A 144,179-nucleotide genomic window follows, 5' to 3' on the forward strand; every position below is an offset into this window, starting at 1 on the left:
ACTTTGCGTACTGTGCGTTGTTCCAACAGAGTTTTATTTTTACCCGTACAATTATCTATTAGTTCCTATAGCCATTCAATTGCCTTCCTATCCCTTAGAAGTTTCATAAAAGTCTTCAAAAATGTCACTAACAATGAAGGGTCTACGTCCTACGCGTTATCATTTCCTTCGAATTTTCCCTGACTTCCTGATGTAGAGGCTTCCACGAATCTCTTCTTGGCCTCCATCAATTTTTCCTTTGCTTTCTTAGATCAAACCCCACTTCTTTTTTAGCAACCTTGCATACCCGTCCATCAACTTTTCGTTGCTTCCCCTTATCTTCTCCAGTGGTGATATCACTTCGCATAACAATACTAATTTCATGAGGCTCCGACCTCATCATTTGGATGTTATGCGTAGGTTGTTGGGTCTGAGTCTTCTTTTCTTGCATCTTCGCTATAAGTATCGGGAAATCTTCGATGACATGGTCAAACTGCCTACAACACTGACAGGGAGGGTGTGTCGGGTTCTGACAGTCACATGCAAAATGACTTGCTTCCCCATAGTTGTAACAAATAATCTGGCCATGACCCCTTCCATATCCTCCTCTGCGGCCTCTTCCTCAACCTTGGAACCCCCTGCATGCCACACCTGCACCCTGATCTTGAGGTTGATTTTCTATCTGCATCCTATATGTAGGGATCTACTCCATCATCAGTTCATAACTTCGACAGTTGCGCTCATCATGACCTACCAATTTGCAGAAAGTGAAAAACAATTGTTGTAGAGTCTGCACAAACTTTTGCAAGAGATGATAGTTATCAGTTGCATGTTTCCTATAGATTTGACAAATATCACACCATAATACTACTCTTTCACTCGTCCCAGCGGTTTTTTCTGGCTTCAGAGGGACAGGACCTCCCCCAATAAGATAATTCTGGTAGACTGGGTAATGGTCCTTATCATGACCATGGCCCTTACACTTCAGGCACCAAACTTCTGCATGCACCTCGGGCTGGACTTCTTTTCCCTTCTTAAGGATTTGTAGCTCCACATGTAGACCGACCAACTGTGACTGAATCTGTTGTACACCCAGATTCGTATCCTGCACGAGTGAAGCCTCCAACCTCACGGAAATATCCAAGGCTTCAGCTTTCTTTCCTATTTTCTATTGAGACAATCGTAATCTTAGATGAGGAAGTAGCGAAGCAATGTACCATTCTATGTGTTGATCATCCATGATCTTCATATTAGCATGTTGAATCAGACACTTCATTCTTTGATCAAAGTCCCACGCGGACTCATTTACGCTCTATTGGATCTATTTAAACTCTATCACTGACTGGGCTTGCGATTTAGGCTTCTTAAACTCATTGTTCAATGCTTGTTGTGTTTCCACCATAATCGCATTAGGTTTACCTAAACAAAACTTGATATACCAGCTCAGTTCTCTGTCTTGTAGCGTCATAACCAATTGTGCTTTCTTCATGTCATCATCAGTAATCTGTTGTGCCTTCCATATAGCATCTACTATGAACCAAAATTTAAATTTTTTAGGGTCTTCAGTCCCCAGACCCTTAAACACGGGCATCTTAATCGTGTTCGTCATGTTGAAGGATGGAGGTGGAGGCAGAAGTGTGGGTGTGTGAGGCGGAGGTGGAGGTGGAAGTGGAGTGGATGGATGGGGTATTCCTGCGATACCCTGGCTCCCTATCTTCAATGCACCTCACGGTGTCTTTATAATATTTCTCTCATCATCGCTATCAGACGATCCTAACAGTGGACTATATTCAGCACCCGAATTTAGGTCCCTTCTAAACGCTCTTCCACTTTGTGTAGTCCCAAACATCATTTTAAATGCATAACCCACTTTTCGCACAATAAAATTTTAATCCAAGTCTTCAAGGACTTACCTCTTGGCACGTTGAAAAACCTACGCTTCGCTTCGCCATAACTAGTGGGCGTATCGATCACGAACTTGGTAATGAATCCTACTAGAATACTATCGATCCAGTGATCGACAGACCGCGCAATTTTGTTTTCTAAAGCCTCTAAGTGCTTCACCAGTTCTGGGGTCCACACAATAGAGTTGTCCAACTTCCACGTGCCCTGACTATTTTCCAATTTTAACAAATATATATTCATCCACTCTTCCTTGGACAGATGCAGACTGTTGTTTTCCTGCGCCTCAAATTCGTGCAGCTTCCGATGTATCCACTTCTCGATTTCTGTCTTAGTTGGGAAACATCTATTCGACATCACATATTCCTCAGATAGATCTCGCTCCCAGTAATGGAACCATTTGTTGGCTTGAGGGGTCTTGACCTAGATTCAGAGTTAGTTGTGCCAACGAATAAAACCATAACAGTTGGCCCCTTCGGAAACAACCCGCGTAGCGCAGGCTGCAGTCTCACCCGAAGTAGTATTGGGGGATGACAAAACTAGGTTTCTGCATCCAGAGGTCAGTGTGATGGGTTCTTGCGGCTTCTACGGATTCTTTTAGTCTTCGCGAACCCTAATCCTTAAAATGTAAATAATTGCGGTAACTCACAGACACAAAGTCTAAACCTTCGCGAAATGCTTTAAACATTAATAATAGTAAGTAAATAGGCATATCTTCTACTTTCACCAATTAATTAAGCATTACTTCATATAAATTCAGAATAACAGAGCGAATCTACAAACATTTCATAAGTAAAGATAGATGCACGGATACACAATTATAGCTTCAAAACAGTCCTTATTGATATAATATTTCATGTTACAGACTCTTCTTCCCTACGTACACAGCTGCAGGGCCCCGCACACTTAGCCTGTGAACTTACCAAGGTCTCCATATACTCAGCTGCAAGAGCCTTCCCCTTCGCCTAAGTATAGGAAATGGACTTTCATGCCCTAGCTTAATTTCCCATACAATGATCTTATATTATCGAATTACCTACTAGACTCGTTATGACTCTTCTATATATAGCCTTCGCTTTTACAATACCATGGTTCGCGAACCATGGGCGGGTCACAAAACTCCCTATCTTCTAGTAAATTAAGGGACTAAAGCCCCTTTTGACTCCTATGACCTTCGTGCTCCGCTCCCTCAAAACGCAGAGACTTTACAAGTACCAAAAATTATTACAAAACTTTACCCGAGGGGACCCTGTCCCAACAGCACCACAGGAGAAGTAATCTCCTTAAGGAAATAACTATAGAAACTAAATATATCCAAGGAAGATGGAATAGCCTCATACTTCATGAGGATATCAGAAATTCGAGATCAACTACAAGAACTAGGAGAAGTTGTGTCTGATAGAGAGACAACCACAGTGATACTAAATGAACTACCGAAAGAATGGGGTAACTTCACTTCAAGTTTATATGGGAAGAAAGATACTACTCCATTTCAAGATCTTTGGTCACTCTATAAGATCAAAGAAACCAGACTAAAGGAAAAGATTGATGTCGGACCAAGTGAGCAGAATCAAGCATATACTACAATGCCAAGAAGAAAAGAAAAGTTTGGAAAGTTTGATCCTCCAAAGAAGAGGAAGAACATGGATAAGATAAGATGTTATGGACGTCATGAACTTGGACACTATAAAGGGGATTTTCTTAACCGTGGTAATGACAAGCAGAATAGAGAAGAAGCAGACATTATCGAGGAAGTAAAAGAACCTGAGTCAAAGAAGCCTAAGAATGAATAAATAAAATATCTCTACTATGACTGAGATTATCTTCTTCTCGAGAATGTACTTTCCACTTGTAAATTATAGATTAGGTGCAGTTTAAATAAGATAGGATGAATTAGGTTAGAAAATAGTATAGAAGCATTACAAGTAAAATCTAGAGACATGGGAAGCAGAAATTATGTTTGGTATAGAGCCTATTGGTTACAAAGGATAGGAAGCTCTTAGGAAACCTCTTTAATACTTATAGAATCAGAGGTCATCGTCGATTGAGATCATCATAGAAGAAAACATCTATCGGGTAAGGATATGAAACATCCTCGAGTTTCTCTGATAGAATTCTCATCAAAGGATTCACTGATGTAGAAAGGAAGAAAAAGGTTTTCATCAGGAATTCCAACTCGTGGGATTCAAGGAATGATGGTATGATGACATAATAGGAAAGAAGGGTTGAAGAATAAAGTCCTTTCGAATGAAGAAGTCTGGATGACCGAAAGAAAGATGAGGTATGTATGCTGACATAGGATATTATAAAATTCATGTCATGTGGTTGTAGATAATATGGATCGCTATCTCCATCTTGGGAAACATGATCAAAATAAGAAAGGATCTCCTCCTCCAAAAGATTGCAGCAAAGCATAAGGCACACTAGATGAAATCAACATAATATGTTCTCACATGAATCATGAGGAAGTTGACTACAATCAAGGAACTATGATTGGAAGCTCCTGGGAATGAAATGTGTGTGATATAGGAAGAGATCATGATAATATGCAATGAAGGTAAAAGGCATTCAACATCTTATGTCCAAGAAGATTTGACTAGAAGATCTCCCGAAAGGATGTGAAAACTCTGATGGAAGTCGGAAAAAGACAGAGACCCTTGACAAAGGATACCAGTGGGAGATATTTCAATCTACATACAGGATGTTGATACTTACAAGAAGATGTCATGGTGAAAGATCATCACAAAGGTAATTCTGATTTGAAATGATTGATTATGTTTGAACTAACATTTGGTTGGGTTTATGTAAGACTGTCAAAGGGAAAGTCTGTAAATGACTTCCAAACAGACCATATAAACGGATGTAATGTCCTTTAAAAATATGATATAAAAATAGAACAACATGAAGCAAATCGAGAGGGAAGATCTGATGGATCACTTTCTGATGAGTTGAGGACATGATTGACTCATGAACAAAAGTGATTGATGATTTGTGCCCTATGTAGAAATTCCCAAAGATGAAGACTCCTTAACGAAGAAGAAATTCATGACATTGAAGAAAGGAGCTCTTCAAGGAGTCGTTTGTTTCAGGATCTCCATATAAGGAGCTATGATAGGTCCCTTCTTAAGAGGTAGCCTGAGAAGAAGTTTCTTATTTGGAAGAAACTTGGAAATTCCTAATCTGAAAGCTTAAGTACATTCCTCTATGATAGCAATGAGTACATTCCTTTAATGGAATAAAACCTCATGATATAAAAAGGAGTGATAGAAAGGTCGTGGAGGCGGCGTAGTGGTAAATTCGACCTCGTCGTGACGGACCGATCTTGTGTTCGATCCCGAGCAAGGTCGTAGCTCGTCGTGCGAGTAGTAACCGAACCGGGCCAAGCCCACTACCTTTTTTCGGTGTAGGAACGTGTGCTCTGCTCCCGTCGCCGCCTGCAAACATTAGGTCTGAACTGATCTTCGGCCGCTCGGGATGGCCCCTCCGGAGGCTTCACCGGAGGAGGCAGCTCACCAACACGCCTTCTCTGCCTTGATCAAGTCCATGCCTCCTCAGTGAGCTCGCCCTTCAGTTTCAAAGCTTGTGAAAAAACTTGATGGGTTATAGGAAGTTTCTCTCCCTCCAACTTTGCCCAAAATGGCTACTCTTGCCTTGGCAGAAAAAGGACTTATTGGGCAATTTACAGGACTTTGGCCCTCTCCAAAAATAGTCCAGAGGTGGGTGGAAAGGAATTGGACAAACAAAATACAAGGAAAAATCTCTACCAGATTTTGTGGAAAGGGATATTTTACATTTCATTTTGAGACAAATGAAGACAAGGATTTAATATTCCGTAATGGGCCTTATTTCATGGATTCCAGAGGTTTATATTTAAAAAAATGGACTCCAGATTTTGACCCGGAGCTTGATATTCCTAATGCGGTCCCTATTTGGGTCCGGCTTCCTCACCTCCCCTTGCATTGTTGGGGAGATGAATCTGTGCGTGCTATTGGGAATGTTGTTGGGAAATACATTGATCGAAGTGAACCGAAAGATAACATGCAGGCTTGTGCCCGCATCTACGTAGAAGTGGATTTGGGTAAAGGCCTGCCAGAAGCCATCAAGCTCAAGGTTGATGACTGGATGCACATTCAGCAGCTTGACTATGAACAGATCCCCTTCAAGTGCAAGGTATGTCACGAGTACAGTCACTTTGCTAATCGTTACACTAAACTTTGTAATGTAGAAAATAATCCTCAAGAAGAGCAATGGGAAACCGTTAAAAAGAAAAATACAGCCCCTAATCCTAAACCATCCCATGAAGCAGGTCCTTCCTCTCGACCTCCCCCAATTTCCCCTCCCTCTTCTCCCCCGCCTTCATTTCCTCTCCCTTCTTCCCCACAACCTCCCCTATCTTCTGATCACCAGCCGGATCCCCTTACCTCTTCTCCCTCTTCCAATCCCTTTCACATCCTCTCTCTTCCCAAGGAATCCCCTCCCTTGATTCAATCTGATCCTACCTCTTCTCCCCTTCCCCAGGTCATTTCCTCTTCCCTCCCGTCTGATCCTCCCCCTCTCAGAATCACTAGAAACAATTCCAAGGAGCATGGATCCATTCTAGACAATCAAAAGAAGCCTGGAAGAAAGTCTACCAAACATCACAGGGATGAAAATGCGCAAAAAGACATAGCATTGGGGCTCCAGAACCCCATTGAATCATATATTCAAGGACCAATAGACAAAGACATAGCAAACAAAGACAAGGGAGGGAGAGCAACTCCTCTCATCTCTCACCTGAAATGATTAAAATCCTCTCATGGAACAGCAGGGAACTAGGGCACCCCTCCAAATCAAATGCCTTAAAGGATCTTATTAACCAAGAGAAAGCAACCATTGTTTTACTCCAAGAAACAAAGCAGAGACAGCCAGAGATGAACAAGATTATTGAACAACATAAGCGCTACAAAGGATGTATATGTGATTCTAGAGGAGCCTCAGGAGGAATTGCTACACTTTGGCTTCAAGATGAATGGAACAACACAGCAGAAATAGTAGAACAGCATTGGGTCAAGATTGTATTACAGAATATTATCAGCAATCAACAGATAGTAATTTACAATCATGTTTATGTCTCGAATCATTACAAGGATAAAGAAGTTTGTTGGGGCTCTCTCAGCAATAATATAGCAGAAGAAAACAACAACAACATCATTTTAGGAGGTGGCTTAAACCTCATTTTACATGCTAATGAAAAATGTGGAGGCAGCTTCAACCCAGATCCTTTTAGAAATCAGTTGGAAAATGTTATGGAACATGGTGATCTTGTTGATATCATTCCAAAGAATCGCAAATACACCTGGAGTAATCGCAGATTGGGGAGAAATAATATTATGGAAAGGCTCGACTGAATCCTGGTAAATGTATCCCTTCTCTCCACCTTTTCAGTTGTCAGTGCTTCCATCCTTCCTTTCGCTGCTTCAGACCATTATCCCACTGCTTTAACCGTTGAATCTCTCTGCCCCCTGGGCCCTCTCCCTTTTAAATACAGTCCTTTATGGAATGACATTGAAGCGGCCAAAGTGTTGGTCCAGCAAACTTGGTGCCAACATGTCGAAGGATCCCCAAGTTTTATTTGGGAAAGAAAACTTAGAAATGTAAAGAATGCTCTCAAGAATTGGGCAAAAACCCAATATAAAGAGCCAGAAGCAAAGAAAAGAGAAGTGAAAGCCAAAATTGAAGAACTTCACTATGCACTTGAAAAGCAAGAATATTATCAGGCTGAAAAAAATCAAGAAGAAAATCTTTACAGTCGGCTATACAGTAGCAGAAGAGAAGAGGAAGTAAAATGGTGAATTAAATCAAGGCAGACTTGGTTGAAGAGCGGAGACAGGAACACAGCTTTCTTCCATAAGAAAGCTATTGTTCGGCAAATCAGGAATAATATAACAGCTATCACAGATAATGCAGGCACTCAACACAATGATCAAACTGCCATCAAAAACGCTACCTCGGAACATTTTAAAGAGCTGCTAACTTAATCAGGGGAGGACGAAAACTATGATGACTTCCTACAACATTTGCCAAAAAAGATTGCAACAGAAGCAAATGAAAGGATGACAGAGGAAATAAAAGAAGAAGAAATCAAGGAAGCAATTTGGGGCCTCCAGTCAGACAAAGCACTAGGGCCGGACGACTTTCCTATTTGTTTTTATAGGGAGTATTGGGAAATGATCAAAAAGGACCTCATCAAATACTTTAAATGGATTCATAAGAAAAATAAATTAGGAGGCTACACAAATTCAACACTTCTGGCCCTCATTCCAAAGGAGAACCGGCCTTCAAATTTCTCCCGTTTCCGGCCGATATCCTTATGTAATTCTTCCTACAAAATTTTCACAAAAATTCTTGCTTCCCATCTCAAACCTCTATTGCCTATGTTAATCTCTGAAAACCAAGGTGGCTTTATGACAAATAGGCACATTTCAGATTCTATTCTCTTAGTCCAAGAAGCCATTCACTCAAGCCATTCTAGAAATGAAAAGGGCTTCATCCTGAAATTAGACTTGGCAAACGCTTTTGATAGGCTTAAACACTCCTTTCTATTTGTTGTTCTTCAAAAAATGGGCTTCTCATCCTTCTTTATTGATCTCATAAGAGCCTGTATCTCTGGCCCTTGGATAACTCCCCTTACCAATGGTAGACCCGGCCCTGCCTTTCAATCTTCAAGAGGATTAAGGCAAGGTTATCTTTTGTCCCCCTAACTTTTCCTTTTAATGGTTGAGTCCTTCAGTTGCGCCCTTGAACATAAGCGGAAAACAGGCCTCATCACTGGAATCAAATTTGAAGATGGAGTGAAAAACATCAATCACTCCCAATTTGTTGATGATACCCTGCTGATTGGAGGGGCGTCCGCAATCATAGCTCGAAGATTCAAATCTTTATTAGACAAATTCATGATATATTCAGGGGGAATGATTAATCACTTCAAAAGTTGTATTTATGGATGGAATGCCTCAGCTCAAACACTTCAAAACATAGCCAACATATTCGGTGTGCCTTGCAAGTTAAATTGGCACCATTTCAGTTATTTGGGAATGACAGTGAATATAGGAAACGCAAGAGTTGATGTTTGGGAAACAACTTTAGATAAAATGAAAAGAAAAGTTCAAAAGTTGGGAGCCTCTTGGCTCAACCCAACTGGACGATTGGTACTGCTCAAATCGGGACTTTCCTCTCTTCCTCTTTACCAATTCTCCCTTGCCCAGGCTCCAACCTCTTTTCTCCACAAAATGGACAGTATTCTCAGGTTTTTCCTTTGGCAGGGAGGAAAAAATGAAAAGAGAAAATATAACTTGGTTGGATGGAAACAAGTAATTCAAAACCAAGAAAAAGGAGGTCTTGGAATTAGATCCCCATCTCTCACCAATTCAGCCTTTAGCGGCAAGATAGTCTGGAGGCTTATTGAAGACCAATCAGTTTGGTGGAAAAAAGTTTTGGTGGCCAAATATCTCAGCCACCCAAGGCAGCATCTGCTTATAACTGAAATACCCAACAGGAACAGCACAAGGATCTGGAAACTTTGTAAAAAAACCATCTCCTTTACGGCTCAAAATGTCTCCAAGGTTCCCAAAGGCGGAAACAAATTCAACATTGGCACTGATAAAATTATGGGGAATCAGCCAATTAGCAGTCTTCCAGGTATGGCTCCAATAATTCTCTTTCTTCAAAGTAAAGGAATATACAGTTTAGATCAATTTTCACAATGGGATACAAATACCCAAGCTTGGAAGAGATGGAACCTTCCTCCCATCCCTCAACGACTCAAAGAGAATCTTGACAACTTTCAGATACACCTCCACAACATTTCTCCTACAATAAAAAATGGCAAGGATGGATTCCGATGGGACCCCACTGGCACTAGCTACTCAATACAAGCAGGATACAATTATCTATGCAACAGGGACTACCCGCCACCAACATGGACACATTGGAAAACAATGTGCAAATCAGAAGCCATCCCTAGGTGAAATTTTTTATGTGTACCCTCTTAAAAGAAAAAACTCTCACTGCAGAAAATCTTAAAAAAAAAGGCATTGTTGGACCCTCCAGATGCCCTAATTGCCAAGAAGCGGAGGAGTCCATCCAACACCTCTTCATTTCGTGTCCTTTTGCTTTTTATTGTTGGAAAAATATTACCCCAATCATTCCCTTCACCTGGAACTCTCAGCAATCCATTGGGGAAGTCCTTAACAACTGGAAAAAAAAACTACCCCTGGCAATCCATGAAAAACAACATTTCCAAGAGAGTGTGGGATGCCCTTCCATTTGCCCTCTTATGGAGGATCTAGATTGCTAGGAATAGCAAGATCTTTAAAGATAAAGAGACCAAAATCAGGCATCTTTGCAGCAAGGCTAAATGCCTTGTGATAGAAACCATCGCTTCCAAGAGCACAAAAAAAATGGACATGACAAGTCTTTGGGTTGAAGAAAAATATTCCATAAGGAGTCTGATAGATAAGATCAGTATCCTGCCAGCAGAAAAAACCAACAGCAACTTCAACAACAATCACAGTCACAACTGGAAAATCCGACTAAAGCAGGATGACTTCAACAAGTGGCTCCGCACTAGCAACACCCACTCCTTGTTCTTTGACGGTGCCTCCAAATCAAATCCAAGAGCAGTGAGAGCAAGGGGAGTTATCTACAATCCCAATGGTGAGCCCTTAGTCACCTTTGAGTGGGGATTAGGGATCCTCTCAAACAACAGAGCAGAGGCTCTGGCTCTCTATCAAGGAATTCTTCAACTACAAATTCATGGAATCAAGAAAGCTATGATCTTCGATGATTCTGCTATCATTATCAATTTAATGACTAGCAAACGAAAAGCCTCCAACATCTTCTTACAGCAAACCATCAGAAGATGCCAATTCATGATCAATCAAACTCAAGATTTCCAATTCTACCATATCCTTCGGACCATCAATCGAGAAGTTGATAAACGCGCCAGCCAAGCTTGTATAAGACCAAAAGGAAATATCCTCTGTAACAATGAGGAACAATTCCAATTTCTTCCATGACTCCCACTTGTAAAAGAATTTCATATCTAAAGACTCACATCTTGCTCAGGGCGCACCCTGACCAAATCAAAAACAACCCCGAGGCTATCTGTTCCACGCCGCCGGAAATCCTCCCTTTTCTCCCTGCAGTCTCCTCAGATTTTTTGAATCGATGTTTCCCATGCAGAATCCGTGACCACCTATTTGCTTCAGCATCAGACTTTATTTTTTCTGAAATTTCTTATCGCTCTGCTCTCGATTCTCTGAGCCCTCTTTCCTCCCTCTTCCCTGCTCTTCAGATCCCTTGTTTGGTTTTCACTCTCTCGTCGGTTATAGCTTGCTGGAACAGTATTTCAGCGTTTCTTCAGGACAGAGCCGAGAACCTCCAGATGGCCCGCAGCGAAGAATGTCTTCACTGTCGAGACTTGCAAGAAGAATTTGAGCAAATCAAAACGCATCAGGGCCTCTTGGATGATAAAATTGATTCTGCTACCAGGATAATCACTACTAAAGGAACAGTTGATCTAAAAGAACAGCAGAAAAGGAACAGCGCAACCAAAAAAAAAAACAGAATAGCAAAAAGTCACATAAGTATAGATTAGATGTTTTGTAAAGTTTGTTTACTTCTTTTTCAGTTTGTCCGAATATATTCCTGTGTGAGTACTTTTCAAGTTGAAAATGAAAGCAATTTAGCAGAATGCTTTAATGTAATCTAGTTCCATGCTCATCCTGCGAGCTCTACTCATGTAATACTGGAGCTTAGCTTCCCTATCTTTTTTTGAATACAACAAGCAGCCGAATTTGTAAAAAAAAAAAAAAGGAGTGATAGACATGTTGTTCTGATCTTCACTTGGGAAGACAGAATGGAGAATTGTGTAATCATTTGGCATCCAATGCTCTTAGGGGATGAGATAGGGCATCCCATGAAATAGTAGTCGTGGAGGAGCGATATTCTTTTGGGACTAGGGAGTCTAAGAAAAGACTAGTCCTTATGGAGCATACCCTGAGTGAACCAGAGTGGAGTATGTTCCTAGAGAGACAATGATGAGTATGTCTATAAATCATTGGTCTCGCCAGCATTGTGCTCTAATCTTGGGGAGAGATAGAGATGTTAGTCAAGGCCTTGCTATATATAACAATTTTGGTTGGTATGATGCTATACAAATGAGTTACAAATCCAAATTCTTCTTATGAGAGATTATTCAGATTGAGAAAGTCCAAGGTACCATTATGAATACCTCCCTAGTTAAGAGGGAGTGTTGAAAAGTGTAACTACGTTCGATATTCATAATGACATGTAATTGTGATTTTATGTAATGAGATGTAAATAAGAAAAATAAAATTATTATATTGACTTGCTTCATGGGTTTCATGAACAAGGGATTTTGTTTTTGAGTCAAGACTCCCATTGAGAGTCTTTAGGATTTATTTGTCATCTAGTCATAAAATGTAAGAGCCATTGTCATGTAAATGAAGTCATGTTACACTTTGTAAAAGGTCATCTTGTCTATGTAAAAGTATCCTCCAAAAAATTGTCACCAAACCTCTTCAATTTGGCCTACAAATGATGAATTAGCTACTATATCAAGTCAGCTTAACTCCAGTTGTCAAGTCGGCCTAAAGATCTAGTGAAGAGGCATTTAGAAAAACACAGTTTGGACATGCAACTTGACTTGAAGAATTACGAATAAAGGGTAAAAGAAGTATGAAGAAGGATCAGCAAAGGGAAGTGCGAACATTCTTTTGGGAGACTATCTTCTGGGTATAGTGAAGATTACCTTCTAGGTAGTACAAAGTTATGGCATCAAAGTTTCTTCTGGGGCAAAAAATTTTCTTTTGGACCAGCGAAAATACTTTCTTCTAGGGCAGTACGAAGAAGGGTTTCTTTTGGGGCAACAAGAAGGGATTCTTCTAGGAATGTTGAAGTAAATACCTAGAGACTGAGATTCTCTAGGGGAAGTCGAGAAGGAGAAATAAGAAGGATAGAGACTGAGTTTCTCTAGAAGGAGCCGAGGACAGCAATTCAATATCAAGAAGAAAGGTGAAGGAAGGAAGAGGCAGAGCATCAAGCGTTAGGGGAATTTTGAGGTATAAAATGGGCCTCCTACAAAAAATGTACAACCAAAATAAACTTTATAAGAACCAATATGATTCAAGATGATGATGTCAACCATGGAGGATGATTTACCATTTTTGGAGTAAAAACTAAAAAGATTAAAAAATAATAAAATAATAAAACTACTTTTTCAACTCGTATTTTAAACTTATCTTCCTAAGGTTTTACTCAAATTTCGAGTGGGAGTACTCGTTGGATGAAAAATTTAATTCCTCATCCAAAGAGTACCCATGTTGCATACTTCCGATGGACCCTATTAGACGAAAAATGAGAAATACATGAAAAAACGTGATTGCAATCACGTTTTTCATGTATTTCTCAATTTTTGTGTAGTAGGGTCCATCAAAACTATACAAGATGGGTACTCCTTGGATGAGGAATCAAATGTTTCATCCAATGAGTGTTTCTCCTCGAAATTTGAGTAAACCCATAGGGAGATAAGTTGAAAATACGATTTGAAAAAATAGTTTTTTTCTTTTTTTCCCTCTAAAATTTGATGATGTAATCTAATCTTATTTTATTATTTCCACTGTTATTTGATAATTTCCTTAAGAGGCCCATTTTATACCTCAAAATTCCCCTAATGGTTGGTGACAAGGTTCTTGGGAGGATACTAGAGTTAAGGGTTTGTGTCATGGTCTTGGTACTTATCAATTGAAGATCTAGAAAAATAATTTGATCGGGTTTTCCTCTCAATAGGTGAGAGGTTTTGGCCCTAGCTAGAGAAGCCTACATACTGTAATCACGTTTTTTCATGTATTTCTCAATTTTTGTGTAGTAGGATCCATCAAAACTATGCAAGATGGGTACTCCTTGGATGAGGAATCAAATGTTTCATCCAATGAGTGTTTCTCCTCGAAATTTGAGTAAACCCATAGGGAGATAAGTTGAAAATACGATTTGAAAAAATAGTTTTTTTCTTTTTTTCCCTCTAAAATTTGATGATGTAATCTAATTTTATTTTATTATTTCCACTATTATTTGATAATTTCCTTAAGAGGCCCATTTTATACCTCAAAATTCCCCTAATGGTTGGTGACAAGGTTCTTGGGAGGATACTAGAGTTAAGGGTTTGTGTCATGGTCTTGGTACTTATCAATTGAAGATCTAGAAAAATAATTTTGATCGGGTTTTCCTCTCAATAGGTGAGAGGTTTTGGCCCTAGCTGGAGAAGCCTACATACTGCGTCACTTGTCTTTTGATTATGCATTTTTGTAATTGTCTTGATGAAAGAATACATTAATAAGCTAACAAAGAAAAGACTATAAGATAAAGAAGTAAAAGTGCATCACAAGCAATTATCAAGCATAGAAATTGTTAACTTTGGATGCCCTAGATTTCTCAACATGGTATCAAAGCTTGAAATGAAGATCAATAGCATGGATGATAAACTTCTATATAATAATCGGGGACTAGAGATTCTAAAGCAATGACTAAGGATGTATACACTCCTACCATACAAGTGAGATCTCAAAATTATGTGACTTTGAAACTTTCATCAAGGATTTCAAGAAAGAGGAATGGGAATGCACACAACCTATCCTTAGTTTTTATGGAATGCACTACTATGTTTTAGAAGTAGTTTTGAATTACTATGAGCTCAAAAGGAAGTTTTTCTTATCTAGACATTTTTCAAATAGGTAGTGTGCAACATAATGTATCAAAATTCTAAAAACTGCAAAAATATAAAGCCAACTTAGTCACCAAGAGGTATTCTCATAACAAAATCAATTGTCAGAATCATATACACCAATTGATGGATGACCTCCATTAGGTCATTGTTGATGCTAGTTATTACAATGGAATGAGAGGTACATCATATGGTTTTGAAGATTGTGTTATTCAATGATGATCTCAGGGAAATTTACATGGAATTGAAAACTTCGATATTATGATGTACTAAGATTTAGAGACATTGAAACAAGGGGACTAGAGGATGGGGGCCAAAGGAAGGGGTGACTAGGGACAAGACAGCCAAGGGATAAAACAAGTGTCAAAGACAACTAGATGGCACCCCAAAAGAGAATTAAAAAATTAGAAATGAAGATAATAGAACATAACAATATGATACCATTCAATAAAAATAGCTAGTCTTAAATAATATACTTGATCTAAAGCATAGGACTATGATACAAATCCATAAAAATAGTAATTATTAAATAATGGCCCTAAAAAACCTAGTCTACATCAACATTTAAACCCAACATGCAATTAAGTATAGGGTACAAGGACTCAAAAAATATAATAGATATTGGTGTGCCAATCATTCCCAATTTCAAAAGCATAATACATAGTATCATAATATACACTACATGTATACATAATATGTCATGGCTTAGATGTTAAACCAAAGAGAAGATTTTTCTTGGAGAATCGATATTGCTTGTAAGCAATTTGGATAGAAGGCATTAAGATGTCCCTAAAACCATCAAGGAAAGTATCCTAGAACATCTCATCATTGTCATGAAACGCTGAGGTAATGTAGGAGAAGTCACATAAATCCTCAAGTGTTCCATAAGGGATGGGAATGAGTTCTTGTGCAACAATGCTTTGAAATCAAAGGAACAACTAGTCTACAAGTTGTAGTCTCGCTACACACTAAAAAATAAAATCAGAGGTAGATGTTCAACTTTCATTAACATAATTTCGAGGTCTAAAATGGGCCTACTAAGGAAAATAATAAAATAAAAGTTATAAATATTTAATAGAAAATAAATAAAACTACATATTTTAATTATATTTTTGACTTATCTCCTTGTAGGTTTACTCAAATTTTAAGTGTGTACATTCTTTGGATGAAAAACTAGATTATGCATCCAACAAGTACCCAGTCCACATACTTTTAGTAGACCTACGTTGATAAAAATTCAAAATACATGATAAAAGGTATTTCAAACATGTTTTTCATGTATTTTGAATTTTTTCGGTGTGGATTTACTCAAAAGTATGAGTGGGTACTCGTTGGATCCAGAATAGAATTATGCACCAAATGAGTGTACATACTTGAAATTTGAGTAAACCTATAAGGAGATAAATCAAAAATACAATTAAAAAAATAGTTTTCATTTTTTCCTTCCAAAAATATTTTCCCCTAGGGATGGCATTATCATCTTGAATCTTATTTGTGTTTTTAAAGTTGATTTTGTTAGTACATTTTTCATTTTGAGACCCATTTTTTACCTCAAAATTATCTTAATGATTATGCTTTATTGCGGTGTCAACAATTACGTCTACTATGTAATAGAGGGAGACCACATCATTATTATACATAGATGATCTCATATTAGCCAAAGTAATGAGAAGAGGGTGGTCGAAATGGCTAAAACACAATTGTCTAGATTTGAGATAAAGGTATGTGAGTTGCACTACTACTTATATTTTTAGGTGATTGAGGAAGAAAGAAACAAATATTATTCTAATCCATGTTTAAGGACGTAAATGGTGTTCTCAAACATTGTTATATGAAATAACATGAACCTATATCAACACTTATCAATTTGAACTACAAATTGACAAAAGAGATGAAGTAAAGGCTAATAAAAAGTGGGTCAAATGGGTATATTTCCCTTTTAAAGTGATAGTTTGGTGTTTTCCATAGTTCATTCATTGAAGACCATAAATTACCCATGCAACAACAATCCATTAATCTTTTATTCAATAATTGGTTGCATCATTAGTTTGTAGTAAATAGGTGTTTTCTATATATGCAAAGAACCGAGAGCCTTAATGTTTTTTCTTTAGATCTAAGGGAATAGGTAAATCATCAAGATTACGTAGACAAGACCCAATTTCAAATCCAACGATTGCCACCTAAAACCCTAGGCGAGTGCCAACGTCCCACAAGCCAAAGCCTAACAAGTAACTTATGACTTAGCAAGAGACGAGACTCCACGTGGTTGGGGATCCTACTCTTTGAGCCTTATCACAACAGTCCAATGTGTCCCTCATGGGAATTGAAACCAAGTGGAGGGGATAACGATTGATTATCTCAACCACTAGATTTATGTTTGGAATCACGATTGTCATTAAACCAAAACCCGCAGGTGTTAGTCAACGTTCACATCGCCAAAGATAAGGATCCGTGAGAGGTGGTTATTCCATGTCGTGAAACGCATGGGGAGAGTCGGTTTATCCAATGTCTAACAATCTCCCCCACAATGCGAGTCGGGTGTGTATCGAGCTCATGACCTACGCTCTAATACCACTTGTTGGGAATCACGATTGTCGTTAAACAAAAGCCTGCAAGTGTTATTCAACAATCACATTGCCAGAGATAAGGATCCATGAGAAGCAGTTAGTCCATGTCGTGAAACACACGGGGAGCGTTGGTTTATCAAATGTACAATAATTTAAATTAAAGGTACCAAGTGCTTTAATGTTTGGAATAAAGAAGTGATGGAGTTAATGGGCGCAGTGGTCAAATAATTACCTTAGCTAGGTGTAGTTATTTGGGGGAAACTGAGATCCAAAATGTGTATCCCGAGAAAAATGTTAACATAAGGGTTAAAATAATATATTGAAAAATAGATGAATTTGGAGGAAATCAAAGAAAAATATTTTTTCTTGTATTCTCAAGAAAAATGTTTTTTCATGTATTTCAAATCTATCTCATGGTGGGTCTCTTATAAGTACATAATCTAGGTATTCATTGGTGTTGAGAAATCTATAGGGAAATGATTAGAGTGATTTCTCTTATCTTTGATAACTGCTTGTGATGTATTCTTCCTTTTTTTACTTATTAGCTTCTTTACTATAACTATGTTTGTGTATCATCAAACAGCTACCAAAACAAGAAGAACAAATACACAAAATATAAGCTGCAAGCCAGGGCCAAAACCTCTCCGCTTGAGAGGAAAACCCACAAAATATCCTCTTCTTATAGATTCTTCAATTGATGAATTCCGAGACCTCTAGACCAAGACCAATACCCTCCAAGACCAGGTCCAACCTTTCCAGATGCTATGCTTTCCTTGACTAAGTGAAACCCACTCAAATCTCTTCTAGTAGCACAACTTTGACCCCCAACTGCAAAATTTCGCCCTCCACTACAGATCTAAAATTTTTGGCCCTATTGTAATTGTTGTTGCCATACGTGTGAGCTACTTCTTGCCTCCTGAGACTTCCTCAAACCTTTGCTTGACTTTCTCTTCCATTTGGATCTTGAGGACGACTTATTGTGACCTTCTTTTCCTTCCTTCTTCAAGATCAAACCTACAGAAGAAGAAACCCTAGCCTTCCTTCGCACGTGTGAGAAAAAAATGGCCCAAAGACAAGTCTCCTTCGTCCTCTTCCTTCTTTGTTGCCTTCTTCTTCTTCCTCCTTCGTTTGAATGAGAAAGTGATGAATGTGTCTCAAGGAGGTCAAGTTCCCTCCTTTATATAGGCTTCTCAAGGTGGATGTGGCTCCTCAAAATAGGTCAATTTCCCAGCTGCCAGGTCAACTTGTTCTTGAATTGTATTTTGACAGTTTTAATGACAAAAAATAATTTTCTTTACAAGTATAAATGTACCTGATGGGGTATTCAACTTATGACAATGACTCTTTTGACTTCTTGACCTGAGACAGACCCTAAAATCACTCAATGGGTGTTTGACCTATAAAGTAAAAGAACTTGAGCATGAAACCCATGCTCCAAAAATAATAATAATAATTTTATTCCATTTTACAATATACAAGAATCAAAAGTACATTTCATATTTATCAAGACCGAACCTAGTTACACATTTTTTAACACTCCCTCTTAACTAGGGAGGTATTCATAAATGGTGGACATTCTCAATAAGAGATCTCATAAGAAGAGTCAGATTGGTAACACATTTGTATAACATCATATCAAGTAGCATTGTCATGTATCAAGGCCTTGACTAACAACTCTATCTGATCCAGGAGGATCTCAAAGTACAAGTGACCTTAAAAATAGCTCAAAAATCAAAGTGGTCAGATAGCAGCAAAACCAGAACTTGATCAAATTGCTCATCACCCTGATTCCAATGGTGTGAAAGGAACTCAAATCTGAGCTCGTATGAAGAAGATCGAGTTGGTTAAAGTTTTGGTCAAATTTGGACAAGTGGAAGGCTTAAGGAGGTATCAAATTGGCCGAGACTTGACGCACGGAATCCAGCCACCGGATGGGCGAAATTGTCGAAGGGTTAATTTGTCTAAGAACCCTTAAATTTGACGAAGTTAAAAATATATGGTTGGTCGTATCCAAAAAAAAAAAAAAACTAAAACTATATAATAATAAGGGTGGTGGATTTCCACCCCCGCAAATAGGTACCAATGGATGACATATAAATAATATTAAAAAAATGTGTTTGGTTGGGCAGGCCACCCCCGGTGGACCCGCCCACTGGTCAAACAAACCACGCCATACATATATCTAAGTCGTTGATTTGAAACCATTGTATGTGATATATAGCCCAATGATTATATAACCGCATCGGTAATAAACGCAAACAAAACAATATTCCAAGGTTGGGGGGTTGGCGGGGTTGGAAGCCCCGACTTCCCCACCTCCATTTCTACATCGAACCACTACACCATGGGTAGAAGATTTGTAAATTCCACCACCCCGCCACCATATAAACTCAGTGTTTCACAGATGCTCGAGGAGAACCAGCAGATCAGAGAGAAGACAGGCAGAACCACGAACTAGGCAAAGACCAGAACCTTGCTCAGGGAATATTGGGGGTATAAAAAAGATTCCCTCAGGTGCAGAAGGTGATTTTGTCAGAATTAGACAAATTTATAGTCGATTTTGCACTACTTAGCGTTGGGAATTCAGTGGTGATGTCAATTTCAGTGTTTTTGCTCTCCATTTTTCGTCCATATTCCATCTTGGAGGTATAAGGGTCTTTGTGTAAATTTTGTGTGTGCTCATTCTCTTTGATGCCACTTAATAAGAGAAGGCCTCCCCACTGTTAAGTAGGGCATGGAGATGTAGCCACATTGGGTGAAATCTGTAATCAAATTCTTGTGTCGTGATCTCATGCTTGTTATGTTCTTTCCTCTTCATTTTACGTGCTTTTAGTTTTCCTTGTTAACATGCTCTGTAATATGTGATTCTTTATGCATCTTTAAGAAAAACATCCTGGATTACTATCTCTCCACAAGATCAGAGCACAATGCTGGCGAGACCAATGATTTATAGACACCATCATCATTGTCTCTCAAGGTACATACCCCACCCAGGTGTTCACAGAGTATGTCCTTCCTTGGACTATTCTTATCTTGGAGAGCTAGTCCTCAAAAAATATTGGTCCTCGATTACTCTTATCTCGGATTCCCTACCACATCCTCAAAGAGTATTGGATGTCAAATGCTTACCTAATCCTCCATTTTGTCTTCCCAAGTGAAGACAAGAATGATGTGTATATCTCTCCCTCTCAATCAGGGAGGATACATTAACCAAACCAAACTTGTCTCTTCAATACACAAGCTTCTTATTAGGAAGATATTTTGTGAATATGTCAACTAACTTCTCATCGATGAAGATATATTGTAGCTGCAGCACACCATCTTGTACTAACTTCTGAATGTAGTGATACTTGTTGTTGATATGCTTTTTCATTCCATGAAACATTGGGTCTTCAGACAATCTTATACAACTGGTGTTATCACAATGTATCACTATAGGGTCCATTGGTCCTTCAAATAAGTCGAACAACAGCTTCTTTGCTTATTCATAGGCTCCAATATATTCAGACTTGGCAATACTTAAAGCAACTGTATCTTACTTTCTGCTTATCCCTGAGATCATGGAGGATCCCAAATTAAAGCATCCTCCTATAGTACTCCTTCCATCCTGCTCACCGCCTCCCTAGTCAGAATGTGTATATCCAATCAAGTGGACATCATTCCTCCTATCATATTTCAGGAAGTAGTGGATGGTTCCTTGTAGATATCTCAATATGTGCTTGGATTCTATCCAATGATCATGCTTCATCTCCACTTGGAACTGACTGAGAATATTCACTGCAAAACATATGTTTGGTCTAGTATTCACCAAGTAGATTAGTGAGTCAATCAATTGTCTATACCTAGTAGGATCCACTAGGATAGATTCAGAAATCCTTAGTCTCTTCAAGTTTGTGATCATCAGGGTTGTCATTGGTTTGCAATCTATCATGTCAAACTTCTTCAACTTCTTGATCACATACTTCCCTTGACCTAGATAGATCTCATCAGGTCCTTGCTAGACTTCCAGCACCAAATAGTAGTGCATCAGCCCTAGATATTTCATATCAAATGATGTTTCTAGTTGCCTCTTACATTATTTAATTCGACCTTCCACACCTATCAAGAGAAGATCATCCACATAAAGAAGAATGATTAGTGTCTCTCCCTTCTCAACCTTAATATAGATGTTTGAATCAGCAGAATTGTTTGTGAAGCCTAATCTCTGTAGGTATGCATCCATCCTAGCATACCATTCCCTTGGTGCTTGCTTGAGGCCATATAATTCTTTCTTCAATCTACAGACATATGCCTTTCTATCTTAAACTTTAAATCCCAAGGGTTTTTCTATATAGACTTCCTCGTCAATTGTGTCATTCAGGAATACAGTCTTGACATCCATTTGGTGGATGTTCCATCCCATCAAAGCTGCCAAAGAGACCAACAAACGAATAGTTTTATATCTTCTTGTTGGAGAAAATGTCTCTTCATAGTCGATGCCTTCTTGTTGAGAGAAGCCCCTAGCTATAAATATTGCCTTATATTTATCAATACTTCCATCTACTACATGTTTGATCTTTTAGAGCCACCTGGAACTTAACACGGATTTGTCTTCAGGCCTACATACGATCTCCCAAACTCCATTCTTCACTATAGATTGATATTCTTCATTCATGGCATCATTCCATTCTTGGTGATTGAGAGCTTCTTCAAAAGTGGATGGCTTTGCTTCTATTAGTTTTTTCATGTAGGTTGCATACTCGGAATATTGTTTGGGCTTATTTCTTTCCTTGAATGTACCTTGAGTTGCTCCATGACCTTCTACATCTAGAAGTGTAGACTTCAACCAATTAGGTATTTTTCTAGATTCGGGGATAGCCATAGGTTTTATAAGTTCACAGGGACCTTCATCTTCATGGTTTGATTCTTCTTCTTCCTTAGTAACTTCTTCTTCGAATACTAGAAGTTCTTCATCATCAAAGTCCATAGGGAGATCCTTTGATTTCTTGAATGCAATACTTTCGTCAAATATCAAATCTTGACTGACTTCTATTAAGTTTCCTTATTTTATGTAGATACTATAGGCCTTAGAAGAATTATTGTAGCCCACAAAAGTTCCCTTCATGCTTGATGGACCCAGCTTCTTCCTTTTGTCCTTGTATATATGAATATAGACAGTACAACCTAAAATTCGGAGGTGATCTACGGTTGGTTTCTTCCCAATGAACACTTCTTCAGGAGTCTTGTTATCTAGTGACCTGTGGGGACTTCTATTTTTCATGTATGCAATTTTATATGTAGCTTCACCCCACAGAAATTTCGGTAAATTTTGATCATATATCATTGCTTTTACACTTTCTTCAATGGATCGATTCTTTTCTTCTGCAACTCCATTTTGTTCGAATTTATATGGGACTATCAACTTCCTCTTAATCCAGACTCCTTACATAAATCTATGATTTCCTTAGAGATGTGTATTCTCCTCCATTATCGAATCTCGAGATCTTGATTCTTCTTTTTGTAAGATTCTCTACTTCAACTTTGAATTCTTGAAATTTAGTAAATACTTCATCCTTGGATTTCATCAAGTAAACCCAAGTTTTTCTTGAATGGTCATATATAAATGTGACATAATATAAATGACCTCCAAGAGATTTAGGAGTCGTAGGGCCACAAACAGCAGAATGAATAAGATCCAAGATTTAATTTGACCGTAAAGCACTGCTTCCAAATGGTCTCTTGGTGTTCTTACCCAATGCACACCCCTTGCGTACTCCTTTGTGATCTTCTTTTAGTTCGAGGATTCTATCTAATATTGAATTTAGAGTTGGAAGGATTTTCAAATGGACATGATCGAATCCTTTATTCCAAATTTCACATGGGTTGATTTCAGTGTGAACTAAAGCTTGAGCAAGAGGGGATAACAATCTGTTAAGTATTCCTTCATGAATCCCTATCACTCTAACATTTTCTATGCTTGAGATTCTACGCCATACTACAAAAATTCCATCAATGAAAGCCACTCTATGAACCTTATCTTCTAGACTTGAAATGGAAAGTAAGTTCTTATGCAAACCTGGAACAAATAGGAAGTTGTTGAAATTAATATTGCCTACATTCTCTAGTTCTATCGAGGTTAATCCAATTACTCTCACAGGATAGATCTTGTTGTCACCAAGTTCTACGGAGTAAGAAGACTTTCCTTTTGATAATGTTTTTAGTTTCTTGTGATGACCGGTCATGTGTCTTGATGCTCCACTATAGATTACCCAAATGCTCTCATCTTGAAATGTGCAAGTGAGTGCTGAGAAAATTCCTTTGTCCTTTGTCTTGTTCTGTTGACACCTAATCAATGGGATTGGGTGAATATGTGTAAAATAATTTAAATAGAAAATAAGGAGAGTTCGAATATGAAGAGACGCTAGGAGATGATGCCCAAGAGTATATATCTATGATCAGCCTTAATGAAAAATCACAATTCATTTGAGGGGTTACCTCTTGGCCTGACATCGTATCAGAGCCAGCTCCATTTTTGGCTTCCCTTTCTACCCTTGTAACTCCCTCCTCCCTGTGTTCTGACTATTTGTAGAACTGACACCTCATTCATTTCTCCAATATTTGTGTGGAATATAGGAAGGATTGAAAGTTGTGGAGGATTGAACGTTGGTGTGGTGAGTGTGGACGGAGTACGCTCTGCGTTTGGTACAACACTGAACGACCCCGCATTATATCAATCTCTGGAGAATGCGTTGAGTAAAGTACATTGAAATTTACACCTAAGTGCATGGTTCGCGTGGTGGGGGTTGTCGGCTTTCTCGCACCTCACCCGCGATCGATCCCCGTTGATGTGGCGTTGCGCAAGCTATCATAGTGCAGCTTTATCAGAATTAAAAATGTGATTGATGTGATGTTTGATATATATGTGAAATATTGGCCTAATAATAAAAGCTTCTTCCAGGGGGCTTAGCGCCCCCCCCCTCCGTAAAAAAAAAAAAAGTACATTGAAGTTTGATTAAAGGTGTGATTCATGTGTGCGTTGATTTTTTAAATCTAGTGTGATCTCTGTCATCATTTATTAAAAATAGCCACGCACTCTGTGTCAAAGTTTTTAATACCTCCTCACGCTGTTATATAATAGCTCCTCTATATCGTGCTTGTGATTATTGTGACTGTGTTGGTGTATTGGCACTGCCGTCATCGCTCTTTGTTTTTATCTCATGAGACTGTCCACCAAACTGTTGCGGTATTGTTCCTCCCTGCCGACAGTTACCATTGTGGTTGCGTTGTGTTAGAGTAGTATATACACCACCCGGTCCATCGCTCACCACTTAAGAATCCCTTCATATAACCTATGGCATAGTCATATATCCTACCACCGCGCTCCCCTACCATCGGTTCTCAAACATATATCTGACTCTCGGTCTATAACGCTCCGATTTTTAATATATAAATGTGGTATAACCCTGCCATACCTCCATCCGTTGCAAAATATATAACGTTGGCCTACCACTCATATAACGCTGGCCTACCACCATACCACGTTGTCATATTATATGATGTTGATGTTAGGTTGAATGTTGTCCCGGCCAAAACCACCATACGTTGGTCAATGCCTCCACCATACCACCTCTCCCAAGCAACAACCGGTCCATACCACATACTCCAACGTAACACCCTCTACCTCTGCCTCCTCCTCGTATTACTTTCATTTGGTTAACGCCCAGCATACCGACTCCTGTTGCACACCGGTTATAATATATAATTGCCATACAAATACATTGAATCTCGTAGTTAATACCTCCTCATATGCCATATGCCATATATTACCTCCCTGCTTCGGTCAAATAATACCTCCCACTTATAACTCCGCTCCCCTCATATACTCTCTCCCCCATATAACCTTACCTCCCACTTATAATTTTTTTACAAAATTACTACTGAAACTGCAAAAAAAAATTATTGGTACCAGAGTACATTTTACACAGTATAAAGTTTTAAAATGAATTTATTGATATCTATTGTTGGAGGCCGAAGAGGAAGAGGAAGAGGAAGAAGGAATTTTAGAGGCAGGGGCAGACAGTTCCAAGGAGAAAAGTTTGATATTCATTGCATACGTTGCAATAGAGATGGACATGATGCATCCACATGTAAGTTGTTTTGGGACATAATTGAGTAGGAAAGAAATGACAAAGGGAAAGGTAAAGCACTCGAATCCGCTCATTATGTTGTGGCACATCGCGATATTGGAGTAATTGAAGACTTATTTAATGCTTCACTTGCTTCTTGGAAAAATGATTGGTTGCATGATTTTTAGAAGAGATTTTTTTGAATAATTCACTGGCAATGTTGATGGAGTAGTATACTTTGCAGACAAGTCAAAACTCAAGCCATCAGGGATTGGCACCATCAGGCTCAAACGGTCTGGTCTTCCAGACTTTCTTCTGCATGATGTTTTATATCTCCCGGATCTGAGGAGAACCTTGTTGTCTTTGGCCCACATCTGTCAACACAGACACTCCATTCATATGTTTGAAGGCAAGGTTTACGTCACAAAAGCATCAGATCGCTCACTTGTCACGACAAGGATAGAAAAAAAAAGACTTCTGAAGCTGCAAGGAACCTTTGCTCGTGCAAAGAACTTCTCGTAAAGTTCTCATTATGATGAAGGTACATTTCCATCAAGTCTTTTATGGCATGCTAGATTTAGACACTTGAATTATGGCAGCCTTTGTAAGTTGAAGAAAAGTGGTGTTGCTAGTTTGCCTACAATTCCTAGGAATATTAAGCAATGTGATGCTTGTATCTTCGGAAAGCACAGCAAACAGTGTTTTCATGATTCACATTCCAAAGCACATAGAAAAATTGAAATTATTCATTCATACTTATGTGGCCTAATGTTTGTTCTTTCTGCAAATGGAAATAAATATATGATGACATTTATTGATGACTACACCAGAATGTGTTGGGTTTATTTATTGAAGAACAAATTTGATGATTTTCAAACATTCAAGAACTTTCATGCATGGATTGAAAATGATGCACAATCTCATATTGGCTCTGTTCACATTGATAATGGAAAAGAATACACTTCAAATGAATTTGAAAACTGTCTTCGTCGGCATGGGATCAAACATCAAACAAATGTGCCTTATAACCCCCAACAGAACGAAGTAGTTGAAAGAATGAACAGGACAATCTTAAATATGGTACGTTCCATGATGTTTTTCAAGAATGTTAAATTAATGTTTTGGGCAGATGCAGTTCTATGTGTTGTCTAATGTAAATAATAGATGTCCATGTATTGCTATTAAAAACAAGACTCCTTATGAAATGTGGTATGGCCACATTCCTTCAGTAAAGCATCTCAGGGTCTTTTGTTCCACCTGTTATGTCGTGATAGCTAAGGAACAAAGAAACAAACTCGGTGCAAGGAGTCGTAAGTGTATATTCTTGGGGTATTCAAATACCGCCAAAGCATAACGTCTCTATGATGAAGTTAATAAGCAGTTTGCAATATCTAGAGATGTGATATTTCTTGAATCTTACAAGGCTAACAATGTTGTTGAGTGGCAGCTTGATCGCTTGGATAGATTCATACATGCAAAGTCTTTTCAACAATTCGATAATGAGATTCTACACCTTGAAGAGAGGATTCCTATATTGGATCAATCTATGGAATCTTCTTCTGAAGCACTCTCTCCCCCACATGAAGCTCCAGCCATTGATGACACTTTGAGTGATGTGATTGACAGAATTGGGAGACTCAATCTTGATCCAGCCCCAACTCAGTCAACTGAGCAGCCTGGGCCATCTCAGGAAGGTCCTCCAAAATAGTTGACAAATACACTTGAAAGTGTTCATCCTGATGAGGTTGGAAATACAAGTACAATAAATTCAACTAGGCAAAATGGAGGTGATGTAGACGATTTTGGTTCACCTGTTGATATGGATGGTTCTTTTGATTGTGAATTGAATTTGTTTGCATATTTTGAACCAACTTTCTTCAAAGAAGCCTCTTCTCATGATGAATGGAAAGAAGTGATGCGGAACGAGTATGATGCCTTGATAAAGAATGGCACTTGGACGTTGGTTGATCCTCCATTAGGAACCAAACCAATAGGGTGCAAGTGGGTCTACAAGAACAAGTATAAAGTTGATGGCTCACTTGACAAGCACAAAGCCAGGCTCGTGGCAAAAGGTTTTGCACAAAAGGAAGGGGTCAATAATGAGGATACTTTTCCCCCATAACAAAATGGGATACCATCCAGACAGTGTTTGCCTTAGTAGCTCAAAACTGTTGAAAAGTCTATCAAATGGATATAAAAACTGCTTTCTTGAATGGAGATTTAAAAGAAAATGCTTTTATGTCCTAGCCAGAAGGATTTGTTGTGAAGGGTCGCGAACATAAATTATGCAAGCTTGTAAAATCTTTGTGTGGCCTCAAGCAAGCATTGTGAGCCTGGTACGAGAAGTTAACTGAGCATCTTCTAAAACTCGACTTTAAACATTATGATCTTGATAGTGCAACTTTGTTTGTCAAGAAAGTTGGAAAAACAATGGTATATCTTGTGATGTATGTAGATGATCTTCTGATGACAGGGAACAATGAGAGCTATATTACATTCATAAAGAAGGAATTGAGGAAAGGTTTTGAAATGACAGACTTGGGGTATGTTCACTACTATCTTGGTATTGAAGTAACTCAACATCCGAAGTTTATATTCCTCTCTCAGGAGAAGTACATTGGAGATTTTTGGAACAAGTTTGGCATGGTTGAGTGCAATCCTTTGACTACTCCAATGGAACAGAACTTAAAGCTCACATCCACTAAAGGAAAAGAATTTGAGGGTGCAACAATGTATAGACAGCTTGTAGGAAGTCTCAACTACCTGACTATTACCAAACCAGACATTTCATTTGCAATCGGAATGCTCTCCAGGTTTATGCAAAAGCCTTGTGAGGGACATTGGTTTTTTGCAAAAAGAGCTATAAAGTATTTGAAGGGAACTCAAGCTTTTGGACTTAAGTATACACAGGTGGGCGACACCAACTTGATTGTATACTATGATTCAAACTTCAATGGAGATAAACAAACCGGGGTATCTACTTCAAGTTATGCTATGAGTCTTGGATCGGGATTTATCTCCTGGAGGTCACGCAAACAATTAATTCCAGCAGATTCCAAAATAGAAGAAGAATATGTGGCAATAGTTGAAGCAACAAAGGAAATTGTGTGGCTCAGGAAAATTATAGAATATTTGCAGGTGAAACAAGTGCATTCAAATCCACTCATGATTGAAAACACTTTTGCAATAAAGTTGGCCAAGAACCAAAGTTCCATGATCGAATGAAGCACAACAATACAAAATATCATCTGATTCAACATCATGTTAAGGCCAAGACAGTCCATCTACGCCATTGTTTAACAAATTAACCGATTGCATACATCTTCACCAAAGCGCTTGGAAGAGAAAAGTTCGAAAGATTCAGAACGATGCTTGGACTCACCAATATCCCTTCAAATTAAGGAGGGGAATGTTGACACCTAATCATTGGGATAGGGTGAATATGTGTAAAATAATGTAAATATAGAATAAGGAGAATTGGAATATGAAGAGACACTAGGATATGAAGCCCAAGAGTCTCTCCCTCCATGTATATATCTATGATCAGTCTTAATGCAAAATGACAATTCGTTTGAGGAATTACCCCCTGCCCTGACATGGTCATTTCTTTCTTTGGAGTAAATAAGAGATTCCATACTTCTTTGATGCCTTTCTTGAGATGAATTTCCACCTTTGAACACTTCTTTAGAAACTTCTTCAATGTAGAAGAGAACTTCATAATGCCCTCTGCCAACCTTAGCTCTGATACCATGTTGAAAAATCTATAAGGCAATGATTAAAGTGATTTCTCTTGTTTTTGGTAATTTCTTGTGATCTCTTTTTGCTTTTCTTACTTATTATTTTTTTTACTTATTATTATGTTTGTGTATAATCAAACAGCGACCAAAACAAGAAGAACAAGAACACAAAATATAGGCTGCAAACCAAGGCCAAAAACTCTCCACTTGAGAGGAAAACCCGCAAAATCTCCTCTTCTTATAGATTCTTCAATTGATGAATTACAAGACCTCTAAACCAAGACCAAGTCCAACCTTTCCAGAGGATGTGCTTTCCTTGACCAAGTCAAACCAACTCAAATCTCTTCCAGTAGCACAACTTTGACCCCCAGCTACAAAATTTTGGCCTCCACTACAGATATGAAATTTTTGGCCCTCCTGCGGTTGTTGTTGCCACACGTGTGAGCTTCTTCTAGCCTCCTGAGACTTCCTCAAACCTTCGCTTGACTTTCTCTTCCTTCTGGAGCTTGACGATGACTTACTGTGACCTTCACTTGACCTTTTCCTTCCTTCTTCAAGATCAAACCTGCAGAATAGAACCCTAGAATAGTTACAGAAATTCTAGCCTCCCTTCGCACGTGTAAGAGAAAAATAGCCCAAAGACAAGTCTCCTTTGTCCTCTTCCTTCTTCACTACCTTCTTCTTCCTCCTTTGTTTGAATGAGAGAGTGATGAATGTCTCAAGGAGGTCGAGTTCCCTCCTTTATATAGGCTTCTCAAGGTGGACATGGCTCCTCAAAATAGGCAGACTTCCCAACTGCCAAACCGACTTGGTCTTAAAGGATATTTCGACACTTTTAATGACAAAAATAATTTTCTTTACAAGTTACAATGTGCCCGATGGGGTGTTCAACTTATGAAAATGACTCTTTTGACTTCTTGACCTAGGAAAAACCCTATAAACATTCAATGGGTGCTTGACCTATAAAGTAAAAGACCTTGAGCATGAAACCTATGCTCCAAAAATATTAATAATAATTTTCTTTAATTTTACAATATACAAGAATCAAAAGCACATTTCATATTTATGAAGGCCGAATCTAGTTACACAATTTTCAACAATTGGATGCGAAATTTAATTTTGCATCCAACAAGTACCCACACTTTATACTTTTAGTAGACTTATTAAGAAATAAATTGAAAACATAAGATCAAATGGAAAAATAAATGAATAAAAGTAGTTTTATTCATTTCCCTCCAACACTATTACCCTTGTGGTTGACATTGTCATCTTGACTATTGTTGATTCTTTTAAAGTGAATATTGATAGCACATTTTTTGCTTTTAGGCCCAATTTTTGCCTCAAAATTTCTCCAATGAACCCAAATCATTACCCAGTCGCAAATACTACTATGGATAAAAGCACAACCACCAAAGAAGTGGAGCTAGAAAGTTGTATGATAGGTGGTATTTGTCCCATATATGAAAGGTGAATCGACACACTCTGATCAAGTGGGGAATAAATTATTTTATGCAACATACAAAGAATTGGAGGGGGCATTCCTCCAATGTTAAGCCCTGGACTAATTCCTCAAGCCCTTTCTCCGTGTGTCGATTTTCTACACCAATGGCATAAGACTCAACCTACTAATAGTAAAGTATGGAGGTTCAATGGGCACCATGACAAATCCCCTTATCATTTTATTTTCATCCCTTAGCCCATATGAGTTTTCTTAGAACTAGTATCTATTTCATGGAATTCCCCCCCCTGGAGCTTTCCATAACAATAGCTTAGAGGCCACAACAACAATACTTGGGATGACTGGCACAACATAATCCCCTAGGCTATATAATTTTTCCTTATAAATTTTCCAATCCAAAAGGAGAAGTCAATAGGTTGTGCCTCTCTTTACAAAGGTGCAATCACTTGTTGCAACACAAGAAACCAATCAATAATGAAGTTTAAATAAATGGCATTATCCCTATTGAACAAGGAAACAATGTAGCTCTAGATATTATTTGGGGAAATTTTATCGCGAAGGTTGAATTAATGATTATCTACTACAATAATCAAAGTGTAATGACATTCTCACATTGTCCCAAGTTTTAAGTTAGATTGAATCATATCAACATAGAATGTCACATCATCAAAGATTTTGGCATTGAAACAAACTTGCTTAAAATGATGTGAAACAATGTAGCTCTAGATATTGTTTGGGGAAATTTTATCACAAAGGTTGAATTAATGATTATCTACTACAGTAATCAAAGTGTAATGACATTCTCACATTGTCCCAAGTTTTAAGTTAGATTGAATCACATCAACATAGAATGTCACATCATCAAAGATTTTGGCATTGAAACAAATTTGCTTAATGGCCATAGGGTTGTAAATGCATTATCCGAAGGATGATAAAAAACTTAGATGTGTCAAAAAGAGGGGAGAGGAGTAATCAACTAAATTATTGACTTCATTATTGGTGAACATGGTGAAATATCAAATCAATTATTATTAAAGCTAAAGATTTATACTCACAATCAATCCCAAGGGCATGTGTCAGTGATACAGTAGCAACTTTGACAAGTAATAACAACTTATATCTAGTGCATCTATATAGAAGGTGTCAATATTCAATAGAGTCACTAATGCATGGTCATCATCAATTGGTTATTGAATCAATAGGCGTGTCTATTTTGGAACAAGGTTTCCAAAATTTTAATTCAATTTTCAATAGTAAGCATTTAACCACCACAAAATATTCTATAATATTCCTAGTAGTAGTCATAAATCAAATGTTAAGATTTATCTCAAAAGTACATATATCATTTTTACCTTTTTAATTTAAATGAGTAATTAAAAAAATGTCATATGAAATGAGTTATGGATTTTTGGACATGTGGTATCGATAAGCCATGGTATTGGTCCATGATATTGTAACAGTGTCTTTACAAGTTAAGAATCTCGATGGTAACATGTTACATATTAAGTTAGTGAGGGTGAGTATTGTTACATGTTTTTAAAATGTACATATTTTTAACTTATATATTAAATTTTTATAATTAATAATAATAATAATACCCGCAGAATATAGAATAAACAGTGATGGGGTGCACTATTAAGGCACTCTGTAATGTGAAAGTTCGATGTTCGAAACTCCATGGTTTCAAAATCCAGCCATGTTAAGGGTTGGTGTGGCCTAAGTCGAGTGCGATCCCCTGGTGATTTTGATAACATAAATGCCCCTAGGTCCTAGTTTCTCAAGCCAAAAGTTACGCGTATACTCATCTCAAGATTCACACAACTTAGCAAACAAAAACAAAAACAAAAAAGCTATAATTTAAGTATTTCTTATAATTTTTTTAATCTTTGGAAATGTGTGATGTATTATGAAATAAGTGTTTTCATGCTTATCATGAACTGATACGTATTGACATTTACCAACCATTTAATTTATATGGTTACACTAATTTAAATATAACCAATTGGTAACAACTCATTATATCCATTCTGCATCCCATGTAAAATGATATGCTAAATATATTACTCTTATAAGAGTATGATCTCTTTTGGCTACACTGACGTATTGTATTATTAACTTATGTTTGATTATGTAATGTATATATAACATCAAATTTTCACAAGTAACACATCCTTCCTATCCCTTTGGGTTTCAACCTTAAATCTAAGATCATTTTTTTATGAGTAACACATTCTCCCTATCCCCTTGGGTTTCAATCTTATAAGTTTAAGATTAAACTGAATGGAACCTTCCTTTAACAACCTCAACCTCAAATCATTCTTTAATGCACTAATACCTAAAAACTAAGAATTCCATTTAATTGAATGACATAAAGATAAGTTTAACAAAAACTATGCAATCATGTAGATGTTGAATAGTTGATTCAAGAGGCTTGAGTAAGATCAGATAATAGATGATATTCATTTGAACTACTCTTTCTTTTGTTCAAGCATAATTGAGTCATTTCAATACAAAGATGAGGTAGGTGTTCAAACATAAAAACAAAATGTTAAATGGTTTAAATTTATATTTTTATTTGCATAAAACATATAGTATATACCTTTTAAGTTTTTCATCTAAAAGAACTAATTTTGGTATCTCATGATTGACTAGATTTGATTGACAACAAAGTAGACTATATTTCTCTATAACTATAAAATATATAATATACAAGAATGAATTTGAAACTAGAAAATTCCTTGAACTACTCTATTTGTAACGTTAATTTAATTTTATATTTATCTTTTTTCTTAAAATAGTGAAAAAATTTATCATAACTTAATTGTCAATATTTGTAACGTTATAATTTAATTTATATTTAATCTATTTTCTTAAAATAGTGAAAAATTTTATCATAACTTAATTGTCAACCAGCAAGATAACCATCACTTATTTCTATGGATGAATATAGACACACTTATTACCATTATTCAAAGAAAATGACACAACTTGAAATTATCCACTTATTTTTATCTACTTAAAATAGATTATATACCATTTCTTTTTGGAATATATAATTTGTAATAATAAATCTGAAAATATTAAACCTCTCAATACAATATTAAAATTTAGTCAACACAGAACGTCGTTCATTCATTGTGTCTTATATTAAAATTTACTCAACACGGAACTTGTTCATTCTTTGTGTTCTAATTTCATTGTCTTAATCTCAAAATAAAAAGATTAATTTCTTATTACCATAAATCTAATATTTTTAAATATTGGGGGGAAAATAGTGAAAGAATTTCAATGATTATATATATTGAGGAAAGAAATAAATAAATAAATTATTTTAATGTCCCCGAGACTAAAGATAGCCTATGGAACAGATTGCTTCTTCATCTATTTGATGTATTCGGCCCTTTTTCTGTGAAGCTTCAAAATAAATGCTCCCAGTTTCTCGACAAACCCCTCGCTAAATAGATTATCCCAAGAGCTATCTGCCAGCATATCTGCATAACTTTCCATGTTGTATTTAAAGGCCTCACATTCTAAAATGAAATGTCTTTTTGTTTCCACTTTTCCAGAAGAACAAAAAATGCTCTCTTTCCTCCCACACTTCCTTTGGCCTTCTCTAGCACCCTGTTTCACAACGGAGTTGATGAAAATTAGTCCTTAACTAAGCAATAAAAATTTTGGTTCTCCAAGAGATATTGGCCTCTATGTATGCTTTTGGTTGATGACTATAAATGGGATTAAACACCTCAATATAGTAATTTTTCTTTTTTCCTAGCTACTTGTCCCAAGTACACTTGTGGAACTTTTAATTGGCAACAAAATTATATAAAATACTATATTTAATTGGCAACAAACTCATACATGTTATGTAGAGTATTTGATTATTGGATTGATATTTAAATTTTTAAATACATTTATTTTTAAATTTATTATATTTGTATATTGAACCTGAAACGTGATTTAAGTTTAGATCTTTAATCTGTTTTAAGTTTACCCTTTTCTGCAGCCATCATCAGAATTTAACTGTATAAATTTTGGTTAAATGGCAATTTGGCACTGTATTTTTAAAGGTATAAATCGATACAGTGCTACACCTGAATCCTGCCAGTCTTAACCATTGATATTTGTGATTCTCGCGATTATTCTAAATTTTTAGTCAAATCCGATCTTCACGCCTGGCCCACATCATATGTGTCAACATTGAGCACAAATCTGTTCTGAAATGTTACATTGGGCTGTCATTCATTGAAATTTCACCTCTCGAATACACATAAAAGCAAGGCTTAGATTCCAGATATGCAAGAAAAATTACATGTCAATGAATGAATAATCAACCGTTCCTATCCAATGCAATTGCCCTTTCAACCAAGGCTGAGTTATGACTCGTTCAATACCATGCCATACGTAATTTACATTAAGTACACTCTGGACCACATCATATTTAGACAAGTGTGCTTGCACTGATGAGAGATATAAAATTAGAACTGCCTGACTATTCTCAAAGTCAATTAGTCCTCCTAACATCTGTAATTAAATATCACTTCAGTCAACCTGCAGTTAGTAGTTATATATCACTCCATGAATCAGAAGATGCGGTTTTGGGTTATTTACCTTCCAATAAAATAACAATATATACTTCAGGAAATCACCTCAAAGAAATTATCCCCAAGATGACATTCAGAGAACTTTAAATAAGTTACCTTTAGTTAACCGAGTATGGATTTCTTGAATAAAATACAAACTGCAAGTCTTCAAGCTTTGGGTTAAACTGGTGTTTTTGGCACTAGAACTGTCCTGGGAACTAGGCAGCTTGCAGTTTTTAGTTGACCGTTGAAACAGATGCAGAATCAAATTTCTTCCCCAAATCAATAAACAGCATATTTTTTCTACAACTGCCACAAAATAACAAATTATATGAATTTTTCTTTTAAATGTCCAGATGATAGGGCACATAGACGCATTTTATGGCACACATGAATAGTAAATGCACCGCGTTATTTGGCACCCTCGATGCCAAGGAACACAGGCCTACAAGAGAACAACAGCTGTTTTCATTCACAAAACGGTAACATCACATTTAAAATGATTCCCTTGCGTCCCAAAATATTACATATATAGACCTTCAGGAACACCTTCCTTCTTCTTGAACATCACTTTCTCCTTAGCTTTCTTAAAATCAACTTGTGTTACCTGAAAAAAAAATGTATCATTACTGATAAATCAATGAAGAATATCAAGATGCCACCATATCAAATAGAATTTGAATTGTGGAATTAGCTAAATTGCATACTTGGTAAATACAATAAATATAGAACATGCGATTGCTAAGAATTCAGTCTTAAATGGTCTCACACATTTTGAAATGCAGTCAGACTCTTTGTGAAAGTCATTTATATAATTGACCCTTTCAAACCAAATATATATTGCATATAAGTTCGCAATTTAGATTATTGCTGGGTAAGATGATCATGGGCAATGAAGTTTTCGGTACACTCCACAGTCCCGAATTAAGACCAGTATGATAGCATCTGAGCCCCCCACCAGAAGCTGTTTTACTGCTTAATATAAAAGACTATTTCCTTTATGCTTCCACAATCAAATGTTATCACTGATGCTCTTCGAGCTCGACCTAGTTCTTTGAGGGAAAACCATAAAAGCAAAAACATTTTCCAAATTTAATAAAATTATTCCCACCATAATAGAAGAGTATTCCCGTTAAGTAAATTCCTTCTGATCATGTAAACATTTTAATAATATGAAAGCCTTGAAAATGAACATTATTCAAAAGGAAAGAAGAAACAATAGCCTTTTCTGTGAGATTTTATACGCCTGAGAATATATATTAGACGATGGTTGGCACTGATCAAATCCATACCTACTAAAAATCAATAAAAAGGTAACCATGAAAATAAAAGCACATGGGAAACAGCTATCTTATCTTATAGCCCATATTCTCAAGCTGAGTTACCACCATCTCACTAGTCTCTTGTTAAAGGCTTACCTTCATACGCCTTTCTCTCAAAGCAAGCAACCCTGCTTCAGTGCAAATAGCTTTGATATCTGCTCCGGAGAACTCATCCTTTGTCATTACAAATTCTTCTAAATTAACATCATCTGCGAGTGTCATCCTTGCTGTATGTATCTACAACAGAGAAAAATTTCAAACTGGTAAATATGCTCAGGCTAGTAAAAATAGAATGAAAATTTGCACAAACTAGAATAGTACACACACACACATATATGACTTGCACTGAAAAACGAAATTCCTTTCCTAGAAATTGTGTAACATGTCCCTGGAAGCTCAATGCAATATACCAACGATTTGGAAACAAATAAAGACTTGCGGTGTATGATAATTCCAGGAACTCGGCTATTACCTGGAATATGCGTCTCCTTGTTTTTATGTCAGGAAGGGGAAATTCTATCTTTCTATCTATTCTACCAGGCCGTAGCAAAGCAGGGTCTAAACTCTCAATCCGATTGGTTGCCAGGATAACCTTAACATCACCTCTTGCATCAAAGCCATCCAGTTGATTTAACAGCTCTAACATGGTACGCTGAATTTCTCGCTCACCCCCAGAATGAGCATCATACCTGCAGAAGAACCTTAGAAACTTAGATGATGATATACAACTCCTAAATATTGAACTTTCGTAAGTCGAATCTAAACTAGAAAGAAAAGTCCAGTGAAACGATTGCAAAACATTATGTTTATCATAACCTAATTACACGGTACCTTTTAGTGCCTACAGCATCAATTTCGTCAATGAAGACAATTGATGGGGAAAGATCATCAGCCACTCGAAAAAGCTCTCGCACCAATTTTGGTCCATCTCCCAAATATTTCTGGATCAGCTCACTTCCGACAACACGTAGAAATGTTGCTGACGTTGAGTTTGCAACAGCCTGTACCAAGTTTCTACCCAATTAACATAATATAAAATCAAGGGCACTCGAAAACTAGATCAACACATCAGTCTTTACAAAAAATATCAAATTGTTAGGAATCATCAGTCACAAAACACAGGCACAACTAAGTAACCTCGGATAGGGAGGGGAAGGAATCATGGGACAGATGATTTTCCAACAATAGCGTTGAACAACAAATCTAAGAGAGACATAGGTCCAACAATGATGTGTAATTTGCACCCTTGGAGTCATAATGAGTTATTAATCCAACGATTGATGTGCTAATGAAATCCAACCATTGGATAGTAAATGCTAAATACTAAATACACTTTAACTAGATAGTAAATATGTATCTCATTCCTTAGATTGTTCATGCCCTGATGGCTTTAATAATGTATGCTGCTTCTCAATTGTCAACCATGAATTGGGGTCCAACTACACAAAACTCAGAAAGAAGCAACTAAAGAACATCATTATGAATAAAGCACGTGATGAATTCATGGTCATGACTTTTGGTTAAGGTTGAGGGAAAATTTCGATGGACCATGGACCATGAGTAATGACTTCAAAGTTTAAACCCTTCTCAAGGAAAATTGTATTGGAAATTTTCAACTATATAATTTCATTGTTAGAGTCCAGACAAACAGAAGTAAATGAAAAAATCCCTTAACCCTGAGAAATGTTCTATTTTGTCCCCAAATGGCCAAATGCTTAACATTCCTAATAAACTAACAGGTAAATAGGATTTGCAAATACCCAAACTAAATTTCGGAGATCCTAATCCAAAATTCTGAAGTATATTTTAAATAGAATTATCTCAGTGACGGAACATCCATTCGAACATATGCTCATTATCATTGACAAACTGGGAAGCAAATCAAAATTGTAAATAGTGCATGGAAAAGTGGCGAACAAACCAAATACATTTGCTAAATGGCTCCACTAAACTGAAAGCATGGTGTGATACAGCATACAATGTAGCCAATGAAATAATATCTTTCAAAATAAAAAGATAATAGATGCAGAGAAAAGCACCAAACAAACCAAATACAATCAGTACATGGCTTCAGAAGCATGGCATAAAACCAATTTCCATGTAGCCACCGAATAATATTTTGAAAATAAAAAAGAATTACTTTTAATCCCTAGGCCTCGTCAGCTAAGAATAGTGTCAGAATGAAAGGACATTGAGCAAGAACTTGGCTAGCATGAACCTAAATACACTTGCAGTCAAGAATTCCTTAATTAAACACAAAACATAATGAATTTATTGAAATAACATCTTGTTACTATCCAAATGTAATGAAGCAACAAGCTGTTAGAAGAGAGCAGGAAGTGAGTTGCAAATAAACCACAAGTCTATGTTAAAACTTGAAACAAAACATACTAAATATCTCATTGCACAAAGCCTTTCAGCCACCGTGCCAAGCATTTCCAACACCAAACTCTTCAGTGAGTGCCATCTAATTATGCAGCACTCAGGTTTGCACCTTCAAGCTTGATCATAGCCACTTGACCTGCACACCTTAACTTTCTACTCTTTAACTAGGCTTCTTGACTGGGCTCTTTAAACTTGATCTCCTACATGTCAGTTCTTTGTATTTGATCAAAAAAGGTCTGTCCATCTAGCTCTTCAACTTCTTCAACTCTTGTTGTTCACTGTTCAACTGTCACTTCTTCAGCTTATTATATGTTCAAAGAGAAGCTCTGCCCACCTGGCAGCTTGTACTCAACATTGTAGATTTCTTTCTGCTACATAGGGCTTTTCAACACACTTGGAACCAAACAGGACCTTACAATCTTGAAGTTCTGCTTCTTGCAGCCTATCAACCTTTGCACTAAACACTCACCTTATGCAGCCCAGGGCCTACCACAAAAATTGTCCATGATAGCCCTGTTTTTACCGCACCTCTATCCACAATAGGGCCCAGTCCTATCATCACCTTAACATCCCAGCTACTTCAGCTAACAGCTCCCTTACACCTTAGCCAACCAAACTCGGCCTCCAAAGAGCCCTACAGCATTTCTCCAACGGAACTTGGCCACCTCAAAAATCAGACCAGAACTCGGTCCATAACAAGGACTGCAACTTTGGCCACAAAGCAGACTTGAACTCAGCCTTCAAAACACCAGAAACCAGCCTTCAAACCATATCTAAACTCAGCTTTCAATGCACCAGAACTTGGCCCACAAACCAGACTTGAATTCGACCTTTAAAACTTCAGGACTGAGCCTTCAAACGCCAGAATCCGGCCCCTATAACAGACCTTAAACTCAACAGGACTAAACTTCGGCCTTCAACAGGGCTAAAACTCACCTTCCACAGGGCTGAAACATGGCCTCTAGAACACTGCAACTCGCCTTCTAACCAGGACCAAAAACCCTTCCCACAGAAAACCTCTGCAACTCGACTTCACTTCACTTGGTTCATGAGGTATGAACCTCAGAACTCCTCCACTTGCTTAGACAGTGATCCAGGTGGATATTGGTGGCCACCCACCAATTCCACTTGGACCCCCACCATTGCTTCTTTTAGTTTTTCAGTTTCCTTAATTGTAGCACAGTTTACTATTTTTAGTAGTTTTTCGGGTCCTAAACTTCCGGAGCCGTTTTGAGGCCCTAAACGATGTTTTTTTGGAAATCTACCACCATCGATTTTCTGTCTAAAATCATCTTTTCCGTTGTAGTCCTCAGAGAGATCTTTCCAACGGGCTATCATGCGCGTCAAACGGAGATAATATGACCAAGTCGCGACCCCGGGAAGTTGGTTGTCCAACTCACCTCAATGGGGCCCATAAACTCTTGGTGTTACATCTCCTTGGGTTAAGGTTTTGGTTGTTTAGGGTTTTCTCTTATTGTTCAATAATAAAAAGGCCCTTGAGCCTCATTGTAAGGCAGTTCAGAGGCATGTAGCCACCACATCTCTTCTCAGAGATAAACTACCATAGCCCTAGCTAGTTTATTTCCATTCCTATTTGTAAGCATATTTCAATATTTTACATTAATGAAATGAAGTATTATTTCCGTTGCATTTCTGTGTTTATGGTTATCTCTATAATTTGTTGCATTCCTGTTTAAATCCGGATCAGTGGTATCAAAGCGGTCTGCTTTTTTTCTCTGTTTTTCTTTGCATGTCCCCAACGAGGTTGCGATATAAGGAATTAGGGCTTGAACTAGTCGAACCTTTGCAAGACCAGCCTCGCAAATCCCGATGGCCTCCAATGGTAGAAGAAAAGAAAGACGAGGGAGCAGGAAATTCTATCAAAATCTTGCTCGAAGAAGCCCTCGAGCGACAAAGGAACGCGATAATGGACAACTTTGCCCAGATCCTTCAGCGGCTACCCCAGGGCAACGCATCGGCTTTCAACAGCTACTCTGGAAACGCCAACCGTTTAAGGTACAAGTTAATTTTGAAATCCCCATATTCAAGGGTCAGATAGACATAGATGTCGTTGATAAATGGTTAAATGTGCTAGAGGGTTATTTTTCTGTTCATGATTTTTCCAGTCAAGAAAAGATTATTTTCGCTTTTCTCAAAGCAGCCCCCCACGTCAAGGATTGGTGGGAAACCTACTGCGAGCAAAAGGATGAAAGTACAAGCTCACTATTTTCAACCGCACCCATGCCATCAAGGAGCAGTACTACCCTGTCGAAAGCTATGAGGATCAATACATAAAGTGGACCACGCTGCGGCAGGGAAGGGACCAAGACGTGCCAGAGTTTACCAATATTTTCCATACCCTTCGCACAAAGTTGAGTATCAAGGATACGGAGCAGCATTTGGTACTCAAATACCACAGTTGCCTGCAAAAGTACATCCAGAAATAAATAGAATTCCTGAACATCTCCTCGCTCAGCACGGCATACCGATATGCTGTCAAGGTCGAGCAAAAGTTTAAACAGAAGAAGCGAGACTTTGGATCTGCGAATCCGAAGCAAGGGAAAGGTGCCCCCAAACCGCAGAACAAAGGACAAAGCCAAGGCGGGGCGGCCCAAGACAACCCGCCAAAGCTGCAAGCAAAGAACAACGCCGCGAAGCTGAAAAAGGACACGGGAAAGTGGTGTGAGTTCCATAAGAGCTCCACTCACAACACAAGTGAGTGTCGGGCCAAGCAGTCACTGGTGGCTGAGCTAAAGGTTTCAGAATCAGATGCAAGTTCTGACTCAGAGTCAGAACCCGATAAAGGGGAATGACAAAGGGAAGCACATTATTGATGCGGAGCCCAACGCCACCATTGCCACCACGAAGATCCAGAAGGAGGAACCCGAAGATCCAGAGGAGGAGGAGCGTCTCTTCCACTCCCAGATGTGGGTAAAGGGCTCCCCGTTACAGTGCATTGTCGACAGCGGGAGCCAAAAGAACCTTATTTCGACAGAGGTCGTGAAGCGGTTGGGCTTACCGACCACAACACATCCACAACCGTACATCATCGGGTGGCTTCACCAAAGACAGGATCTTCGCGTGAGCCAACAGTGTTGCCTTCCATACAACATCAAGCCCTTCACAGATGAGGTATTGTGTGACATTGCTCCCCTTGAAGTTTGTGATGTATTATTAGAACAACCATACTTGTGGAAGCGACATGCTGTGTATGAATCAAGGCCCCGTGCTGTTATTGTTACTTTGGGAAATAAATTGTACAGGATACTAGAGGTAGCACTGCCTACCGCCATCTCTTTGGTCACTGCAAAACAATGCAGTAAGCTCATTTCCAAAACTGAGAAATTTGTTTTCCTGATAATACGCCCTCAAGGAAAGAAGAAGATGGTGGCCACTACCTCCAGACAGAGCCCCTCCGCATGACAACTTCAGATGGACAAGGTCGTGGAGGAGTACGAGGACATCTTCACCTCCCTCGCAGGGGTTCCTCTACACTGTCAGGCCAAGCACTCCATCAATCTGTCCCCAAGTGCGCCGCTGCCCAATGGACCAATCTATCGGCGCTCCGTTCTAGAGAACGATGAAATCAAGAGGCAGATTCAGGAGCTGCTGCAAAAAGGTCACATCTGTCCAAGTTCATCGCCCTGAGGAAGCCCGATCGTGTTGGTACAGAAGAAAGATGGGACTTGGAGACTCTGTATTGACTATCGGGCGCTAAATAAGATCACTGTCTGTAATAGGTACCCGATCCCACGGATTGATGACCTCCTGGACCAACTGAAGGGGGGAAAATATTTCAGCAAGATCGATTTGAAGTCAGGATATCACCAGGTACCAATCGAACCCTCCAATGTGTGGAAGACTGCCTTCAAAGCCAAGGAGGGCCTTTTCGAATGGTTGGTTATGCCTTTCGGATTGACGAATGCTCCTGCAACCTTCATGAGGCTAATGGATGACATCTTGCGGCCATTCACCAACTCATTTGTAGTGGTATACTTGGATGACATCCTGATATTCAGCCAGAGTTGGGAAGAGCACCTCCACCACATCCGACAGGTTCTCCAAACACTGCGGCAACACAAGTTATGTGCCAATTTGGAGAAATGCACTTTTGGCATGACCCAGGTTCAGTATCTGGGATACATTATTGATGAACAGGAGGTGCATGTGGATCCAGCCAAGATCCAAGTCATTCGGGATTGGCCATCTCCAACCACTCTGACAGAGCTTCGCAGCTTTCTAGGTCTTGCCAACTTCTACCGCAAGTTCGTGTTGGGATTTTCTCATATCACTTGGCCCTTGAGTCAAGTCACCAAGGGAGGAGCGAAAGAAAAATTCTTTTTCTCTGAATCTCAATAGAAGGCATTCACAAAGTTGAAAAATCGCCTGTGCTCGACACCAGTGCTCGCATTACCAGACTTGCAACAACCATTTGAGGTCGAGACAGATGCCTCTAACTATGTTATTGGGGCAATCCTTACTCAACATGGGCATCCAGTGGCATATCACAGTGGGACACTTTCAGACACAGTCCGGAAGCATCCCACTTATGACAAAGAGATGTATTCCATTGTGCAGGCTTGCCGACAATGGAAGCATTACAATTTGGGGAAGGAAAGGGTCATCCACACAGACCACCGACCCCTGCAATTCATATAGACCCAAGGGAAATTGCAAAATGATCACCATCAAAAGTGGTCCACATACCTGCAACAGTTCCATTTGAATATCAAGTATAAGAAGGGCAGCACCAATAATGTTGCAGATTGCCTCAGTCGACCACCGATCATGGCGTTAACCACCGTGCTCAAATCTTGTGGGCACGAGACTTCTGATTGGCCACATCTCTACAAAAGCGACCCAGAATTCAGCCACACATACCAGACACTCTTGGAGGGTCAGCATGTTCCAGATTTTCACCTCCAGGATGCCCTGTTATGCCACCTGGGTCACCTTTGTGTTCCTTCAAGCGAGCGTGCCAAGATGATTTGGGAAGCACACTACAGTCGGGCTATTAGGGATTTCGGGGTCAAGAAAACAGTGCCAATACTACAAAGTATTTTTATTGGCTGAATCTTCGACGCGACGTTGGGAAGTACATCAGATCATGCACTACCTGCGCCATTGCCAAACCGACCATCAAGAAGCAAGGCCTCTATACCCCGTTGCCTACCCCTAGTCTACCTTGGGAATCCATCTCCATGGATTACATGTCAGGCCTTCCTTCCACTAAGCATGGAAATGCTTGTGTTTTTGTGGTCGCCGACAGGTTCTCAAAGATGCCCATTATGGCAACCTGCAAGAAGAATATCACAGTAGAAGTCACTGCTAAACACTTCTTTGAACGAGTGTGGATACATTTTGGGATCCCACAGTCTATCATCTCAGATCGGGACAGCAGGTTCCTCAGTACATTTTGGTCCAGTTTCTGGTCGATGCTAGACACCAAACTCACTAAGTCCACAGCCTTCCATCCTCAAACTGATGGCTAGACAAAGGTTGTCAACAGCATAATCGTACACACTCTGCGCATGTACAACTCAAAGCATCCACGCACATGGGACGAGAGCCTCCCCTATGTTCAGCATAGCTACAACCAGGCCCTCCACAGCTCGACTGGCCACAGCCCTTTTCAAGTGGGATTGGGATTCCAGCCACTATGTCCCATTGATGTGGCCATGCCATTTGCAACTACTCACGCAGATTCGGCTCATGTCCAGTCCGAAACAGATAAGGCAAACAGCTTCATTAAGCACATCCAACATATTCGCCAGTCGATCCATGACATTCTGGAGAAATCAAATGCCAAGTACAAGTAGCAACATGATCAACATCAGGTGCCACAGAAGTTCCAGGTGGGCGACAAAGTTTGGTTGCATTTGCAAAAGGAACGCCTTACCGGAGCCTATCGGAAACTCAGACCACTCCGATATGGTCTTTACACCATTACCAAGGTCGTGGGAGACAATGCATTTGAGCTTAGCATTCCCCCATTCCTTGGCCTGCACCCAGTGTTCAATGTGGACCGCCTCGGCCATACTTTCTACCATTACTAGACACATCCGACATTGCAGAACAGCTCACACCCACAGAGTTAGATCCAGATTGCATGGAACAAGCTGCAACTGATCGGATCATGGACACACAGATCAAGCACACTCGCCAGCAGAATATCCAACTGTATTGAGTTGTCAAAGCAGGCCAACTCCTTCACCATGGACCAAGTTCAGCAGAAGTTCCCTCATCTTATGGAGGAACTCAACGCAATGGGGACCATTACTTCCTAGGGGGGAGGAATGATCCAGGTGGATATTGGTGGCAACCCACCAATTCCACTTGGACCCCCACCATTGCTTCTTTCAATTTTTCAGTTTCCTTAATTGTAGCACAGTTTATTATTTTTAGCAGTTTTTCGGGTCCTAAACTTCCGGAGCCGCTTTGAGGCCCTAAACGATGTTTTTTTGGAAATCTACCACCATCCATTTTCTATCTAAAATCGCCTTTTCCGTCGTAGTCCTCGGAGAGATCTTTCCAACGGGCTATCATACGCGTCAAACGGAGATAATATGACCAGGTCGCGACCCCAGGAAGTTGGTTGTCCAACTCACCCCAACGGGGCCCATAAACTCTTGGCGTTACATCTCCTCGGGTTAGGGTTTTGGTTGTTTAGGGTTTGCTCTTATTGTTCAATAATAAAAAGGCCCTTGAGCCTCATTGTAAGGCAGTTCAGAGGCATGTAGCCGCCACATCTCTTCTCAGAGATAAGCTACCATAGCCTAGTTGGTTTATTTCCATTCCTGTTTGTAAGCATATTTCAGTATTTTACATTAATGAAATGAAGTATTATTTCCGCTGCATCTCTGTGTTTATGGTTATCTCTGTAATTTGTTGCATTCCTGTTTAAATCCGGATCAGACAAACCCAAAATGGCTTGAGCAAGTGAGTCCTAGATTCCTCCACATAACGACTATATATAGTGCATTTGACCCCCAAAAGTAGGGCCGACTTCCCACTCGCTGGGCTGAATTTTCCACTGGTTAGGATGACTTGTGCAACTGGTAGAATGTATAATGAATATTCAAAAAATCATTTTTCCTCAACCGTGAGGAGTTAAAGGGAGTGTCATATATAGTTGGAAAGGTCTTTGGATTAGCTTTCCAACCATATATATATCCAAAGATAGGGTATCTAAATGGGTCATCAAATTCCAAAAACAATATCTCCAGAAGGCTTGCCATATATCATTGGAAAGCTCTTGAAATATGCCATTTGACTATGTAACTTTATGTTTCATTTGTACAGCCTTTGACATCAATAACAATCATTTTCAACAAATACCAGATGCAGTGCCCACAACTGGATGTCTACAACCACCTTGAATGAGGCATTGATCCTCTTTTCATGCATAAATATTGTATCATAGCTCATTTGCAAATCATCAGATTAGCATCTTCGACTGTCTTCTCTTCTTCATCATGCATTAGTCTGACTAGCTCCCACAACATTTTGTTACAAGACTAGGAGCACACAGTTACTTCATAGGTTCATAGTCACAGCACTTAATTTATAAGACACTTTGTTATACAGATTTGAGCCATTTATTTCTTTTATCTTCCTTCGATTTGCTTTGGGTGTTAATGGATGCTCTATGGTTCACTATTGTATAACATATACAGGTAGATTCCTTTTTTATTCTGTGCACATCACTTAATTGCTTAAGTATCTTTTATTACGGGCATATTTTCTGTTAATTGTGCATGTGATAGTGTTAAATTATTTTCATACACATTTGTTCTTGCTAAACTGTGCTAATCATTATTTGGCACTGATACACTTCCATATTGTGGAATTTCTCAATTTTACAGTTTTCATGCCCTAGGTGCCCAGCTCCATCTTCTGCCAGATCAAAAGATATGCTCTCTTCCTTTTGTTTAGCTGGCTTCAGAAAAGAAATATTTACTATTGATAAAACTGAGACTGTCGCCTGCTTTAATATTCACAAAAAGAACTAAATGTTTCTTTCAATAACAGTTTAACTTATCTTCATCCATATCCAGGTGAAAATTATCTTTTCACCAAACTCGTGTTTGCATTTTTATCGTCATTTTTCTTACTTGCAGATTTTCTTATCATTGGTTCAAGTTAGCAGAAACAAGGCCAGGTCAGGAATCTATCCATATGTTTCATGTCATTCAAATAGTCCCAGTCATTAACTTATAAGGTAACATGAAAGACACCCATGGGGCTTCAGATTGACAGTGAATGGGTGAACTCTTAAGGCACTCCTTGTGATACCAGTTCAAATACCCCATGGGTGGTCCCACCTGCCTAAAGTACAAAAACAAAAAGGTAATGCAACCAGACTCCTTTATGCAAGCAGCCCCTATGCTCAAGGATGATGTCATCATGACAGCAGCATATTTTATAGAAGTAAATTCTAGAAAAATCTAAAATCCCACTTTATTTGTGAAAATATTTATCAAAGCTATCTGTCAAGCTGTGGTTTAGCAGCAACTTCAAGCAACTGTGATGATGCAAAGGGGCAAATCCTGGTGGGCATGCTACTCCCTGCATGGGCTTTGCCAGATGTGGCTATTGCTATGGATGTAGCCTTTGGGCAGTTATTGAGATTACAAAATGTGTCATGCTTCACTTAAGGTTTATCATCCATCAAAAAGATGGACGATCATTTAAAACAAAAAATAAAACACATCAAAGTTAACGTAAGTATTAATTGGCTCAATCATGAATCTTTATTAGCACTTTCTATTGAAATCAACATGTTAAAGTAAAGATCAGATTATAATGGTCAATTTGACTCTAAACATAGGCATTAATAAAGTCACTTCAACTTTAAGTTATTTTATGCTTCTATGCTTGATTTCACTTGTGCGTTTCTCAGTCTATCCCACATTGATAAAGCGGATTGACTTGAATAGCTTGTATATAAGAAAGCTTTTGCTTTCCCATTATGTATGCAACCATGGTTTTCTTTATGTGTTCATGTTATCATTATATGGTATCAGGCCCAACATTCTCGAAGTTGTATCAAGAATCTCGTGCCTTTGAAAGATAAGGTTTCCACTCTTGCAATTTCAACAATGTAGATGCCATGGAATATATGCAAGCATAAAGACATAGGGACTCTTGCCAATAGAGAAGGATCGTAGGATCACCTATGTGACATATCAAGGATCCAAAAGGGTTTCGGTCCTTGAATCATTAGAAACTAAGATTAATTGATTTTCGGTTTTAAAAGCTAGATTTATTAGAAATCTGTATTTCTAGCGATACATGACTACTACTACTATTTAGAGCAATATCCAAATGTTTCAGCATTTTACTCTGTTTCAATGTCTACTTCTGCATTTGTGACCTATACCAATGGCCTCTTGAGTCTTACCCCAACATTATGCTAGAAGGCAGCCAGAGGTTCTCTAGCAAGAACTATAATACATATAAGGATACATATATGTTAATAATAAACCTTGCTATAATTTCCTTCACATGTAATGGATTTTTGTACAAAGTAAAGAACATCACACCATACTGGTTGCAATAGTTCCCTTTTCACTCTATGCTTCAAGTTAGGTAGTGATGCATGATCTTCCACAAAACGATGGCCACTTTTGTTTTGGATTTGAAGATTCTTGTACCATTTTTGACGAGTCAAGTGTACCTCAATACTTCCTACCAATATCTCTTTATTCATTGGAATAGTAAGCATTCGAACGAGGCATATTTCACCATTAAAAATAAGATAAAGCCAATGAAATTTGAGTGTTGAATCCTTGGAGCCTCTCCAAAAATAAGATCCACTCATCCTAGCTGCGGATGTTGACTTGAAGTTTGATGAGCTATGCAATACGCTCTTAAAGCAAGACAGATGGAAGAAATAGTTTAGTAGCAACAGCGAGGAAGAGGATTGAGATTAGGCCTCTATAGCAAATGGCCAAAGAAGAACAACAATCAATACAACAGTAAAAATGTAACCGAAAGTCAAAAGAACATCATATGTCACTACTCTGGCAAGGTGGGCCATATGAAGAAACGCTACAAAAAGAGGTTGGTTGATTAAAAAAAACAAGGACGGCCTCATTGAAAGGCTCGTGTTGCAAAGCATACAAAGGAGAAGGAATCATATTTCTATGCATCCATGGCCAACTGACCAATCGACCAACTCAAGTCATTTGCTTGGTGCATTGATTTAGGTCCATCATGACACTTCAACAAGTACGATTGGTTCATTGAGCACACAGCTTGTTCCTTGAAGCATCCAATTATCTTCAGTGGTGGGGAAGACTACACAATAGTTAGCAAAAATGGAACGCGCAAATTTCCTTTGGAAGCAAAATGTTGATTTTCCTTAACGTGTACTATGTGCAAAGCATGGAGCTTAATCTGCTATCAATTATTAGATTATGAGACATTGTGTCCAACTTGATGTCAACTTAATCAAGCACAAATTCTACATTGTTGACAAAGTGACCAGGAAAACTATAGCTCTTGGTGTGGATAATCATGAATTGTTTAGATTGGTCGACATTGGACAGGTTAGAGAGCATGCATTGGCAATCAACAGTGCATAAGACATTTGTATACGTTGGACCTTTCCAAACTTCTTCATAGATCAGAATCACTAAACAACAACTAGTTTGGGTTAAGGATTTAGGTATCAAGCTTCATGCAGCTCCACTTAAAATGAGGGGCAATTCCGAGCATGAGGAATTTCGAAAATCTAACTTTGATGATACCGATACAAGTACTTTGATGGTACGAAGAAACAGAAATGTGTATTTGAAGCGAGAATGTGCTAAAATATGACCCCCCAAAAATCATGAAACTAGTCATATATATATATATTGAAAGTTTGAAAGAACGCATTTAAGTTTTAAGTTTTAACATTATAATTTAGAATACAGATATAGATTCATAAAAAATGAGTGCTAAGGCCAGAAGAAAATCATGCTACAACAACTACCTATATATCATCAAAAGCATTGCCTATATTGGGATCCTCATCATCAATATCAGCCTCTAAGCATTAAAATAAGATAGAAAAAGCTTTACATGTCAAATCCATATTTTGTTGAGTACATTTTTACTAGGCTCATGATAGAGGAGTTCAACAGTCAATGCCACTAACATCAAGTTACATAAAGGTCTTGGTTCTCTTAATTAAATGCTAGTTTAATCTCGTACATGACAAAATCTAATAGAAACATTGTAGCCCCCCCAATCCTAAAATCTTGAAAGTTGTTAAGTCTATTGGATTTTGAGTGGGATCTAAAATTATACTTTCTCCATATGAAATCCAATGACGTTGGAACCACTCTCAAACATCCTTAAACAATTAATTACATCACCATTACAATTAATTACATAGTACTAGTAGGGCTCTAGGATATTAGGCTACCCCACTCATATATTATTGGTTTTTTAAATCATTTGCATTTGGCCCGCATTCGTTGTACAATAACTAATATGAGTTATATGGCCAACAATACACGTTGTACGACACTTGAAACACATTTTAAGAGGATTGCAACACGTTGTATAGTGCCTGATATGCATTTCAAGAGGGGTGAAACACATTTCAAGCGTGTTTTAGTGTTTCCTTACAGAAATGAGCTTGGTAAGAGGGGGCGAGTGGGTGTTTCCTGCAACATAGGGTACAGGTCACCCAAACCACGGTGATCGCTGCAAAGGGGATGATCCCAAGAAGACACCAAAATGGTGGCACGAAGCCACTAGAGATGTTCAAGTAGATGAAACAATTAATGGATGATCATCAAGAGGTGAGGGAAAACATTGACCAAACATGGTTAACTTTGCTCTGATGATCAATGTTCAAGAAGTGTATGAGCCACGTATTTGACAAGTCAAAATCAAAGACCTTAATGGGAGGAGGGCATGGCAATCGAGAATGAAAGTTTGCTAAAAATTCAAACTAGGGATTCCACAACTCTTCCACTAGGGAGGAATTTAGATGGCAATAAATGGGTACACAATCAAGTACAAGGTAGATAGCACACTTGACAAGAAAAAGGCACAGTTGGTCGCAAAAGTGTTCTATAGTTGAGAAGGAATTGACTATGAGGAGACCTTTGCTCCTATACAGCAAAGATGAGAACCGTCCGATTAGTTCTAGCCATAGTAGCACAATTTGGATGTAAGGTCCTTAATTAGCAACTTAGCACAACGGAAATATAACAACAGTGAAATCAATACAGTACACAGATTTTATGAGCCCAAAACCCGATTCTCATTAGTCCATCAATAAGAAAACATTAGGGTTCCTGTACCAGGGATCATGGCCCTTTATGAAACCCTAATACAACTAGCATACATAGTATACAAAATCTAGGGCTTGAGATCTAATTCTACAAATCCTCAATCTGCCCAATACAAATACAGACAAAGCTTGACTTACTTGTTGATGGCAGTCCTTTGCAATCAACATTTTTGTCTTCTTTGCCCTTGATGTACCTTGTTGTAGCTTTAGTACTTCATTGCTATAGAATTCTTTTATTATTGTATGCTCCTTTAAACTGAAACTCTCCAACCTATCTCAACTGCCCACCTGGTAGCCCTAGGCAAAAACCTTTTCTCCTCTTGACTAGTTGATCTGGGCATTATCTAGCCCTCAATTGTTATCCTATAGGTCTCGGCCTACTTGCAGCTTCCTTTGACTGCCCTAACCAGGGCTACTGGACCCTTGTCCAACCTTCAGTCCTCTGCTAAACTTTTGTCCAGTCTTTGTTCAGCCTTCTAGGCCTGCTATCCGCTACTCCAACAGACTATGGCCCTACTTTAAGTCCCTTCGACCCTCCTCAATTGCCTCTCGACCTATCTGGGCACACTACCTGAGTCCCTCAGCACTATTCTAGGGCTGCGACCAAGCTCTTGCATAGTACAGACCCTACACTTAACACAAAACTCATGGCCAACCTTCTCATGGAGCCTTGACCTAAATTCTGATCCACATATGCTACTACAACAACCCCTCAGATGTCTACTTGTGCATGCGGACAACCCTAATTCTAGTCGGCAATTCATGGCCATCCTTCTCCTACACCACTGGCAGAACTCCAATCAAATACAGCAACTCCCTAAGGCACTTTGGATCTGCTCTCTTTAGCTCTTCCCAGCTCTGGGACGCCCTTCTTGAAGCTTACAGCTAGATCTTTCCTTCCTGCGGCTTAGACAAACACAAACCAACCCTCAACTAAGGCTCGAACTTCAATATTATCCGAGCACTAGCCCAAATCAATGGGGGCAATAATAAAGAGGGCACCTTTAATCTCAAAGAAGCCAAAGGCATTCTCCTTGAGCTGAATCCCCAGGTTCTAGACAAAATCTGGCAGAAGCTTTGGAGGCACCAAGGGTGGATGAAAATCAAACTCTTCATGTGGTTGGTTTATGACAGGAAAATCCTGACTTGGGACAATATTAAAAAGAGAGGTGTTCTGGGGCCTTCTAGGTGCCCTCTCTGTGGAGAGCAAGAAGAAACAATGGAACATCTTCTCAACAACTGCTATTTCACCTCCTGGTTATGGGACATATTTGTCAAAATCTTTCAACAATCTGACAGGGACAGAGGAAGCATCTTCAATACCCTCATTAGTTGGGGGGGAAATTTATCAGATCATGAAATTCTCAACTCAGCATGGACCCTTACACCAAGCTTTATTATATGGAATGTATGGAAGGAGAGGAACAAAAGAATATTCAGGGAGGAAAGAAACCCCCATATCTCCTGTTTGAGACTATTTTGAAACAACTTAAAGAGACAGTGGGCTCCACAGTTTGCAACCACCATAATAATCCTCCCTCAGATTTGGAAAGGAAAATTCTCAAACAGCTAGGGTTGCAGGAACTAACTCCTCAAGGTCATAATAGAAAGGTTACAGTAAGGAATAGGGAGCAGGATTTCTGGCATCCTCGATTCCTCCCCCAGAAGGATATCTAAAATTCAACATTGATGGAGCATCTAAAGGAAACCCGGGAACGGCTAGGTATGGGGGAGTACTCAGGGATGCCAAAGGAAGAATTATCTCCATTTTCCATTGTCACCTAGGTACAGCTACTAATAACATGGCTGAACTAATGGCTTTGGAGCAATGCCTAGATTTTCTAAGTCAGGATAATTGCTGCAATGTGATAGTAGAAGCCGATTCAGAGCTAGTTATCAACTCAGTGAAAAGAATTCATAGTGGAACAGCGCCGGAGAAAGTCTCCAAACACTGGAAATTAATCAGGGTTTTCCAAAGAATTCAGGATCACCTACAAAACTTGCGCACTGTCAACTTCCAGCATGTTCGTAGAAAGGCCAACAAGCTAGCAGATCTGCTAGCCAATCAAGGGGTCAGCAATACCGAAATCAAGGTTTCGATGGGATGGCAAGAGTTGAGACAAAGCAGATTAAAAACTCTTTGCAATGAACAAGAGGAGGAAGATATTAGAGTGTTCAGATATAGAGCCATGGAGGCAAGCTCTTAATTTCTTGGCCTTCGCATGTGTTATCAGCTTCAAGCTAACAGGTCCTTAAGGAGGGGACAAACACGGATGAGTGATGGATACCTGAGTAACAGTGAGATAGTCAGCATTGTTCTTCAGGGAATGCATGTTCAGGCTAGAAAGACGAGCAGACTTGGAAGGGATCCCTATTCCATCGACCGTCGGAATTTTCGTTTTTTTGGGTCTCGGAGAGAAAAACCGCTTCCTTGGTGGTTTTTGGATGTTCGCACAGCTTTAACTGGGAAAGTGGTTTCAACGATTTTGCAGCGATCCCATACTTCTTCCCACACATGGCAGAGGGATGATTTGGAAAACCACCCTTCATTGCACATTAACGTCTGGTTAACTTAGGCGATGTGATATTATGGTCAATCGTTGGATCCCGCTGTTTGGATCAATGGTCATGATTGGTCGTGCAGATTTGAGGAGCACATGTTAAACGTCGGTCGGCTTTGTTGTGCGATATTCCAAGACTATTGGTTTAGGCGTCATATTACAAGGCTCAGATCAAAGAATCTCTTTAGGGGTTGGTTGGGCGAAAGATCTTGGGGGCTTCTTAGGGCGGGTTGTAATGGCAGAGCACCTGATTTTTGGGTCAAGATATACGATTATCTTCCGGGCATGTTGTACAAGGAGGATGGCTAAGAGAGATTTCGGGCGGACCATATGTGCGATGTTTATTCCACATCGCGGACCCGAAATCAGTTTAGTTGGGTGTCTATTTTTTCATCGGTCCGTTTTTCGAAATCAAAGAATATACCCTTCTCTGACTCGATATGATTCTCAACAGAAAGTTCTTTCCAAACAGTTCGGGGGGTTGTGGCATTGGTGTGGTTTTTCTGGTAGTTAATGGGCCCTTGGCTTAGCTCCCAAGACCTGAGTGGATGGTTAATGGTTAACCCTCAGGCCTCTTTGGGTAGTTGTTATATATGTAACTTGTGTCTTTGTTTATAATGAAAAGAAGGTACGACTCTTGCGTTAGCAAAAAAAAATATCCAAGAATACAATCTTCCACAAGCCTACCAAGCATGTTGGAATGCATTGCCACTTCACCAAATAGCTTATACAAGATTGTTCAATTTGGCAACTAGGGCCAAACTTCACCTTGGACAGCTCATATGAGGCAGCTGATATTTTTATTGGATTCCTCTCTCCGAGAGGTGTAGGATTGATCTAAAGATCATCCCATTCTGACATGTACAAATGGAATTATGAATTTATTTTGATTATGGACAAATTGTCAAGGTCGGCCAATCATCTAATTTGCACCTCAACGTTGCATATAAATTCAAGAGGCCTCCTCCTCATTTTGGCACTTCACTCACTCACACATCTCTCTCTCCTTGATTGGGTACGGATTTCTGAGGCTTCTCTCTCTCCACACGTGCGAAGAAAGGACTGTACTTTTTCTGTCCCTGCATTGACCAGCGTTGACCAAAAATTGCAGAAGGTTGTTTTGACCAGCGTTGACCAATTTTGACTACAGTTTTGTGTGGGGTATCTTTGTTTGGGTAGGTAGCAATTCTGGGCACAAAAACCGAGGTTGTTTGACCACTGTTTAACTAGAGTTGACAGTGGAAGGGCTTGCTGCGACGTTGACTTTCGTTGACCAGATTTGACTGGACTTTTTCAGACTGTTTTTGGGCTGAGTTGACTGAGTTTGACCAAGCTGTTTTGGAGGTCAAAATCTGCCCTGTTGACCAGCGTTGACTTTCTGGTTAAGGCTTCCTGTTTCTGTTGTTTGACAGATCAGATTTCACTGTGATTGGGCAAGTGGATATTGTATATTGTACTCTCTCTCTGTGCTGAACTTTTGAAGAATTATAAGAAGAATTGATCAAGGGTTTCCCCACATTGGGGTTTGTCCCTGGTTGGTGCCATATTTTGTGTCCTTGGCTTGTCTTCTACTGTTATTGTTTATGTTATATCTGCATTTTACTATCAAGATGATGTGATTGCGAAATTGGATATTGATATTGGGCTAATAAAGAAATTGAAGTAAAATTGCTCTAAGCATAGAACATACCATTGTTATCTAAAATTAATATGGTATCAGCGCTAAGGTGAAGACAAAGCCCAAGCAAGAGTGAGAAGAGCAATCACTAAGAGGAGAAATCACTGATCATGGACAAGATTCAATGGTCTCCACATCCTACTTCAAGTCTAATGACAAGCTTCATGATAAGTCTGATTATCATGCATGGAAGATGTCTCTTAATTTGACTTTAGAAGAGCAAGATGTTATGGATTATGCGCAGGGAAAGATTTTGGAACCTGTACACAAAGGGTGAAGTTAAAGCAAAGAAGATCCTTGGGGATTCTATTCATAAGCATTTAGTTGCTTATATCTCTGATTTGAACACATCAAAGGAGATATATGACAAGTTGGTTGGCATGTTCAAATCTAGCAATGGAAACAAAGTTCTTTTCCTCAAGAACAAGCTTAAGGATATAAAGAAGGGAAGAAATGAAGACATTCAATCCTACTTCATGAGGATTATTGAGATCAAAAATGATCTTCTTTCGATTGGAGAAGCTATTGCTCATAGGGAGCTTACTCTCATTGCCCTTGGAGGACTCCCTCATGAATGGCACGTGTTCAACACCACTATTCTTAACAACAACAAGATTCCAGATTTTGAAGAATTGTTGACTAGATGTTCTCAAGAAGAAACAAGGATGATGGAACTAGATATGCCTTCAAATAGGAATGATCCTATTGCATTTTCCGCTCATGCTAAAAAGAAGAACAATGCAGGTTCAAACAAGTAATGTCAATGAAAGTCGGGTTTCAAAAATGGAAGGAAGGGAAGATGCTTCATTTGCAACAAGTTTGGCCACTATGCTAGGGAGTGTCCTAATAGAAGGGATACACCTCATGATGATGACAACCACAACAACAACAATTTCAGGGGTAACAACAATCAAAGGAATGGCAGATTCAACAACCGAGGAAAAAGGAATGCTCCCACTCCTCATCAAGGAAATGGTCACCCTCCCAAGAGACCAAGAAACACCAAGTATGATGAATCTAATGTTGATAACAAGCAAAAAGAATTTTATCTTATATCTACCCTCTCCACTACATCTCCACCGAACACTTTGGGAAATTGGTTGATTGATAGTGGTGCCTCAAGGCACTTCACTAGGTATAAGGAAGCTCTTTCAAATCTAATTGAAAAGGATACAAATTTGGAAATCATCCTTGGAGACAATGCCACCTATCCCGTGAAGGGAGTTGGGAATGTTACTCTTCAATTGAATCAATGTAACACCATTCATCTACAAGAAGTACTATATGTACCCAATCTAAAGAAGAACATAGTATCTATCTCGACGATGGAGGACAAAGGATTCAAGGTAGCATTCATCGATGGAAAGGTACGTGTGTGGAATAAAAATTTCAAAGATGCATTTACAGTTGGATTCAGGGTTGATAGCCTATATCAAGTTGGAGGAAGTCCACTGGGAGCTATGCCTTGCTACACATCACTTCAATCTGAATTATGGCACCAAAGGTTTGCTCATCTACATTATAAGGCTCTACCCAATGTGAGGAAGATGGTGACAGGTATGCCCGAATTTAAAGTAAAACATGAAGGTATATGTCAGGGGTGTGTCAAAGGAAAGCATATAAGGGGACCATTCCCCTCAAGTGATAGCAAGACTACCGACATATTACAATTGATTCATTCTGATCTATCTGGTATGATGCCCGTGAGCTCATTGGGAGGATATTTATATTATGCTATCTTTATGGATGATTTCTCTCGCAAGGCTTGGATATATTTCTTGAAGAAGAAGGACGAAGCATTCTCATGGTTTCGTTCTTTCAAAGCTTTGGTCGAAAATCAAGCCGAGAAGAAGATCAAAATATTAAGGACCGATAATGGAACCGTATATGAATCAAATGAGTTCATTAATTATTGTAGAGAAGTTGGCATTAATTGGAAGACTACTACCTCATATACTCCTGAGCAAAATGGTGTTGCTGAAAGGAAGAACCATTCTATCGTAGAAGCCACTCATGCCATGCTTCATGATCAAAGCCTTCTGAAGTTCTTATAGGCTAAAGTTGCAAACATCGCCGTGTATGTTCAAAATAGATGCCCTCATCAAGCGTTGGACCCCAAATCTCCTGAAGAAGTTTTCACCAGTAAGAAACCTAATGTTTCTCATTTTAGAATTGTTGGTAGTCCCGTATATTTTCATGTGCCGAAAGAAAAGAGAAGCAAATTGGATGCTTTTGGGAAGAAAGGAACATTTGTGGGCTACAGTGAAACTTCTAAGGCATATAGAATTTATGTGTCTAGTCAAAGAGAAGTAAGTCATGATGTCACCTTCGATGAGGATGCTGCCCTTGGGAAGATCAGTAACCTTCCTCTTCCAAGGAAGGACAAAGAAACGAATTCAGGAAAGCAGGAAGAATCGCAAGATGAGCCAATGACCAATGTTGAAGGACTAATGGATCCCATTGATCCACCCCCTCATGAGCCCTCCTCCTCAAAAAGGTGACCCTCATGGCTTAGGGAGACTCTCGAAGATGTCGAGAGACATGTTGTACCAAGGGGGACATTTCATGAAAGCAAGAAGCCGAATAGGTACCAAGGGTACTTAACTGCAATGAGCACCATTGTTCAATCTGAGCCTTGCATATTCGAAGAAGCTGCAAAGCACCAAGTTTGGAAGGATGCATTGAACGAAGAGTATAAATCGATTATGAAGAATGATGTCAGGGATGTGGTCCCTATACCCAATGACAAATCCGTTGTCACCTCGAAATGGCTCTACAAGGTCAAGCATGGCACTGATGAAGTGTTGAAAAGTTTAAGACCAGATTCGTTGCTCGAGGCTTCTCTCAAAAGGAAGGTGTAGATTATGATGAGATATTTGCACCGTTGCCCACTACACCACCATCCGTTCGATTATAACCCTTGTTGCCTCGCAACGATGGAATCTACACCAGATGGATGTCAAGACTGCGTTCTTGCATGGTTCACTTAAGGAGGAAGTCTGTGTAGAACAACCTGAGGGATTCGAAGTTCAAGATCGTCAGAAACATGTATGCAGGTTGAAGAAAGCCCTCTATGGGTTGAAACAAGCACCCCAGGCTTGGTATGAGAGGATTGATAGCTATCTAATGAAGTTGGGATTTACGAGAAGTGAAGTTGATCCGAACCTTTATTTTAAGGTTGAGAATGATAGACCTCTCATCTTGGTACTTTATGTGGACGATCTCTTTCTGACAGGTGCAAACCCTCTTATTCATCAATGTAAGAGGGAGTTGGATTCTGAATTCGAGATGAAGGACCTAGGATTGATGCATTACTTCCTAGGGTTGGAGGTTTGGCAAAAGCCAAGTAAGATTTTCCTTTCTCAAGGAAAATATATTGTGAAGATACTTGAAAGATTTGGGATGGTGGACTGCAAGTCCATGACTACTCCAATGGAACTTAACTTCAAGACGTTATGCGGAACTGTTGCTAGGCCCGATTTGGGAAATCCTTCTGTGTATCGTCAACTCGTGGGGGCCCTGATGTTCTTGGTGAACTCTCGTCCGGACATATGTTTTGCAGTGCATACAATGAGTCAGTTTATGGTCGAACCTCATCACATACATTGCATTGCTGCCAAGAAGATCTTGAGATATCTCTGGGGCACAACCATTTATGGACTGAGATACACTGCCGGAAATGTGAGGCTCCATGGTTACTATGATGCAGACTAGGTTGGCAATGTGGTCGATTGTAAAAGCACATCTGCATGTTGCTTCTCTCTAAGTTCTGCTTCGATATCATGGATGAGCAGGAAGCAGAAGCCCGTTGCATTAAGCACCGCTGAGGCTGAATGCATTGCTGCTAATATGGCCTCCTATGAAGTTGTTTGGTTGAGGAAGCTCTTTAGTGAGTTGTTTGGAGTCTGGACATGTGCTGGATACCACCGTGATCTTCTGCGACAACCAGAGTGAGATTCATTTTTCAGAGAATCTCGTGTTTCCTGACCGCTCCAAGCATATTGATATTAGGTACCACTTTATCTGGGATATGGTACAACGGGAAGCAATAAGGCTCCAACACATTGAGACTAATGATCAAGTCGTCGATATTCTTACGAAGCCCCTGGGGAACATCAAATTCTTAACCTTCCGTGAACGACTTGGAATCGTGGAGAGACCCTCTTATGAGGGTCCCGTATGAGATGGATATTGAGCTTTGGGAGCTCCAGGGGCTTGGGGTACTTTTTGGAGCGATGAGCGACCATAGGGTGAGTGGTTGACCTTCCCCTAATGGTGTGCGATGTACAGGGTGAGTGGTTCACCTTCCCCTGTGATACCCCATGGTGACATATGCATAGGTTGAGTGGTTCACCTTCTCCTATGGCATATGAGAAAGATGAGTGGTTCACATTCTCCTGCCAGCACATCCTACCCATGTAGCCTGGGACTCATGGGAAGTACTTCTCATATGGCCAATGAGTAGGGAAATGAGGATAGGGACCATAGTAATACCGATGGACGCATCGTGTACTACCGTACTCCCTATGCTAGGATGTTGATATTGATCTGGGATCAATGGAAATTGACTTCAGGTTAGTTAAGAGTGGTAAGACACACTCTATTATTGGAGACTGACTTCAGGTCAATGGAGAATGATATGATACATTCTCGATCATTTCTTCTTTCTTCATGGTTCAACAAAGCAGAGCAGAGACAGGGATCGTACATATTGTCAGATAGTTTGGCAGGTGAAGTTCTCCCTAGTAGAGAGGGAGTGTAAAATTTGGCAACTAGGGCCAAACTTCACCTTGGACAACTCATATGATGCAGCGAATATTTTTATTGGATTCCTCTCTCCGAGAGGTGTACGATTGATCTAAAGATGATCCCATTCTGACATATACAAATGGAATTATGAATTTATTTTGATTATGGACAAATTGTCAAGGTCGGCCAATCATTTAATTTGCACCTCAACGTTGCACATAACTTCAAGAGACCTACTCCTCATTTTGGCACTTCACTCACTCACACATCTCTCTCCTTGATTGGGTATGGATTTCTGGGACTTCTCTCTCTCCACATGTGCGAAGAAATGACTATACTTTTCCTGTCCCTACATTGACCAACGTTGACCAAAAATGCATAAGGTTGTTTTAACCAGCGTTGACCAGTTTTGACTGTGGTTTTGTGTGGGGTATCTCTGTTTGGGTAGGCCGCAGTTCTGGGCACAAAAACCGAGGTTGTTTGACCATCATTGGTTGTGGAAGGGCTCACTTCTATGTTGACTTTTGTTGACCAAATTTGAATGGACTTTTTCAAACTGTTTTTAGGCTGATTTGACTAGCTGTTGGAGATTGAGTTGAACGAGTTTGACCGAGCTATTTTGGAGGTCAAACTCTGCCGTATTGACCAACACTGACTTTCTAGTTAGGGATTTCTGTTTCTATTGTTTGACTGATCAGATTTCACTATGATTGGGAAAGTGAATGTTGTATATTGTACTCTCTCTCACTCTGTTGAACTTTTGAAGAATTATAAGAAGAATCGATCAAGGGTTTCCCCACATTGGGGTTTGTCCTTGGATGGTGCCATATCTTGTGTCCTCTTGTCTTGGCTTGTCTTCTACTGTTATTGTTTATGTTTTATCTACATTTTACTATCATGATGATGTGATTGCTAAATTGGATATTGATATTGGGCTAATAAAGAAATTGAAGTAAAATTGCTCTAAGCATAGAACATACCATTTTTATCTAAAATTAACAAAGATGGATCTATTCAGATGTGATATTGTCCCATAGAGGACCAAATTGTAAACGTTTTCACCAAGTCTTTGGGTTCTGAAAAACATGTAAAATTCTAGGATAAACTTAGCGTTGTTAGATTGACCATTAAGGGAAGGTTTTGAAGTAGATATCATATTATAACATCAATCAAATACTAGACATAAACATTAAGACCAAGAGGTTTGTCTCCTTACCCTTGAGCCTTAACTACCTATGCCCATGATTTATTATTCTCAATTTCCTATTTAAACGTAGCTTGTTGAATGCAAATTCTTCTTGTTGATTCATGGGATCGAGAATTTCAACATGTAGATCATCATTTGGTGGTTGTCAAGTGTCCTTCACTTGGTTGTCACTTGGCAATTTTTTGAGACATGGATTCTCTAATTCCACCTATTAGGTTGCAAGTGACAAAGTTCTCACTTTTGCTTGTCACAACTCAAGAAGCTTAGTAAACACAAATTTGAGCAACTATTAAAGCAAGATCAACAGAGAGGGTAACAATGAGATGAGTTGTAGATGGCTCTACCATGCCTTTTAAGCGTACTCCTGTATTTCACTGTGAATCTACTCATATCATTACAGGAGCAAATGATGTGCCTTTTGATCCAAAAAATTGGGCAATTGTAGATGCCTCAACCATGCCTTGTAAGCATGCTCCTGTATTTCCCAATGAATCTACTCCTATCATTGTAGGAGTGAACTGTGCACCTATTGATCCAAAAGATGGGCGAGTGTGTGAGCTTGATTTTGTGAAAACCCTATTGCAGTTAATATGGTAATTATTCACCTATTTTTAGATTATTTGTCCCAGCAAATTAATTTACTACAAATACTTAATAAAAACACAACTACAAATTTCACCACATAATAAACCACAAGAACTGAGAAAACATCACACATAAAATTGACACCAATATTTTTGGACAAATTGTCCCTGGAAAAACCCCAAAGTGGGGAAAATTAGTTCTACAGATGAGGGTTTATATTATTAATTCTTCAACAAATTGAGAATGTACATAAATTGTTTGCCTAACACTGGCAAAGCTCTGGAATTTTTTCTCTTCACTATAGCTAACCAAATCAAACCTCTACGAGTCAAATCAGCCTCTCCTGAGCAACTCACACTGCCCACTAGAAATACACATAGGCCCTTCTTGGAGTTCGCTCTGCCTCCAGGAAATTGATCTTGCAAGTTTTCCTACCTCTAGCAATTCACTCAACCTACTTGCACTGCCTCCAATAAATCGCTCTAGCAACTAACAATACAAATTGATCCTCCAACAAATCACACTAGGAAACAGGCAACTCACACTGGCTAATTCGGCCTACCTTTTGCAGAATAATCCAGCCTCCTTTTGTATCTCGGAGAACTAGAATCACTAAGAAGAATTTCCTCCGGCAAATCTCTTCTCAATTTCTCTTGCTAAAACCCTGTTGTTGGTGTCTCCTATGTTATCATTGTGCATCCCTTGCTCATTCGAATTGTATCTCCAAGAACCCCAACGATTTCCTCTTATAATCTCTCGTTGACGAATCAACAGCCACGATCTTGTTGGAATTTCTAAGTCTATCCGTCAAAAATTCTTCCTATACTATCTGATTTATTTCTTCCTACTTGTTCATTTACTTAACAAGTTATTTACCATGTAAATAATGAAAATAAATACAAGTACAGTATCAACACATACAAATCATAAACTGAAAGAAACAAGCACACAAGTGACACCGTTATTTTTGGACTAATGTCCCCGAAAAAACCCAATGCAGGAAAACCGGTGCAACTATCAAAGGGTTTTATTATTAAGCAGTTTCAGAATACAATTTAGGTGCCAGAAATGGCTCACCCAATAGAGAATGCCCTCGGTAGTAGTACCTCTCAGTCGGAGACAGATATTCCGACTAATTCACCGGAGGAACGATCCCACAGCGACACTGCAGTACTTCTGTTGCTCTCTGTCACCCTGATAGGGATTGCGTCACCCTATCCAGCTCTCCAACTCTAATCTGCCCCACGAAATCTCCCAGCATCAGCCTCTAGGGTCTGCATCAGCCTCTCTGGCCCAGCATCAGCCCAACGTTAGCCTCTCGAGGCTCTGCGTCATCCTCTGGAGCCTCTGTGTCTCCCACGCTGGCCCTCCTCAGGCTCTGCGCAGCTCTTGGCTGCCTCTGTCTCCCACGCTGGCCCTCCTCAGGCTCTGCGCAGCTCTTGGCTGCCTCTACATGGCCTCTAGCTGGCTCTGCGTCAACCCTCTCCCGGTTTCTGCGATGATGCTCCTGGTACTATCTCTGCCTCTCTACTACTGTATTCACTACCCCTCAACTGCAACTTTGATTACTCCTTCGATTTCCTCAGCAAGCCCTGCCCTAAAAAATCGAATTCTTGATCAACTCAATGTGTTCTCCAACTAACCTTAAGCCTCCTCTTATACTTTTCTCGTTGGTCCATCAACGGCCGAGATTAAATCTCTAATCAACGGCTAAGATTAGATTTGACTTGATCCATGACTTTTGGACGATTCTAACTCAGTTTTATATTAATTCACATTAATATTTTTTTTAAATATTAATTATTTTAATATCTCCCAAACTAGTTAGATTCTGCCCAAACCATTTCTCGATCTTGGAGATCTTATGTGTTTTAGCCTCCACCAATTTTCGTGGCTAGAGCACATCCGATGCTACACCAAATCAACACTCCCTCTTAGCGAGGACTATGCTCTAGTAATACTCCTCACTGAGTATCACCCTGATCATCCAGCGTCAGTCCCTGTGCTGATGCTAGACCTCCCTGCCCAACATGCTCTGCACTGTTGCATCATGTATTGCTACCCATGGCCCTGCCACTGCCACTGTTGTATACGTACAGCAGCTCCCTCTACATCCATGTTGCTGCCCATGGCCCTGTCACTGCCACTGCTACATCTGCATTGCATCCCCTCTCATCACGCTGCATCGTGCTGCCCATAGCACTGCCACTACTAACTACTACACTGCGACTCAGTTACTGAGAAGTAAGTAATTGATCCTCCCAACTCTGACATCTTTGTCAGGCTAGAGACACTCCCGATGCTAAAACTCCCTCTGTCGCTAACAAGTGCTCCCTCTCTGACCTCTGCACTGCTGCAACTCCATGCATCTTGCATTGTTGCCTCATGTTGTCCTAGGACTCCTGCACTGTAGCACTCTCTGTCACTCCATTCGCATCCGTCTCTACCGACATCCGCCAGTCCTGCTACTCCTCTTCGGGGCTCCCGTAGCCAGGTATAATCAAAGAGGCTGGGTACCTCGAGGATCCTGCCCCTCATCGCCTGTAGTCCGTCTAACTACAACTCGATGTCTCCCCACCTCTTCTCTCGAGATGCATGAGCACTCCTGGCACAATTGTCATCAATCTCCACTTCTTCGCCTTAGCCGGCGCAGCCTTGGTCTCAAAAGCCTCTCCCTTGCTCTTCTTCCTAAGACATTGGTTCGCATAGTGACCCAGTTCCCCACAATGGAAGCACTTGAGCTTGGAGAGGTCCTTCTTTCTTTTCTCCTGCTTTCCTGCAGATGCGAGAGTCGCATCTTCTTCTTCCTCCTTCTTGATTCTGACCCCTTTTCCGCTACTCCCCGCCTTGGACACCCGTCTGATCTCTTCTTGACGAAGAGTCGCCCACAGTTCCTCCCAATCTGGAAAGCTCGTCCTACCCAATATGCTTTGCACAAATACCTCCCAATCCTCTGAGACTTCGTTCAATGCGGTCCTCACCATCAGTTCCTGATCCGGAGTGGCCCCTATGAAAGTTAGTTGATCAGGGATCTCTTTGAATCCACCGAGGAAGACATCTATCTGCTCTCCCTTCTGCATCTGATATGAACACAGCTGGTTTTCAAGTAACATCCTCCTCTACACAAAAGTATGCTAGTACAATTTCTTCAGGGCCTCCCACATCTCATTTGTCGTCTCCTTCTCGGCAATGTGTGGCACCACATGATCCTTGACACCATCAAGGATGATGCACTTTGCCCTGGCCATTGCCTCCTCGTACTTGTCATTTTCAGCTAGGTCAACCGGGATCGCTATCATTTTCAAGGCGAAGTGTTTGATGCGATACCTGTCTAGAATGGACAAGATCTTGGCCTTCCAGACTACGAAGTTTGAAGCTCCGTCCAGTCTATCCTGATCTCTTAGCCCATTCGTTGCCATTTCGCTGCTCCTCTTTCGACTCTTTCAAGTCTCTCTACTTCCCGTCTGGAAGTTCTCGGTTTAACTCCCTTTAAGCCTCGATTTCCCTTCTGGAAATCCCTCTGCCAATCTTCAGCAGCAACTCCCTCCTCCTTGGTCTTGCCCTGTTAGGTATTGTTCTAACCACAGTACCCCAACAGCTTCGCTCCGCAACATACCCACAGCCTCCTATGCCCCAGCAGTCTGAAGGTTAGAGCCTCTAGGCTCTGTGTAATCGTGACACTGGCACAATCTACATCTCCTAGCCACAGCGTCGATCCTTCCTGGCTGAGAAGGATGACCAAGCACTGTGTAGGTCATGTCTACTCCTCTTTGCCTCAGCGTTGATCCTCCTCCTAGCTCGATCTGATGACGCAGGCTCTCTATGTCACCCCTTTCTTGTTGCTTTCTGCTAGGAACAACTTTTGTCACTCGGGACAGTTGTTTCCACTGTTGCTGCTGCTCTGCTCGGCTGATGCCTTTAGTTATCCTGTGATCTACAACTACGTTCTGATACCATGTTGCAATTTCTAAGTCTATCTGTCAGAAATTCTTCCTGTACTATCTAATTTATTTCTTCCTACTTGTTTATTTACTTAACAAGTTATTTACCATGTAAATACTGAAAATAAATACAAGTACAGTATCAACACATACAGATCATCAACTTAAAGAAACAAGCACACAAGTGACACTATTATTTTGGACTAATGTCCCCGGAAAAAACCCAATGCAGGAAAATCAGTGCAGCTATCAGAGGGTTTTATTATTAAGCAATTTCAAAATACAATCTGGGTGCCAGAAATGGCTCACCCAACAGAGAATGCCCTCGGCAGTAGTACCTCTCAAACGGAGACAGATATTCCGGCTAAATCACCGGAGGAATGATCCCACAGAAACACTGCAGCGCTTTTGCTGCTCTATGTCACCCTGATAGGGACTACGTCACCCTATCCAGCTCTCCAGCTCCAATCTGCCCCACGAAATCTCCCAGCGTCAGCCTCTAGGGTCTGCGTCAGCCTCACTAGCCCAACATCAACCCAGCATTAGCCTCTCGGGGCTCTGCTTCAGCCTCTGCGTCTCCCACACTAGCCCTCCTCAGGCTTTGCACAGCTCTTGGTTGCCTCTGCGTGGCCTCTAGCTGGCTCTACGTCAACCCTCTCTACTACTGTATTCACTGCCCCTCAGCTGCAACTCTGATCACTCCTTCGATTTCCTCAGCAAGCCCTGCCCCAGAAAGTCGAATTCTTGATCAACTCTGTGTGTTCTCCAACTGACCCTCAAGCCTCCTCTTATACTTTTCTCATTGGTCCATCAACGGCTGAGATTAAATCTCTAATCAATGGCTAAGATTAGATTTGGCTTGATCCATCACTGTTGGACCATTCTAACTCAGTTTTATATTAATTCACATTAATATTTTATTTTTCCGAAGTTTAGACTTAGGAACTCCATTAAAAGTATTAATTATTTTAATATCCCCCAAACTGGTTAGATTCTGCCCAAACCATTTTTGGGTCTTGGAGATCTTATGTGCTATAGCCTCTCCACCAATTTTCGTGGCTAGAGCACATCCGATGCTACCCCAAATCAACAGATCTAGTCACAATCAATCACTAAGATCACCTTGACCTCATCAAGTCACATTTATAGAAGTCACTAGAGAGAACTCGACTTGTCTCAATTAATATTGTTTAATTAACCCATTTCCCTCTTCGAAAAATAATTAAAACTAGTTAATAAATCTGATTAAGACATTCTCCTTTATAAAATAAATTGGGCTTGGAGATAATTAATCCAATTGTGTTCCTAGCCCCATCGACACCTCGTGAGACTATAACACTTGTCCGAGCCACACAAACTAACACTCCCTCTTAGCAAGGAAGGTTTTTTTCACAACACCCATCTTCTCTCTGAAGAAGATGAATCTCGCCTTCCCCAGGGCCTTCGTCTGGATGTCTACTACCTACTGATCTGTAGGTATATATTGTAGTTGAAATGTCTTGCGTTGTACACAATCCCTGATGAAATGATATATGATGTCTATACCATTAGACCTGTCATGAAACACTGGATTCTCACATAGCCTGATGCAACTTTTATTATCGCAGTGTATCACTATCATGTCTACCCTCTGACCAAACAAGGCTACTAACAACTTTTGAAGCCAAATAGCCTCGCATGTCGCCATGCTCGCTGGTATGTACTCCGCTATTGCAGAACTTGGTGCCACGGAGTTCTACTTCCTGTTGTACCAAGAGACAACTCCCAATACCATGTTGAAGCAACAACATAAAGTGCTCTTCCTGTCCATTGTATTGTTATCCCAGTCTACATCAATATAGCCCATCAATCTAATACCATCACCTTGAGTATATCTAATCCCATACTCGATTGTACCTCATGAATAATGCAGCACATGCTTCACTAATGTCCAATGCACCCTCTTTGGTTCAACCATGAACTGACTTATAGAGTTTACCGCAAAGGATATATCTGCCATGGTGTTGACCAAATACATAAGAGATCCAATCAATTGTCTATAGAGCATGGAGTCCACATCCTTCTCATTAGGATGTATATACCTTCCTCCAATTGGTTATCATGGGTGTAAACATGGCTCTACAATCTTCCATCTTGAATCTCCTCAAAATCTCAATGCAATATTTCCCTTGCCCAAGGAAAACCTTTTTCTCCTTTGGGGTTAGGTCCTTTGCTAGAACCCTTCCTTACTTTCCTTTTTCCTGCTAAAGCCATGTTTTTCTATTTTCTCTCACTTTTCTGGGTCTTACTATTGTTGCCACTGACAAGAGTCAGCCTAAGCTCCTCCTAAGTGAAATTGCTCCACAAACAATGGCAACTTGGTAGGGTATCTAGTACATTAATCTACTGAACGAATATATCCCACTACTTTGAGAACTCATTCAAGGTTGTTCTCACAAGCTCATCATCTTCTAGTTTCTCTCTCACAACTACTAACTCGTCCTTGACAAATCTGACCCTGGTAAGGTAGCTAACGTCTTCTCCTTTGCTCATCCGAGTATTTCTCAACTTGTCTCTGAGAATCAGTTTCTTGTTCATAATAGCATTTTGAAACAAATTTAGGATGGCATCCCACATCTTCTTGGTTGTATCCAACTCTACAATATGTGGAACAATATGATCCCGAACCCCATCAAGGATTATCTGCCTCACCTTGGCATATTCCTTCTTGTATGCAAGAAGTTGTGTTGCTTCTATCGGCAGGGCTACAACACTGGTCGCAAATTCCCTAAGACCATTTTCTTCCAGCAACAAGAAAATTTTATCTTTCTAGACATCAAAGTTAGATGCACCATCCAATCTGTCCTAAACTCTCAATCCCGTTGAAGCCATCTAAAACCTTCGAAAAATAATATATGAAAATCTCCAAGTAAACTCTAGAGAAATCAATCTAGTTTTTATACCCTCGATTTTCTCTCCTATACCCTACGTTGAGCTTCTTTTGCTCTCAGATCTACTCTAATACCATGTGAAAATTCTATTGTAGTTAATCTAGTAATTATTTGCCTATCGTTTAGATTATTTGTCCCAGCAAATTAATTTTGCTGCAAAACTGAATAAAAACACAACTGCAAATTTCACCAAATAATAAACCACAAGCACTGAGAAAACATCGCACATAAAATCGACACCAATATTTTTGGACAAATTGTCCCTGGAAAAACCCCAAAGTGGAGAAAACCAATTCTACAGATGAGGATTTAAATTATTAATTCTTTAGCAAATTGAGAGTGTACATGAACTTCTTCTCTGACATTGGCAAACATCGGCAATTTTTCTCTTCACTATAGCTGACCAAATTGAACCTCTACAAGTCAAATCGACCTCTCCTAAAAAACTCGCCCTGCCCACTGGAAATGTGCACTGGGCCTTCCTGGAGCTCGCACTACCTCTGGGAAATTGATCCTACAAGTTTTTCTGCCTCTAGTAAATCGCTTTGGCAACTAACAACACAAACTGATCCTTCGGCAAATCACTCTAGTAAACTAGCAACTCACACTGGCTAATTCAACCTACCTTTTGCAAAATAATGCAACCTCCTTCTGTCTCTCAAAGAACTAGAATCAATGTGAAGAATCTCCTCTAGAAAATCTCTTCTAAATTTCTCCTACTAAAATCCTCCTGTTGGTGTCTCCTATGCTATCATTGCGCATCTCTTGCTCACTCAAATTGTATCTCCAAGAGCCCCATCAATTTCCCTTTATAATCTCTTGTTGACGAATCAATGGCCACGATCTAATCACAATCGATGGCTAAGATCATCTTGACCTCATCAAGTCACTTTTCTAGAAGTCACTAGAGAGAAATCGACTTGTCTCAATTAAATACTGATTAATTAAACCATTTCCCTAAGTTAGACTTGGGAAAATAATTAAAACTAATTAATAAATCTAATTAAGACATTTTCCCTTTATAAAACAAACTAGGCTTGGAGATGATTAACCCAATTGTGTTCCTAGCCTCATTGACAACTCCTAAGACTAGAACACTTGTCCAAGCTACACAAACTAACAGAAAGGGGGGTCGATGGTGTACGAGAAATGAGAGAGGTGGAAGGGGGTTCTAAGATAAGTGGGGGAGGGAAACATAAGGAAGGGGTGACCATAGAGAGGATGACGAAGGGAAGTGTGGGAGGAGGAAGGGAAGGGGACTTTTAGGAGTTTGTTTTAGGTATCTAATGATTTTTCATTTTTGCAGCCAGGGATTTGAAACAAACTCCTAAAAGTCCAAATTTTTTATCTTAAAAATTCGTAACTTATGTTTACAATACTTGTTTGAGCAGACCCTATAAGAATGTATAAGAGGCATGACACCAGAGTACCATTATGGGAAGAATTTATTGCCCCTCATTTAATGGTATATGGTGATTCCATTCTTTCATGCTTGTCTGCAATTCAAATCAATCATCTTCCCTCAAATGTTAATGGTCATTTCAACTTTGAAGAGCAGAGATTGCAATCAGGGCAAGAAAAATAAAAGATTTTGCCAAGGGGGGAATCGATGGTGTGCGAGAAATGGGAGAGGCAGAAGGGGGTTCTAAGAGAAGTGTGTGAGGGAAACATAAGGGGCGACATAAAGAGGACGAGGAAGGGAACATTTAGGAGTTTGTTTTACTATTTTAAGTACATAATGATTTTTTCATTTTTGCAGCCAGAGGCTTCTAAACAATCCCCTAAAGGTCCAAAGATTTTATCTTAAAAATTGGTAACTTATGTTTACAACACTTGTTTGAGCAGACTCTATAAAAAATGTATAAGAGGCATGACACCAGAGTACCTTTATAGGAAGAATTTATTGCTCCTCATTTAATCGCACATGGTCATTCCATTCTTTATAGCTTGTCTGCAATTCAGATCAACCATCTTTTCCTCAGATGTTTAATGGTCAATTCAACTTTGAAGAGCAGAGATTGCAATCGAGACAAGAAAAATAGAGGATTTTGCCAAGAAAAGCAAGCATTTTCAATGCCTGCCTCCTTGTAGCATTGAACTTAATAGGATGATCAATACAGGAAAGTCAGATATTAGACATGCAGAATAACAACATATATTTGAATCAACCAATATAACTGTAAGTAGAATATCAGCATACCAATTACTGTTAATCCAGATAGCTATGACACCTAGTTACATCAAGGCAGATCGGTTTACATGCCTCTCTAATTTCTAAAAACAAGCAATTGAGCTTAATATTACAAATATCTCCAATTTCACCTGATTTTTCCAAGCTTTTTGGTTGCCAATATTTCCAACTTTTTCAGGTCCAAGTTTACACTTGCTGATACCTTTTAATATTTTCCAGTAATTTACCTGATATTTTGATAAGCTTATCTCCAGGCTGTCAATTGGGGTTATCCAGGGTGGTTGGGAAGAAGAAATGGAATTCTCCCCACCCATGTTCAATTCCCTTCAGTGACATGACGGATGTTGACAGTATTAAGAGTATACGTATATTCCATATAGGGAATATACAGTGCTGTACGTGTGAAAAGAAAAATAAAAAATAAACAATTCCAATTGGTTTAGATCTCTATAGTTGAGATGTATTTATGGGAAAATCATATTCCATCAGTAGATGTCTTGACAGATTTCACATGCTGTGATAGATTTGTTGATTGGATTGTTGTTTGGAATTTCCACAGTGAAAGAATTTATTCTCGACATTTCGGAACCCATATCCAGGTTCATCATCAGGACAAGCAGTTGACTGTTGGAGATGTGTACAACTCCATATATTTTGTACCTTGCTATAATGCGGATGTGTTTTTTGTTCTTTCCAGAATAAAAGAATGTTGACGTATGATGACTGTTCGAGATGTATACAACTCCAAATATTTTGTATCTTGCAATATGCAGTTGAAGGATGTGTTTTTGTTCTTTCCAAAATAAAAGATGTTTTTTCCCTTGGTAAAAAAAATTCCCAGAAATGATATTTACAACATTGATTTAGCCTAATTTGAACAAAATTGATTTCATTACAGCAAGTTTGTTTAGCATTGATAATTGGGGTCATTAACATTGCAATTTCAAGCCCCACAAGAAAACATTTCCAAAGGGAGGTATCAACCAAAATGAAAAACCTAATACTACTATCACATCCAACACAAGACCAAGAAAAAGCTTACAAGCTGAATCTATCTCCCAGGGCAAGAATCCTTAAAACTGTAACTAAAACCAAGCAGAGGCAATATACCTAGACTATGACCAAATAAAACAATGGAAAACCATGTAAGTTGAATCCATTCCCCGGGACAAGAATCCGTAATACTGTAACCAAAACCAAGCAGAAGAAATATACATAGACTGACCAAATAAAACAATGGAAAACCATGTACATCATATAGTTGAAGACCTAAAACAAATTCAAATTGGTCTTAAAAAAGATGTTATCATATTTAAAAACTAAGAAGATATGGGAAGAAGACTAAGTTGTAACCTTCATATTATGATATAAAAAGAGTATAAATAGTCTGCTGAAAGCGCCATGTCTAGAGATAGGATGAAGCCCAATTACAAAGCGTAATAAACTATAGTATATATCTGACTAGAAAAAAAAGCAACAATATAAATAACTTGATAATGGTGTGTCCTAGTTCAAGCAAACAGCCATCGATTGCGGTGCTTAAACCCAAATCAAAACTACAAAATACTGAACTCCACTATTACTAACTTGCAAAAGCTAAAATCCTTAATATCACATATTAATCTATTAAAAATTTGTTTGCTGGAACTTGCAACTCAATTCTCAAACGTTGCAAATCATGGACAACAGATTCAATTACACCCAAAATAAGCATCTTGCTTGTTTAGATATAAAGCAAGAGATTATAGATTCCATACCTTAGCCAGTAGTGTTTTGCCTGTTCCCGGCTCACCATATAGAATGACTCCTTTTGGAGGCTTGATACCAATATCCTCATACAGTTCAGGATGCGTAAGAGGAAGCTCAACAGCTTCTTTTATCTCCTGAATTTGAGCATCTAAACCTCCAATATCAGCATATGACTCCAATGGTGCCTTCTCCACTTTCATGACAGATACCATTGGATCAACTTCATCCTGCAAGAGTCCAACGACAGATAGGACCTGCACAAGCACAAGAAGTAGAGTATTAAAGATGAACCTTTTAAGCATCAACAAGGCCCCAAAGTAAAATAATGGGCTTCTTGCAAACACACTTTTCGACAGGATTCTCAGTGCATCCTACCTTATTAAAGAACAGATACAACGAAAAAGAAACTGTAACCTCTGAAAAGGCAGAACAACAAAACATCTTTAGATTATCATTAAACTTTCTGCAGTTATATCAGAAAATGCTTATTAGGTGCCCATATCAATGACTAGAACGAGGTGATTCAAGTAGTTTATAGTTCAATCAAAAATGAAAACTTAGAAATCGGGCATGAGCATTGATGAAAGCACAACCAGAACATATTGCACGCACTATGACACAAACTTACAAATTTCTGGGATAGCCCATTTGTTTATGTCAGCTTTAATGCCAGATGCAGGTAGCAAGAACAAAACGTGCTTGGAACAGGGTAAAATTTTGCTACAAATATCATTACAGTGAATTGAATACCCATATGTATAACTGGCTTAGACAATTTCTATGACATTAGAATATCTTACAGTTGCTTTAAATAACATTGCATTGCATTGAATACATATATGTATACCTGGCTTAAACAATTTCTATGATATAAGAATCTTGTTGATTTTTCAAGTGCAATAGATACAAGCATTAATTTTTGAAAAACTGATAATTACTTCTGGTGATGTAGATATTCTTTTAGCACTTCCAGATTATCATTCAGCAATTACCCTCCAGAAATTCAACCATAAATGCATAAGGACATTAGAGATCACAATGCACAAAGACAACACAAGATTTACCTTGGGAAAACCCACTTGGGGGGGGACCCAGCAACCTTTTCCTTAGAGAAATTCTTCAGTTCAACAAGAGATACACCTAATTCTGCTAGTCAACTATGATGGTCAAACTGACCAACAATGCTATGGTCAAACCTGGTCAAACAGCCCTCTTGTCAAGTCAATCTTCTGCCCAACAAACTCTGCCCTCTCTGATCTGCCTAGGCCAAATTTTGGCCTCAACTCGGCCCTACTACCCAAAATAATGCCCAGAATTTCAGCCTTGCTGCCCAGAATATGCCCAGAAAGTCACACGTGCAAAGTCAACGACAGAGAGATACTTGAAATGAATTCATCCTTCTTCGTCCTACTTCGTCTTTCTTTGCTTGGATGCCCATAATATATCTTGTTGGGTGAGAGATCAAATGACGTCTCATGGAGGAGGTCGAGTGCTTTGTATATAGTGTTCTGCTATGAGTGTCTCTTCACTGGGGCCGACTTGACCTGAAGGAGGGCTGACTGACAAGTTTGGAGTCGAAAATTCAAAATTTTCTCTTTTGATACCGACATGAAGAACATGTCTTATATTAATTATTTCAAGGGCTAAACAATAACAATGACATGAACATGTCTTACATTTTCATTATATAATACAAGGGCTAAAATATAAATTATGAAGACCAACCATAGCTACAAAATTCAACACTCCCTCTTAGCTAGGGAGGTATTCATAATGCCTAACCAAATGTACTTTCATTGACAAATTTCTCTAAGAAAAGGTTATAACAATTCATCAATATCATCCAATTACCATAATTTTGGTCAAAAATTTTGACACGTGGTAAATCAATAGCATCAACAAGTTACCATAATTCCGATCAGTACCTTTGACATATGGTGTATCCTCACCATAATCCTGATCAATATTTCTGACACGCAATACATCTTTAACATCAACTAGTCACCATAATTCTGGTCGACGCCTCTAACCCATGGTACACTGACTAGTAGTATAGGGACCTAACATCGGTCCACGACTACTCTCATCTTGGATGCCCTACCTCATCCTCAAAGAGTATCGGATGCCAGATGCTTACCCAATCCTCCATTTTGTCTTCCCAAGTGAAGACAAGAATGATGTGCCTATCTCTCCCTCTCAACTAGGGAGGATACATCAACCAAACCAAGCTTGTCTCTCAAATACACAAGCTTCTTATTAGGAAGAGATTTTGTCAATATGTTAGCTACCTGCTCATCGGTCGAGATATACTATATCTACAACACACAATCTTGTACTAGCTTCCGAATGTAGTGATTCTTGTTGTTGATATGCTTTGTCTTTCCATGAAACAATGGGTCTTCAGAGAATCATATACAACTGATGTTATCACAATGTATCACTGTAGGGTCCATTAGTCCTTCAAATAGGTCAGATAGCAGCTTCCTCAACCAAAACGCTTCTCTGCTTACTTCACAGGTTGCAATATACTTTGCCTCAACACTACTCAAAGCAACTGTATCTTGCGTTCGACTCATCCATGAGATCATGGAGGATCCCCAACTGAAACATCCTCATGCTTCAACTCCACTTGGAATTGACTAAGAACATTTACTACAAAGCATATGTCTAGTCGAGTATTCACCACGTACATCAGTGAGCCAATCAGTTGTATATACCTAGAAGGATCCACAGGACTTGATTTAGAACTCCTTAGTGTTTTCAGGATTGTGATCATCGGGGTTGTCATTGGTTTGCAATCCATCATGTCAAACTTCTTCAACATCTTGATCACATACTTTCCTTGAACTAGATAGATCTCATCAAGTCCTTGCCAAACTTCCAGTCCCAAATAGTAGTGCATAAGCCCTAGATCCTTCATATCAAATTTCGCTGCTAGTTGCTTCTTGCATTCTTCAATTCGACCTTCTACACCTATCAAGAGAAGATCATCTACATATAGAAGAATGATTATCGGTTCTCCCTTAACAACCTTAATATAAAGGTTTGGATCAGCAGAACTCTTTATGAAGCCTAATCTTTGTAGGTATGCATCCATCCTAACATACCATGCCCTTGGTGCTTGCTTGAGGCCATATAATGCCTTCTTCAATCTGCAAACATATGTCTTTCTATCTTTAACTTCAAATCCCAAGGGTTGTTCTATATAGACTTCCTCATCAATTGTGCCATTTAGAAATGCAAGTTTGACATCCATTTGATGGATGTTCCATCCCATCGATGCAGCCAAAGAGACCAACGCACGTATAGTAAATGTCTCTTCATAGTCAATGCCTTCTAGTTGAGAGAAACCCCTAGTCACAAATCTTGCCTTATACTTGTCAATACTTCCATCTGTCACATGTTTGATCTTATAGATCCATTTGGAAGTTACCACAAATTTGTCTTCGGGCCTAGGCACGATCTCCCAAACTCCATTCTTCATTATAGATTCATATTCTTCATTCATGGAATCCTTCCATTCTTGATGATTAACAGCTTCTTCAAAAGTGGATGGCTTTGCTTCTATTAGTTTTGTCATGTATGTTGCATACCCAGAATATCGTTTGGGCTTCTTGATTTCCCTGAATGTGCCTTAAGCTGCTCCATGACCCTTTGCATCAAGTAGTGTAGACTTCAACAAGTTAGGTCTCTTTCTTAATTCGAGGATGACCACAGGTTGAATAGGTTCACTAGGACCTTCTTCTTCATGATTAGATTCTACTTCTTCCCTAGTAACTTCTTCTTCAAATACTAGAAGTTCTACATCATCAGAGTCCATAGGAAGTTCCTTAGATTTCTTGAATGCAATACTTTCATCAAATATAACATCTCGACTTACTTCTATATGGTGTCCTTGCTTTATGTAGATCTGTTATGAAACCAGCTCACAAAAAAATAGATAAGATAAATACACGCCTTAGAAATAAGCCTCTTCGAGGGGGCAACCTCCTTTACATTACACAAATGAACAATTCTTGGATGATACAAATGACAAGACCTCATTTCTATATATAGGAGTCTAAGGAGTCATAATATAATTAGAGCCGACATAACAATAATAATGTAAAGGCACAATAATAACAATAGTGGGCTTTTATGGGGCACAATAATAACAATATGGGGACTACATGGGCACAACAATATAATAAGGGGGTTGCACTAATAACAATAAGGGGTTACACTAGTAGTATAGGGACCTAACATGCCCCTCTCCTTCAAAAAGTGTTGTCCTCAACGCTTGAGTAGTTCTTGACGCTTCTGTACAAAATTCTTGTCCTCCCATGTGGAATCTTCAGTGGGTAAGTTCTTCCACTTGATGAGATACTCTGAAATTGATCGATTTCGTAGCTATCAGGTTCTTGTTTCTGTGAATGCTCCAGGTTCCAATATGATTTTTCCTTCCTCGTAAAGTTCTGGCAATATTGTTTGAACTAGGATCTTCTGCAACTTTTGAATGAGTGGCCACACTTCTTCGTCCTTTTTCCATTCATCCCTTGCTTTGTGTATCCAATCTGGTTGAATAATAGAAATAGCACAAAACAATGCTTCCACATCCTCATCATTTCTTGAGAGTGCATCTGCAACAACATTTTGCTTCCTTTTTTGTAGATGATTTCAAAGTCATAACCCAACATATTTGTGACCCATTTTTTCTGTTCTTCTAAAGATAATCTTTGTTCTAAAGTATTTAAGACTATCATGATCCATTTTTACCTTGAAGTGTCTTTCCATTAGGTAAGATTGCCATTTCTTAAGTGCATGTAGTATTGCCAACATTTCCTTCTCATAAATAGCTTGCTTGAGATGTAGCCATAAAAATACCCAATCGCCTACATCAAAACTTCTTTCACTGCGATGTTGATATGCCTGTTGTTTCATTCGATTCTGCACCAAAGTGGCGTTATCCTTTAAAAGTTGGAGAACTTGTTGTTGATGCTCGATGTGATCTTTCACTGCTTGAATCTTTTTCTTCTTGATATGTCCTTCTATCTTGAGAGTTTGAGGAGTGGTAATTTCTTCCAATGCATTACAAGATATGGTCAGATTCATTTCTTGATGCTCGATGTGATCTTTCACTTCTTGAACATTTTTCTTATTGAAGTGTCCTTCTATCTTAATAGCTTGAGGAGTGATTATTTCGGCCAATGCATTACAAGATATGGTCAGATTCATTTCTTCTTTCTCGATGTGATCTTTCACTTCTTGAACCTTTTTCTTCTTGATATGTCCTTCTATCTTGAGAGTTTGAGGAGTGGTAATTCTTGCCAATACTTTACAAGATATGGTCGGATTCATTTCTTCTTTCTCTGGGGTTGGTTCCTAGTGTGTATCCTCTTCTTTTGATGTTTCTTGATTCTTTTCTTCCTCCTCTTCATAATCTATGTAAAATAATTTCTTCTCAGCACACTTATGACCTTTAGTGTATTTGCTATCACAATTATAACAAAGCCCTTTTTCTCTTTTTTCTTCCAATTGTTGTGGTGTAAACGTTGTAGGTTGTGGAAGGCTAAGATAAAAAACACTTCCATAATTATAGTCGTGAGTGGTGGGATTCTTTGTTTCCATAATTTCGCTTTCAATTTTTCTTGCCAACCTGAATGCCTTCTCTAATGAATCAGGTTTTCAAAGACGAACCTCATGTTGAATGTTATCCTTTAAAGTCCCTATGAAGACATCACTCCTTTGCTTCTCCGGAATATCATTTACCCTTATATTCAATTTTTAAAAGTCCACAATGTGCTCTGCCATTGAACCCTTTTGTTTGAGATTTATCAATTGGCTAAAGGTGTTTCTCTTTGTATCCTCATAATGTGCTATCATTTCCTCTATGAAAATTGACCACGTGGCAAGTGGTTTACGAGAACAAAGCCCTTCATACCATAAAAATTGATTCAGTTCTAAATATAAAGACGCAATACGTACCTTTTGTAACAGTTGCACCTCATGTAGATCAAAATATTACTCCATCTGTAGTATCCAATTTACCGGATCCTTGCCATCAAACTTCATCATATCGTTTTTTCTTATTTTTAGGAGCTCGATCTTGAAACGATTGTAACTCTGTAATTTCGAATGTTTAAGTTTTGAAATTTCGGTCTGTGATAGCCCTCTGAGTCCTCTTTCTAACCCCGCAAGTCTAATCGCAATTGGATTCCCGAAGAAAGAGTTATGTCCAATCTCCTGCGATGACCTGATTATATACTTTTTCAGTAGATCGAACTTGTATGAAGTACCATGTGTCACTATTTCGATCTTTGGACCTGAAACTCATACACACAAAACTACAGTCCGTCCTCTTTCTGTAACTTCTTACGAAATTTCAATCTGATGCTCAGGCAGAAAGTTATGACGATTTTCCCAAAGTCACTTGTTTGGGATGTAATTTGGGAGCTTGCAGAAACCCTAAATGTCTTGGACTGTATCTTCGAAAATATAACAAAACAAGATCTGAAATTTGGGCTCGAGATTCACCAAGTTTTCGACTCAAATGGGTTGTAATTTCAGAGTCTGAAACGTTGTAGAAAAACAATTATAGCGAAAATGCCACGATGACCTGTTTGAGATGGAATTTTGGAGTTTGCAAAAACCCTAACTTCCTCAAATCATATCTCCAAAAATATAGCGAGACGATCTGAAATTCAGACCCGAGGTTCAGCAAGATATCGTCTCAAATGGGTTTTTCTTTTTAGCTTCTGAAATGTCGCAGAAAAAAAGTTATAGCAAAAATGCCACGATGACCTGTTTGGAGCAGCAAAACCCTAGAATCCAAGCTCTAATACCAAATGTTATGAAACCAGCTCACAAAAAGATAGAAAAGATAGATACACACGTTAGAAATAAGCCTCTTCGAGGGGGCAACCTCCTTTACATTACACAAATGAACAATTCTTGGATGATACAAATGACAAGACCTCCTTTCTATATATAGGAGTCTAAAGGGTCATAATATAATCAGAGCCGACATAACAATAATAATGTAAGGGCACAATAATAGCAATATGGGTACTACATGGGAACAACAATATAATAAGGGGGTTGCACTAATAACAATAAGGGGTTACACTAGTAGTATACGGACCTAACAAGATCTTATAGGCCTTAGAAGAGTTACTATAGCCAACAAATGTTCCTTTGATGCCTGAAGGGTCCAGCTTCTTTCTTTTGTCCTTCAGTATATGAATATATACAGGACAACCAAAGATTCGAAGATGATCCACTGTTTGTTTCTTCATAGTGAATACTTCTTCAGGAGTTCCGTTATCTAGTGACCTATGGGGACTTCGATTTTGAAGATATACAGTTGTCTTCGTGGCTTCTCCCCACAGAAATTTTGAAAGATCCTGATCATGCAACATTGCTTTTACACTTTCTTCAATGGATTGGTTCTTTCATTCTGCAACATCATTTTATTCAAGAATATATGGAACTAATAGCTCCCTCTTAATCCCAATCTCCTTACAAAAAGCTATGATTTCCTTTGTATATTCTCCTCCATTATCAAACCTCAAAATCTTGATTTTCCTTTTTGTAAGATTCTCTACTTAAACTTTGAATTCTTGAAATTTGGTAAATACTTCATCCTTGGATTTCATTAAGTAAAACCAACTTTTTCTTGAATGATCATCTATACAGGTGACATATGTAGATGACCTCCAAGTGATTTAGAAGTAATAAGACCACAAACATCGGAATGAATAAGATCCAAGATTTCTTTTGACCGTGAAGCACTACTTCCAAATGGTCTCTTGGTGTTCTTACCCAATGCACATCCTTTGCATACTCCTTCGTGATCTTTTAATTCGAGGATTCCATCTACTATAGAACTTAGAGTTTGAAAGATTTTGAAATAGAGATGACCAAATCTTCTACGCCAAAGTTCACATGGGCTAATTTCAATGTGAACCAAAGCTTGAGTAAGAGGAGATATCAACCTGTAAAGTCTTCCTTCACGAATACCAATTACTCTAGCATTTTCTATGCTTGAGTTCTTACTCCATACAACAACCTTTCCATCAATTAAAGTCATTTTATCACCCTTATCTTTTAGACTTGAAATGGAAAGTAAGTTCTTATGCAAACCTGGAACAAATAGGATGTTGTTGAGATGAATATTGCTTCCATTCTCCAGCTCTATTGAAGTTGACCCAATTCCTCTTATAGGATAGCTCTTATTATCTCCAAGTTCCACTGAGTAAGAAGACTTTCCTTTTGATAATATCTTCAATTGTTTGTGATAACCAGTCATGTGTCTAGATGCACCACTATCAATTATCCAAATGTTCTCGTCTTGAAATGTGCCAGTGAGTGCTAAGAAGAATCATTCATCCTTTGTCTTGGTTACCTCCTTTTGTGTAGTAAATAGAAGATTCCATGCTTCCTTGTTGCCTTTCTTGAAATGGCTTGCTACCTTTGAACACTTCTTAAGGAACCTTTTCAATGTAGTAAAGATCTTCATAATGCCCTTAGCTAACCTTAGCTCTGATACCATGTTGAGAATCTATAGGGAAATGATTAGAGTGATTTCTCTTTACTTGATAACTGCTTGTGATGTCTTTTTACTTATTAGCTTTGTTACTTATTATTATGTGTGTATATCATCAAACAGCTACCAAAACAAGAAGAACAAGAACACAGAATATAGGTTGCAAACCAGGGCCAAAACCTCTCCACTTGAGAGGAAAACCCGCAAATATCTTCTCTTCCTTATAGATTCTTCAATTAATGAATTCCAAGACCTTAAGATTGAAACCAATACCCTCCAAGACCAAGACCAAGACCAACCTCTCTGGATGATTTGCTAACCTTGATCCAGTCAAACCCAGACAAATTTCTTCCAATAGCACTTCTTTGACCTCCAGCTGCAAAATTTCGGCATCCACTACAAACCTGAAATTTTCGGCCCCCCAGCAGTTGTTGTTGCCACACGTGTGAGCGTCACTTGACCTTCTAAGGGTTCCTTTGCTTGCCTTTCTTTGTCTTCTGGAGCTTGAGGATGACCTCTGGTGACCTTTGTTTGATCTTCTTGCCTTCTTTTCTCCAAGATCGAACTTGTAGATGAAAACCCTAGATCTGCCGCAAAAAACCTAGTCCTCCTTCGCACATGTGAGAGAGAAATAGCCCAAACAAAAGTCTTCTTCGTCCCCTTCCTTCTTTGCTGCTTTCGTCTTCCTCCTTCACTAGAAAGAGTGATGGATGAATTTTTCTCAAATAGGTCGAGTTTCCTCCTATATATAGGCTCTTCAAGGTGGACATGGCTCTTCCTTTTAGGCCTACTTGCCAGCTACCAAGCCGACTTGGCCTTGGAGGGTATTTTGACACTTTTAATGACAAAAATAATTTTCTTTACAATTTACAATGTGCCCGAAGGGGTCTTCAACTTATGACAATGACTCTTTTGACTTCTTGACCTAGGACAAACCCTAAAAGCACTCAATGGGTGCTTGACCTGTAAAATAAAAGACCTTGTGCATGAAACCCATGCTTCAAAAATAACAATAGTAATTTTCTTCCATTTCACAATTTAGAAGAATCAAAAGTACATTTCATATTTATGAAGACTGGACCTAGTTACACATTTTCAACAAGTCTCTACAGCGCCGTAGGGATCAGGTGGTTAGAACCTAAGGGGAGGTATCATTAACCAGGCCCTAGCCTGCTTCTCCTTGGCTTCTCTCTCACAACCTATTCTAGAGACTAGCTTCAATATATTAAGAGGAAGGACACATTTAGAGTAGGCATCTAACTAAAATAAACCAAGATATTGCATCTCACCGAGGTTATAGGACTTGCATATCATATAGGATAGCAAAGCATCTCTAGGAAGCAACTGTTCATTCAGCCATTTGGTATAAACTAATATAAGGCAAGTAATTGACTCCATAAGGCACTGGTCTCAAGCAATAATCTAATATAATCTCTAAAACTTGCTAAATCAACCAAGTGGCTAGACCATTGAGTTGTGTCTCCCATATTTGTTGCCTGGCAATAAATCTCACATTCTCACATTCCGTAGGGACTACCCCCCCCCATTGCCTGTTGTTGAGAGACAGCAAGAATGCAGAGGTCGAGATCAGAGTGACAGCCCCTGTCCTGTTAGTTGCCGCATCTTACCTATACATTATGAGCAACAACAGTCCCCTTCTCTGTTTACTTGTTTTATCAATGCTTTTGCACTAAAACAAAAGTAATTCATGGTTAGGGTTTATATCTATAGATTATTTTGGCCCCCTTTTGTACTGTTGAGAACACCTTAAAACTTAGATACTCCAATTTTTTCTGTAATGTAAATATTCTTCTTTACTCACAAAAAACGAAAAACATCAAAGAAGCAAACAACATAAAGTTATCTAATTGAACTAAACAATGTCCATAGAAGACAAAAAATATTAGATAAAATAAAATGGAAAGCACCTCCTGCAATGGCTTGCATGTTTTCACAAATATCTTAAAATAGGTCTTGATTGTTGATAAGTATTGATGTTCAATGAAAGACCACAAAAGTAGGTCAATGAGACTAAAACATTACACCCAATGTAAGTACAAAGTGGGAATGTGAAAGAAACTCCTATATCAACACCATCAAAGAGTAGATAAAAACAAGGATCTAAGTGTTTAGCTAAAAGAAACTATAAGAAAAAAGTTATATTCCACGAATACTCCGACATGGGGGGAGGGGGACACAGGAATGAGGAGACGCACAAGGAGTACCCTCAAATTTTAAGGAAATTTAAGGGGGATAAGGAGATGTTGGGGGGTGTATGTGTGTGTGTGTGTGTGAAGCATAAAAACTGTTACTGAAGCATGAAAACTGATAGCTTGGAGACTTGAATGTAAAAATACACAAAAGGTATTTGTAATAATAATTTATTATATATATAAAATGTATAAGTGATATGAATGTTACAATGAGGCCCTGCTTTTATACCTAAGCAGGTGACCTTTCATGACTAGGAATGTCTTTTAGACATGCCTTTTCATTTTACTTAATGACTATTTAACATAATCAATTTTTTATTATTTAATATGTACATTTATTTTATTTATTTACTTGTTATGAATTATATTCATAACATAGCCCCTTCCTTCGGAAGCTTTGTCCTCAAAGCTTTAATGCTGTGGAATTTCTTCACTTAGTGTTTGTCATCTCGATGTGTATAATCTGGCCAGCCTCTCATCTTGTAGCTCATCAATGATATTCCCTTGGATTTTTTATTTTTTATTTTTTTAATAATAATTTTTTAGTAAGTCTAAATTTTTTCTTTTTTTTATAACTCTAATTTTTTTAATACTGTTTTTTTATAATATAATTTAATTAATTAAATTATTTTTTATATGATTAAATTTTATATATTAATTAATTAAATGATATAAATTAAATAATTAGATTAATTAATTAATAGATTTTACTTAAGTTATATTTAATTATACGCTGCTATCCCAATCGATTATGATTATTTGCTTAATGGGATGGCTTAAGCGTATACGCCCAAATGAAATGACGCCAACCGTTGACCTTCCGACTGGAGCACGTCGTTTGACACCTAGTCTTTAATGATGTTGCGTCTTTGTCCTCAAAGATTAATGTTTGATGTTGTCGTCGATGCAGGAGTGGTGACTGCGGACAGGGCACGACGTGCTGCATGTGTATTTGCCCTCAGAACAAGTGGACAGGGAACTAACGCATAAGACAGCAAGGCACGACGGAATAGTTATTATGGGAGCGAATCGAGGGGCAACATGAGGGCATTGCTTCGGGGAACAACAGAGACAGGGAAGCAGAACAACAACAGCGGAATTCCCTGACAGGATTGTCAAGTTAAACGCAACTATAAATTCGATCTCCTTCATCTGATGTTTTATTTTGTGGGTGTTTGAATGATACTTTCTGGATAGGAAAACCGCAGTAATGCCTAGTAAAAAAAATCGAGGGAAGGATCTTCTCCTTTAGAAATGGTGACTATTACGTCCACATTTTCCTTACCCTCCACCCTCGTAGCTTCAACTTTTATATCCTCGCTACCATATTTCTTCCGCAATATAACTGTCGTCTGGCCATCTATCTTCCAGGGCATGTTTTCTTTCTCCCAGGAATCCAAGCGCCATTCGAGTGAACACGGAATCTCATCTTCGAGCTCCTTCACTAGGATTTCATTTGATTTTGTATCGATTTCAGATTCTGAAGTAAACTCGCACCTTGAAACCCATGATGTTCCTTCCATTATTTCTTTCTTGCAACGGTTTTGAAACACATACCCCAGGAATGAATGGAGATCCCTATTGTGCTTTAAGGCTCTGAAAGCCTCTGTTGCCACACAAGAAAACATTGCTCTGCAATCCACACATAACACAAACATTGCTAACACAAATTTCTTCGGTTCAACCTCCTCAAGCAGTTGCTCATTCTCCGCATTAATTTCATCCAGCCACTCTTTCGTAAAAGGGTAACACTTGGTTCCATAAAATTCTATGATAAAGTATGGAGTAAACGACAATTCCCAATGTAATTTCTCATTTGAATTTATAACAACTACCTCGGCCATAGTCGAAACTTGGCAGTGTCAAAACAATTTCTTTATAGTCTTGTCTCCAAATGGCAAAGCCAGCCATGGCATCCTAGCAATAACCTTTTGAAACTACTTATCCCAAAGACCACTTATGAATTTGGTTGACGAAGATAAAGCGTTCCATTGTTTAGAGACACAGCTAAATCTGAGCAAGTGTTCAAGTGACAGCCACGACAATATCTTGGCAATGATAGGATTGCAAGTGTTCTCCGGCTCCTTCCTCTTGTCATCAAATTCATCAGCGTCTGCAAGCTGGTCCATCCACTGTTTAGTCTGTTCAATGGCATCCTCAATCTTCGTCTTATCAAATTGATCTAATTTTGCTGCAATCTTATCACCTCGAATGGTGTTCCTTATGTTGTAAGCATAGTTCTCCAAGGAGTTCTTGGCCTCTACCTTCTTCTTGTATTCTTCATCTTCATCCTTAAGGCTTATATGTCTCAGAATCATGAACCATCTTCTCAATTTCTTCCTTACTCAATCTTCCAAGTTGGTTGTCTGAGTAAGTTGAAAAGACTTGCTCCTTCTTGGTGGGGATGGTAGTGTTCCTTGAGATGAGAACAATCATAATCCCACCTGCAGTTTCAAGCCCTAATGAAAGGGGAGTAACATCCAGAAGCAACAGGTCTTGCACTTCCTCATTGCCCTCGCCACTCAAAATAGTAGCTTGCATTGCAGCTCCATTTCTTGCTTGCTTATCATCACCAGTCTATGAAAGATTCTCAGGTGATGCCTCAATGAAATGTTTCCCTCCACCATGTTCACTAACTTCCTCCAATGAGGAATCTAGAATTCCTTGCTTTTCTTCTAACATAATGTTCTTGCAAGACACATTTTCATCATGCTTCTCTACATTACACTGACCAATTTCAGCCCTCATCAAATCCGATATTTGTTCTAGTTGTCCAATATTCTTTTGGTTAACTGTTTCAATATCAACATGACCCCCAATCTTACTGTTTTTTGTACTCTGCAATGGATCTGGCATGTCTTGGATTTTTTCTGGCATATCAACCTCCATTGAAGTGTCTGCAACATTTTTGTTTTCATTATCATCATTCTGATCAAAATCTTCTTCTCTTGCTTCCTCTTGTTTCATTTCTTTACCCTCACTATCTTCTTCCTCTACATAACTTTTCTTTAAACATGTTGTAACTTCTGCACATGATTTTTCTAATCGTTGAAATGCTTCTTGAATTTTACTAAATTGTTCAACACATTCAGGATGTGAACGTAATGGCACATTGTGCTGCAAACAACGTTCAAAGACTCCCATCATTATATTGTGCGCCATGGCTCTGATACTAATGAAACATAAAAACCGTTACTGAAGCATGAAAATTGATAGCTTGGAGACTTGAATGTAAAAATACACAAAAGGTATTTGTAATAATAATTTATTATATATATATATATATAAGTGATACAAATGTTACAATGAGGCCTTGCTTTTATACCTAAGTAAGTGACCTTTCATGATTAGGCATGTCTTTTAGACATGCCTTTTCACTTAACTTAATGACTATTTAACATAATCAATTTTTGATTATTTATATTTACATTTATTTTATTTATTTACTTGTTATGAATTATATTCATAACAGTGTGTGTGTGTGTTCAAATTCAATAACGAAAGCATAAATACATTGATCCATACTCATCTTTTATACTGATACATACATCATTCATCTATACACCACAAGATTCAATAACATAATAGATTGATCCATATTCATCATTTATCATTTCGGATTCTAAATTGATTTAAAATTTAAATTCATCACTCATCGTTCTAGAATCTAATTAGTACTAAGCAAAATAGACTATAGTAGATACTTAAGTCTAAAGACTAGAACCTATTAATTTTTGGTATGTTCTATGCTTAGAGCAATTTACTTCAAATTTTCATATTAGCTCAATATCAATTCCAGATTAGCAATCACATCAGCATGATAGTAAAGTGCAGATAGAACATAAACATAAACAGCAGAAGACAAGCCAAGACAAGAGGACACAAGATGTGGCACCAGCCAGGGACAAACCCCAATGTGGGGAAACCCTTGATCAATTCTTCTTATATTCTTCAATAGTTCAGCAGAGAGAGAGATAGTACAAATACATTTGAAGTCAATACTTGACTTGCCAAAATAGAAGATCAGACATCAAAGATCTTCACCGTGAAGATGACACAATGCAACAAATGATAGGCCTAGAACAACTCAACCAATTACTCAACATACTGAAGCTTTCCTTCCATAAGACTCTCCTTCCTTTGCTGCTTCACAGATCATGTCAAGGCTGTCCATTTGGCAACTTGTGTATGTTGAAGGGACTAAAGCATATCTTGGCAAACCTAATCTCTGGTTAGGGCGCAAGATCTGAGAGCTACTGCACCCTAAACATACTCCACAGTCCACCTATTTACTGTGGATAGCCTTCACACTGATCTCCAATGATACGGTGCCTTATAGGGTCTGAACACAACACTTAAAAAGGCCTCCAACTCTAAAGTTGACTATAACCTTGTCCCTTCACACAGTGACCCAATCAGCCTTTATGCAACAGCCCCTAGCTCCCCCCTATTGGATACTTCTGCCGAGCATATCATACCCAAACAGTACTGAAATGGCCATGTTGTCACCTACAGCAATATGTCATTATCCCAACGGCTAGGTGACTGTGTAAGGCCTCCTTCTGGACACCAACCAGCTGTTAGAACTGCCTGTGACCATCCTCCTGTAGTTGCGGAAAAGGATCACCCTCTAGCTGTGAAACAGTGAGTAAGGGCCCCTTAGAACAGTCACCCTTAACTGCAGATTGAGGCCTCTAATGGCAGCATATAGAGCTTATGATCCACTGTTGATCAGCCATCCCTTTGTTGCGGATAAAGCCTCTTCATAATTGCGGATAAGGGCATCACATGACAGCAAATTAGAGTTCCCTTTTAGGTTGTGGATTTACGCCTCTTTTGATTGTGGCCAGACCTCTTCCTTAACTATTGCAAAGTCTCCTCTTTACTGCGGATGTGTGACCTTTAGATGATTGCGTCTTACTCTCCTTTAGGACTGCGTATGGGAGCCTTCTAGGACAGCGGATTAGGGCATCATTTTACTATGGCTACTTCTCCTTCAATTTGTGTCTAGAACCTTTCCTTTACTGCGGCTAGGGTATGGTAAGATCTCCCTCAATTGCGGCTAGGATTCTCTCCCTTCAACTACGTCTTGATGTCTCCTCCATGACTGTAATTTACGGCAGCGTATAAGTCTCTTCATGGCTGAAGCTTGATCTTCATTAGGGAAGCGTAGAGGTCTCCTTCATGGCAGCATATAGCGCACTCCCTCCAGATCTCTCTTTCACCAAAACCCAAACAAATGAAGAGAGAGATCACAAGAGGTGTGTGTAAAATGACTTGAGGTCCTCTTCTATTTATAATAAAACGTTGAGGATAGGTTGGGGTAATTTGGTTGCCGGCCAACCTTGACGAATTGTCACATAACACAAATAAATTCATATCTCCATGAATACATGTCGGAAAAGGATGATCTTTAGATCAATCCTACACTTCTCGACGAGAGGAATCCAAGAAAAATATCAGCTGCAATAGATAAGATGACCCACATGGAGTTTGGCCCTAGTTGCCAATTTTAACACTCCCTCTCAACTAGGGAGAACTCCATCAGCCAGACTGTACTATCTCTGCCATCAATGCAATGCCCTGCACCGCTCTGCTCTGCTGAGCTATGAAGAAGAAGAAGTGATCGAGAATGTATCATACCATTCTCTATTGACCCGAAGTCAATCCCATATAAAGAGAGTGTCTCATACCACTCTTGCTGATCCGAAATCAGTTCCAAATAAAGAGAGTGTCTCATACCACTCTTACTAATCCAAAATCAGTTCCAAATAAAGAGAGCGTCTCACTCTTACTGATCCGAAATCAGTTCCAAATAAAGAGAGTGTCTCATACCACTCTTACGGATCTGAAATCAGTTCCAAATAAAGAGAGTGTCTCATACTACTCTTACTAATCCGAAATTGGTTCCAAATAAAGAGAGTGTCTCATACCACTCTTACTGACCCAAAGTCAGTTCTAACTAATCCCAGTTTAATATCATCCTAGCATAGGGAGTACAGTTCTACACGATGCGTCCATCAGTAGTACTATGGTCCCTATCCTCATTTCCCTACTCATTGGCCAGATGAGAGGTACTTCCCATGAGTCCCAGACTACATGGGTAGGATGTCTCAGTAGGAGAAGGATGAACCACTCATCCTGCCTACATGTCAGCATGGGGTATCCTAGGGGAAGGCTGAACCACTCACCCTGTACACAACAAATCACTAGGGGAAGGCTGAACCACTCACCCTACGACTGTGTCTCAGCAGGAGAAGGATGAACCACTCATCCTGCCTACATAGCAAACCATTAGGGGAAAGCTAAACCACTCACCCTATGGTTGCTCATCGCTCCAAGAAGTACCCCCAAGCCCCCCGGAGCTCCCAGAGCTAAATGTCCATATCATACAGGACCCTCGGGAGAGGGTCTCTCCACGGCTCCCAGTTGTTCTCAGAAAGTCAAGAATTTGACCTTTCCCAGGGGCTTCATCTGAATATCAGTGGCCTGCACATCAATCCCAGAGTGTTGCAGCCTTCTTGCTCCCCGTTGTACCATATCCCAAATAAAGTGGTACTTGATGTCTATATGCTTGGAGAAATCATGAAACACAGGATTCTCTGATAATTGAATCCCACTCTGGTTGTCGCAAAGGATTGCGGTGGTATCCAGCGCATGTCCAAACAGCTCACTAAAGAGTTTCCACAACCAGACAGCTTCACAGGAGGCCATACTCTCAGCTATGTATTCGACCTCAGTGGTGCTCAAAGCAACCGACTTCTGCTTCTTGCTTATCCAAGAAATCGAAGCAGAACCCAAAGAGAACCAGCACCCAGAAGTGCTCTTGCGATCCTCCATACTGCTTGCCCAATCAACATCAGATTAGGAGAATAATAATGTAGCCTCATAGCTCCAGCAATGTACCTCAGTCCATGAGTGATTGTGCCCTAAAGATATCTCAGAAGATTCTTGGCACCAATCCAATGAGAGAGATGAGGCTCAGCCATATGTTGGCTCAACATGCTAACTGCAAAACATCTATCCGGACGGGAGTTCACCAAGAACATCAATGCTACTATGAGTTGACGAAACTCAGAGGCATTTCCCAAATCAGGTCCGGCAACACTACCGCATAACTTCTTAAAGTTAAGCTCCATTGGGGTAGTCACAAGCTTGCAGTCCACCATTCCAAATTTGGAATCCAACTCCCTCTTACTTTTGCAAATGAGAGGGTTTGTACCTATCAGAAAGAGGTCATCCACATGAAGTACCAGTATGAGAGGTCTATCATCCACAACCTTAAAGCAATGGTTTGGATCAGCTTCACTCGTAGTGAATCTCAGCATCATCAAATAGCTATCAATCCTCTCATACCAATCCCAGGGTGCTTGCTTCAAATTATAGAGAGCTTTCTTCAACCTGCGTACATGAGATTCCCGTTCATGAATCTCAAACCCCTCAGTTTATTCTAGATCTGTGGCCTTGCTATTACATGAGGGGAATGGTCCCCTTGTAAGATTTTCTTCGATACATCTCAGATATGTACCTTCATGCTCTTCTTTGAATTCAGGCATCCCTGTCACCATCCGTCTCACGTCGGGTAGGGCTACAATGAAGATGGGCAGACCTCTGGTGCCATTTGAAGAGATGTGTCACATGACATGGTCCCTATTGGACTTCCTACAACTTGATACAAATTGCCAACCCTGAACCCAAGAGTAAAATCATCTTTAAAACTCCTTTTCCAAGCACATACCTTTCCATCGATGAATGCCACCTTGTAACCTTTGTCTTCCATTGTCAAAATGGACACTAGGTTTTTCTTGCGATTCGATAAATAAAGAACTTTCTGATCCAATTAAAAGTAACATTCCCTACACCCTTTACAGGATAGGTGGCATCGTCTCCAAGAATAATCTCCAAGTTTGTTTCCTTCTCTATCAGATTAGAGAGAGCTTACTTGCATCCGAAGAAGTGTCCTGAGGCACCACTATCAATAAGTCAATTTCCCAAAGAGTCCGAAGGAGAAGTAGAGGAGAGGGTCAATATAAGATAATACTCCTTTTGCTTATCAGAAACAACATTTGATTCTTCATACCTGGAGTTCCTGGCTTTCTTGGAGGGTCGACCATTTCCTTGAGATCCTGCATTCCTTTTTCCTTTACCATTGTACCTGTCATTCCTTCGATCATTGAAGATGCCCCTGGAATGATCATCATCATCATGTGATGTGTCCCTTCTCTTTGGACACTCCCTCGAATAATGGCCACACTTATTACAAGCAAGGCACCTGCCCTTCCTTCCACCCTTAGATCTCTAGGAGCAGCTGGTGCATTTGATGGAGATTCAGGGATTTTACCCTTCACATAATCCAACACTTCTTGCTCTTCCAATTCAGCGAGGAAGTGGGATGAGGAACCCATTAAGCCTTTGACCTAGTCCAATTGTCTTCGGTGATTGCTCTTTCACTCTTGCTTGGGCTTTGTCTTCACCTCAGCTCTGATACCATGTTAATTTTTGGTATGTTCTATGCTTAGAGCAATTTACTTCAATTTTTCATATTAGCTCAATATCAATTCCAGATTAGCAATCACATCAGCATGATAGTAAAGTGCTGATAGAACATAAACATAAACAACAGAAGACAAGCCAAGACAAGAGGACATAAGATGTGGCACCAGCCAGGGACAAACCACAATGTGGGGAAACCCTTGATCAATTCTTCTTATATTCTTCAATAGTTCAGCAGACAGAGAGATAGTACAAATACATTTGAAGTCAATACTTGACTTGCCAAAATAGGAGATCAGACATCAGAGATCTTCACCATGAAGATGACACAATGCAACAGATGATAGGCCTAGAACAGCTTAACCAATTACTCAACATATTGAAGCTTTCCTTCCATAAGACTCTCCTTCCTTTGTTGCTTCATAGATCATGTCAAGGTTGTCCATCTGGCAACTTGCGTATGCTGAAGGGACTGAAGCATATCTTGGCAAACCTGATCTCTGGTTAGGGTGCAAGATCTGAGAGCTACTGCACCCTAAACATACTCCACAGTCCACCTATTTACTGTGGATAGCCTTCACATTGATCTCCAATGATACGTTGCCTTATAGGGTCTGAATGCAGCACTTAAATAGGCCTCCAACTGTTGGCTATGGCCTGCGGCCTAGCCTAGCAATTGACTGTAACCTTGTCCCTTCACACAGTGACCCAATCAGCCTTTATGCAGCAGCCCCTAGCTCCTCCCTATTGGATACTTCTGCCCAGCATATCATACCCAAACAGTACTGAAATGGCCATGTTGTCACCTACAGCAATGTGGCATTATCCCAGCAACTAGGTAACTGTGTAAGGCCTCCTTCTAGACAGTAACCAGCTGTTAGAATTGCCTGTGACCATCCTCCTGTAGCTGTGGAAAAGGATCACCCTCTAGCTATGAAACAGCGTGCAAGTGCCTCCTAGAACAATCACCCTTAACTGCGGATTAAGGTCTCTAATGACAGCGTATAGGGCTTATGATCCACTATTGACCAACCCTCCCTTTGCTACGAATAAAGCCTCTTCATAACTGTGGATAAGGGCATCACATGACAGCACATTAGAGTTCCCTTTTAGGCTGCGTATTTAGGCCTCCTTTGAATGTGGCTAGACCTCTTCCTTAATTGCTGCAAAGTCTCCTCTTTACTGCGGATGTGTGACCTTTAGATGACTGCGTCTTACTCTCCTTTAGGACTGCGTATGGGAGCCTACTAGGACAGCGAATTAGGGCATCATTTTACTGTGACTAGTTCTCCTTCAATCTGTGTCTAGAACCTTTCCTTTACTGCGGCTAGGGTATGGCAAGATCTCCCTCAACTGCGGCTAGGATTCTCTCCCTTCAACTACGTCTTGATGTCTCCTCCATGATTGTAATTTAAGGCAACGTATAAGTCTCTTCATGGCTGAAGCTTGATCTTCATTAGGGCAGCGTAGACGTCTCCTTCATGGCAGCATATAGGGCACTCCCTCCAGATCTCTCTTTCACCAAAACCCAAACAAATGAAGAGAGAGATCACAAGAGGTGTATGTAAAATGACTTGAGGTCCTCTACTATTTATAATAAAACGTTGGTGTAATTTGGTTGTTGGCTGACCTTGACGAATTGTCACATAACACAAATAAATTTATATCTCCATGAATACATGTCGGAATAGGATGATCTTTAGATCAATTCTACACCTCTCGACGAGAGGAATCCAAGAAAAATATCAATTGCCATAAATAAGATGACCCGCATGGAGTTTGGCCCTAGTTGCAAATTTTAACAGAACCGTATATCGATATAACTCAAACTCAAAAATAGTAAAGACTAACGAGTCAAAGAATCGATCTGAAGTCATCGATATCTAGAGTCAAGACTCAAAAGCTAAAACTAAAAATTAAAAATGGGTGATGAGCATTGAAGGAGTGTAGAGAGGTAGGAGAAGCAACGGTTAATTGGTAAGTGAGATAGCACTGCGGGGTAAGCCAAGCAGAGGTAAGCTTGGTAAGTCGAATGAGTGAGTTAGGGCTTGCAAATTAGTTTAGGTCTTTATATTAGTTACGTATTTTTTTAAAGGGTTATTAGACAAAATTGAGGAGTATGCATTCTCACACCCCCCCCAAAAGGGGTTTCTTGCTCATGGTTATATGTCCTAGGTCAAAGCACCCATTGAGTGCTTTAGGGGTTATGAAGAAAAAGTCAAAGAGTCAAGGTCATGATGCAAAGTCCCTTGGAGGGCTCATGTATCAAGAAAATTGTTATTTTGTATATTAAAAATATCTAGAAGCTCCAATAAATCAAGTCGGCCAACAAGTTAAGAAGTCGGCCTTATGAGGGCTTGAAGGCCTCATGTAAAGGCCATATAAATATACCAATTCGACCTTCATTAGTAGGACAAGAAACTCACATAAGAAAGAGTTTAGGTCTACGGCTAGAAGAAGGTGCAAAGGTGGAAAAAGGTCTTTAAGGCATGCGAAAAAGAAAGGTTATGCTCTACATATGTAGCACCTAGGGTTACCTCTGGTTTGAGGATAAGGAGGTACTGCAATTCGTTCTCTTGAAAAGCCCTAATTTTGTTGTCTTTGGAGAACTTGTGGAGAAAGTTTCGCTGATTGATTGTAGTAAAGGTCTAGGGTTTTGGTCTTGGAAGTCTCCTTTGATTTGATTCTATAAGAAGAAATTCTCATGGGTTTTCCCCTTACGGAGGGGTTTTGCCCTGGCTTGGAGCCTATGTCTAGTGTCTCTCTCTTATGGTTGTGATTTGCATTTGATGATGAACATAAACATAATAAACAAAGAAAGAAGAACTAAATATCACAGATAAACGTCATGTATGGAAAATGAAATAATAAACTGCCCTAATTTTGAATTTTCCAACAAAATGTTTCCTAGGCATCCCCGTCCTAGGTGGGCGGGAAGTGTGACGTGTGTGCACCCCACCCTAGGGACGCATTCCCCCAGGAACAAGGGAAAAGAAATACAAGAGAAACGATTGAAATTGAAGCTAAGTAAGTAAAAAAACGATATTAAGGCATGTTGAAACTAGTTGTGGAGGCCAAGAGAGTACACCGAGAGCCTAGAGGTAGGCTTCTCATCAGAGCCATCAATCACTATGAAAAGGCCAAGGCAAGTTGAAACTAGTTGCAGAGGCTAAGGGCAACCAATATTTCTAGAGCTATAGCTCCATTAACACACAGGGTCAGTATATGCCACCTGTTGGATTTTGTACTTGCTAAAATCCAACTGGTGGCATATACTGCCACCATGCATTAATGGAGCTATAGTTCCAGAAATATTGATAGCTGAGGCTAAGTGAGGACACCAAGGGCCTAAAGGTGGGCTCCTCATAGGAATCATCAATCACTGTGAAAAGGCCAGTGCAATGGTGGATGATGTCTTCGGGTTAGTGGTCAGGGCTGAGGGATGACATCCTCAGGGGGGAGAGGCCTGGTTGCCAGATCATAGGGAGAACACGAGAGCGATGAAGTTCATCTCTCCTAACACTCAAGGCCGTTGGGAAGAAACTCCAAAAATTGGCTGGGTGTTTTGTGATTAGACAAATTTAGTGTATTACAAAGTTAATAAGCTTTACATTGTTGTACAAAAGCGCAGTTTAATAGCTATGCTTATTCAGCTCAATTTTCTTTTACCAATAGTAACCTTTTAAGGTGAAACGAACATTTACTAACATGGCAGTCTCTCAGAAGCAAACCCTGTCATGCATTTCTGCTACATTAAACATATAACATGGTTTGCCGACCATTCAAACTTAGTCGAACATCTAAGGAGCCTTAAAATTAACACCACAAGAATCCACCCTTGGTTCGGATTCCGCAGCAGAGATCTCTTAAACAATGCAATTGTTAAAATGGATAATAAATAAGGGGAAAGGGTTTGAACACGGGACCTTATTGTGCATGAGAATGGCGCATCCAGGCTCAAGCTGATCTTTATCTACAAACGACAGAATATTGACATAATACTCAGGGCCGACCGAAGACGAAACAATTGCGTGATTTTCGTCGATAATTTCCTCCAGATTACCGACGCTCATGGGAGATCCCCTCAGATCGTCGACCTTCGACCTGTCCTCCTCGTTCTTGTCCTCCTGGGGTTTCAGCCGCTCCTGGTTGGAAACGAACTCCTCCTCCATGAGAAGATAATCTTTAATCCTTTCAAGCTTTAAGAGCCGGAGCTTGCATTTGGTCAGTGGCGTCACCACCGGCAACCGGGCGGCCGCCTCGGGGCCCTTCTGCTTTCTTTGTTTACGGCCCACGCGAGTTGGTGGTGCTGCGGGTTCGAATTTCTTCTCCTTCTTGTCGTCCTGCTTGCGGTCGTCTGGGGAGCCCTTGCGATTCAGGCCACCGCCGTGCGCTTGCCCCATTGCCTCGACTCGATTCGAACTCGGACCAGAATTCGACCTGTGAAATGAAAAACCCACAAGAACAAGTTTCAATGGTGCAAGCTTAAAGTTAACATTACAGGAGACTTTTGCCTCATAAAAACGTTAGAAACAAGGCGTATCGCGCCCTCTTGAGAGGGACATGATGTTATTGTAATAAATCAATTTTGAATGTATCTTTTTCTCTGTTACACATTTTTATATTTTAAATAAACATGCTTAGAATAGTATTATAGTTTATTAGCGATTTGACTCTTAAGTCTACTAAGACATACATATTCCATCTCTTTGTTAAGTCTAAGAAGACATACATATTCTATTCCTCTAGTTTTGAAACCGTGACCTGTTAAAAGGAAACACATGGTGTTAACTATTAAGGCCACTAAAGTTGTATTATAAATAATATATATTGAAAATAATTAAATTATTTATTTAAAAAACAAAAAATATTTAAACCTTTTAAAAAGGAGTCGTCTAATGAGGCGAAGGAATTCCCAGACGGCCAAAAGTGGCTGGAATTCGGGCAAAAAATTTCAAAAAATCTTGTAGAGGCAGTGTTTGAATCGTGTTTTTGATGGTGTGAATGGATTAAGCACCATCAAAAGCGTGTAGGACACCTAAAATTTGGAAGTTTAACAACTATAACTTATTTACAAAAATCCTTGCTGGACTTTCTCTAAATATAACCGGAATTTCCATAACTTTCCGGGCAATTCCTCCGGCGAGTTTACGGCTTTTAAAAAGCAAGTTTATATGAATAATATGTATTAGTTATTAAGAGTGTGTAGTATTAGTTATTAATATTGTGTAATGTAAAAGGTAATATATATATATATATATATATATATATATAATGAGTATATGTGTATGGGGTGGGATGTGTTGGTGATTGAGTGTTTTGTTAAGGCATTCATTTGTGAAGTTATTGGTTCATACTCTATGGATGAGCTTATGAGGGTAACTTTGGCCTACCTTGTTAGGTATGGTTTGAGGTTATCATACCAAGCAAGGAGGATTCCCACCCACTATCACTAAGCCTTTATGATAAAAAAGACAAAAAAGGAAAAGAGAGAGAAAAATTATACAATATTATTATAATTATATTATATTCCTTAATGTATACAATGTTGTTAAAAAAATTCCTCCATTTAAGAGTTGCAAGTAAAACTTAACTTTTTTTTATTAGTTATAAGTTTTCTTCTTGCCTTTTTTAATTTCATATTATTGCCTTTTAATTTTGACTTTTCTAAAGTTAGATGTCATTTTTGGGATTCAATTGTGTTAAGTAAGTAGAAGTCAGATTGAAAGTAGTAAAATAAATCACATAGCGTCAATCATCACTTCTGGGGCTTGTACCTGATAAACAGGACTTCCTATGAGGTCACCCATCCCATAATGCCTCTGGCTCAAGCGCCCTTAACTGTGGAGTTTTCCCTACAATCAAGTTTTTGATATTTTCTTTTAAATTTTTATTTCAATTTAGTTTTCCAATAAAAATTGTAATTGTTGAATTTAGGCTTATGTGATCCATATTATAAAAAATAAGAAAAAATAACTTTTAATTATTTTCACCAATAAAATGTTAATATATCAAAAAATGCTTACATGTTGATTGCCTAAGTGTCTCTTGTATTATAAATAAATAAAGAGTTGGTCTATGGGCTTTCACATTTCTTCAATGACATTATTCTCAGCTTAGATCCATCTTAACTTCCTATCAAGAGTAGAGAGGGATCAAGTCGCTTGAGGTGCAAACCTGTTTTAGCGTGAAAAGATATTTGCTCCTTCTAGCTGCTTGGTAGATCCAGAGTTAAGATGGATCTAAGTTGATATTTCCCCCTTTAAAGAGTCTTTCCCTTGGAGTTAAGATGGATCTAGGCCTTTGCCCCTTTAAATAAGTTATATTTCGCATGAATACCATGTGTCAATAAGTTATATTTCACATGAATGTCATAGGTCAATAAGTTATTTTTATTTTAACTTATGGTTACTTTTATTTTTACTATTTTATTATTTTTGTTTACATATTATGAACATTTCTATAAGACTATTTTTCAATTAGACAAGTTCATTTTGTAAATAATTTTAAAATTTGGGCACAATTATGTGGATATTATGAACATTTTTATAAGACTATTTTTCAATTAGACAAGTTAATTTTGTAAGTTTGGTAAAGTTTTATATTTTATTCATAATTTTAAAATTTGGGTGAATTAGGTTGTTCTAAAGTGAGTTAAATCATTAGGCAACGTTTCATGTTTGAAGTTTTTATTGAATAAGTGGAACTATAACTTCCAACAAAATTCTTATTTCACTCTAAATGAAGTTTACATCTCAAGGGATTTTATCCCTCTCAGTTCATGGCAAATCTGAAGTTAAGATGGATCTAGACTGGTTTTATTATTAATTATAATTATAAATATAATTGTTAATTTTATATTTATGTTATTTTAGTTTAGTTTTTTTTGTAATTTACAACATAGCGCTTTATTATTTTTTAATTTAGTCCACATGCAAATGTTTTCAAACAGTTACACCACTACAACGTCTCCTAGATAACTTTGCTTTTAGATTTAATTTAGAAAATGTTATAAAATTAAATTAAAATAAAATATTTATAAAATATTTTAATTTTGAAACCAGTATAGATCCATCTTAATTCTGGATCGAGAGGGATCAAATCTCTTTTCACTTTAAAAGAGCTTTCCATCCCAAGAAATTTGATCCCTCTGGAGGTTTGATAGATCTAGAGTTAATATAGATCTACATTGGGTTAATTATTAATTATTAATTATAAGTATAAGTATAAATTATTAATTATAGTTATAATTATTAATATTGTATTTTTTTATTTTATTTTTTCAAAATGTTAAAGATTACAACATCTCTATCATATTGGGATCAAATGTTTACATAGGAGTTAAGTTTACATGAAGCTCAAATATAAAGAAAATTTAATAAAAGGTGAATTTGTTGAAAGGAAATCTTGGATAAAATAGTGAGGGGTGGGGGGAATACTAATTAAAATGTAATATTATTACATTTTACTTAATATTTCTCATCACACCTGAGCCTAAATATTACATTTTACTCAATATTTCCCCTCACCCTTGCTAATTTTATAGTTGATTTTGTTTACTTTCAAACTTCAAATATAAAGAAAAATTACAATAAGAAGTGGACCAGTTGAAGGGAAATATGAGATAAAATGTAATATTATAATATTTACCCAATATAACCTAGTAAAAAGTGGATGGAGGTAGGCAAAAATATTAAATAAAATGTAATAACTACATGTTTCCTAGTATTTTCCCACCTCTGAATATATCCAGACAAATGTAGAGTGCGAACATATCAACAAAAAAGTTTTAGCTTTATAGGTTACATGGATTCAAGGTGTACAACTAATTATGTATCTAAATATAACATCAAACTAAGATGGATCTAGACTAATTTAATTCTCCCTTGAAATAGGTTATATTCCACATGAATACCATGGGTCAATACCATGGATTCTTAAAACTATAGGTCATTTTTAATTATTTTTTATTAGTTAATTTTTATAGGGTTAATTTTATTTTGTTATTTTTATTTTATTTTAACCGAGTTAAAATGTTTATTACATTATATCATGTTATGTTACACCTTTCTAGCATACCATAGGCATTAGATCTAGCTCAATGAAAGAATTACATATATCCCTCATACTAAAAAGTAATTTATTTTTTACTTTATCTCACTATATAAAGTCTATGTAAAATAAAAGTGAAAAGCTAAGTATTTTATTTATGGCAGACATTAATTTTTAAATTAATGTTACAGAAAAACATTTTTTTTAAATAACGTTACACACAACATCTCTCACATATACATATATTAGCCCACACACACATATACAATTAATTTTCATAAATTAAATTTTTATGTGCTTATTAATTAAATTTAAATATGGTTAGGGAATCATTATTTTAATTTATATGGTAAAGTGGATCTTAATTTATAACTACTATTTATATGTTATATATTTTAATGTGATATGTATATTATGATTTTAATTTATATAAAAAATATATTCTTAATTTATTCTTATTTTCTTTTATGTGATTTTTACGGAAAGATCTCTCAACATTCATAATAATATGGATCACGAATTCAAAAAAAAAATATATATATATATATATATATATATATATATATATATATATATATATATTCTTAATTTTATTAATAAAAACAAAATTACAATATAAAAAATTTGAATTTAAAAAATGTTTACATGCCTACACATCTCCCCATATTGGGTTGAAGAGGGCCTCTCAGCACAATGAGGAAGCATTTCCATTAAAAACTTCCACTTATTAAATTATTAATTGAATCAAGTTGAGTGATCACTTTCATCACATTGCATTCCACTTTTTAATAGGTGGTGTGTGCTCAATGCTCAAAGTAGAAAAGATTCATCTCTAATATTTTCTTATCTATCATATATTAATAAAAACATACTTCACATTCTTTTTAAATGGTATTGTTACATTAACATATAAACTTATTTTTAGGATATAAGGATAACATATTGTGGAGCTAAAACCTTGGGGTTTGAACATAAAGGAATAATGGAAGAAGAGATGGTGGTAGTGGTGATGGCAAAGTCATTAAAAGAGGTGAATACACACATGGCGAAATTGGTTGAGTAGGTGGAATTATATGAGGAAATGGTGGATTTCATGAAGATGGTATCCAAAGGTATGGAGGTGAAGGAGCTTAACTTGCTCTATGTACCCTATAAGAACATGATCAGTTTCGCTTCTCTTCTTGGACATGCATCTCCTCCATCAAGCAAAAGTAGGAGAGTAGGGGCAAGGATGAGCATGTGGTCACCATCAAGGAGTAAATGGCGAAGGTGGAATCAAAGCTCTCCAAGATATGTGAAGGCATTCTCCACCTCTTCCACTCCCATCTCATCCCCTTTTCCATCATTGCTAAGTCCAAGGTCTCTTGTCTCGAGATGGATGATGATTTCAAAACTATTCACAAAGTCTTAGGCATAACAATGTAAATCATTTGTAATTATGTGATGTTATGTGCCAAGTGCATGATGATTTAAGCAAAAGCTAAGTGATTGAAGAAACGATAGCCAATCAAGCATGCTTCCAAATTATGATCAATTGCACTTAGGAAAACTATGTTGGTGCATTCTAAAGATTTTGTGGTGGATGTAAAGATAAACTTGGAGTACATGAAGCAGATGTTGGTAGAATGGTAGCAACTTTTGTTTGGATGGAAACAAATGAGGATTAGATAGTGTTGTCACAATATAGCATGTTAAAGTATACAACTCTCTTTTTGGTTTTATGACTATGTCAAGGAGTAGTGGGCAAGCATGCATCTTCATATTTCAATCATTCTTTTAAGGATGTGCTATGAAACAAATCTTCCACTCCAAGTGTGCCAATACCTTCCATGCTTACTGCCTATACATGGAGAAATCATAATAGATGTCGTTGGTGAATGTCTCTGCATAAAGGTCACAAAATTCACTCAATATTCAAATCAAATGCAATTATATGCATATTTAATGATTATCGACCTTTTCCTTCGGAGTTTCTCCAATGGACTCACTCAGCTTGGATAGATAATTGGGAGGCATCTCTATGCTCTTAATGTTTTTTATTGTTCTATTTTACAATCATGTTGATTATCATAAAGTGTTTAACAAGGGTCCCTAATTTTGGGCAAAAGTGAGACTTTTGTTGGTCCGTGATTCCTAGAATTTGATCCCAACACTCTGCCAATGACTAGAATGCTAGTTTGGGTCTACCTCCCAAATCTATGATTACATGTCTGGCATTTACTAGTTTGAGGGGATTGGGAACACCTTGGGTAACTATATCAAAATTGATATTGAGAGAGTTGTAGTAAAATTATGCACTTATCCCCATATCCATGTTGAGATAGACTTTAGTAAGGGTCTTCAAGACAAAATGATTCTCAAAGAAGAAAAATCTTGGTGGACTTGAGTATGGGGTTACGAAATACAACATTGCGGTGCTAGATTTATCAACAAATGGGTCATTTATAGAATACGTGCCCCTGTGCATGAGCTTATCCTTAAAATAAAAAAGCGACCAAAACAAAGCCAAAAAACTATCACTTTCTCAAGCAATCTAATGCATATTTATGAAAATAATAAAGATGAAGAATCACAACAACAAAATATTTAGACCATGTTAATTCTACCTATTCCAAAATTTTAAATGAGCAAAAAAATTATACTATAGATGCTACAGAGGAAGCCCATAATACATATATTTCTCTGTAGAGGGTGGAATATTTAAGGATGCTACGTCAAGAGGAATGAAGAGGTCTCGCATATCTAATACTTGAAATTTGATAAGGAGCGTGTACCTTTGATGAGTTCTAAAAATTTGGCTTATGAATTATAGATAATTCCTATGGAAACACCTTTAGTGAGGTGGAATGAAATCAAGAAGAAGAAAGGGGAAAAAGGTTGATGAAGGAACTTTTACATCCTTGGTTTTTTGCCAATATTTCCTTTTGTTTATGCTTTGTCTCAAAAATAGATAGTGCTTTCAGGACTATTCTTGTGTTAATTTATTAGATGTGGGGAGGATCAACTTCCTAAATATTTTGAAAATGCTCTTATAACATATGTAAAATGTCATATCTTTGTTATGAATAAGAAGTTACGAGGTTTTTTGGTGAAGAAAACTAAAATAGTTATTTATAAAATGAAAATTTACATTGTGAGTTAAAGTATGTAGTTCTCAATAAGTGATAATGAATGTAGTGTAGTTTACCCTATGTGTCTGTGTTGGTTAATTTTGCATGTTATTTTTCTTCACTTGTTGTAGGGTCACCCTCCCTTTGCAAATACATGGTGAGTATGTGCCTTTTTTGACATGCCATGGTCAAAAATAAATTACCAACCAAGTGGTGTATATGCCCTCATGGGATCCTTGCACCTCTGCAAGGAGACCATTGTTATGCATAAGCAATCAAGACCATTAAGTAAATTTAAGTGGTTGTGCACCATATTTGTGACACAATGTCACATATCTTGATAAGTGGTGGATGCTCGACACTCAAAGTATAAAAGATGCATCTCTAGTACTCTTTTGAATATTATATGTTGATAAAAACGTATGAAGGAACTCCTTTAACGTGAGTGTTATATTAGTATATCAATAATTATTTCTCTGAGGTAAATTTCCACTAAGAAATAGAGTACATAGTTTTCGATAAAGGATAGTGAATATAGGGTAAATTACTACATTTGCCTTTATTGGTCAATTGTGCATGTAGGTTGAGCTCCTCCCCATGTAAAGGTAGCAAGTATGTGCCTTTTCACTTACCACGGTCAAGAAGAAATCATCAATGGAAAGGGGCTAACCCTCCTTTATGTATGCTAACTACAAGGGCATTCTATAGGAAGAGGATCCCAATAAAGGTGTCACTTTACTCTTGTAATTGTTATCTCTAGGCTCTTTTGCATTAGTCACATGATGGGTCATATGATAAGGAGCATGATAATAACTAATTATGAGGTAAGGTTTACAAAGCTATTGAAATATGTTAAATGTATTTGGTAGGAAAAGATGAGGGTGAACCACCTGTTGCATAGATTCAAGAGTATGCACACTTGAGCCACATACTGTGAGTGAAGCAATGTATAAGGGCATTGTTTATTGAGGAGGAAGGACAAGGAGGCCCAATAACGTGTTTGACTTTAGAGCACCTATGTTGCCTTGATATAGCAGTGGTGGGAAAAGGTATGAAGGACAATGTTCTTAGGTTATAACAACAAATTCAAAGTTGTATAAATAGACCACAAGTTACACAATCAAGGTCACTGCAAGGGTAGGATACGCCAAGGGTCCTATGGTTAGGAAGGATTGCAATCATCACAATATTTTCCATAATATTGATAACAAAGTATTGCATAATCCATGTTTCTTATAATCACTTATCTGACTATGGCCATCCTCATTGAAACAGAAACTGTATGGAAATCACAACAATCTAACCAAGAGAGGCGTTCCACAATGATTAACATGTAATCATTTACAATAGATATATGTGGTAATGAACAACCACTACAAGAAGCATCGACCTATACTTATTAAAATTATAGGTACCATAAATGGATTTTCACTTTTAGTTTTAAAATAGTGAGGTGTTATTCACAATTCATTTCACCTAAAGCACTAGAAAGGCTTGGGTTGACATCAAGTGGACATAACCACTTATTTAAGCATTGAGATGAATTTATGAATGCAATAATTTATAGTTCTTGCATCGAAGGGTTGCTTTTTGGATATCAAAGTATGTATGGCAATAATTAATTTATACATTGCAATGTTGGAATTGTGTGATGTTATAATGGTATTGAACATGATTTCATCCCATAGAGGTAATATAGACTATTTTGAAAAACCTTTTAGAATGCTTGAACCATGAAGGATTCCTTGTACAAATATAAGGGATAGGTAGACCAATGCCCATGTGTTTAATCTCATCCATGCATATGAGATGATGTCTTGAGAAGGGGTGTCAAATTTATGCCATTGTGGTAGTTAGTGATCTTGGGATTACAATATATCTAACTAACACTGAAGTTATAATAGATTGGACTACATTAAAGAATGTATCATAAGTGTGTAGCTTCACAATCTTATCACGATACTACAAATGGTTTGTAAATGGGCTTTTGAGAGTAACAAGCCTCATTACTTCTCTATAGAGAGACAAAAAGTTTCTTTGGAGAAAGAAGTGTGAACATGTTTATTTATTTTTGTAGTTATCAACCAATACACATGTTATTAGGTTATTAGATATTGAAAAGGATTTTGTAGTTTCAAGGATGCTTGTAATATAAAAGGGCTAGGAAGAGTACTAATGTAAACCAATGGTGTGAATACGTATGCATCTAGGAATTTGAAATAATCATGTGGTAAACTATCGTGCACATGCTCTAGTGTTGGTGAAAATAGTTCATATTGTGTTCATCTAAAGACATTATCTAGTTGGTCATATGTTCAAGCTAGAATCCTATTATTTGCAATATGTTTTCACATAAGAAACCTTCAACATTAGGAAGATGAAGTGAATGGAGTTCTTAAGTGAGCACAACTTTGAATTCTCTTATAAAAGGGAATAAAAATAAAGTGTTGGAGTACACTCTAAGTAGAATGCCACATAGTTACTTTATATGTTCCTTACAAGTTAGTTCAAGAAAAAAATGCTTAAGCAACTATAGAGTAATAGATGGTATAAAGAGGTTTGATCAATGCACCATCGAAGGGTTGGGTTAGAATGTAAGTTTGGGGGTTATACTGATCTGAAATGGGGTTTGATAACTTGTTATGCGTACAAGAACCTCCCACTCAGTTTAACAAATAAATGATCTAGCTTATATATAACATTTGTGGAATTAAATACTTGAAACAGTTAAAAGAAAACATACACTTGTTTCAAGTATTTAATTCCGCAAATGTCATATATAAGCTAGATCATTTATTTGTTTAACTGAGTGGGAGGTTCTTGTAAGCATAACAAGTTATCAAACCCCCATTTCAGATCAGGTGGTATCAGAGTAGGTTACTTGATTGACAGAGCAAGTTGCTTGATTGACAGAGTAATAGGTTGCTTGTTTGACTTGAAAGGTGTTTAAACAGTACAAAGGATTTGACTATTTGACTGTTTGTAAACTAATTGTTTCTTGAGTTTGCGAAGGTGAAGGGAAAGCTATTGATAGCTAAGTCCAGGAAAGGACAAGAAGGAAGAAGGGATGAAGGCATTCTCCTTACGCAAAGGACCTCAAGGCAACCCTTGAAGCACAAGAGGGTTTGTTTGCACAAGGATTCTTGAATAAGAGTTTGACTCTACAGCCATTAGTTATTTGAAAGCTTTGTGAATTTTGTTGAAGTTCTTTTGTTCATTTCTATAATGACAACTTCTACAAGTGAGTTTTCAAAATCATCCTCCTTCACAAGATTCTTTGATGAAGACATGAAGCGAGACTTGTTCATCATGATGGATATGGTGAAACAAATGTATGAAGATGAAAGGAAGAGCACCAAACTTCGAGAGCAGCTGAATTCCATGAAGGAAGAGAAGCAGTTGCTTTTTGACAAATTGCAGGAAATGGAAAGCCAACTTCATATTGAAAATATGAACCTAGAAAGGATGCATGAGTTGGAGACACAACTCCTTGTTGCCAAAGAAGCCTTAGTCAAGCATCAATTTGAAGAAGAGGTAAAAAATCCTAGTTTGTCTTTAATTTCCTCTAAGAATGTTTATGTTGGTTCTTTTGAAAAACATACCAGAGATATAGGGTCCAAGTTGATGTCAAAAATGGGCTATGAAGGAAAAGGATTGGGCAAACATGCATAAGGCATAGTTGAGCCAATAATGGTTGAGGAAAGGCCTAAGTATTTGGGTCTTGGCTATGGACAATCTTATGGAGAAAGTTCCAAAGCAGCCATGAAGGCAATTGAAACAGTTCCTAGAAGGAGTTTCATTTTAGGTTCTCTACCTCAAGTTTATAAAGATTGTATTCATGGGGAATGCAATTGTTTGAAACATACTTTGCAAGAAGAAGGTGTTCATAAGCATGCACTCGAACAAGGGAGTTGTGAAAGCTCTAAAATCATTGAAGAGATTGATGGTGTTCCAAAGGGAGCCACTTCTTCATTCGATTCACCTTCTCATGAAAGCAACAAAGGTGAAAGGGGAAGGTATAAATCTGATTTCAATCACATTTATTTTGATTATGTTAAGCATGGTAAATTTCCACATAAGCATTGGAAAAAAATTGCATGTTCCTTTTGTGGTTTGGTTAACCATAGTGTTTCTAGATGTTGGAAGAAAATGGCCACATACAGGAAACTTTTGAAGAAAAGGAGGAAAGAAGCCAAAGGTCCATTGGAAAAGGAAAATTATGTTGTAAAGAGGATGAACATGTGTTTCAATTATTGCCATAAGCAAGGACATATTGCTGAAAAGTGTTGGATTTTGAATCCAACAATGCTTCCACGAAATTTGAAGAAGGTGGAAAAAGAGAATAGCAAGAATGGAAAGGAAGTTTCCAAAATTTATGTGTTTCAGGATGACTCACATGTTGATTTCAATGCGCAGTTAAAGGAAGTGCCTTTGATGTGGATTGGTAAGAAATGGTTAGAGTTCTTATCCAATTAAGGTTGCATGTCTTTTGATTTGATACATTCCTTTGCCAATGGAATGCACGTTGTAGGGTTATACCAAAAAGGTGAATGAAAAAGTTGAGTATGAGACTCGCTTTATTGCAGCAAAATTATGTTCATTTCAGCTTTGTAAGTACATTTACATATGATTGAGGATCTTGTACTTATGATTGTGCTTGAGAGAAAGTTGAAGAATGGAATACATGCATGAGAATGGTATGTATGAACAAAGGAATGTTCATGATTTCATTGTATTTGAACATGTATGTGTAATTGACTTGATGGTCGATTGCTTTGTTTAAACATGCATGCAATGTCATATTGACTTGGAAAAGTTGATTTTGTCTCCAAGATTGAAAAAGGGAGATAATGATGAAGTGTTTCACAAGAGGTGGAATTCTTTCTACTTTGAAAAAGAATCGTCAAGTTCTTTTTGTACATGCTTGACTTGGAGAGTCAGTTGTTTGAAAAATGTATGTTTTTGTCGGCTTATGATTCAGTCGATTGTTTGTACACAAGATGTAAGAGACATGATGTGAATTTATGTCGTCAAGTTGTTTTTTTTTGCATTATGTTGTTTTTGACAAGATGTCAGAAGAAGATTTGCAGCAGCAAAAGTCGCCATAGAAGTGGCTTGGTAAGAAGTGGTTTGACTTCTTGACACAGTAAAACATACTTTCATTGGTACATATGCAAATTTCAATTAAGTATGCATATATTTGTGATGTAATCTCACGTTTGTTTGAGGCATCTTGGGTCGATGATCAAGGAAGCAATGTTCAACTACCTTCTGTAAACTTCTCAACAGAAATTCTGAATGAGTCAAGGAAGACAGTTCTTAACAGAAGGACAAGTGCATATAGGAAGGGAAGTGTCGACTACCTTCAAGTTTTGGTTCAAAGGCACTAGCCATGCAAGGCAAGTGTATGGAGGCTGAAAGAAGAGGGTGTTGTACTCTCATCTACTGTACAGATCAGTATATCAGTCTTTTGGGGTCCAAAATATTCCTAATGGGGAGGAGTGATCAGATATTGATCAAGGACCTTAATGATAGCTCAAATTTCAAAGTGTTCGAAAGAGTGTCAAACCTGAGCGACTGGATAGATCTCGTCTTCTTGATTCTAGCGCCTCAAACGGTTCGAAAAACCAACACCGTATAAAGGAGTTATCATAATTTGGAAAAGTCCAATAAACTGCAAATTATGGACATTTGACCAAAATTAATTTGGTTTTAAGCGCTAAACATTTCCTTAAGTGCCTTTCTTAAAAGTGTGAATTAAGCACATGGGTAGTATTCGGAAAGTGGGAAATGGTATCTCGCGTGAACAAAAGGTTGGAAATGGTATTTCTGAATTCTACGCGATTAACCTTAGCGGTCAACACGTAGCATGAGAAAACCACTTTTCACGCACGTTGTTGATCTGATATGGATCGAGCAAGATTTCACGCAAGATTGCGCGACATCCATTCAATTGGACGGGTCACATCGACGGTGGAGATCGTCTGGGCTAGTTGGTAAGCAGACGACACGATATCCGTTGGATTTGGAGAAGTGAGATCAATAACGCAGATTGAAGCGCTTGATAAAAGGGAAAGTTAAAGAATGATCGAGTGGGATTGATTGATGGTGGAGATTCTGCTAAGTACATAGTCCCATGTGGTTTCCGATTAATACAACCGCCAGCCTTATCCCTAACCGTCGGGATTATACCGCCTCATATGCACACTAAACAATTGATGTAATAGTCACCTCCGACGGTCAGCCTAGTGGAGCGAATAAAATTAGGCAGATATGCTAAGTTTAGTTGGATTTAGGTGCAGTTCACCAAATTTGGTGGAGTATCCCTAGGGGATATTTCTTAAATGCACTCCAGGACCAGTTTTCGACAGAGAGCCAGAGCTAGAGAGGCAAAGAGAGAGAGTGAAACAAGAGGCTAGCTAGGCTAATTGGAGCCTTGTGAAGCCAATGGAATAGTCTAGAGAAGTTAAAGAAGTCATCTTCATGTAGAATTTCATCCAGGGAGATTTTGGAGCTTAGGGCCACCAGGGGTTAGAGGCAGTTGTAGGAGCTACCAGTACTCGTTCTCAGTGAACCAACAGTCAATCCTGACTGTAATGAGCCTTTTGAATCCATTGCAAGGATTTGCATAAGCATTTGAAGACTTCTAAAGGCCGAGATGCTACAGGGAAGTTTCAGGTATCCCAGTGCCAACCATGGAGGAAGGCCTAGTTTGGGGATGCAGTGCTCATTTTGAGCAAATGATCAGTCTATTTTCGGTGTCTGATATGTGCTAGAGATAGCAGTTGAAGTTTCAAAGACAATTAAATAATTCTGAAGGAGTTACTGCCATCAAGAAGCTCAGGATAGCTTAGAGCATTGATTGAAGGAATCAAGTCTAAGGGAGCTTAGATTTGTTTGGAGAGTGATGATAGCCATGACATGGATGTAGATGGAATTCTAAGCCCATTGGTTCAGTTCAGTAACTTTTGGAGTTAAGTGTGGAACTTGTAAAACAAACTTTTCCATAATCCCAAAAAGCCAAGTCAAGATGACAAAAGCTCAAGGAGACGTAGCCCATGATATTCGGGTGAACTCCTAGATTAAATTTGTTGTTATGTGTGGTTGTTTATTTGCTGCATTATATGGATGTTATATGTGTTTAATATCAGTAGAAACAAATGGACTTAAAGCACTTAAACAGTTAGAAGAAAACGTACACCTGTTTCAAGTATTTAATTCTGCAAATGTCATATATAAGCTAGATCATTTATTTGTTTAATTGAGTGGGAGGTTCTTGTAAGCATAACAAGTTATCAAACCCCCATTTCAGATCACATACAATGAATAAGGTTGGACTTTCTTGGTTTAGGAATATAATTTATGCACTAGAAGAGAGAGATGTTTAAGAGTTAACAACGAGTGAGGCACATGGTGCACCTTATTCAACACACCCAAGCATGAGAAAAATGCACATAATGCCAAAGCAACTTTTTTGTAGGTTAGGAATGAATGGGAATATTATCCATTTTGTGGCAAGGCTTTTATAATTTTAAAGGGTGACAATGGAACACTATCACCTTGCAATACTATTATATCCACAAAATGTTTATGGATGTGCTGTAGTGGCTACAACCACCCTCCAAAATTTTGGCTTGCACCAATTTCGGAGCCTCCCTTGAAGAGTTCACTTGATGACTGTACACACTCGGGTTCACTCCGTGAGCTCACGTGAGTCCTTACATCTGCCTTGTTTGTTCATTGCATTCAAGTCTCTGCATGCTAATGTATAAGTCATGATTGCGACCATGTTTTGGTTATGCTTAAGGCCTTTGCTTCGTATGTGCTTATTGTATTCGCTATGCAAGCATCTGTCGCACTCACACACGAAGTCACATTCACTATTGCGCAAGTGTTGTCTCGATCAATGAACGAACAATCATGAGTGTCACACTTATTTCTTACACTGTCGGTCAGTCTTGTTGAACATATGTGTCTGGATAGTTTGGTCATTTCGTCATTTCGTCATGCGAGTGTGTGTCGTATGATCACATATGCATCTTTCGATTGTTCACACACTTAGGCATTTTTGTTGAAGGTTCTGACGACCTGACTCCCCTCTGACAGTCAAACCATCACCTCGCGATCAACACGATCGACTGTCAACCAGAAAAACGCAGAAGCACCAAGCTAGTCTTTTCAAGCTGCACACAAGCAATCCAATCAACTCTCATTATGGTCACCCAGACAATTGGACCGGTAGTCACCCCGGGACTGACTCCCCTCAAAAATTGCACAGAGGCCACTGACCTCACTCACTCTAGTGACTAAGGAAATTGTGCAAATAGGTCGGACAGACACCAAGTGCCTGTCCCTGTCTCCCTCAGAAAATTGCGCAGTTTTCCCAGTCAGTCATCCTAACAGTCGACCAACTGTTCATCTCAGAAATTGCGCAGTGTTCATGAGCAGGTCTTCCGCTGCCCATCAGTCAGCTCAGCTTAGAAATTGTGCAGAAATGATCAGCAGGCTGGCCTCCCGGCCTCAATGCAGTTTTCCTTGCCAGCAACCCCTAGCAGCAGATTGCCAGTTCCCTCTGGGAATTGCGCAGTTTCTGCTGCCAGTCTCCCGGGTAACCAACTGGTAGTTCCCTTTAGGAATTGCGCAGTTATGGCTACCAGTGACCCCAGTAGCCAACTAGAAGTTCCCTCTAGGAATTGCACAGTTCTGGCTGCCAGTGACCCCAGTAGCCAGCTGGAAGTTCCCTTTGGGAATTGCGCAGTTTGTCTGCTAGTGACCCGGGCAGTTCCCCAGAAAAAATGTGCAATCCCTACCTGCTGACCCTTCATGCAGCCCAGTCCGTTCCTCTGGAAAATTGCGCAAATTTGGTTGTCCAACCCCGCTGCCCATTCATTCTGAAAAATGCGCAGAGCATGCCTGCCTTGCCTTCCAGCAGCCCAGACTGTTCCTCCCAAAATTTGTGCAATTTTGCCTCCCAACCGAGCCAGACCTTGCAGATAGTCACTGTCGACTCAGATCACCTGTCTCTGTCTCTTAGTGACTCTTGCGCATTTTTCATCAGCAGTTTCCCAGAGCCATCATCTCTCGTCACAACCTTGTTGCCTCTCTTGGTCACCTACACCCGAATGATCATGTGTCATGGTAGACTAGGAGGTTTTGGATTTGATGTCGTCTCGTCCTAAGTGATTGTAGGTACAGGCACACCAACGAACATGACAAGATGACGAATGGGATGAACGAAGAGAGCACATGCAAAATGACAGGTTCACCAACGGACGAATGAATGAAGCATGCGAAGCGGATGAACGCGACGAACAAACACCTTCACGAACAGATGAGCCTGTCAAGTCTTCCAACATGCAAGCAAGGAATAACATGCTAAAGCTTCATCAAGTGAACCAAGGACCATCGAAGACCCCACACTTCTCCATGCAGAGGTGAAGCTATGATGCACCATGAAGACATCCATCACCCAACAGCAGTATAGCTCGACATGCACTCTAGCAGCAACACGAATGTACCAACATTGTCATGTCAAGTCATGTCGAGTCACGTCATGGGTCATGTCATCCACATCCTCACTATGGGCTTATTGTCAATCAATGTTATTTAACATGGAAGTCCAAGAGACCCACTTGTTGAAAAAAGAGTCATGCAAGTCGAAGAGTCATGCAAGTCAAATGGTCATGAGGGTAGTCGAACAACCACAAGGGTCAATTTCACCTTCGGCTATAAATACCCCCTCATTTGTACATGAAAAGACTTTTCACCTTAGCTCCTCCCACATAGCCAAGAGAGTCTGTAATATTTTCTTTGAGGAGTAAGTAGTGGCTCCAAAACCCCGCTGATAAGGTTAGTGATGTATGGTGTAACGATGTGTCTTGGAACTTTCACTTAATTCAGAAGCCTGTTAACAGGCCAACATGTTTTCACACATGTATTGTATTTGTTGTAAGATTGATCTTCAACACTTGTAATGCATGTTTCTTTAACCCGTGTTCTACATCTGAACTGATTCATTTGTTGTAATGCATAATATATTAATGGAAATGTGTTGTATATGTTGTTAATGTTGTTCCGTCCGTGTTGACTGCTTTGTCGCACATCTGACAAACCTTTCACATGAACCTTGCTGTAACAATCGTTGCACTCATTCGGACTATTCCACGAGTGTTGTACGTGTTATCTCACCTTGTATGTTGTGACTGTCGCATCCGAGTGGACTGCTCCGCCGGAAGCTATGTATGTCCTTTTGTGTTGTGTGTTCCTAGCCGAGTTGGGACTAATCCCTTTCAACCTGGAACTCACCTTCACCTTCTTCCCTTCACAGTGAAAGAACCATTGACACAAGTACACTTACACTCACCAGGCACGTGAACCTCACTTCTTGAAGACAAAGCAAACCACTCTCCTGTGATGACAAGCAAGAGTTGAGGCAAATCCTTAAGACAATGGCAACCGGGCCATCATCTCGGATGGGACTCCCACACCCAACGGTGTGAGGTCTAGTTGGGACTTCATACCGGGGTGATCCCCTGAATGTTGGCAGGTCCAACACTGTCAACATGATGGAAATAGGATGTAATATCCATGTATTTCATGGCTGGATTACCTACAATATGATGATGGCATGATTTGGTCTCAGAAGTTGTGCATAAATTAACCAAAGTTGCATATGATATTCTGGAAAAGACTAGAGATGAGGCATCAAATATTGCATGAGTATTTATTGATGAGATCATTTGATAGTGTGGAGTGCCTAACAAGATCAGCTCTAGTAGAGATCCTCATTGAAATCCAAATATTTTAGATAATTTTTTAGCTAATTATCTTGGGATCAAAGCTTAGACTTTGCATTACATACCATTGAAAGGTCAGTGATCAAGCATAAATGGTGAGCTAGGTGATGGGAGATATATTAAAATGTGTGTTATATATAATGAGAGTCAATGAAAGAAATATCTTCCTTTCATGGATTTTTCCTACAACAATAAACATCATAGCTCATTGTAAATGACACCTTTTGAAGATTTATATAACAAACCTTTTGAAGTAAGTCAAACCCTCAACATGACATTGTCCCATTGCTTTGACATGATTCAAACTCAGATCAAATTTTGACAAGTAAAATGAAAAACCTACAAGAGAAATTTATGGGGGCGCAAGATCAAGTTAAACCTACAGGAGACTTTTGCTTTTAGATTTGTTGAATGATAGAATAGTAGCAAACAATGTGTATCACTTCCTTTTAGACTAACATTATATTATTGTAATAAGTATTTTCTATATTATACACATGGGTCCTTGAAATGATGATCTTGACATAATGTTACTGTAATAATTTTTAATGTATATATTTTTTATATCATACATGTGAATTCTTGTGGGGTCAATAAAAGGGGATATTGTTATTTCACCCACTAGATTTAAGTCATCAAGTGGTACGTTTGCCTTGATGCTCTAGAGAACCTCTGCGAAGGGACCATTGTAAAGTAGAAGCAATCATGGCCATGAAGTAAAGTTGAGTGGTCCACATCATGACTTCAACACAACACCACACCATGACATCAAACCTCTTGATAGTTGGTGGATCCCTAACATAGGTATAAAAGAAGCATCTCTAGTAGTTTTCTTGTATATTGCGAAATAATAAAAACATACCTCACAGTGGTCCCAAGGGTTAGCTCAATTGGTATATGATCTTGTGCTTAGTCCACAAAGGTATCATGATCAAATTTGTTCAAGTCCTTTATTAGCCATCTATGTTATTAGCAATTAGTTTAACTTTCATACAAAAATTACAGGGAACAAGAGTGGAGCTCTATAAATGTTGGCCTAGTATTAGCACCCCCATTCTTTGCTTAACTATGTAAGCATGGGGTGATATTATTTCCTTAATGTGAGGAGACCATTGTAAGTAGAAGTAATTATGGCCATTAAGTAACATTGAGTGCTCCACATCATGACTTGAACACAATATCACACCATGAATTCAACATGACATCAAACCTCATGATAGTTGGTGGATGCTCAACACAGGGATAAAAGAAGCATCTCTAATAGCTTTCTTAAATATTGCACATCAATAAAATCATAGCTTGCAGTAGCCCTAAGGGTTAGCTCAATTGGTATATGATCTTATGCTTAGTCCACAAAGGTCTCATGATCAAATTTATTCAAGTCCTTTGGGGTTATTAGCCACCCATGTTACTAGCAATTAATTTAACTTTCATGCACAGATTATGGGGAACAAGAGTGGAGCTCTATAAATGTTGGCCTAGTATTAGCACCCCCATGCTTTGCTTAACTATGTAAGGATGGGATGATATTATTTCCTTAACAAAAAAAAAAAAAAAAACATGTCTTGGTGCACTCTTTTCAAATGAAACTGTTACATTAGTATATCAAGGTTTTTATAAAATAGCAAATTTCCATTGACAAATAATTTTCAACTATTAGGTCCCTATAATACTAGTGTAGCCCCATTATTGTTATTGTTGTGCCCGATAGAAGCCCGCTATTGTTATTATTGTGCCCTTACGTTATTATTGTTATGTCGGCTCTGATTATATTGTGAACCCTTAGACTCCTATATAGAAAGGAGGTTTTGTCATTTGAATCATCCAAGAATTGTTCATTTGTGTAATGTAATGTAGGTTGCCCCTCGAAGAGGCTGATTTTGAAGTCATTGATCTATATTTTATTCTATTATGTGAGTTGGTTGCATAACATTTGGTATCAGAGCTTTGGATTCTAAGGTTTTGTTGCTTTAAACAGGTCATCATGGCATTTTTGCTATAACTTTTTTTTCTACGAATCTTCAGAAGCCGAAAAAAAAAAAAATAAATAAATAAATTAAAAAAAAAAAAATAAATAAATAAATCCATTTGAGACGACATCTTGAAGAACTTTGTGTTCAAATTTCAAACTGTTTCTCGCAAAATTTTCGGAGATATGAACCGAGGAAGTTAGGGTTTTTGCAGGCTCCCGAATTCCATCCCAAACAAGTGACCTTGGGAAAATCGTCATAAATTTCTCTCTGAGCATCAGATTCAAATTTTGTAAAAAGATACAGAAAGAGGACAAACTATAGTTTGTTGGGTATTGTTTTCAGGGCTGAAGGTCGAAACAATGACACATGGCACTTCGTACAAGTTCGCTCTACTGAATTAGTGTATAATCAAGTCATTGTGGGAGATTGGGCATAACTCTTTCTTGGAAAATCCAATCTTGATCAGACTTATGGGGTTGGAAAGAGGACTCAGAAGTCTACGACTATATTCTATATAGGTAACTATTGTATATACTATATAGATCTAGATATCTTTATATATATAAGATCTATCTTATATTATATCTATCTAATATATATATTATTATAGAGATATAATATCCAAGAGATATAAATGAATTCATTCTAGTAATAGAGTATATAACATATGCATTGAATAAGGATATATCTATACTACTTACCTACCGCCTTGGGTGGATTAGCCCTTTGGGAACTATGCCCTACTACCTTTGGAATAGCCTTTGAAAACCTATCATCTTATGGGATGGGGATTGACTTACTTGGCTTGGATCCCGATTCTAGAAAACAACCTAATGAACCTTCTTTTCTCAATAAGATTGCATTTTGAGGGGGTCCGAGGTCAATATTTCATTGGACCAATGAAATGGATGTTCTTCTTTCTGAAACATGCCTTTTGACGAAGTATAATGAAATTTCATTCCTTGGAGATCCGAAATTTCATAGATACATCAGATTCAAAATCGAGCTCCTACTGATCTGTATATGAAACTGCTTAAGGTTTATGTAAATTGCAAGTGATTAAATTTGAGTTTTGAGGCTCTTATGAATTTAATCTTCAGAAATTGTAGAATATTGTAGACAATACCACCATAACCGTAAACAAAAAACAACAAGTGATGAAGGAGTTCACCCCTCCTAGGCTACATCTCTTGGTCCAACTTCCAATGCTTGGGCCTATATCATTATGCTCATAAAAATAGTGATTACATCAAGTTATAGTGCTCAAATGGCTTCAATAATAGCTCCAATGGCTTCAAAGCTATCAAAAACCCCTATCTAGCCTCTTTCTGCTCCCAAAAAGACCAAAAACTAAGAAAGTTATGAGCTCCCCAAGTTTTGCTGCTAGTCGACCTACAAATTCGCCAAGTTTGGCTAGCTGTCCTACAAATCCACCCCTTTTTCCACTAACTGGGTGAAAAATTAGCGAACCTCCAATGCAAATTGTGGGATCATTAATTTTCCTAATGATCCCTGCGTGTGCGGCAGTGGTCACATGACCCCCATGTGACTGGGGGCTGGCGCCTAGGATCTGGCCCCCTCTGCCTGCGCACCTGGTTCCGACTCAGTGGTCATATGGCATATTTAAGTTGGGGGTTCGGGGTTAAGCCCTGGCCCCTGGTTTGTGTGGGCGTGGTGACCGAGGCTAGGGCTAGCCCTCGGCCCCTTTACCCATATCTCCGGCAACATAAAGTTTAAATACATATTTAGTGGGTCCTTTAAACAAGGTCCACCAATAACGTAACACTGATGGCGAAGATTAGTTGGAGAGTGGTTCAAGGTTTAAATCCCGCGAAGGTTAATCTGACCTACCAAAAGTTTTTAGTGGCCACTAAGGTGCCACGTCGCAGCCTCTAGCTGGGCCACATGACGACCTCCGGTTGGTCCACGTCAACACACCAAAAACCAATCATATTCAACCCAATCAGCGCCACCTAAACTTGCCACGTGTCGCAATATCATTGGATCTTTTTGAAGCCCAGTCACCTTGCACAGTCAACAAGCCCAATCGGCTGTGAGGACTACTGATTGGATAGCCTACACAATGTTTGCCAAAATTTCCTTGTTTGGGAAATCGATCAAAACTCATTTCTGGGAGCATACGACGTCCGTTTTCCGTGAAACGAGTTGCATCGGATTCAGGATGACGAGATCTATGTCTTAGTTTAGATTTCACACCAATACAACAACTTTCATTTTTGAGCATATCTTTTATCCAACGAATCATCTATAAAGCAAAACAAAACAAAATAAAATGTGTGTAGTCTTTTTTAAATTTTGCATAAGTTTTCTTTGAAAAATTAGTTTGAAGTGATTCAAAGGGAATAATGAAGCATAATATTATTAATTGATGCCCCGAAGAAATAAATGGACACACCTAATAAGCAACATGAAAGCTCTTCTATGGCTCATGAAGAAGAGGAAGAAATGCAACATGATATATCAAAATTACGAGACCAAGTGCAACAAATTTCATTCTCACAAAAAGTAACAGAAGCTAAGATGGATGGTTTGAAGAATGGCATGGAAACTAAGATGTATGGTTTGAAGAATGGCATGGAAACTAAGATATGGAGCTTTCAAATAGTTTATGGGTTTAGGAACTAATTCTATAAGGACATGGGATGATATGAAAATATTATTCTTAGAAAAATACAAGGATTATTGTATACCTCATGACCTTAGAGAAGAAGTTTTTAAAATGAATAAAAAAGAAGATGAAAGCCTTGAGGATTTAGCAGAGATATTTGTATATATTGTTAAAAGAGATAAATTGCATGATTTAGGACTTGATGCATTAAAAAATCTCTTACTTAGAGCAATAAGGGATGAATGGATTGATATTCTTAACTTGATGGGTAAAGGAGATGTGTCTCAACTATCATTTGAAGAGATTTGTGACTTGTGAAAACATATCTCAAGAGGAAAGAAAAAATATGGCAAGAACCCTAAAGATCCTGTTATGTCAAGGGTAAGTAAATCTACATTGGGAATGGTAAGTCGAGCAGAACTTTGTAATTTGCTTGATAACTTTAAAGATGATATTCTTGGTATTATTAGTGAGCAAATTGACATGTTGATAATGCAAAACAAACAAAAAGCTCAAAAATGTTGCTTTATCTATATTATGTCCCAGATGTCGAAAGAAACATGCATTAGGAGAATGTCCTCCTGAGAATATTGAAATTTGTGCTATTTGTGCAGAGACTCATGCTATAAAGGATTTCCCTTCAATACCAAGATTAAAGGTTGTTTACCAACAGGAAGCACAAGTCAAACTACATAACAATTTTTCTATGTTTCTCCTAGAAGACCTTGTCAACCTCTTCAACAAGGTATGTCACAAGATACTAATGCATAATTTCAATCTTATGCACGACCTCAAAATAATTGGAACACACCCCCACATTGTAAAACTTGGCCACCCCAATCTCAAAATTCATCTTGGTCACAAGGATGGGAAGGTTCATATAGTATAAATCCACAATACCCTCAATATTTCCAACAATATCCTCAATAATAGCCTCAATATTGTTCTCCACGTTAACCTCCATAACATCCTCAATATCAATTCCATCCTCAGTTGACTAAAACCTCTTCCATTACCATCTACTTCATTTCCTCAAAGACCAAATCAGTTATCGGCACAACCACTTCCCAATCCAAATAATAATGCACCTCAACAACCCATTTATAATGTTGATGTCCAAAAACTTCAAACTTACATGATAGCTCCTCTAAATGATATTCATCTTAGATCTGGGAGAGTTTTACAAAATATAACACCTCATGTTGTCATTCAAGAATACAAAGATGATAAAACCCTGAAAAGGATGAGACACCTCAAAAGAAATAATTTCCTAAACAAATAGATGACAATGAAATAAAACCAACTCCTACAACTCCTCTAGCTAAGAAACCCTCTATTTCCTCATAGAATCCTCCTTTTCTAGAGAGACTACAAATTGATAAAGGTGTAGAGAAAAACATTAATTTACCAGATTATAATATGTTAGATGAGTTGAAAAATGTTTGCATTAAAATCCATTTGCTTCAAGCAGTAAATGAAATTCCTATTTTTTGCAAAAACAATAAAGGAGTTGTGTATTAAGAAACCTGGAAGAAAAGAAAAAAAAATTCAAAAATTGCAACTCATAGGAAAAATCGCATAAATTATGATGGGAAAGTCTACAACTGAAAATAATTAGATCCAGGAAGTCCCATTGTAAAGATTCACATCAAAAATGTCGAAATCCCAAATACATTGATTGACTTAGGTGTAGCTATAAATGTCATGAAAAAGAGTACTATGGATGTGTTAATATTAACTAAAATGATGAGGAAAATCAATTAATGGATTTAATGAATAATCATGTTTTTTTTTCATATTGTCAACAAAACTATTGTGTGCATATGTTAGATCAAAGTTTTCAAGAAAATTGTAGTATTGAATACTTTTTATCTCGACAATCCAAACTATCATTAAACTCAATTGAAATTTTTTCAATTCTCTTATAGAGATTAATCGAGGGAAAACATTAAATATCAATAATAACTTGGAGGAATCTCAAAAAGAACAATTGATCAATATGTTTAAAAAAAAATCCTCTGCATTTGCATGGGATTATACATACATGAAAGGAATCAATTAAAATACACGCATGCATCACATCTATATACAAGAGAATGTCAAAACTGCAAGAAAAACTCAAAGAATGATGAATCCTAATGTGAGGGAGATTGTTAAATAAGAGTTATAGAAATTGCTTAATGCGAATGTTATTTACCTAATTTCAGATAGCCAATGGGTCTCCCCCTTGGTTATTGTGCCTAGGAAAAATGGAAAGTGGAGAGTGTGCATAGATTATAGAGAATTGAATACGGAAACTCTAAAAGATCGTTTCCCATTACCATTCATTGATCAAATTTTAGATACGCTAGCCAGAAATAAATATATCTCTTTTCTTGATAGTTTCAATAGATACAATCAGATTCAAATTGCACCTGAAGATCAAGATAAGACAACTTTTACATGTCCATGTATGTATGCTTATAGGGTACTTCCATTTGGTTTGTGCAATGCACCTACTACATTTCAAAGAGCAATATTAGGCATATTTTCTGACTTGAAGCATGATTTTGTAGAAGTATACATGGATGATTTTACTGTTTATCGGAAAAATTTTGAAGATGCTTTGGAAAAATTGGAAAAATTCCTTTTAATATGCAAAGAAATTAATCTTTCATTAAGACATGAAATATGCTTTATGATGTTTAATGAAGGAATTGTTTTGAATCATCATATTTAAGGTTCTAGAATCAAACTGGATTCATCAAAGGTTGAAATCATTTCTAAAATTTCAGTTCATACATGTAAAAAAGATGTTTGAAGTTTTTTTGGATTTACATATTACTATAGAAGATTTATAGAAAACTTCACAAATCTTGCTTCACCACTTTTCAAATTACTCACCAGGGATTGTGAATTTCATTGGGATTCTGACTGTCAAATATATTTTAAATTTTTGAAATAGAAAATTTATGAGGCACCTATACTAAGAGGGCCAAATTGGTCCCTTCTATTTCATTTTTGTACTAATGCCTCAGATACAACTTTAGGGATTGTGTTAGGACAAAAAGACTTAAATATTTATGCTATATATTATACAAGCAAAAAATTAACTCCTGCAAAGTTGAATTATACAATCATAGAAAATGAGTTCTTAGTAGTTGTTCATGATATTAACAAGTTTAGAAACTACATCACTGGATATGAGACTTTTATTCACATCAATCATTCTGCCATCAAATATCTAGTGAATAAACCAACAACTAATGTCAAGATTACTAGCTGAATTTTACTACTGCAGGAATTTGATATTACCATTTTAGATATATTAGGAAAATGAAACACAATTGTTGATTTCCTTTACAGGATGAAAAATGATAGTACTAATATTTTTGTAGTAGATAATTTTCCTAATGAATATATTTTTGCAATATCTACTAAATATCCTTGGTTTGCAGATATTGTTAATTATTTGGCTACAGGGAAGTTTCATCCCCATTCCTTCTAACCCTTCCTCCATTACGATTCATCACCCTATTCGTTCATTTCACCGAATTCATCCATCTCATTATCCCCTGTAACAACTGTTAAAGTGCGACCCTGAGGCAAAGCTTTCCTTACAACTATGGGAGTCATAATACTCCATGAACCAAGAGGAGTAAAATCCTTAGTTGTTTATCCAAAGGTCAAGAAGCAATTGCAGAAGGTTGGATGGTTAAAATTCTTTGATAATTTTGAAGGTTATGACAGAGAGGTTACAAGATCATTCGCAAGGGAGTTTGACGAAGTCAAGGAAATAATTGGAGAAATAAGGTTGAAAGTGACAAAATATTTCCTAGTAGAAGCTACAGAGCTCCCAAGAGTTGGTGAAAACTAGTTCAAATGCCAAAAATTGAAGGATGAATCATGAAAATGTTCCTTGCAAAACCCAGACATGGACGTGTCAACATTTAAAAAAGGTATCTTGGTCTTTGCATTCAAAAGAAAATGTCGTAATTTGTTATTTGTTCTACAAAATTTTCTTAAATGTAAAGGTCGATATGGGGTCATTTTGTTTTATCATGCTATATTTTTTATGCATTTCATAAAGGGATAGAGTTAAACTTTCCATATTACTTGTTGAGTAGTTTAAGGAAGATGGCCTTTAATATTCAAAGAAACTCAAGAAATGTCGACAAAGATCTTTATCACCATGAATTAGTTAAGATTATTGTGGAAGAAAAATTGAAGGTTTGTAATGACAATTATAAATAATTTCTAGTAAGGTATCACTTTATTGAAATCTCAGATGAGGAAACAATCCAGAAATCAAGGAAAAGAAGAAGTAAGGTTCCTCCAAACCCTAACCCTCAAAAAGAAAATGCAAAAAATCCAGAACAAGAGACTAACAATGAACAAGTAGAAACATGGGGCATTCATATTGAAAAACAAAACAATTCAATGCACCATAAATTCCATCAAAAGAAAGTCCAGATATGACTAAGCTAGAAAATGGTTCAAATTTGCCAAATATTCCAATGAAGCCAACAAGAGGGAGACCCAAGAAGAAGTAGCACATTAAAGAAAAAAAACGAATGCCAAAATGAGCCATAATAGTGAAAGAAGATAAGTCAAAGGCCATTGTTCTACCCAAGTCTAAAAAGCGACGGACTAAGAGAAAAATTGTTCAGGAGCTAGAGCATGGAAGAAAGAGCCGAAGAATCACAAGAAGCATGTTGAAGCAAGATAAAATTTCTTCATCAGAAGTTATAGACCTTTAGGACTCAGATTCACCAGTGCAACCAACTCCAAAACAAAAAATTCCATAGATAGATGTTAATCAACAACATGCATATGATTATTTTGAATCATTAGAGAAAGGAGCACACCGAGATAAGTTAAACCCTTCTTGTAAACATAATTTTAATGATGATATTCCAATATACAATAGCCATGTGCATGATGATAATATTCCTTTTCATATGGAGCAAGAAATTATTAGAACATTGAAAGAGGAGATATTTGAACTTGAACTATTAGAAATCATGTGAAAGGAGAAAATCATTTGCCAAAGGAACAAAATGATAAAATTCTAAAACACATGTACCATTGGTACCAAAAGAATTTGAAGCTTAAAGAAGTTAATAAATTGTTCCAAAAGAAAGTGAAATAATTGAAGACCAAAATGTTGATGAGGAAACCTAGATGGGCAGTTGCCATGCAAAATAAGAGAGTTCAAAATAAATTGGATATCTTAATCCAAGCCTTTGAAATAGTTCTTTGAAGATCAATACTATTACATTTTGGAGTTTTGCTACCAACAAGTGCATGCAAACCCAACGCGTGGGGGAATGTTGGGCCACACGAATTGGATGTTTTTGACATTTTGTTACTTTCTTCTTTACTTATTTTCCACTTATTTTTATACCACTATACCACCATTTTGAAATACAAAGCCAACAAAGCCACATGAATATCAAATAAGGTAAAAGTTCACATGTGCCCTCAATTCTATACATTTTCTTTGTAAATTTGATTCAATTTGTATGAGTTACAAAATCTGATAGTTTTTGTAGCGTCTCTAACTTTCCACAACCAAATCTAAGGTTCGAATAGGTTCCATGAGAGATAAATCATCTAGAGCACATGGGAATATGACAAATGTTGTGTATATGGATTTCCACTTACTAGACGCAGGCAAAAGAATTCGAATTGACCACAATCTCAAAGTAAAACTCACATTCAAACAATGACATGGCACACCAAGCATAAGAATGGGGTATCAAGCGAGGTTGACTCCTTATCAAGCAAGTGAGATCACGAAGAATTTGAAGAATACTATTGTGGTTCCCACATGATTTTCTCCATATATAGCGAATCATGAGAGTAAAAGTTGTAATATAATTTGAAGTCTAGGGTGTCGATCTGTAGAGATAGCCTTTAGCACTGAGTTTCTTAGAAGTAATTATTTTTGAACTCTATAAAAATGTTTCTTTGAGAAGCATACAAACTAATTATTAAGTGTTGAATGTTGAAGATTTCTCATACGCCGAAAGTTACCATTACTGTTAAAATTTTGTTTAATTAATACAATCCTTTGATATGGTTATGCTTCCATGAAGAGGTATGGTTTTTAATCAATAGTTTCCTAAAATTTCCACCTCCTGTGCACCTTAGGAGGCCCCCTTGATGAGTATGGGTATAGTTTAATTTCCTTTATGTTTCAATTTTGAAAAATAGATTAGTTTATTTTATGCTCAATCTCAGCAAGTTTCAGTTCAAGTCTTTATATTAGATGCTCTATTTTACACACATTGCACTTAAATGCTTAATTCTCGCTCATTCTATTCTTGTTATTTTGCAGATCAAGCGCTTGAATAAAACCTAAAAACCTAAAAATATTTATTTAATTACTTCCTAATTTAAGTCTTTTTCCTCTACATTATATAGTCTCAAATTTATAGATATGTGTAGACATAAATTATTCTAAAATCTGAACATGCACACCAGTAGTCTTAATCTGCTTTAATCTCATAGATAGGTGCAATTACAATTCAATACCTTTTTCTTATTGTAATAGAATAAGTTGCCTTTACTTTCCTTAGCATAGAAATCATTTGCTTCCTTATAAACAAAGTTTTTATTGCTTTCTAGAATAAAATTGTCAATTGAGTTTTCATAGAATAAATTTCATGGATTTTGTAGAATAAATTCATTTTCATGTTCATTAGAATAAGAACATAGATTTAGAGTAAGAACTTAGATTAGACAATGGACGCTCTTTCTCTCTTCCCTTTATCTATTTTCACTCCCTTTGGCATTTTAAGAAGCTTTCATAAGAATTTTCATAGAAATAGAATCTAGCATAAGAATTTGATTGTTTTCGTAATAGAGAAATTTGATTATCCTTCATAACATAGAATTGGTTTTATAGAACCAAATCACATTTATTCTTCCTATAATAGAATTGTACTTTCAAATTCAATATATTAAAATTTCATTACTTTCTAGTTTAGAATTTACAACTTTCCATAGAACAAATCTTATTGAAGTTTGTGTCTTGCTTTTCTAGAAAGTATGTGTGCTCATCTTAGATATCATTTCATGATTAGATTTTATTTTAGTCTTGCAATTTATTTTAATAGATTAGATCTTCCTTTTGAAATTGAAAGTTAATTTCCTAGCATATATTGTGGAAGTGTGCTTCATAAGTATATGAACCTGGATTGATAATTTAATGACAAGTAATTTAACTAACAATTATATTAGCCAACAATATCTTTTGCGACGAAGACAAGGAATAGAAAGATGGAATTGACTAGAAGAAAACTGATCTCTTTCTCTCTCTCTCTCTACCTCGCAAGTGTGGAATTCCTCTCTGTAGTTGACTTTGCACCTGTGACAAAAGAATGAATTTCTAGGCATCTTTAATTGGCTATCTCTTTATTATCCTAATGACATTTTATTTCTACTATTGAGATCTTCTGTGTAATTTCTTTATGATGAATATGAATATAAGAAAAGATTATCTAAATAATCATAAGAAGTCATTATTGGTTTAGAAGATCCTATGAAAAATCAACAGTTCCAACCCCAATTTAGTGTAAATTCATTATTGAGATGCCTCACAGTTTGGGTTGAAAGCCTTAATTGAAACTGCAAGTCATCTAGATCCCAGATTCTTGGATCCAAGTAAATAATCTAGATCCCAAATAGGATCTGGACCAGAGCAAATATCTAGATCTAAGAAATATATGATTAAAAGAAGTATCCAAATTGGCAGAGGTACCTGGATCAACAACTATCACAAGTTATATGAAGAGGTCGAATCTTAGATTCCGGACCAAAGGAGATAAATCGAGATAAGAGTATGTTCATGTAATAATTGATTTATCAATAACAAAATACATTTGAATGATTTGCAACATGAATGATTTGTCACAAATGCTAAACATCAATCTACAAGGGAAAATTAGAGCATGGTTATAACATTATACTAACTACATGCAACACATACCTTTCTAGAGTGGTTCTTGATTCTAAATAGTTATGTGCTGAAGGAAATTTTAGCAAATAAAAATCACTTGCAGTGATGATAAATTTATAAACTTATACACAAAATGCAAGAAATAATAGGAACAATAAACTAGATGTAAGTAGGAAAAAAAGCAAATATGTTATAACCATAGTCTTATGATAATGTTTATATCTGCTTAATTGACAAAAAGTGAAGGTCTACTTACACAATTGTGGCCTCCTAACAAACTAAACATGTCCAAACAATAAAATGCCTAAAAAATGGAGATTTCCTAGGCACAATCTACTTAAAAATAGGAAATCACAAATAGATCAAGTGATTTGCTCAAACACTGCTTTGAATTAGAATTAGCTTATAACAAAACATATGATCTTTTGATTGAGATATCCATGTGTGGTTTTATTAAGATAATGCCTCCTTAACCACTTGTTACCCACTATCTAGCAAATGGAATCTTCCAAAACCTACCACGAGCCACTCCATAACAAATATCTTGATTTTGCTGCCTAAGATGTGTAGCAACTCAACCCTTGATTCTATAGCAACCAACATCTGTAGTAACTACACGAGTCAATGAAGCGTCGTATCAAAATGTTCAAACTATGATATTAAAACAACTTTCCCATTGTAGCATCTTGTTCATGGATATATGGCAATACTAGTTAAACAACAAATTGTCAGACATGCAGTGTAGCAAACCTTGCCTTGCGAGCTAGTTACAAAGAATTCAAATTTCCCTTCACTATACTGAAAAAAATCAAAAAAATTCCTCATTTAAAAGGAAAAGATACATTTACACTAATTCATGAACAGGACAAAGGATATATCGAAAGATAAATGAAAATGTCAGAAAAATGAATGTGAAGGAAAGGGAAAATTTTAATTAAGGATGACATTTTGGGAGCCCATTAAGATAATTAAAAGGGTTTGGGATGATTTTCTCAAATTTACATTGTGGACTGGCCATATCACTAAGGAGTGTGCAACATATAAGAGTCCATTTGAGCTAGTATATGGCTTATATGTGGTCTTGCTAGTCAACTTGCGATTGCCAATTTACAATACGTTGGAATAGTTAATCACCAATCAGGAAGCCTTTCAAGCTGATATTCACCACCTAGTGTAATTTGATGATGAACGTCGAGTTTCCTATGATCATTTTGTGAATTATAAGAGTTAGATGAAGAAATTATTTGACAATCGAGATAGAGGCAAATCTTTGAAGGTGGGGAATTTGGTTTTGTTATGGGATAAGAAGAGTGAAAATTTTGGAGACCATGGAAATTTTGACAATTTATGGTTGGGAACATACCTTATTGATGCACCAATAAGTCCCAACACTTTTTATGTCCCTCACATAGATAGCGTAAAAAAGGAGTTTCCAGTTAACAGGTAATGATTAAAGTTATAGTTCCCATGAAAAATTCAATTTTTTATCAAAAGAAAGGGGAAAAAAAGAAATTAAGAAAGATTGAGTTTTTGAGGTTTTGTGGGGATACTTAGATTCTCTATTCTCATTTTTCCCCATTTTCAAATTATTGTTTTCATTTTTAGAGTGTTTTTTTGTCATCTTTTCCATATCATTTTAGTTTCTTGTTCATTCCTTTTCATCAATTTCTCATGATCGATTGCCTTGATAATATCATAGTACCCTTTTGTTCTTGTTCTTCCTAGTTTTCCTTTCCCTTTCAACTAGTAATGTTGCCTAGAGTTGAAATCGTTAATTTGATATCACATGACAACTAATTCCTTTGTTACAAGATCACCTATAGTCAAGCCTAGATGAGGTTATTGTTCTTTATAATGTAGTATCTCGATCCAAACCTTGATTCCATTAGGCATGGGTAGCATTGAAGAGGCTATAGGAGATACCTTAAGTCATGTTGTTGTCTGGACTCTTCTTTCCATATCGTCAAGTTAGTAGTTCTTGCACTTGTGCCTCATCTAGCCTAGGTATATGACACCATATAGTTTTATTGCAAGAGTTTTGTTTCATGTTAACATGTAATGTTCCCAAGTAGGGATTTAAGTGATATTATAAACAAATAAATAGTGCAGCAACATAAAATTAAAAACATGCATTGAACACCCACAAAACAATTAAAATCTGGAACTGTTGAGCCATGTATTATAAAATATGAGAGAAATGGGTACAATATAAATGTAGTAGTGCACCTAGGCTTGTCTCAAGGACAAGCTAGAATAAACCCAGGTGATGGAATAGCTAATATGATAGTCGTTCAACTGTTGCACCACTTGCACTATGTTGTCCCAACAAAACTACTAATCTGCTAAATTCGTCCTGCTGGAAGGTGCCCAAAAACTGCCCAGAAAATTATATCCCTTTAACCTTGGACTCCTTGGCCAAAACCCAAAAAAAACCCAGAAGGGAATTTATCTAGTTTTGACTTTGGATTTTCGACCTCCTTCGAGCCTCTCCCCAGCTGTTATAGCCAAATTTGATTTGCAAGAAATAGCCTGCAAAGCCCTCTGAAAATACAAAAAGTACGTTGGGTTCACATGCATTGACTAAATCCTTACTTCCTGGATGACTGCTCTCCCAGCACCACAAGTTTGCTACCAGAGTGGCCTTTACGCAGCACCTCCGTCCAGAATCTCGACTAATTGTTGCGCTGGTCTAGCTCGCTTCTACTCCAACATAATTGCCTTTTTATGCTACCTCCTCAACTCCCAGCTCTCCTAGCAAGCTATGAATCCCCTTAGCTGGTCTATTCCTAGCTCTCCCAGCACACTGTGAATCCCCCTTGCTCATTTCTAACCCCTCCTGCATGTTCTTTGGCTACCCAATATGTAGTTCCTCTCTGTGCTGATGACTGAAATTTGTGACGGAATCCCTGGAAACTCCTGTGTAACAGCATCCCTAGAGTGGGCATGGATGGTCCCCCGAAGAAGAGGTTGAATCTTTCCTGCGGAAGACTAATGGCTAAATAGCCGGTAGACTCGCTAAACAACAGAGCGTACAAAGTGAGTTTGTTTGTAAAATAATCATAATACATAAAAAATGAGAGATGATCTCTCTTTATAACTCCTTGGGCCCCTCCATCCACTTGCTTGAATTCCCTCCAACGTATTCCTTGGCCAATTTTGAATTATGCATGTGGTGGCCCCCACATTCCACTTGCTACCAAAAATAATTCGAACTGCCTATAGTTCCTAAGTTTATGGGTGTGGGGTCCTTCTCCTAAACCAAAATTGTTGCCAAAATTGTGTTGTTGCATCTCGTGACTAATTAATTTGAGAAGGGACATGACATTCCTCCCCTCCCAAATGTTTCTTGCCCTCAAGCAACCTCAAAGCTGGGTGCTCTAGTATGTGCTCACCCTCCCAGGTGGCATCCTCATCTGGTAAGTTCTTCCAGCGTACCAAGAACTCCTTGATGGTTCCGCTCCTCAATTTTCTCTCCCTACTCTCCAATATGGCCTCTGGTTTCAGCACCAAATGTACCTCATCATCCAATGGGGGTAAATCAGCTACTGTAGTCGCCTGTTGTGCCAACATGTTCTTCAGGCATGAGACATGAAACACGGTGTGGATCCTGCTCCATGAAGGTAGTGCTAGCTCATAGGCCACCTCCCCAACCCGCCTGGTCACTTGGTAGGTCCCATAGAAGCGTGGTTGTAGCTTCTTGGCCCACTTTTGTTTTAGCGTGGACTGTCTATAAGGCTGCAACCAGAGGTACACTAGGTTCCCCTCCTCAAAGTGCCTCTCTATCCTGTGCCGATCTACATACAGTTTTTGTTGATTTTGGGTTGTCACTAGATTATCCTTGAGAGCTTTGAGGATATCTTGGCTCTCTTGGATCCAGTAGGGGCCCGACTGTCTCCAAAAATAATATAAGCAAAAGTTAGAGCATCATAACCATAAAGGGCACGGAAAGGAGTCATACCAATAGACATGTGGTGCATGGTGTTGTAGCAGAACTCACCCAAGTGCAACCACCGAATCCATGTCCTCTGCTGACCTGTCACATAGTTCCTCAAGTACCCCTCCAACCACTAGTTGACCCTTTCTGTCTGGCCATCCATCTGAGGGTGGTAACTGGTGCTAGGAGTAAGCTCTGTCCCAACCAACTTGAAAAGCTCCTGCCAAAAGCCACCCATGAATCTACTGTCTCTGTCGCTAACAATGTTCTTGGGGAGTCCATGTAGCCTGAAAACCTCTCGGAAGAACAACTCAGCTACCTGGGTTGCCGTGAATCTAGTGGGGATGGCGAAGAAGTGGGCAAATTTGGTCAGCCTGTCGACCACCACATATATGCAATCCTTCCCCTGTACTATGGGGAGCCCCGTGACGAAATCCATTGAGATACTTTCCCATTTCCCCTCGAGAATGGGAAGTGGATGTAATAGCCCTACAAGGTGAGTTAGCTCCCCCTTGTTTCGTTGGCAGGCCTCACACTCCCTTACATGCTGCAACACGTCCTCCTTAAGGCCTTTCCACATGAACCTCTCCCAAACAGCAATGTAAGTCTTCAAGAACCCCTGGTGTTTGAACAATGGTGAATCATGAGCTTCCTGGAGTACCCTCTCCCTCAACTGTGAGTTGGGCACTAAGTAAATGCGCCCCTTGTAATAGATGACCTCATCCATCACACGGTAACACTCATCTGCATGTGTCCCCTCTAGCACCTCGCAAGCCCTCCTGTCCTTGGAGTACTCAACCAACAGCTGAGCCTTCCAGTCTTGGAAGATGCTCATAAGAGATAACCCAGCCGGTGATCAGAAATTGATCCAAAACCTTAACCATAGTAAAGAACAAAGGTTAAGAGGTTAAAAGGTTAATATTGGCCTTAAGCACTAAAACCTTTGTTAAGCGCAAAAACCTTTATAAAGCGCATTTTCTTTAAATTCTGAATTAAGCACGTGGGCAGTATTCAGCCAAGCGGTAAAAATATATCGCGCAGGTGAAAGGTTGGAAGTGGTAATCTACCAAGAGCACGCGATTCCACTCAACGGTCGACACATAGCAGAGTAAAACCGCTTTTCTCGTGCACCTTCTGTTAGATATCGTTCATGCATGAAATTTGCTCGAGATTAACCGATGTCCGTTGGATTGAGCGGGGTCACATCAACGACATAGATCGTCCGAGAAAGTTAACTAGTAGACGAGACGATAGTTGTTGGATGGACGGGATAGATCGACGGTTGAGAGTTAACCCGATCGCAAGCTCTCTGGAGGATTATCCCTAACCGCACGATTATATCGCACATATGTGCGCCCAACAGTTACGGTAATGCTAACGGCTACTTCTGACGGTCAGCCTGGTGGAGTGGTTAAAGTTTAGTAGATGTGCTAAGCTTAGTTAGAGTCAAGTACAATTGCTAAAATTGGTGGAGATACCACATAAAAGCACTCACAAAGTAGTTTTACAGGGAGAGTCTAGAGGAAACAGAGGCAGAGCTCGAGAGACAGAGGCAGAGCCCGAGATTTAGAGAAACTCAGAGAGAGTGAAAAAAGAGGCTCACTAGACTAATTAGAGCCTTCTGAAGCTGATGGAATGATCCATAGAATATGAAGAAGTCATCTTCATGGAGAATTCCATCCAAGAAGATTGATTTTGGAGTTTAGAGCCACCAGAGGTTGGAGACAATTACAGGAGCTAACAGAGCTCATTTTCAGTGATCCAATAGTCAATTCTGATTGTAATTAGTTTTCTAAATCCATTGCAAGGATTTGCAGAAGCATCCGAAGACTTCTAAGGGCCAAGAAGCTACCGGGATGTTTCAGGCAGCAAATGATCAAATGGTCGGTCTGTTGTAGGTGTTTGATATGTTGCTGGAGACAAAAGAAGAAGTTCCAGAGACAATTGAAGAATTTTGAGGGAGTTAGTGCCATCCAAAAGCTCAAGTTAGCTCAGTGCACTGATTGAAGGAATCAAGTCCAAGGAAGCTTAGATTTGTTTGCAGAGTGAGGACAGCCAGGGATATAGATGGTATTCTAAGCCCATTGGTTCAGTTCAGAAACCTTTGGAGTTAAGTGCGGAACTTGTAAAAGAAGCTTTACCATAATCCCAAAGAGCCAAGTCAAGTTGACAAGAGCTCAAGGAGATGTAGCCCCTGATATTAGGGTGAAATCCTAGATTATATTGTTGTTATGTGTGGTTGTCTATTTGCTGCATTTACTGTTATATGTGTTTAATATCGGCATGAACAAATAAGCACTTAAACAGTTAAAACAAAGGCATACACCTATTTCAAGTACTTAATTCCACAATTTTCAACATAAGCTAGATCATATTTTTGTTAAGATTTGGAGTGGGAGGTTCTTGTAAGTATAACAAGATGTTAAACCCTCATTTCAGATCAGCAGGCTTCCTGGATAGAGCATCGGCCACCACGTTGTGCTTGCCCTGCACATACTCAATATCAAAGTCGTAGGCCTGCACCTTGCTGACTCATATCTGTTGCCTATCGTTGAGGCACTACTGCCCCATGAAATGTCGAAGACTATTGTGATCAATCTTCACTCTTAATCGGTTTCCCACCAAGTATTGGTGGAACTTCGCCAATGCATGCATGATGGTGAGCATCTCCTTGTCATATATGGAATATGAAAGTTCATGCGGTAGGAGCTTCCAACTCTCGAAAGTTATGGGGTGCCCCTCCTATGACAAAACAGCTCCAACTCCCACCCTTGATGCATCACAGTCCATCGTTAATGGCTGGGAAAAATCTGGGAGTGCCAAGACATGGCAACTACTCATCACCTCCTTGAGGCGATCGAAAGTGGCATGTGCTCCCTCAGTCCATGCAAAGGCTCCTTTCTTGGTCAAGTCGGTCAAGGGTGTTGCCAGCTTCGAGAACCCTTTGACAAACTTCCTGTAGTAAGTGCAAATGCCTAAGAAGCCTCTCAACATAGTCACGTCTCGGGGTACTGGCCAATCCCGGATGGCCTTGATCTTTTCCTCATGAACCTTCACCCCATCTGATCCAATGATATGCCCGAGATAAAGCATCTCTGTCAATCAAAACTCGCATTTCGATGTGTAGTACCTCCTCCAAGTGTTGGAGGTGCTCCTCCCATGTCCGGTTGTAGATCAAAATGTCATCAAAGAACACTAGCACGAACCTCCTCAGCTGCCCCCAAAAGATGTGGTTCACGCAAGACTGAAATGTGGCGGCAGTGTTGGTCAGCCCAAACAACATGACCAAAAACTCAAAGTTCCCATAGTGGCACTATAATGTTTTCTTCGGGATGTCCTGATCCCGAACTTTGATTGGTGGTACCCTTGTGGTGAAGTAAAATTATCAGTGCGGACACGAACGAATTCCTCTAGCCCGATAATGGGTCTAGCCACAACAAATACATTCTATGGAAGATTTCCTTAGGTTAGAATCAATCAAGAGGGCCTATCTCTTAGTCGCTTATCCTGCTTGATGATGTCCTCGCTTGCTCGCTCCAACAATCTCTCGCTTCCTTCTTCAAGCTCCTGAAACAAGTAAACAACAAAAACACACAAACATAATAATAGACAAATTGCAATTCAACCTACTTAACAAGTCAAGAAACATTAAGCCATGAATATGTAATATTACAAAACATGTAGGAAATCAATCAATAGTTGCATATATTAATATCAAAGAGAGATTACAACCATTCGTCTTGACGTTGCAGTCTTCCTCTGACAAGACCAGGTTCCCACACACTTCTACTAGCATTCCACGATGGCTTCAAACAACAATAGTTTTAAAGCTCTTCCCTTTAGGCTTCACTCCAAACCAAAACACACTTCTCCCTCACACAACTAGATAGCTACAACTAGTAATAGCTTCCTTGTCTACTCCAAAATAGCATCAAAACTTTGCAACTATAACATTCACCCTCTAGTTTGTGCTTGGGAAGAAGGGAGGTTTATATAGGAAATATGGATGGGAGATGGGTCCTCTTCTCATGGGAGAAGGATTTATCCCTTGAGGTAGTTCCATTAGGGGAAAAGAGCCTAAACTATCATCCTTGACCCCATCCAGCCAAATCATTTACCAGAATTCCGTTACGGAGCTTCTAGAGCTGGAAGCTTCGGCTCTAATTTAAAAAACTTTCCATAACAGGACCAACACGACTAAAGCACAGCTCAATCGCTCTGGTCAGCGTGAGGAGTAGTGCTAATCTTTGCACATCAATGCGGGGGAGACAAAGGCTATTAGCGTCGATATTGTAAATTGGGCAAAACAAAAGTTTCAGGGGAAATGGTGCAAAAGGGAAATGATCTGCTCATGAAGAGGGACACAATGGGAGTTTCTTCATGAAGGCAAAGCATGTGGGATTCACTGTAGAGGTCCTCCAGGATCATGGAACAAGGAGTACAGGGACAGTGACAAAAAACTGTGTAACAACCCCAAACACAGATCGATATTAGAGAAGTACTTGGCTCCTCTAAGCTCATCCATCAGCTCATCAATGCGGGAATGGGGTATCGATTCTTGAGGGTCTTCCTGTTAAGGGCTCTGTAGTCTATGCACATCCTGAGGGTCCCATCCTTCTTCTTCACCAGCACTACGGAAGAAGCAAAAGGACTGGAACTAGGCCTGATGTGACCCAAAGCAAGCATCTCTTGAATAGCTTTCTCTATCTCATCCTTATATGCTTTAGGGTGCTTGGAAGGAGTAGTGATGACTACCTATATGCCCGACTCTAGCTCAATGGTGTGCTCAAACCCTCTATCTGGTGGTTGCCCTGGTGGAATGTCCCTGAACACCACTGCGTACCTGTCCAGAAGAGCTTGTATGTCTGCTAGTGGTGACTGTGCCTGTCCCCCAGCCTTTGAGATCCTCAACTCGACTGCCCATTGGATGTCCCCATGTCAAAGATCTGCCTCCATCCTGTGGGCCGAAACTATCTGAGGCGGATAAGACTGCATACCTCTCAACACCACCAATTTATCGTCTGTCCCCATGAAGTCCATCTTAGGTTTCCTCCAATTAGTCGTAACTCTTCCAAGGGAATATAACCACTGGACACCCATCACCACATTGGTGTCTGGCACATCGACCACAGAGAAGTGGTCTATCGTCGAGTAGTTTCCCATAACTACTATCAAGGAGGGCACGTATCTGGTTCACTAGATGGTACGGTCACCCGGCACTGGGACGGAGAGTCCCTCAAACTTTGCCATGGTGAGGCCCCTCTTCTAGACCAGCTGTGCATCTATGAAATTGTGGCTAGCCCCACTATCCACTAGTATCAACACCCTCTGTCCCTGTACTATACCTTTGATCCGAAGTGTCAAAAACTTAGGAATCCCGCATAGAGAAGCAAGGACTCTGTTATGAAACCAGCTCAAGAAAAGATAGAAAAGATAGATCAAAGCCTTAGAATTCAGCCTCTTCGAGGGGGCAACCTCCTTTACATTACATAAATGAACAATTCTTGGATGATACAAATGAAAAGACCTCCTTTCTATATATGGGAGTCTAAGGGGTCATAACATAATCAGAGCCGACATAACAATAATAATGTAAGGGCACAATAATAACAATAGTGGGCTTCTATGGGGCACATTAGTAACAATATGGGCACTACATGGGTACATCAATATAATAAGTGGGTTGTACTAATAACAATAAGGGGTTACACTAGTAGTATAGGGGCCTAACATGCCCCTCTCCTTCAAAAAGCGTTGTCCTCAACGCTTGAGTAGTTCTTGATGCTTCTGTATAAAATTATTGTCCTCCCATGTGGAATCTTCAGCGGGTAAGTTCTTCCACTTGATGAGATGCTCTGAAATTGATTGATTTTGTAGTTGTCGGATTCTTGTTTCTGTGACTGCTCCAGGTTCCAATATGATTTTTCCTTCCTTTTCCATATCTGGGAATATTGTTTGAGTTGGGATCTTTTGCAACTTTTGAATAAGTGGCCATACTTCTTTGTCCTTCTTCCATTCATCCCTTGCTTCGTTTATCCAATCTGGTTGGATAATAGAAATAGCACAAAACAATTCTTCCACATCCTCATCCTTGAAGAGTCTTCCCATTCGGTAAGGTCGCCATTTTTTAAGTGCATGTAGTATTGCCAACATTTCCTTGTCATAAATAGCTTGCTTTAGATGTAGCAGTAAAAATACCCAATCGCCTACATCAAAACATTTTTCACCATGATGTTGATCTACCAATTGTTTCATTTGATTTTGCACTGAAGTGGCATTATCCTTTAAAAGTTGGAGAACTTGTTGTTGATGCTCGATCTGATCTTTCACTGCTTGAACCTTTTTCTTCTTGATATGTCCTTCTATCTTTAGAGTTTGAGGAGTGGTAATTTCTTCCAATCATTTACAAGATATGGTCGGATTCATTTCTTGACGCTCGATGTGATCTTTCACTTCTTGAGCATTTTTCTTCTTGATATGTCCTTCTATGTTGATAGTTTGAGGAGTGGTAATTCTGACCAGTGAATTACAAGATATGGTTGGATTCATTTCTTCTTTCTTGATGTGATCTTTCACTTCTTGCACCTTTTTCTTCTTGATATGTCCTTCTATCTTAAGAGTGTAAGGAGTGGTCATTCTTGCCAATAGTTTACAAGATATGTTCTGATTCATTTCTTCTTTCTCTAGGGTCGGGTCCTGACATATATCCTCTTCTTTTGATGTTTCTTGATCCTTTTCTTCCTCCTCTTCATACTCTATGTAAAATAATTTCTTCTCAGCACACTTATGACCTTTAGTGCATTTTCTATCACAATTGTAACAAAGCCCTTTTTCTCTTTTTTCTTCCAATCGTTGTGGTGTAACCCTTGTAGGTTGTGGAAGGCTAGGAGAAACAACACGTCCATCTTTAAAGTTGTGAGGGGTAGACTTCCTTGTTGCCATAATTTTACTTTCAAATATGTCACAAAGCCCTTTTACTCTTTCCAATTGTTGTGGTGTTTCCCTAAAGAAGGTGTTGCTCTTTGTATCCTCATAATGTGCTATCATTTCCTCCGTGAGAATTGACCACGTAACAAGTTGTTTACGAGAACAAAGCCCTTTATACCATAAAAATTGATCCGGTTCTAAATATGAAGATGCAATACATACCTTTTGTAACAGTGGTACACCATGTAGATCAAAATATTGCTCCATCTGAAGTATCCAATTTACCGAATCCTTGCCATCAAACTTCCTCATCTTGCTTTTTCTTGATTTTAGGACCTCGATCTTGAAACGACTGTAACTCTGTACTTGCGGATATTTAAGTTCTGAAATTTCTATTTGTAGTAGCCCTCTGTGTCCTCTTTCCAATGCCACCATTCTGATCCAAATTGGATTCTCCAAAAAAGAGTTATGCACAATCTCCCAAGATGACCTTATTATAGACCTTTCCAGAAGAGCGAATTTGTATGAAGTGCCACGTGTCAATTTTTTCGACCTTTGGCTCTAAAAACGATATACAAGAAACTACAGTCCGTCCTATTTCTGTACCTTCTTACGAAATTTCAATCCAATGCTCAGAGAGAAAGTTATGACTATTTTCCCCAGGTCACCTGTTTTGAATGTAATTCAGGAGTTTGCAAAAAGACCAACTTCCTCAGATCATATCTCTGCAAATATCACGCGAAAAACTCTGAAATTTGGACCCAAGGTTCAACGCGATTTCTTCTCAAATGGGTTTTTTTTGCGACTTCTGAAATGTCACAGAAAAAAAAGTTATAGCGAAAATGCCACGATGACCTGTTTGGAGCAGCGAAACCCTAGAATCCAAAGCTCTGATACCAAATGTTATGAAACCAGCTCAAGAAAAGATAGGAAAGATAGATCAACGCCTTAGAATTCAACCTCTTCGAGGGGGCAACCTTCTTTACATTACATAAATGAAAAATTCTTGGATGATACAAATGAAAAAACCTCCTTTCTATATATAGGAGTCTAAGGGGTCATAACATAATCAGAGCCGACATAACAATAATAATGTAAGGGCACAATAATAACAATAGTGGGCTTCTATGGGGCACATTAGTAACAATATGGGCACTACATGGGTACATCAATATAATAAGTGGGTTGTACTAATAACAATAAGGGGTTACACTAGTAGTATAGGGGCCTAACAAACTCCCACTAATGAGGCAAGAGATTCCCCTCATTATGGAGGTGGTGGTGGTGGTGGCCCTCTGTCCCTTGAACTCTCTCCATCCGTCCCACTGTATTCTTGCTCCACCTCGTCCTCCTAGTCATTTTCAGAAAAGACCTCAATGTAGTGTGATCTACCCGCTGTGCACCTATGGCCTGGTGCCCAGGGCTCCTTGCTGTAAATCATAGCTTCCTCCTCCTGAGGTCATTCCGTGTCCCCTCATCTAGCTGCCCCCTCCCCTGTGTGGTCCTCGGTGGTGGGGGTATAGTCTCATGCCCCTTTTGTGGGAAAGGGGTTCCCACAGGAAATGGTGCTCTGGCCTTGGGTATGCCCCCCTGCAAATCTTTGGCACATACCACTGCCTCCCGCAGCCTAGAGGGTCTGTGTGACTTCACCAGTCCACGCAGAGGCTCAAGCAAACCCTCAATGAAGGTGTATACCCTCCTGGCCTCGGACAGATTCAAGACCATCACTGACACATGCAGAAAATCAGAAAAATACTGCTCTAGGTTGCATGTCTGGCGCAATTGTGTCAGCTCCCTGAAGGATGCCTCTGGATCCCTCTGATCAACCGCTCCACCACCCTCCTGGTGAAGTCCTCATATGAAACTATTTGGGCATGCCCCAAAGTGGTTAGGCTGTGAAACCACCAGTCATGGGCTTCCCCCTCCAAGTGCAGCGCTGCCATCTTAATGGCCTCCTGTTCTGTCATCTGGTTGAGCTGAAAGTATGTGTCCATCTTTTCAACCCAAGCCCTAGTTGTGCACTTGGCAATGCCATCAAATGTAGGGAAGTACATCCTCCCTATGGTTCTCTGCAACTCATAGTTTTGGGTCCCCTGTCCTTCATACCCCTTGTTCCTCTCGCTCTGCTTGAGCTTGCAGTAATCTCTGAAGGAGAGGGATTCTTTGAAATCTTCGTCCATCGCCTGCCACTCTCTGAAGTAATCCCCCATCTGGGGAGTTTCTTCCTCCCGTGCTAGTTCGATCTGTGCCATTAGCATGAAGGAGGGTAGTGTGGCCCTAGTGGGCACACTCATTGAAGGGCGTTGCGCTTCTGGTGAGGGATGATCAAAGGGCTGAGAAGCCCCAGAGGTCTCTCCACACAGAAACCCTCTAGGTGTGGCTCTGTCTCGACTTTGTGATTTGATCTCCTCCAGCATGTCTTTTTTCCCTTTGGCCAAGTCACTTAGAGCCCTCAAGAGTTTATCAAAATCCATCTCCTCCCTACTCTTAGGCTCTGTCATTTCCTCCTCTCCAGCCACTATTTTACCTCTTTCCTCTGTGTTTGGTGTAATTTCCAGCTCCCTTTCTTTGCACCTCTACCTCTACCTCCGGTAAGTGATGTTCTCCCAGTCTTCTCCTCTCATAGGAAACCAACCCCACGACTGAGCCAAGGATTAGGATTTGATACCACTGTAATGTTCCCAAGTAGGGACTTAAATGATATTCTAAACAAAGAAATAATGCAGCAACATAAAATTAAAAACATGCATTAAACACCCACAAAACACTGAAAATCTGGAACTGTTGAGCCATGTATTATAAAATCTGAGAGAAATGGGTACAATATAAATGTAGTGGTGCACCTGGGCTTGTCTCAAGGACAAGCTGGACTAAACCCAGGCGATGGAATAGCTAAGATGATGGCCGTTCAACCACTACACCACTTGCACTGCGATGTCCCAACAAAAATTCTGATATGCTAACTTCGTCCTACTGGAAGGTGCCCAAAACCACCTAGAAAATTATATCCCTTTAACCCCGGACTCCTTGGCCAAAGCTCAGAAAAACCCAGAAGGGAATTTCTCTAGCTTTGACTTTGGATTTTCGGCCTCCTTGGAGCCTCTCCCAAGCTGCTACAACCAAATTTGACTTGCATAAAACAGCCTGCAAAGCCCTCTGAAAATACCCCAAGTACACTAGGTTCACTTGTACTAACTAAATCCTTGCTCCCCAGATGACCCTTGGTCTGGATGAATACTCTCCTAGCACCACAAGTTTGCTGCTATAGTGGCCTTTGCGCAACACCTCCGTCCAAAATCTCGACTAACTACTGCGTTGGTCTAGCTGGCTGCTACTCCAGCAAAGTTTCCTTCTTTATGCTGCCTCATCAACTCCAGGCTCTCCTAGCACACTGTGAATCCCCCTTGTTGATTTTTAACCCCTCCTGCGTGTTCTCTCGCTGCCCAGGAATACGCAGTTCCTCCCTGCGTTGATGACTGAAGTGTGTGACTGTACTGGACTCCCTGGAAACTCTTGTGTAACAGCCTCCCTAGGGCAGGCACAGATGGTCCCCCGAAGAAGAGGTTGAATCTTCCCTGCAGAAGACTCGTGGCTAAATAGCCGGTAGACTCGCTGAACAACAGAGCGTACAAAGTGAGTTTGTTTGTCAAATAATCAGAATGCATTCAAACTGAGAGCTTATCTCTCTTTATAACTCCTTGGGCCCCCTTAGCCTCATGTGGGCCCCTCCATCCACTAGCTCGAATTCCCTCCAACGTATTCCTTGGCCAATTTTGAATTATGCATGTGGTGGCCCCCACATTCCACTTGCTTCCAAAAATAATTTGAACTGCCTATAGTTCCTAAGTTTTTGCGTGCGGGGTCCTTCTCCTAAACCAAAATTGCTGCCAAAATTGTGTTGCTGCATCTTGTGACTAATTCATTTGAGAAGGGACATGACATAAAAAGAGATGTTTTCATAATTTCCCATCTCCTAGTAGATCATTCCAAGTACCTTGATGGTCATTAGCCTTAGTGGTGTCCCTCTCACATTTTATAGGCCCAAGCATTATTATGTCTTGATTATATGAGATTTATCAGTGGTTCGAGTTCAAATTATTTTCACATTGATGGATTGTACTCATATCTTAGGGTCCATTAGCCTCATTGGTGGGTTTTTTCATGTTTGACAAATGTCTTCATCATTGACATCTGACCAAATGGATTTCTCTCTAACATCAAATTCAGTTCATTTTCCAATGATATGAGTGTTATATTAGGATGGATTTTGTGTTGTAGTTGTATATGGGAAATCATGGTCTTTATTTCCTTTATAGTTGAGTAGAAAAGATACTATGCAGTTGATTCCATAACCTAATGGACATGGACCTTATTGCAAACCATTTTTCAGTGATTAGTTGTTTAGTTTCAAAGCATAGAGATTCATTGGTTTTCAACATCCCACATAGGGATATCATACCTTTGAGTTTCCATTGTTAACCCATAATAATACTTCTTTTTACTAAATGGTTATGATCTAATGCAATTCCACCACACTGGTCTCATTTCAGATACTTGCAGACATCATCATTGATCAAAGTTCCTCTTAGATTTAATGTTATTAGTTTCCAGGGAATTTCTATTTTTGGCAATTGGATTTTTTGGATATCCAAAGTTCAAAGGCTTGCATGCCATAATTGATCATATTTTCTTAATCAGGGTGAGAAAGTAAATGCAATGGGATTGTTTTCACTGGTATCCAAGATGACACATTTTCACTCGCTTTTTCATCTTTCACTTTTTATAATTATAAGTTAATGCTTTGTTTAGCCAAAATTTCTACTTTCCTACTTTTTGATTTTTAGGAAAAAATGCCTTTTTTAGATATGACTATAATTAGCATTTTCTATGCATCTAGTAGTTATAGGTGGTGGTCATGGTTCCAAATGCAATCAAGGTGGTTTGAGATTCCTATGTTTTGAAGAGTGAAGGGTTAAAGAGTAGTATTATATGGTTGAGGCATTTCTTGAAGTGACACATGGAAACTAGATTTGGAGGTGTTTACATGGAATTTGGCATGATCAAGGGTAAAAAAGTATAATTTCATTATGTTTCCCACATTTGATATAATTTCTATGGTTTTGCAACAAGAAGGGTATTCGAGCCATTTGTTAATATTTGGAATTTTTATAGTAATAATTGAAGGTCAAAAGATTAATTGACTTCATGTGCAAATATTCCTATTTAATGAAAAGCTAATGAGGTGGATAAATCTACTTTGACAGGGAAAAAGTAGGAAAATACACACACACACACATATATATATATTTTATTACCCCCTTTTCCGAAAAAAAAGAGATTGAATTGAATTCATTTGGCATTTGGCATATTATTGAGTTTTCTTTGTCAGGAAGAGAGACACACTAACAAAGAAGAAGACATATAGGTTGTTTGGTATTATTATTTAGCATATAAATCATTGACAAGGGCTACTATTCCATGTAGTTATTGACTAACCTCTTACATTATGAAAAATAATAAAAAAAATTCATAAAGAGTACAATTTTGTGTAGGTATTGATGAACCTTTTGCATTATATAGCGAATGGATAATTTTGTCTATTGTCATAGTTGAGAATAATAAATTCCATTTCATTTATTACATAAATTAAATAAAAACGAGAAACAATTCTAACTTAACCCATATTTTTTCTCTGGATGGGGTGACTAATCTATGATAGGTGGGGGGACACAATGCTACCATCCCACCAGGAATTAAAGGGCAAGGACATGGTAATGCGTCCCATCCCCCACCCCCCCCGCAAAAGAAAAACCCATTATAGTGAATTCACTCGACCTACATGACACGTAATGACTAGATGATGATAATTGTGGTGGGTTATAATATGGAGCCAATGTCTGAGCTCAAGTGCAGATCCTTCATATTCATGGTGCAAGTTTATGGTTGTCTACGGTCATCAGATGATCTAGTCCTGGCTGGTCTTCCCATGCTTCATTGTCATTTCAAGCAGAGGCAAGCATTCAAGTTATGAGGTGATAGCACCTAGGATGAGGGTTGGCTACATTGACATGTCCAAGGTGAACTGAGAAGAAAATTATGTTTCCTGTGGCTCTGATTTTCTTTTTCCATCTTACTCTTAGATACGTGATTTCCTTAGCTTTCAATTTATATTTCTTGGTTTCAATATTTTCTCTCCTTAGTCTTCCCTATTCCTTGACGTGTCTTATGGACCCTCTAGCTTTGATATGGCTTTTCTCTTTCCTATTTTGGTCTTTGAATGCTATTAAAACCTTCTTTTCTTCTGCCTTTGTTCGACTTATCTTGCCACCCTAGTCTTCTTATTCGACATTTGTCATTTTCATTATCCCTAACAGGATCAACTTGTTCTTAATCCCCCATTCCTTTCCTCCCCCACATTCTTGACCTTGTTTCATCCATCTCCTTGCTTCCTTTGTGGGTGGGTTCTACCTTGACTATGGTCTTTCATCTATCAATCACCTGTTAGTCACCATGCCTCATAAACGTGCATGCATCATGATAGGTAGAAATTATTTTTGTGAGCAAGGTGGCTCTCATGCCCAACAGAGGGTAGAGAGATTTTCTCAAAAATATTGTGAACTTACTCCTCATCCAATTCAAGAGGAAATTGAGCAGGAAAAATAAATTATACGGGAACAAAGTTTCCTAATTGACACAAAGGTTCTATGAGATTGCTGATAAAGTGTATGATATCAGCCACACTTGGGGACACTATCTCTCTCTCTCTCTCTCTCTCTATATATATATATATATATATATATACCATGGACATTTGCCAACATTTACAACTCTTGATTGGGTGGGTTCTGTTAGACAGGAATGAGACAAACAAAGAGATTCT

At 38.6% G+C, this 144,179-nt stretch overlaps 1 protein-coding gene across 1 annotated transcript; it reads right to left on the reverse strand.

The window, feature by feature from the left end:
• Positions 1–35,209: 35,209 nt before the first annotated feature.
• LOC149258165 (26S proteasome regulatory subunit 4 homolog B-like) lies at positions 35,210–96,482 on the reverse strand. The gene is made up of 6 exons (XM_089414873.1): positions 95,860–96,482; positions 72,712–72,957; positions 37,264–37,433; positions 36,905–37,121; positions 36,529–36,669; positions 35,210–35,717 (listed from the first exon to the last, which is right to left on the reverse strand). The coding sequence occupies exons 1-6, from the start codon at positions 96,334–96,336 to the stop codon at positions 35,634–35,636; spliced, it is 1,335 nt and encodes a 444-aa protein (XP_089270999.1). The 5' UTR covers positions 96,337–96,482; the 3' UTR covers positions 35,210–35,633.
• Between the last annotated feature and the right edge of the window lie 47,697 nt (positions 96,483–144,179).

Source organism: Pinus tabuliformis, chromosome 6, assembly GCF_031772625.1.
Source record: "Pinus tabuliformis cultivar Carrire ecotype Pingquan chromosome 6, CPIR1, whole genome shotgun sequence".
In the NCBI taxonomy this organism is placed as follows: Eukaryota; Viridiplantae; Streptophyta; class Pinopsida; order Pinales; family Pinaceae; genus Pinus; species Pinus tabuliformis.

What these genes read in the sequence shown, in the direction of transcription:
- LOC149258165 (XM_089414873.1), bottom strand. Translation starts at nt 96,336, where the DNA reads ATGGGGCAAGCGCACGGCGGTGGCCTGAATCGCAAGGGCTCCCCAGAC. An exon ending in GCAAAACACTACTGGCTAAG is followed by an intron (nt 37,434 to 72,711) that starts GTATGGAATCTA and finishes AACTTGGTACAG; the next exon opens with GCTGTTGCAAACTCAACGTC. An exon ending in TGAGAGAAAGGCGTATGAAG is followed by an intron (nt 35,718 to 36,528) that starts GTAAGCCTTTAA and finishes TTTTTTTTTCAG; the next exon opens with GTAACACAAGTTGATTTTAA.